Source organism: Mytilus trossulus, chromosome 11, assembly GCF_036588685.1.
Source record: "Mytilus trossulus isolate FHL-02 chromosome 11, PNRI_Mtr1.1.1.hap1, whole genome shotgun sequence".
NCBI classification, from domain to species: domain Eukaryota; kingdom Metazoa; phylum Mollusca; class Bivalvia; order Mytilida; family Mytilidae; genus Mytilus; species Mytilus trossulus.
Window position 1 is genome coordinate 61,360,562 of NC_086383.1, and position 144,179 is coordinate 61,504,740.

Consider the following 144,179-nt stretch of genomic DNA (forward strand, 5'->3'; position numbering starts at 1 on the left):
AATTTGAGATTCTTTACCCTGAGATGTTGAAAAATTCAATAAATGGACAACTAATGAAATACGAAATCTAGATTATAGCTTGATTAAATTAAAGGTATGAAAACCCCTTTACAGTTGTTTGTTATACTCTAAAGACCTCCTAAAAATTAAGAATCAATACATTCTGATTAATAGAAGCGGCAAAGTTATAATTTTGTATCAATTTTTATTGATATTTCTGCCTTTTATGCAAGAGTTATCTCCCTTTTAAATGCAAATCACCATAGACATTTTAGATGGTGATTTTTTTAGTCTTCCTCAAGTTAGATTTTATGGGACTTTTTTCTGTGTATATATTGGGTATAATGCTAAAGATTAAAACTTAAAAATCTTCTGTTGCAATTACTTTTGGGTTGGGGTAAAATTTTGGCTAGATTGACTAGATCCAATATACCAAATATGGGTATCCTATAACTCATGATAATTGAGTACTTCACATGACGTTAAAAAAAACTTCATCCTACAATCATCCAACTATTTTACAAACAAAATGTTCACAAATGCCCAAATAATAATTTTAATGTATTTGCGCGTCTTGCGTACTAAATTATAATTCTAGTACCTTTAATAACTATTTACGCCACTGGGTCGATACCATTGCTGGTGGACGTTTCGTTCCCGAGGGTATCACCAGCCCCGTATTCAACACTTCGGTGATGACATGAATATCAATAATGTGGTCATTTGATACAAATTTCTTGATTACAAAACTTTGAATTTTTCGAAAAACTAAAGATAGCCATAGTCGTATTTGGTACAACTTTTAGGAATTTTGAATCCTCCATGCTCTTCAACTTTTTACTTGTTTCTCTTAATAAATATTTTGATATGAGCGTCACTGATGAGTCTTGTGTAGATGAAACGTACGTCTGGCGTACTGAATTATAATCCTGGTACCTTTGATAACTATTTGTACTTGTACAAATAAAAATTTTCTGTTACCCCGCTGTTACCTGTTATGCGCAGCTGTTCATTTTAGCTCCTCTTTGAGATCTAAACAAAAGTTCCAAGTGCCGGGTGTAACAACTTGCAGTATACACTAACATATATTGGTGGATAATATAAAATTTACTTTTTTGTCGACTGCACTACGTCCTACAGTGACATCGGAAGTTGCGTGGCACCAAATCAACATTACAGGTAAGATTTATATTGATAACTCTATCATTTCAAAATATAAAATTGAGCCAATTCTGATGCCTCTGCTGGTGGACTATTAGTCCCCGAGGGTATCACCAGCCCAGTAGCCAGTACTTCGGTACTGGCATGAAAAGACGGATTTTTTGTGTTATTAAAATTTGCTGTTACAAAATGATAGAAATTATTATAAATTAAGGAATGTATCTCCCTCGTGCAAAGCTCTGATTTCTTTCACGGATTTGGCTATACTTTTTGGACCTTTGGGATTATAGCTCTTCATCTTTTATATAAGCTTTGGATTTCAAATATTTTGGCCACGAGCATCACTGAAGAGACATGTATTGTCGAAATGCGCATCTGGTGCAAGAAAATTAGTACCGTTAATTTTATTTAGATAAGAAAATAAACTATTGTATGGAATAATGCTAGCCATAAAAGAATATTAAACGTTTGATTTATATTTCGCGCTTCATTCTAAAACACGCACTGTCAGCAACATGAACGTCTTCGTAGCATCAAATCTTTCACGATCCTTTTCACGATCTTCAAAAATGCGGTACGTGATCTTTCACGATCCAAAAAATCGATTTTGTGTGAATAGTTCTTTATTTACCAAGTTTCAGATTATATTTATTCAAAATAACTATGAGAACCGTTTAATAAATTCAAATACAATGCCCTTCTTTTGATAAACGTAGTTTATTTAGTCGAATTTGTGAAAAAACGTGTTTGTTTACATTTTTTATGTCATTGAAATGTCGAGAAGCAATCTGTCTTTTGTCGTTTTGTAATAACTGTGTACTTTTGAAACTGGATATTCTGACATACTGATCATAATGTCGAACCATTTTGACAGACAGTTTTATTTTGTTGTAAATGTGTCTGTGTAATTAATTAAATTAAAATATTTACTGATCTTTCATATGTCTTCTCGATTAAATGTCTTTCACGATCCGTTACCAGAACTTTCACGATCGTCTCTCAATACTTGACCGCCGTTAGATATTCTTTCACGCCCATTTCTCTCGATAAACCGAATGACACCCGTGTAGATATACTGAAGAAAATGTGGTATGGGTGGATTGAGTGCAAATGAGACAACTCTCCATTTAAGTCACAATTTCTCAAAATCAGAAGACATAAACGAACAAATTGTAGCGGGAAGATAAATTTTAAAACATTAATTTGTGATCTCTTTTTAAAATTCTTCTACAGACATGCTAGCTATGTGGAATACGAATTATGGATAAATTTTCAATGTTTTTTTCATCTTTGCATATATATGTTAATAATTTGACCTTCAAAGTTATTTTCATTCGAATGTAATTCGATTGTAAATGAAGAGTCGTATACATACGAAGCATGTCTGGTGTAGTAATAAATTTACAATCTTATATATTTTATTCTGATTTTTTTTATCAAATAAATCGTTTATGGTTACCATGAATTGTTTCTACTTTCATTTTATATTTCCACAAGATAAGTACACATTAATATATTGATTAACCCGAAATATAAAGTAGAACATCAAGTTTACAAAAAAAAAATAGAAAAAAACTGCATGCCTTTAAAAAACTATCACTTCAAAATAAACGTCACTGTTGAACGTAAATATACTTACGATTTTCAACTTTTAATACATGTTCTATATAAAACGGGTTTCTTGACCAGGAATGTAGATTGTCATGTGGCTGGTTTAACCAATCTTATTTAAGTTTCGAGTTTCATTGTCAAACCAAAAATCGATATATTTTGATATATTTTATATCTATTAATAGATCATGGAATTTAAAGTAATTCATTACATGATTAACCGTTCAATTGCCATTGATCTTTGTCTTTGATTTTAATATGCAGTGAAGGTATCTATAGCTTATCCTATTCGAGCAAATGTTAGTACATGCAGGCCTTTGACAATGTTTGAGCTCGGAAATGATCTTCATACACAAACGTTATTGAATTTAGTGCTTTTTTGTGATTTTTGGGCAAATTTAGACATGCCGTGCATGCCAAAGACTGAATTGAAAATAGTTTCTTTCTGATAGTTTGCTTCGCTTTTTTAAATAAGATGTTCTGAAACGTTTCGCGTATGCACGAATCGATATTTAGCTGCTGTGATAAACCTCTCTGAGTTTCGTAATGGAGAGTACCATAATGACGAATAAATCTAGACAAATGACAGGCGTTAACCGGCTATTTTTGGCTGCTATAGGTTAAACTATTCATAAGTTATAGTTATATATATGAAGAACTCGGAGGTACGATTAATATTGGCACGCTGAAGTGTGATGGTCTATGCTGAAGTGCGATGGTCCTTTCGCTGAAATGCGATGGTCCTTTTCCTGAAGTGCGATGGTTTTGCGTGACGTTTGTTAATATATATGTACATGTATAGTAGCGTTTTCAAATACAACATTTTAAAACTACTAGTAAACGGATTCATGTGTACAAAGGAGGGAAAACAGAATGGAACGAACGATCCAAGTCCCGAACAGTTATGAGTATTTTAAAGATTGAGGTAACAAAAATATGTTAAACTAGGTCGGACAGCAAAAGAAAAGGGTGTCTATAAAAATGATCTTTGGTATGCAGACGGGCTATTCATTAAGAAACATGTATTATGTATGCAGCAAAAGTTTTCTACGAAAAATTTATCATGGCTTAATATTTATTTTGACTTCTCTTCAAGTATACAGCGTATAATTTTGTGTGGACACCTTTATGATAAAATAAAATAAATTATTAGCAATGTTTTCGTGATATGAAGTCGCGAAATTTGATATTATTCTTGAGATGAACCCGGCTTTGTAAGAAAACATGCAATCTTAGTAATTTTCTTGAGTTAAAAGTATTATTTTTTTGCAATGAGTTAGACCAAATTTAACCCGAATGGTCTAAACTTGGTGTACTTCTAATGTTCTGCTGTTTAGCGAAGAAGCAGCAAATTATCTAGCTTTTTACATAAAATGTGTCACGTCTCACTATTAATCAAGCATACATGTACCAAGTGATTTTAATTTCTTAAGAACTGTTATGATATTAGATAAATAATTGAATAAGTTTTTTGCTGAGCAATTTTATAACTATGACATGAAAAGAACATTAATTATAACAAGTTACTAGTATAGTTGATAGAATTAAATGCACCCTGCTTAATGAGTACAGTACTATAATAGATCGCCGCACTTAACCCGTTTTTTTCCAAGTTTTATCGCACTTGATCACTCGATATAAAAACATTTCTCTAATTCTATGGAAATTTATCCCTTTCCGAACCCATTGTATAAAAAAATTTAATCAACGTGTGGTTGCTGGTGATCTCAAAAGATCATTGGATGATTTTATGGGTTATGACCTTTTTAACTAACTGGTTGAATCAAAATTTGATAACAGGTGTTAATGAAATTGACAACTTCGTGCAATGTGAAAGGCACTCGAAGGGGATTTTCGGTTGACAAAAAAGAAAATGTCTTTTTAATCATTAGAGAAACAGATTCTTACATAGTTACTCGTGGATTATCGGATTTATCTCGATAGTTAAATCGATAGTTAAATCGATAGTTAAATTATAAATTTTAAAGTACTCGCCGAGGCGGCTCGGACTTTAAAATTGATAATTTAACTATCTCGATTGGATAAATCCGATAATCCACTGGTATCAATGTAAGAATCTATATGTACACGGGCGACTCGAATCCATTATACTTAATCTGAGCCATCCAGTCTATTTTCTGAATCCATAGGGTTGTGTGCTAAGCGAAAAATTGTCAAATTAAGAATTAAAGTCTTTGATTTGACCTGACCAGAAATAAAACATGATCATGCAAAATGCGAAGCTATCACGCTAACCAGTACACTGCCTTCATCAAATTGTGTTTTAACTTAATTCAGACCATCGATTCGTATTTAGCTAGTAAACACAATGTCACAGTTAGTAATACCATCGCACTTCACTGAGCGTATCCATCAATAAGTTAACGTCACAATGTTACCATCGCATTCAGTCATGCAGCTTGTTAGCCAAAGCACAAATCGGTGCGCGGTACCACGATTTCCAGAGAACTACGAGAACAACATAATATCCCGAAAACAAGATTATATATCCCGAGAACAAGATTTTTAATTGTGTTATAGGTGTTTTTATTGTGTTTTTACTACTTTTTACAATAATAAAGAATACATGTACTAATAAGAGATAATACTCGTTTTTTTCAATAAAAATGCAATTTCAGGTCAAAAAAAATCAGAGAAAACGAAAGATCAATGAAAGAACAACATCATTCAAAAGAACAAAGACCAGTTCAAAGACATAAGAACAATTTTGATTGAACTTTATTTAAATATGTATCTGTATTGTCATAAACTTTATACCATGTAATAGCTTACTGATTTTGTTTCCTTGTCTGAAAAATAACTTAATGGGAATAGAACAACCTCATTTTTCTTCTTTAAATGAAATAAATGAATGTCGCGGACTTCATAAGGTATGCCCGTGCCTTGTGCAGGGTACCTTTGTAGTTTTAACATTATCTTAAATAAAATAAATTATTTTCGCGGACTTCATAAGGTATGCCCGTGCCTTGTGCAGGGTACCTTTAAAGTTTTAAAATGTCTTACAGCTAATATCCAAAAGCATGTAGAGCAAGACTTTAGTTAGCTTCCTTGCTTTGTTTTGAAAATCTATTTTCTGAAGATTGCGTGTACTTTTATTAATTATGAACGCCATAAACCTTAATTATTGTATGCTGTTACACTTATTCAGCGTGGACAATCGCACTCAGTCAGCGTGACCATCGCCAGGTTCGGCGTACCATTCACGTGGCATGCTGTTCCGAGTCCTACATATTTATACAAAGTTGCAAGGCATTATGTCGGTTCGCACTTCATTATTCAACAAACGTATCCAAGTGGCGGATCCAGAACTTTTTATAAGGGGGGGGGGGGGGGGGGGGCACTGACTGATCATGCTAAAAGAAGGGGGCGATCAGTCCAGTCATGCTTCAGTGATTCTCTATATGATAATCAATCAAATCCCCTCGGGCCCCCTAGATCGCCTATGTATCCACTTTCCACCAGTGGTAGTCTTAATTTCCTACCCCGCTAATTATATAAAGTTGTGTTGATCGTTGTTTTCTTGCCCGTAGTTCTTTTTCTTCTCTTCTTCCAGTAAGCGGTCACCGTCAACTGTTTGACTATCCTGTCACATTTTTAGAGTGTGCTCATGAATTAAGTTGTATGATATGTTTTGAATTTAACTCAAACAAAAACAAGGTGAAATAATTTAATTTAGTTGTCACGGAGAATGCTGAAAGTGTTGCCACTGGACGTCAAACAAGTTATTATTTAATAATCAAGCAATCACATATTTACTGTAATAAGTGTAAATAATTTTAATTAACTTTCATATTGAAGGTTAGATGTTAGATTATCTTTTGGCTAAATTTTGTGGTATTTACTTTACCCATTTTCCCGCCAGTTTATGACAGTGTTTTGTCATGTGATCAAGTTGTCTTCTCTTTGTTTACAAGGCAGATGGTCTCCGCAGTACATCCTCACATGACATTAACATTATGGCAGTTGTCTCCGATGAAACCCCAATAATATATTCCCAATCACATGTTAAAAATGACTACTCGAAAGGAACAGGAGCGGTACTAAAACCTCCTGCAGGTAATTAAAGCAAAAAAAATAATTACGGTAGCGATCAGTTTATCTGGTTAAGTGTTTATGATCGTTTATGTACATTTTGTAGCAAGTGTTCACAAGTTTGTTAAGTAACATATCGCTGTGCAGTGGAGGATCCTGAAATTTTCATCAGTGGGGTCGACTGACTGCCTAAGAGGGGTCATAGTCCAGTCATGCTTTAGTGATTCTCTAAAATAAACAACCATTTTCCCATAAAAAGGGGGATGGTTAGGCACCAGGAATCTAGATCTGTTTGCCCAAATTCATGTTAATTCTAGTACTTGTTTGCCTCAGGGTCCATTTAACCTAATTTTTATTTTTTTGTATTGTTGTTTAAGGTTCATCATAACCTTTTGGCTAAAATGGCCGTATTTACACCCCAAATTTTACTCTGAGCACAGACTAATCTATACACCTGGAACAGTTTTGAGGGATGGCAGGAACTAGATATATAAATTTTAAATGCATTTTATGTTTCAGAAAATTATAAACTTTTCTAGATTTTGCTATCCATTTTTTTTCGTTCCTGCAGAAGGTGCAAAAATTAACTAAGTAGTGAAAACGATTGAGAAGCTCCCCTCATATAATCAATGTTGTGAGTACATGTAGTATTGATTTAAATGGACAATAGATGGACAATAGACACCTGTAGACAAAAGGTGATTTAACAGGTTTAAACTGTGTATCTGAGTGGACCGTATCAAATGAAACTCGGGTGTTTGTTTATTTTGCTATCTTCTGCAGACTGGAAAAAAATGCACATCAAAATGCAGGTAAGTTTTTAATTTTCTGAAACGTAGACTTCATATAACTTTTATATATCTAGTTCCTGCCATGCCTTAAAACTTTCCTGGATGTACCAGTTTGTCTGTACAAATAGTAATTTTTGAGGCGTAAACAAGGCCATATTTTCAAATTCCTTATGATGAACCTTAAATGTTTAATTGCAGAATGTTCATTATGTGAAAGTTTGTTAAAAAATCATTGTATTATACAGTATATCAGTATTGATGCAACTGTGACGAAATTGCTTCCCTTAGAAAAGTGGTAGATACTTAGTAAGCCGTAAGCAGTTGAGCTACATGTAAGGAAGTACTTCTTTAGCTCAGTTGGTAAACAAGCTGCCTTTTACAAATGTACATCATGTTGTAGAACAGAGGTCCCAGGTTTGATTCCAAGTTAAGACATGCGATTTTACTATAAGAATCATGCCCTTGGGTAACATTAGCACCCAACTAAAAAAAAACATGGTGATTAGAGAGGAATTCTAGCTACATTTGTAGCTAGGGTATGTTGTGTGAGAGTCATAATGGTATGATGCCCCTTGAGGTGGGGGAAGTGTGACAGGATTGTTTCCCTTATAAAAGGTGGTAGATACTTAGAGCCGAAAGCTATTGAGCTTAGGAAGGACTTTTTTTTTTAGCTCAGTTGGTTAATGTGTTGCCTTGTAACACAGAGGTCTCAGGTTTGAGTCCCGATGGAGACATGCTATTCTGTTGTCCTAAAATTCTGGATGCTATATATATATGATAATTTATAATTTCAGGAGAATGTTTGGGAACCAGACATTTCCTTGCCTTTATGGCCTTTCTAGGATTTGTGAATGTATACTGCTTGAGAGTAAACCTGAGTGTAGGATTGGTTGCCATGGTGAATGACACTGGTACAACGAAAAATACTAGTGATGAAGAAGCATGTGCAGGCCCTGATTCTGGACAAAATACTACGGTCAAAGTGGTTTGTATTTATAAATCAGAAGAATAGTAAACCTTTTTTGTATTAGTTCATGTAGTATAATCATGCATATGATAATAGGAGATATACAGCTATAATTAACATGTAGATGGATTCAATTGTTATGCAGATCTTTCTAATGGATACACAGAAATTTAAAATATCAATATTACATGAATTTTGATTTGATTAAAAGAAACATCATTGAACATGGTTTATACAAGAATAGTTACATTTATATGTTTCATTGGCTACCAACAATCATTATACAGCTACAATGAATGACATACTGCATATGCTATCCATGAAATTGTCAAAACAATCATGATGATGAATATAAACCACAAGGCTTGATATAATTCTTTATTGCATGGCAGTAGCAAATTTAAAATGTAATTTTAAGAAATTAAATGCTTTTCTTTTTTAATTAGTATTTAGGGCTGTTAAGGAGGCTCGCGGGTATAAAATTTTCAGAAAAAAATGAAACATTACAAATTTTATTTGTTACCATTAGTAGTTGTTACTTTATTATATTGTACAAAAATATTTCCAAAAAATCAATTTGTGTTGTCCCCAGGTGACTTTTAAAATGTAGATATCATTGAAAAAGCTCCAAATTATCTCCCATTGGTGCAAAAATTACATTTTTTGGCATGAAAATTGAAATATCTTTTTGAACTCATCAGTGACCTTTAATTTAATTGTTGTTTTCGAATAAACTGAACACACATGTAAGCTAAATAATTGTAAAATTGAAGCGATTTTTGTAATTTAGTTTCTTTTTTATTTCTATATTAGCTCTATTTCTCCTATCAGTTCAACAGAAAAAAAGGACATTAACAAAAAAGTTTGCTTCTTTTGATGGCAGATTTATGAGCGTAAATGAACGGTGACCCCATTTTTTAATTTATTTTTTCTATTACGTATAAGATAAAGTTCATTTATAAAAAAATATAGCGAAATCCTATATTAAATAAAAAAATGATTTAGACCCGCGAGCTCCCTTAAAGCACACATTAAATGCTTCAGTTCCACCTGTTCAGTTCATAAATGAGACATCAACCAAACAACAAAAACAACAAAAATTCCAAAAAAAACCCTAGAGGTCTACACAGAAACATCAACAATAGACAAGTCTCTACAAATGTTAAGCTCATTACATTTAATTTTTGTGAAATATTAGATGTTAAATAACTAGAAATGCACAGATATGGCAACTAGACAAATATGTACATTATGTATGCTTAACATATAATTAAGCTATTTAGTTATTAGTACAATGTAACTAACAAGAGGTACAATAAAAAAATACAACATAAAATTGAAATCAGTACATGTACTTTGGCAATCATACCACATCTTCTTTTCTATACTTACAAAAAGCACTTAACTCTTAAAAAGATATAAGAAGATGTGGTATGAGTGCCAATGAGACTACTCTTCATCAAGTCACAATTGTTTATTTGACACTATTAAAAAATGTCTATTAAAATATTAGTTCTATTTGTATTATAGGGAGAATTTAACTGGGACCAGAACACACAAGGGATCATACTTGGATCATTTTTCTATGGTTACATCTGTACACAGATTATAGGAGGAAAGATGGCGGAGATTATTGGTGGGAAGAGAATGTTTGGTTTTGGTGTACTATGTACTGCTGTATTGACAATGCTGACACCGCTAGCTGCCCGAGCTGGTCTCGGTTATTTTATAGCCCTTAGGATTGTTGAAGGTATCGGTGAGGTGTGTAATTCTATCCATTTGGGCTATGTGTTGAGATTTTAAAGATATTCAAATGAGGAGGGTGGGAAATCAACAGAAATACCCATTATATAACACATTAAAAAGTGTAAAACATACAAATGCACCCCTTGCTCTTCATATAGTCTTTCATTTCATATTATTCTATTTCATCTCCTGTTAGTTCCCATTTTTTGTAATTTAGTTGTGTAATTTCACATTCCACCGAAACCAAATTCAATAAAAAGAAAATTTTACCAGTATATGTACTAATTGAAATATAATTATACTTTCAGAGAAATTAATTGATATGAACATGTATGTAAATAACTTTTATATATTTTAAATTTGAACTTCATTTCTTAGTTTCAATAACAACTGCTTGCTTGTATTTGAAAATTATTAAATATAAAATAATCGCTTATTAACCCCTGCTTTCTAAAACTGACTATGTAATTATGAAGGGGGAGTCCATGGCCATACTCCTCTGTTTTTGTCCGTCATTCATTTAATCTTGAGTCACAGTAAAAAATATGTGTCAATCTAGTGAAGGGTTTAGTCACATTTTTTGGTGAAGATTGCTTCAAATGTGTTCTCAACCCTATGGTACTGACTTGATATCTAACTCTTTCAAGGCTTATCACTAACTTTTTGATATACAAAATATAGTGCATTGATCATAACATTCTAAACATTCAATTCATGAGCATTTCAAGAAGTTAATCAAATTAAATATATTCTCAGATATTCGAGTTTCAATGGGATATAATATTTGTCAAGAAAATTACGTAATTTGTGCAAGATGCTGAAGTATGATATCTGTTCTAAAATTTTATATAAATTGTTGAAGTTATCTTTAAAATTGGAGTTATCTTCCTTTGTTCATAGTTGAATCAACTACAATCAATGCATTTTATTTTTCAGGGAGTAACTTTCCCAGCTATGCATGCCATGTGGGGACAGTGGGCTCCTATATGGGAGAGGAGTAAACTTGCAGGGTTTAGTTATGCTGGAGCCCAGTTAGGTACAGTGATAGCCATGCCTATATGTGGAATTCTAGCTGACTCCGACTTCCTTGGCGGATGGCCATCAGTATTTTATGTTTTTGGTAAGTGTTGAACAGTGAAGAGTGGGAGCTTAGCAGGTGTCATACCACATGTCATTTCCTTTTGCATATATTTACAGCTGATAAATATGCATAACATTATCTAAGTTATGATTCTAATTCATCTATAAAACTAAAATTACGAGGTCCAATTTGTCAGCCGTCATCACGTAAAAACGACCAATCAAAGAATTCAACTTTATATACAACTAATACTGTGGATTCATTTATTTTCGTGGATACCAATTTTCGTGGATTGAGGAAAACTTATATGTTCTTTGATATTTAATTTCGTGGTTTTGGAGAAATCTGCATACAAGCCTATAGAGAATTTGGTATTCGTTGAACATTTAATTTCGTGGTTCGTCTTTTCCCACGAAATCCACGAAAATTGGTATCCAACGAATAATAATGAATCCACAGTATAGTACAAAGGTGTAGATTAAAAATTACACCTCTCCAGGCCCTTTTTTTTTCCGCGTAATTAATATTGCCAATAATTAAGAAGTTCTGGGTCGATTCCGATACTGATACCAATAGTATAATAATCATCTGTTACCATTACCTTATCTGTACGTTCAACATCTGATAGGGGCACCACCAAACAGTGTGTTCAGGATTAATATGCTATATACACGGGTCATAATCATTATCACAGGGTTGACACTACTAAATTGTCAAATTGTTACCTATTGTAGTATTTTAATCAGTAAGACTTTCAAAGATAACAATACGAATACCAAAAATAATGCGTATACATGTCACCGACCCACGATATCACAGGTGTGATCTAGTATTATTTAAATCTAGAAATATTAAGTCAATGGGAGATAACTCTACAATTAAAAACCAAGCATTTTTTTCTGTTTTTGCCTTTCCAAAACAATTATCTCCAAGAAAGACTTGTGATTAATCTAAATATATTTCCTGGCGGTTTTTATTGGTGGAGGAAGCCTGAGTGCCTGGAGAAAACCACCGACATTTGTAAGGAAAACTGACAATCATAGTCAATTAAGATTGGAGTCCAGTGCAACAGTGGGAACTGGGTTCTAACTCACAACCTCAGTGTTGCCCTACTAGTGACAACAGTATAAATTACTTAGATCACTCAGTCACGGAGGCCACTATATGATAAATGCAGCAGTGATGTAATTATAATATTTAAACTTGCATTTTGGAAATTTTATATTAATATAGCAGGATTTTTTTCTGAATATCCAAAAAACTAAAATAACATTTTTGTATAAATTGATCAAACTGCAATAATAAATACAATCAATAATTTCTGAATTTACAGTTACACATATATATCTGTTGAATATACAATGTATTTAACATTTGTTTATAACTTTCCAGTTTCACTAGTCCACTGCTCATTTAAAGTAGATCTGTTCACTAACAATTTGTCGTTTGAGAATCTAATGCATCCTGGGTAATATTTTCAAAAGTGTATGCCAAATCGTCCTTATTTGATAAAAATGTCATAAACAATGGAAATTTAACCAATGGCTTTATTTTCATTTTAGGGTATGAACAATGAAATAACCCATGATTCTTTAGATACTAAAACGGCCAATTGTACAATTATAGTAAATTTCACTACAGGACTCTAACTTCTGACAAATGTATCAATTGGTTTTTGGTGGTTATATAATTGGCCATTTCAGAATCTAAAGCAACATGGGTAATTTCATTGTTCGTACCCCAAAGTGAAAATAACGTTACGTCATTGGTTGAATTTCCATTGTTTATAACGTTTGAAAACCAATCAAAATGCTTTGGTGTACGCTTTTGAAAATATTACCCAGGATGCATTAGATTCTGAAACGGCCAATTCGTTGTCACATTGACAATCATATCGAATTTTCTAATTTTTTGTACTGTGGATTCATTTATTTCCGTGGATAAGGGAAAAGTTGCAATTTCTATGATATTTGATTTCCTGGTTTGCCAAAGATTTTGTTGGAGCAATGCCAATAGGAGATGTGTTCTTCGTTGAGCATTTAATTTGTTTTTTTACCTACGCCAGCTAAATCCATGAAAATTAATTTCCATTGAATAATAATCAATCCACATTAGTAATACTGTTTTCATGTTAGATTATAATTTCAGGTGTGTTAGGCTGTGTTTGGTTTGTAGCTTGGATGTTACTTGTACATGATACACCTGCCAAACATCCTAGGATATCTAAAGTAGAAAGAGATTATATAGAGAAATCTATAGGTGTTAGAGAGGTATGTATTACAGGTGTATTAGGCTGTGTATGGTTTGTAGCTTGGATGTTACTTGTACATGATACACCTGCCAAACATCCTAGGATATCTAAAGTAGAAAGAGATTATATAGAGAAATCTATAGGTGTCAGAGAGGTATGTATTACAGGTGTATTAGGCTGTGTATGGTTTGTAGCTTGGATGTTACTTGTACATGATACACCTGCAAAGCATCCTAGGATATCTAAAGTAGAGAGAGATTATATAGAGAAATCTATAGGTGTCAGAGAGGTAGGAAAATTATTAGAAAGTACTTTTCCATACCACAATGTTAGTGAATACTGAATTCTACATCAATATGAACTTCCCAACAGAGTCTCCCTTTGTCTTGTTGAAGAGAAAAAGCTGTGTATAAAACATTTCATAAATGAAAATTGTTAGGCACTCTTTTTTACTCGGCTTTTTACAAATGTTTTTATGAAAGATTTAAAAACCTGAATGTATCAAACTTATTTTATTTATGAGCAGTTGATAATCAACAATCAAAAACAAGAATTCAAAGTGAATCTCTTCAATATATCTTTCAATAAGAAAAGCTAAGAAAAGGGTACTGTAAACACACTACATTAAACATGTTCAGATGGACACCTGAAGAAAAAACCCCACTTTAAATGACAATTTATACATCAGACTGTTGAATTATGGCAAAATTTATGTCTATACAAAAGATCCTGATCTGAGCTCTCACATCTTACCAAAATCTTTCAATTTCCTGATCTGTGTTTCACATTTCGTTCTATGCTTCTAATTGTGTTCTAATTATTATTATTCATCTTGATTTATGTAACAAAATATTGACTTGCCTATTCCACAGTAAATAAAATGTTGTAAGATTTTCATGTCAGTATCTTCCATATAATTAATATTTAAAAAGCAATGATATTTGCATGATTTGGAAATCTGGGTATATTTGTTTGGTAAAAATCAACTTTTCAATATATTGCCGTGCCAATTAAAAGGGAAGCTTGATAAAAAATGACATGCAATATCTTTAAATATAATTAAAACGATAAGCATGCACCATTTTCAAAGAACATATCAAATGATTTTAGTGCATTTGAAAATAATAATTATCAATATAGGTGGTACATAACACTACAAGAGATAACTCTGTGAATATTAAATTAACACTTTAATCCCTTTCTATTGTTGAGAAATATTACGCTTCTTAATGATCAAAATAAGTGTGTTTGTTCAACTGCTATATATCCAAAGAAATGTTCCAATGAAGTGAGTGGTTCAAGTTTTTGGATTTTAAACAAATTTGATAAAGGATCATAGTAGATATCTTGGGACCACCTTAATCAGATTTTTTTTTTACAGAAAATGTCGACTCCATGGTTAGCCATTTTGACCTCTCCAGCAGTGTGGGCAACTAGTGCAGCACATTTTGCCAATAACTGGGGATTTTATACCATGTTGACCTGTCTTCCTACTTATATGAAAGATGTACTCAAGTTTGATATCAAATCTGTAAGTTCATGTATGTAGTATTATTGTAAGAAAAGTTGGGAAAATACCAAGGGATCAACCAATGACAATAAGTTGAAGAAAATATTGCAATAATGCTGCCAAAAAATAAAACAACAAACATCAAACAATAATCCTAAAAAACTACACAGAAAATTTAAGATTTTGAAAAAAATAATAATAGTAAAAACTAAGGTGCTCTGGAAGGGCAAAACTATACAGAAAATTTAAGATTTTGAAATAATTAATTATAGTAAAAACTCAGATGCTCTGCAAGGGCAATTATTTCCTCTCTCTGTTTGTGAATCCAGTTGAGTTGCTCCTGTTAAGATCCATTTATGAAATAATATCTGGTGATTATGATGAGACAATATTCAATAGAAAATTCAATGGATTAGCAGCCAAACAACACAACAAAAACACTGAAGCTATGGACTGCAATTTGCCAAATTAGATTTTAAAACTAAAGTAAAATGTTGACATAATTATTTCATAAAAATCAAAGCATTGTAGACAAGAAACTGAAGAATACAACAAAGATCTGACAAGAATCAAAATTTCTTACTTAAGAAAAACTGAAAATGTTCCTCTCTGGAAATGAATAATTGTTTGAGTACACACCTTAAGCTGTTAAAGAGCCTACTGTAGTTACCTATTCATGAACAAGTCTTATGTATATAAAAATCCATTTATAGTTATGATAGTGGTTTTCATATGTTTTCTTGTCTAATAAAATTCAATTTTTGTGGTGGTGCCTTTTAAAAAAAAAATATTTCTAAAACATATGATACCAGCCAATTTTCAATACTTTAAAATTCAGAAATATTGCATGCATTTATTGTTTCAATTTTTTAAGGATGGATTTGTATCAGCCTTGCCTTACCTTGTATGCTGGTTGTGTATGAACCTATCATGTAACTTAGCAGATTTTATCAGGGGCAGAGGATATCTGTCTACTCTTAATACAAGACGAGTTGTAAACTCATGTGGTGAGTATAAATTGTAATGGGATAGCAACCCAATAAAACTAAAGACAGAAAATTATCCAAAGTGAAACTTATATGTCTCCTGGTCTCAGAAAAGAAGGCTGTAAAAACAGGGGGTCTCATTGGGGGGTTCCTATCCCTGATCTCACTTACTGTTTTGTCAGATTCCCGTATCCCGCTTACACTATGTACATAAGCAATTCTCATTTTTTTGGTCATTTCCCGGGTCCTGCTAGACCTCATTTCCCCTTTTCATGACACAATTATTTGACCTTCACGCTTAAAAAAAATCGACAATCCCGTGTCAAGCTTAGACCCCAATGGGACCCATAAAACAGTGTTAAGAATTATAAGGTTGTCTTCTTAAGTTAGTCTGATAGGATCTAATTGTGATACATCAATGATAGTTTGTATCAAGTTGCATTGATAACAGTTTATAAAATTGAGAATGGAAATGGGGAATATATCAAAGAGACAACAACCCGACTATAGAAAAAACAACAGCAGAAGGTCTTCTTCAAAGTAACGAGAAATTCCCACACTCGGAGGCGTCCTTCAGCCTACCCCTAAACAAATATATACTAGTTCACTGATAATGAAAGCCATACTAATTTCCAAATTGAACTCAAGAAACTAAAATCAAAACAATACAAGACTAACAAAGACCAGAGGCTCTTTACTTGGGACAGGCTCAAAAATGCGACAGGGTTAAACATGTTTGTGAGATCTCAACCCTCCCCCTATACCTCTAGCCAATGTAGAAAAGTAAACCCATAACAATACATACATTTAGAATTCAATTCTTTTGACAACTACTTCCAGGTCCTTACTCTTTGTTCATGGTCTAGTGACTGAATTAATTAGAAATTTTCGACAATGTAAAACAATTCAAATGAGAAAACTAACGGCTTTATTTATGTACAAAAATGAACGAAAAACAAATATGTAACACATAAAACAAACGACAACCACTGAGTTACAGGCTCCTGACTTTGGACAGGCACATACATAAATAATGTGGTGGGGTTAAACATGTAAGTGGGATTCCCACCCTCCCCCTAACCTGGGACAGTGGTATAACAGTACAACATATGAACGAACTATAAAAATCAGTTGAAAAAGGCTTAACTCATCAGATAGACAAAAAGTACAAGTGGACGTGGCCGGGTACTTATACATCCCGACACAAAAAGAAAATGAATGGAAAAACATAAAAATTCTACAAATAAGATACAAATTCTATGTCATGTTTTATTTTCCAGGCCTCTTAGCTCCAGCTATACTAATGTCCTGTATAGGACTGGTAGGTTGTAATTATGTGGTAGTTGTTGTTATGCTGACCTTTGCTGTAGGATTGGGAGGATTCTGTATGGGAGGTTATAATGTCAACCATTTAGATCTAGCTCCTAATTTCTCAGGTAAGATCACATGCAAGAGCACATTTCCACCTCTAGTTTGAGCCTATGGTATTGATTGTGCAAAAGGACCCTTTTTTATGTAAATCCATTTTTCTTCAATATCTGACACTGACAAATGAAAACGATAATTTTTACAGAAATTCTATCTCACTAAAATGCCTCTTAAACATTATTGACTTTGAACTTTGCTTTCATGATAATGTGACCTGTGTTTTCACACGCTTTTTGACATGCTATGTCATGACATGATTTCCAATTGTCACAGGTTGGCAAGTATGCCTCTATAAATATTTTTTTCCAATTTTTGTTTTTCAGTTGCTATGCTGTAGCTTGACTATAATACTGTGCACCCTCATACTAAAAATACCTTTGCATGTATAATCACAACATCTCTTTATTTTCCAGGTACATTAATGGGCATTACCAATATGATAGCTACTATACCTGGGTTTCTTGGACCATATGTTGTAGGGGTTTTAACTAATAATCAGGTAAATAAAATCATCAGATACCAGGACTAAATTTTGTATGTACGCCAGACGCCCGTTTCCTCTACAAAAGACTCATCAGTGACGCTTGAATCCAAAAAAGTTAAAAAGGCAAAATAAAGTATGAAGTTGAAGAGCATTGAGGACCAAAATTCCTATAAGTTTTGCCAAATACAGCTAAGGTTATCTATGCCTGAGGTAGAAAAGCCTTTCATCTTTACACCTTGCCAAATGTGCAGTGCAAAAGTGTTCATGTAGCCTGTTGCACAAAAAAAAAGTTGAAGAATTTTTTCTTTTCCATTTTGTTTTGAGGTAGATATATTCAATTCAACAGTATAATCACTATACTGTAAATTCAGAAATTATTTCATGTATTTATTATTGCGATTTTGTCATTTTAGACTTAAATGGGGTATTTATTTTTTCGAGTTTGAGAAAAGTCCTGTTTAATTCATATAAAACATTTCAAAATGTGAGTTTAAATAATTGCGTTTACAACTCTGTCGCATTTTTTGCAATAATAAAAACCTGGCATAAATTTCTGAATTAACAGTAGTTTATGTAGCTTATAAACTTTAATGCTATTAGGGTTGGTATGATCCATCTTTTACAGTTCTTCTATTAAAGCTGCAAAACAAACACTTGAAAAACTTGCTTGCTACATTTGTTTGGATGTTTGTAAAAAACAACAGGTAGGTAGTCTATTTCAGTCTGTTTACTATTACCTGGAACTTGATTGGACAATAAACATTAAATTCATTTCATGTCAATTCTTATTGTCCAATCAAATTCCAGTATATAAAAACAGACAGAAACTCCGCCTACCTATTGATTGCCAACACCCAAGCAAACATAGCAAGCAAGATGATCAATGTTTTGTTTTGCATGCTTTTATAGAAGAACTGTAATTACTGACTTATTATTTTCATTCTTTAACCCTCATTCAAATCAAATTAACTTTTTTCATGAATAAATTCTTGTGAAAAAAAGACATTGCCAGTTGCCAACAACATCTGTCATCTTACAAAATACAATGAAATGGTCAACAATATTTCAATTTTGTAATGAGGGGGGATGGGACCTTTATCGGGACTTGGGGATCGGGTGTTTTTAAGCTCTGGATTTCGGGATCCAGGAATTCTTTTTTCCAATTTTGGGACCTTGGGATTTCATATTTTTAAGTCCGGGATTTCAGGATTTCGTGTTTTTAAACTCGGGATTTCGGGATCAAGACCCTTTGAATTCCTAACCCCCTTCTGTAATGATATCCAAATATGAAATTTAGGCTGTGCTGGATGAAATTTCTGTATGAGCTTCATTTGTAGCACTCAATGCCTGGAAAAAAATAAAATACCCAGTCTTAAAAAACAACACAAAACTCATATTAAGCTTTTATTATATTTCTATAAAATCAAAATTCTTCAATTTCAGGAAACACGAGGGCAGTGGCAGAAAGTATTTTATATATCAGCAGGAGTGTATGTGGCTGGTACTGTTATATTTGTATTATTTGCCAGAGGAACAGAACAGTCATGGAACAAGCCAAATGGAGACGTCTCATTCCGTAATAACAGAAACGTTTCTTACTCGGTGCTAGAGGGAGAAAATACAGTGAATGGTGCTATAGTTAAGCGATAGAATTAATTTTTTAAAACAATTTGTATAATGCTGTGTTTATAAATAGTCTACTTGCCAAAATTTAGTAATTGACCATGTAATTAGAGATCTATTTCTTAGAGTTGTTTCCCTTGTAATTGTGGAGTTGTTTCCCTTAGAAGAGACATAATTTATCATAGCTATTTTAAAACTAGAATTAAAAGCAAATTTGTCTGTGTGTTATGTATATTATCTTTACTTTTACATTACTTTCAATTACATTTTTTTTTATACACTCAAACTTTTGTTATCAATTATAGATATTTTTCAATAAAAAATGGTCAAACCCAACAAATTGAACGACCTTGACTTGCTATACAGCTCTTGTACGGTAGATGGGTCAAAACCCATGTATCTGTCTCAACAATAGCAAGCTTTGCATGGGTAATTTGTTTATAAGTAGTCTTCATTTCACATAGGGAAACAGCTTATTTCTAAAGTTTGTAATAACAGAATCAAATTAGAATTGGCAAATAGATTATTTTTAGTTGTTTAGTTAAGATTATAGATGAGATTGTAGTTTTTATTATTTATTTTCATAAACATGCTGTCTTGAAATGTGTGTTCAATTTATATACCCATACAATTGCTAAATATAGATTCTACAACTGCATCGAGTGCAGTATGATATTTATACACTTGAGACAGTTAAATTTTCAAATTTAAAATTTAACTGTGGAGAGTAAATAAATATCGTATTACACCAGATTTGGTGGTAGAATCTGTTTCTCTAATGATTTTCTAACATTATGCAGGCAAACTTATTCATTCTTTTTGAATGATCTACACAAAGATGTGCTCTTTCTATGTGACGTCATCAGGCATGGTCGCCTTTTTTCATGCCTTCACAATAGGAATTTTAGAGGAGAGCAAGGAAATTCGACGTCATAATCGGATTTTAACCAATGAAGTACTGAGATCAAACAATCCACACGTTGATTTTTTTTTTTTTTATACAATGGGTGCAGAAAAGGATAAATTGACGAAGAATTAGAGAAACATTTATAATTGTTATTACCTGGTTAATGTAGACCAACTTATTTTATTGAGTGATATGAAACTTACAAGAATAGTAAATGAAACAAATACATTTTTTTCTTGTATGATAAACTTTTATCTTCACTGTGACCAAAAATTTAGTGAAATATCATTGTAACTGCATAACTTATAAACATACGTTGTAAACAGTAATCTAGCTATTATGTTGTATAAAAGGATTTTCACAGTGAAAACCTAACTTACTGCTTAAATTAAATATGCAAATTTATGATGGTAGACTTTTTTGCTTTGTTTATTAGGGCATTCACATATTATTTTTTTAAAGCAATTGCTTTCATGCCGTCGCGTATGGCCATCTTTGTGACCCAGATCAGAGACTCCGCCCAGATCAAGCCATAGTATTTTGTTAAACAGGCTCCTGGTCTGTCATTCTTAAACACCTATGTATGTTTTCTAATGCAATACATAGCTTGAAACTTATGAAAAACGTTAGTGGATTTAAGAAGTTTCAGCATACGTTCTGGTAGATGTATTTTTGTATTTAGGGGGACAACCGTTTGACTATCAAAAAACATAGACGTCCGAGTGAAAAAAATGCATTTTTATACCTGCGATTCCGTTTTCCGTTCGTACGATGTTTCAACAAAATATGGAATCATTTCAGTTGTTGATTTAGTATTGAAAATTTGTCTGAATTATCTTTTATAATATACGGTTTTATATGTTTAATTGGTGTTTTTTTAAGAAAGAGGTCAGGTGCTTTTGTTCATTCATAAAATTGTCGTTCATTCATAAATTTATCGTAAAATCAAAATCACTAAACAGGTTATCAGGTTATACGTAGTGTTAAATGGTTACCTGTAATCTAAAAATAGACAAAGTTAACTGACCTATTTTGTTGATTTGTGTGCGCAAATAATTTGGAGGAACGAAACCCTTGTTAAAAACACATAATAATAAGTTTGTTTTCCTTTTTTGTCATAACTCCGTAAGATTTATCGATCACCTTAATAATGAAATGGACCCGTCCAAACGTGATAGATGCCAAGTCCAGATGAATTTGGAATTTTCTAGTTTCATAGATTAAAAAATGTACATTCTTTTAGGATATATTCAAAACTGGGTATGCATGACAAATGATGAAACCATTATCCTCGTCTTTCCAATGAACGAGTCTACTACGTTTGTTGACCCTCGACGGTCCACTGTGTTTGCAATTTTATTTCACGTGTTTTTCGAAATATTGAAGATCATTTTCACAATGTTTCCTGAAAATTGGATAAATATCAAAGCAACTTAGAGCTGTTTGTTCTTGTTCGTATAATGACGATTTAATGTCATGTTTGTCTGTGATGGCCCCTCTTTTTGGGATTGCACGAGAATTATAGTTATCTCGTAACGCATGAGGATGACACATATCAACTGAGCAATAATGTTTGGGACTTAGTTTTTAAGAAATGATGACAAAGTAACATTATGAAAATATTTTTAGTCAGCTGAAATATATATTTATTTTTTACATGTTTATGTCTTGTAAAATATTTTGTTTCTTTCCCGTTTTTCAACATTTGCGTCTGGAAAGTTGAAATGTTTTAACTGAAGTATTAAATTTAAATTAATTGTGAAAATTAAATCAATAAAGGAAATTATTGGCCAGTTACAAACACTACTAGGGGATAATCCATAATAATTTCTCTTGGAGTTATATGTTTCAGCACATGTATATTTGACCCCAACTTTAGCCTGGTAAACGTGTTGTCTCCTTGTGAAATATAAAACATATTAAAAATGACTTTCTGCTAAAGTCTTTAATTGATATAAAGTTAAAACCTTCTTAATTCTCACTAGACAACACTCCTGTCATGTTTAATTCTTAAATATATGTGGATGAAAAAAAGTCCCCAAAACATAAACATGGCAGCAATTGCTTTTACAGCCTTTCAGGCTTTGTCTCATTGGCACTCACACCACATCTTCCTATATCTATTTGATTATATATTAGAGATTAACAACATCTTATTCAGGTTTTTCAGTTGTGGCATTATTTTTTTTTGTGTGTGAGAATTTTGATGTTCATATCATTAAAACATTAAGAAATTGCAATAGCACCCAAAACTTGTTTTAGATGAAAAAGTAGACCTCCAGTATATTTCTTTTTGAATGAATGTTTGTTCTGCCTAAATTCTCTACATATATGTATGCATCAATACATTACATTTTTAGCTCACCTCCATAGGACCAAGTGAGTTTTTCTTATCTCTTCTCAGCCCTTGTAAACGTCGCCCCTTAACTTTTACAAAGATCTTTCCTCTGAAACTACTGGACCAAATTAAAGAAAAATTGGCCTAAATCATCCTTAGTGTATCTAGTTAAAAAAAAATGTATTTGATGACCCCCCTCCCCTTTCCCCCAATCATCCAAGATGGCTGACATGGCTAACAATAATCATCAGGTTAAGATATATCTGCCCTGAAATTTTCAGTCAGCTTTTAACAATTTATCGTAAATTTTTGTAATCTTTTGAACATGGGTTATGTTTTCATAAACATAAATTATGTTATGCATAAATTTTGAAATCATTTGATTTTAGTGCAAATTTGGCCCCAAACCAAACCTTTCCCATGGTACTTTTTATGAAAATTTGATATCAAAAGTTAAAATAGTTAACATACATTTGACAAAAGTTAATAACTACATTGAATTAGATATTGCTCATTTGTGAATCTAAATTCTAGTCTTTATTCATATTGAATTTTAACTTTTTTATTTTTACTTCACAAAATGAGGGAACATAAATCTACTTTTTAATGTTTAATCATATTGTGTTATAGTTAATTTTTAAAAATATCTTGTTAATATAATATTATATATTATACAACTTATGTACAGTTTTCAAGTGTTTTCTAAAATCAAAATTAAAGCAATGTTTGAAATTTGTAAAGGTTGTAAATTGATATAAATTAGGTCATATTTACCAGGTAAATAGGTTAAAATGTCAGAATATATTGCACTTGACCTTTTAAAACATACAAGGGACAATATCCATGCAATAAACTATATTTTGATCTGATAACAATGTTTTGGTGTACATACTGTAAAGTCAGAAATAATTGCGTGCATTTATTATTGCGATTTTGTCATTTTACACTTGAATGCAATTTTAATTTTTACGATTTTGAGAAAAGTCATGCTTAATTCAGTTAAAATATTACAAAATGTGAGTTTTAATTATTGCGTTTACAACTCAGTCGCATTATTCGCAATAATAAAAACCTCGCAATAATTTCTGAATTTACAGTACTGAAATATGCATTAGATTCCCTTATTTAAGGTGGTACCTAACACTTCAGGGATATTACTCTGTAAAATCAGCTATACGTTTTAATAACGTTGTGTTGTTAAGGGAATATTAAGCTTCTCAATGATCAAAATTAGTGTTTGTCAAACTGCTATATAACCAGTGTAATATTCCTGATAAAATGGTTGGTTCAAATTTTTTGAAATTTTTATGTTTTTGTCAAAGGGTCAAAGTAAATACTTTGTCAAAGTTGTATGAAAATTAAAGACCCAAATTAATTTGAGTGAAAGTGTTGGATACCACCTTAATGTAGTTTATGACAGTTCCTTAATGTATAGATATATACTTGTTGAAGACCTGTTGGTGACCTTCTGCTGTTGTCTGTTCTATAGTCGGGTTGTTGTCTCTTTGACAGATTCCATTCTCAATTTTATTGTTTAAGGTTGAACTTACTTTCTTTATTGTTATATATGTTTTTCAAAATATGTGCAATATATAAGATGTTAAACTACCTGTGATAATATATATTTTCGATATTAAATTACAAAATATCTGTATGTTGTTTGTTACTAGAAGATGTCAATAAAATCAGAGTATAGTTCAGAATTGGGCAAGTGTTGAAACAAAAGAGTTTTATATTTCACATGCAGTATGTCAACTGAGGATGAGCGAAAGTGTACAAGACACAGATCTATAACAATCTATGAATTTGGATATTTTCTGAAAAATTGGTGTTGCTTAAGAAAAAACAATTATTCAAACGACAAATTTAGGAAGTACAAAACACTACATTTATATGTCATGTCACAAAATTTGTAATGTTTTCAGAGGAGTATAATTAGTATAATTAATATTTGCTTCATTAGTATGGAATACAGGATTTAATCAGACTGAAAGTTCAGATTTTTTTTAGATCCGCTTTAAAATGAGTGAAACTTTCATACAAGAGATTGAGGCAACAGTAGTATTATGTATTGGAATCAAATCCTAGTTAGTGGAATCTGTATAATGTAGAAAGGCACTACGAGTATAATGTATCAAATGAGATATGAAAAGACTATAGGATGATCAGATGTTAAGTTACTATTAAGAAACCAGAAGTCGACAATAGAACTAAAATCATTATGACTATTGTATAAGTGAGTTAAACAACAAAAATAAAGATATATTACATTTTACTGGCATATGAAAAAGTCAGTTTAAAAAACAAAACTCCTCAGTTGTGGATGATTCAATGATTATTGGCTAGTATAGTTATTGAGTATAGTTATTGTAAGCAGCACATTTTGCTATATTGTGGCGGCTAGTTTTGATATGGAGCTCGAGATAGCTAGAGAGAATGGCAGACCTGCCTTTTGCAGGAAAACTGGCTATCCTTGTTCATTATTGATAACTCATCATAGATACCAGGATTGAAATTTTGTATTTACGCCGGACGGGAGATTTGTCTGTAAAAAGGTGTAAACATATCATCTTTATTTTGGCTGTTGTCATGTCAGTTGATAGGTATAAACAGTTGAAATTAAAAAAGTAAGTAAAGGTTATTTGGTCAGCTGTGGTTCAGACTTGTCGAATATTATTCAAACTTTGGTCGGGTCTGGTTCATAAGGCTTTTCTTCATCAGGAATATATTATATTAGCTGTATTTGGTAAATATTTAGGTCCTCAATGCTCTTCAACTTCGTACTTTATTTGGCCTTTTTAACTTTTATGGATTCGAGGGTCACTGATGAGTCTTTTGTATTGGTCAAGTTCAGCTCGAAAATGGGTTCATTCATATATATCAGGGTTAAGTGTGACGTCCATTGTTTTTTTACTTAGTATAACTTTTGTTAGGGGTCCGCTGACGACCACGTCCGGGTACCAGATTTTCTCGCTACATTGAAGACTCATTGGTGTCCGTGGGCTGATGTTTCTGCTCATGGTCAGATTGTTGTATGACAGATCCCCCCGTTTCCATTCTCAATTTTTATGCGGTATCCGACTTTTCGAGTCATAGTTTAGACTCCTTTCGATGGCAAATATAACATTTATTAAGAACAAATCAGTACAGTCGAGTATGGTTAAGATTGGGTCGAATGATATAGACTACAACTTAGACCAATTCAGACTGGTTGAGTTATGATAAGAGCAGTCGAGTACAGATATAGGCCATTTAAGACTAGAACTGGTTTGTACTGATCTGAATAACGTAAATAAGAGAAGGAGCACAGTTGGTTCCGATGGAAATGTCAAATATTTGTTATTTGTTAAAAAAATCAAGTCAAGATGTCTTTGTGTTTTGAATGGAGAATATTTGTGCAAAGGGTAGAAAAGTCAAATATGTTTTTATAATCAGTTGAAATTAAAAATATACTTTAAACAAATGGTATAGCATATTCAGTGTGTGGAAGAACTGTAAGGTGTACATGTTCAACTGGCAGGTGTAATCTGACCTTGACCTCATTTTCATGGTTCATTGGTCATAGTGAAGTTTTTGAGTTTTTGGTCTGTTTTTCTTATACTGTTTGCAGTAGGCCTACTATATTAGTTGTATGGAATGATTGTAAGGTGTGCATGTCTAGCTGGCAGGTGTCATTTGACCATGACCTCATTTTCATGGTTCATGGTTCAAAGTTTTTGTATTTTGGTCTTTTTTCTCCTACTACTATATGCAATAGGTCAACTTTATTTGGTGTATGGAAATATTTGGTGTATGATCTATTTGTCAGTCGCGCAGGTTTTATTTGACCTTGACCTCATTTTCACGGTTCATTGGTCAGTGTTAAGTTTTTGTGTTTTGATCTTTTTTCTTAAATTTGTTTTTCGGGGTGGCGGAGGGAATTTGAATTTGGAGGTTGGGGAGGGTTCGCTTCAAAAGGAACGCTCAAAGCTTACAGTTGAAGAGCTATACCAACAAAAAGGACCTAGCAAAAGCCAATCCATATGCAATCAACTTTTTATTTTACTATTTTACGTTCCTTTTTATTTATTTTATAAATCTAATCACTAGGTAGGAGTTTAACGTCGGTTAAGTTATAATAATGGGCCCTTGTAAGCGTTGATGTTTGTTAATATTAAACGGTTTTTTTTCTATTATTATGATGGCAGATAGTTTGAAATTTGTATTAAATTTCACTTTCCTAGAATCGAAAATATTATGTAGTCATACAAAAGATAGAATGAAAAATATTGAAAACCACACGTTTGAAAATTTCAAGAATTTGTGTATGCACCGGGATTGAATTCTTATGCATACATGCGTTTTATGTTTTTACTGTATTGTTTCTGTGCCATTGCAATGGCAAACAAATAAAATCTCGTCTCGTTCTTCATATTCTTTCACACTTATTTTCGGTCAACAGTATTTTACCAATCTTCAGATATATATAAATCGATTAAGAAAGCAGAGCAAGTTATCAATAAAAAAGACTAATTAACTCCCATGAACAACAAAAAGAACAAGACCGGATGTGTCGACAAGCTAGAAGAGGGCGAGAGATACCAGTCTCATAAGTCGATAATAAAATGACAATGCCATGGCTTAAAATTAAAAGACAGACAAATAATAGTACACATGACACAACTTAGAAAACTAAAGACTAAGCAACAAGAACCCAAGCAGAAACCGGGGGTGATATCGTGTGCTCCGGAAGGGTAAGCAGATCCAGCTCCACATGTGACAGTCGTCGTGTTGCTCATGTTTTTACAAACCCGGTAAATAGTCTAATTATGTAAGTCACATTCATGAAAGGGAAAGGGGTGGTAGTTAAGATATGAAGAACACAACCAACTCGTGATGGCGTCCGTAAAGTTTACGAAGGGATGAGTAAGAGATAAGAGTCTCTTCCTATGCATACATCATCAACAGATGTACATGTAGTGTGTAAACAGTATGTGTAAACTATACATCAAGCGGTTTTGTTTTTTTTTTTGTGTTTAGTTTTGAATGTGGTCGATGTTTTTTTTTATTTGCTATCTTTGGGGCGGTTTGTTGGTTGGTTTATTTTGGTGATGTTTTATATTCCAAGTTGATCACTTGCTAACGATTCGAGTTTAGTTGAGCATATTATTGCTTAAAGATTGAGAAAAACACTTGTCATAACACATGCATTTATTTAAAGTAGGAAAATATAACATTTATAACAAGGAATACAATATAAATCAACTTGCATTGACTAAAACACAACTGCACCATTGTATCAATTACAATATTGAAGAAGACATATATTATATTATATTCTTCTTTTTGTATGTAGTTTACGTTCTTTTCTCTTTATATAAATGCAGTATACAAATAGAACGTAGAATAAGACAAATGCAATTTGAATACAGTGTTTACATTTCATCTCTCAAGACTGCAACCTCGAACACAGGAGAAAAGACAAATGCACCTGTTCTAAAATTTCATCTTTCATTTGCATTTGAAGTCAAGTCTTTGTTCTCACTGATCATACTGTCGCTTCTAAAATGTATCTTGCTTTTTTTTCGTGTAACCTCATTTCCTCATTTTCACGCGAATTATACACATATAATCAATCAACCATATTAATTCAAATCAGTTCGTTCAAATAAGCCTGTCCATCAAACGAGTAGACATAATCATTTGAGAGACAAAAATGCCTGCACACTGCACAGATTACCTATTACCTGTACCGCTATGTGATCGCCTGTATTGTAACTCTCTTAAAGATGTAACAACTTGTAACACAATCATTTCTATCAAGTATTTGTCAAACATAAAGTCTTATTTCAAATTTAAAAATATGATTGAATAAAAATCTGGTATTGAATATAAAATACTTAACATTAATTCATTTAATAAAATATCTCTACCACCAATATAAAAGCACCTAGATACAATATGAACATCTGAAGAAATAACAATATGTAAATATATTATGATGAACAAGAAAATTTATATAAAACAAGAATGTGTCCCCAGTACACGGATGCCCCATTCCGCACTATCATTTTCTATGTTGAGTGGACCGTAAACATAGGGGGAAATTTTAATTTGGCATTAAATAAGAAAGATCATAACATAAGAAACATGTGTACTAAGCTTCAAGTTAATTGGACTTCAACCTTATCAAAAACTACCTCGACCAAAAACTTTAACATGAAGCGGAACGAACGGACGAACGGACGCACAGACCAGAAAACATAATGCCCATAAATGGGGCATACAAATACAATAGGGAGACTTTGGCGGGATACAGAATATACTAAAGCTTTAGGTATTTTTGGTGACCTTTAGAATCAAAGTTAATAAAAAAAGAGGGATATATATGATAAATGTAATGGTCCCGTTCATACGACAAAAACCTCGTTCATTCTATAAAAAATACGTCATCAATAAATGATTCCAAAATACAGTTTGGCAAGAGTTTGTAATAACACAATACAAATGATGAATATATTTCGAAATTAAAAAATGAAACAGTGAAATAGTCATGTTGATATACATTATAGGATATTTGGTGTCATTAAGTATGAACAATAACTTAACTCATTAAAAATTTAAAAGAAAAACATTTTTATATTAAAACCAATCATCAATGCATGTCTCAAAGCATGTTCTGTTGCTCGTATATAAATATTATTGAGAAGTCGAAAAATGAGACAATTTTGGCAATATGCAAATAAACGGCAGAAATTTGAATAAATCATAAAAAAATAATAATACATTTTTGTAAATGAAAACATAAAATTCGAAAATGTTTTTTAAAGAATTTTGTGTTTTGAACACCAGAAGGGAAGATATAATAACTAATAATAGTAGATAGAATTTTTAGATTCTTATGATAGTTTCGGTTTTGAGGGCTATAATTGGTATCATTATATACACGTATCGCGTTTATTTACCATTTTATGAAATTCAATAACAAAATTTAAGCTTAACATTTTCAGGTAAAAATATGAGTGAGTATTTAATTGTTTGTCTTTATAATGAATATAATGTATGGCTTTCTTTGTGGGACTTTCCATTTTTGTGTTTAATATTTTTGTGATGTTACTTTTACTCGAATGGTCCACTTGCCATACCTATTTGTATAGGACCATATAATCAACTCACAATTCCCTTAACTTGTTAACACTAGACTTAATCATGTAAAAAATAATCCTGACAATAAAAATTTTAATCTAAGCTCATCTGTAAAATGAGCACTTAGTATAAGGTAAATGATTCCCTACAGTACAAGAAGGTAATTTTTGTATCATATAACTTGATTTATTTTACTTGACTGGACCGGATTTAACTGGTTCGCTTATCATTGATGTGTCCATATATTGATAGGCGTTTGGGGATAAAATCACCAATGAAATGTGCGGACATTCGTTTGATGACTCTGATAGGTGATTTGAAATCAATGATAATTATAACGACACTAATCCTTATAATACACATCTTCAAATAGATTGTCTTCATGCAAATTAAACATGTTAAAATATAAGCTCCGCCCAATGAGTTGAAATAACATTGATAAACAACTGATGACAATCCAAATAAAGCAACATCGATGACAGAATACACAATAGAAAACAATGTTAAATGAAATTTTAAATATTACATCTGGTATGATATAAATATGAATATGTGTTGATTTGTGTATTAAACTTGTAAACAACGCAAGGACACAACGTTGTATAAAAGTATACTTGTAAAGCACTTTGGTACGAGATTAATGTAAATCATTCCGCCAGCAGAATGTATTCTCCAATCGTCTATGTAACAGATTTCTGTGGAAAAAAAACTGTGTTTTCAACCGGTCAAATGTCTATGAAACAATGCTGAAAATATAATAAAAACATATTAAAGATAGTTATACTTCAGCTGGGAGGCTTTATGTATCAACAATCTGCACGGTTATTGCGTGTTATGTCAATTTCATTTCAAATAAATCTCTTCAAAATCAATGGCACATGTAGGAATAAAACTTACGCATATTTTGTGTTCTTAGTTGAAGGCTATAATTATAGCAAAGTAAAGTGGCAGTCAAACAACGGAAATATATTGCAATGTTAAAGCCATATACCAATTTGTCTCAAATTTAAAAGTGTTATAAAAGAAGACAAAGATCAACGTCTATCTTACAAATAGACAATACACCATTCTAATACAACAACGTTTGTAACGTTCATTTTGATTGGATAACGTCATTTATTTACATGACATCAATTGACAATTGATGCTATCGGACGTACGCGCAAGCGCAGACGTCATGTGACAGATTTTAAATACATGTTTGAACGTGGTTTTCTGTCAGTTTACTAGAATGGAGATAACAATATTGTATTTTAAGCTCCGACGGCGGCATCAATTGGGGATTTGATGGTCGCAAATACTCGTTTACTGTCTCCGCTAACGCGTCGTCAGTAAACTTAATTTGCGACCATCAAATCCCCAATTGATGCCGTCGGAGCTTAAAATACAATACAGTTATCTCCTAATTGTGATGTGAGAAAAGGCAATCACTGATCAGGTATTAACTTTGAAGAAGCACATATACATGATGCAGTGTTAAAGTTTTGGGTTTGGATACCTCATCCTTTACCAAAAAGACTTCACCGAATAATAACGGAGTGTTATATGAGATTACTCACCATCCATTTCTTGTACCACATAACACGTCTTTCTCACAGAGTATCCGCAGTAGGAATTCTCCTTCGTGCTGTGGAACTTGACTGTAAGGCACAACTACATAGCTCCCCTCCTCAAGATCAAATCGAACAGTTATCTCCCTTTCATCGTTATGTGATTCGCATCTGTTTATGTATTTGTATTTCGAGAAATCTTTACACTCTGGTGTCTTGCACTTAAATTTAAAATGATAAAATAGTTTTAAAAAAAAAGAGAACATCCTACACGACTTACATCAGTTAGATGTGTAAGAAAATACCAAGAGGTATTCAACCCTATACATTGAATATGCCTCAAAAACATTAAAGCAATTTGCAGAAACTTAAGAGTGAGCTTAACACCAACAATAATTGTATAACTGTTTTCTGGTACTTCAGAATGTTAGCAGTTTCTGATGCGACAGTTGTACTTGGAATTTTTCTCAGCAAACACCGTATCTGTATCATTACATTTGTAAATATTAATTTGAGAATTGAATGCATCTTTTTGTAAATTTATTGGGATGTATATAAGGGTTGACCTAAGTACATTTGGTATTGATAGCGGAAGCATTTAATACTTATAACTACATTTTATAAATAGTATCATGAACACACGACGTTTATTAAGTTTTCCTTGTATTTACATTTTGTCCTTTGTTGTGGAAGTACGTGTCATCATGAATGTTATATTTCATTTCAAAATGAAGTTCATTTCAGAATGACACGCGATTACTGTTAACCAATTAAAATAACGTATTATGATGAGACATTGGACAACCGTGTAATGTAATTTTACTAAAATAACATAGTGGCCGGGTCACCAATTCAGCGCACAAAGGTAATAAACACAGACTTGAAAAAATCGCTTCAACTTAAAAAAAAAACCGAGATCGAGTGCGTCCACAGGGTGAAAGCCTTCTGAATTACAGATGGGTAAAACAATTAGACTTAGATGGTCTTGAAGTTTAAATTCAAGGTACTGAAATTGTGTATAATCTTAAGTAAGTGTTGTGGTATTCTTTTATTCGTCTTTATACATTATGAACCTATACTGTTTAGTCAATTGTTGGTAATATTTCTTTGGCATGGTTCGGTACGCATGCATTTCGCCAATGTATTGTGGTGTTATGGTCTTATTTTGTAGTCTTTTCTTTATTTACTGCTATTATGTGCTTTGTCTAAATGCCATTTTGTTTTTCATAGTGAATATTAAAGATAATTACACAATGTGAATTGCTGTTAAGTATCCCTATTTTGACATTATTACCAAACATTGTTGTCAATATATTAAAAAATATGCAATTGTCACACAAGTGTGATGTTAAACTATCTACAAAACCCGGTTAAATCTACCATGTTTTGAATAACGTGACTAACGAAATATGTGTACCAATTGCAATTAAGGAATGTCGCAGTTGTTTTCCATTCGTTTGATGAGCTTTTGATTTTGTCATTTGATAAGGGACTGACCGATCTGTATTTTCCTTAGAGTTCTGTTTTTTGGTAATCTATTTTCAATATCGCGAATATCATTATTACAAGTGCACTGTAATCTAAAAAACCCAACCTTATGTGATCTTTATTATTAGTACATGGTATATAATAGATGTCTTTTTGTACATAACTTGTATTTATGTTTCTTAATCAAACTGTTTGCCATGCCTTCTTTTGTTCATATTGAATGTACCTGATGAAATGTGAAACTATAAATGCTAAGGATTTATTTATAAGGTACAATATGATAACATAATTCACAGTTAGGATCATATATCAACAATATTCATAACTAATGATTTCAAACTCAAAATAGAACGAGGAATTCTATCTTTATCTATTTCTTTAGTTATCATCTATATTGTCAGGTAATGGTATTACGTATACCAAGCTAAATTGTTCTATTTTGTCACCTTATAATATGGCCACCATTAAATAATACACATGTCATTTGTGTGCACCTGTCATTAGTCAGGAATCTAATTACATTTGTGGATGTGGTTTCTCGTTTCTCTTTATATCTATATAGATTATACCGTTGGTTTTTCCGTTTGAATACTTTTACACTAGTCATTTTGGGGCCCTTTTTAGCTAGCTGTTTCTGTGGGAGCCAAGACTCCGTTTTTAGGACCGTAATTTAACCTATAATGGTTTACTTTTATAAATTATGACTCGGATGGAGAGTTGTTTCATTAACATTCTTACCACACCGTCTTATCTCTATGTTATACTTGTATTTGTCTGCAGATGAACGTCTATTGTTTCAGACAACGGTGAACCTTATTAGAATAACGATTAGTTTTGAAAGTCGAGAAAGAAATAATGTCAATACATCTTATAAGAACAGATGCATATTACTATATTTAGCTGACTAATTACTGTTAATCAATTTATTTTCGCGACTTTCGCGAGTAGAAAAAATTACGCAAATATAAATCGTCGCGAATATGTAAACATTGGATTTTTCCTTATTAAACTTCATGAAGTAAATCAGAAAATCGCGAAATTAAATATCCGCGAAGTGGTCAAGAAATGGTAAAACGCGCATTAAAGAATCCGCGTAAATAAGTTAGTTTACAGTATACAACACACTTTGACTTTATATAGTCAAAATTTAATGAAGTTTAAATTTTGTTTAATATATTTAGTATTCTATGTATCTACACGGGACAGTTATATTTTCCCCGGAAGAACAAATCTTATCAGAGACACATAAATATTACCTTGTACAGTCCAAATCCGATTGGAACGAGTTGTCCACAGGTCGATCCTCTACGGTAGTCCTGTAGGAGTGACACGAGGATGTGGCTTTTACCATGGTAGTTTTGTGGTATCATCTCATTTATCATACCAGGCTTGCTGATTGTAAAGTATACACGTGGGCATTTGGACAGGTTTGACACATCTAACTCTACAGTAGAAAGACAACAATCACTGCCTGCAGGTTTAAAAAAAATAAATCTCAAGGACATGAGAAAAGAACATATTCTAACTCGTTCACTGTGCCAGTGTGTTTAATGACCTTATATACGTCCATGCAATAATAAAGATATCGCTCACGCCTGATGAATTAGTGAGTCGGGATTTTTATTACAGATCTTTATTAATTCCATACATATTGATACAAATATTTTGATGTTTTGATGTAACATCATCAGTATATTGCTTTATGAAATGATGTTTGTTCATTTCCTTCTCTGCTTTTCTTTGGTACAAATTCTACCGGCTTACCTCAACTTTTTATTTATATCATCTCTTTAATCCTTTTACTTTTTGTACCAACATAGCTATCATGGTAATTTTTTTTTTTTTATTACCCGCCGTTAACAAGTAAGATTTATGTAGTTTTAAGTTGTACAAAGAATATATATCAACGGTTAATTATATTGCATAACATGATATTGTTTTGCCCCTTTTTCATTGTTTGTTCCATTAGCGACCATTTACAAAAAATAAAATATTACAAAAGTTCAAAGACGAGGAGAATATAATACCAAATGTCATTAAGTATGTCGTTGATTGACGATTAGGATTGAAATAGTTTCAAAAACTGTCGGAACAATTATGCTATTTCATCTAAAAACAAAAATCTGAAGACATTTGGAAGTCAACATACTATTTAGAGTAGATTCAAAACCATTTGGTTTCTCGTTTGTATTGTTTTATATTTAATTTTTCATTTCGGAGTCTTTTAAAGCTGACTATACGGTATATACTTTACTCATTGTTGAAGGCTGTATGATGAACTATCATTTTTAATTTCTGTATCTTGGTCTCTTGTAGAGAGATGTCATATTAGCATGCATACCACATCTTTTTCTCATATTATGCACAATACCGTATGCATAAAATATATTCTCTTTGGTGCAGGACTTGCTTAGAGTACCTACGTTGCTTGTTTGTCAGCCAAACTTTATTACTATTTGGGAAATTTCGTCTACGCTATGTGGGAACGTTTTACATAATAATCCGATTTTTATAATTAAACAAACGTCATTTCAAAGATATGTCAACATGCAACAATATTAGCTTGTTTCCCACCGACCACATACTACTTTGCTAAGAGAAGCTCTTTGTTTATCTAAAAGTAATGCATTTCTGCTTAAAACCACGTCTGTATAACATTCAATATAAAACCGTGACTAAATTCAGGAAATCCTTCAGAGATAACACACACAAAATGCTTTGCACTTGTCCTGGTACAAACAAATTGTTTGATAATAGCTAAAATGTAAAGAATTTAGATAACATATTGATTCAACTTACTTATCCATCTGTCACGATGTTCTACTAGAAGTTTCCAGCCCCCACGTGACCGGAAGAAGTCTGTTTTCGTTGCTAGGAAACTACTGTGAGTCAAGTGTGATAAAGACGACGAAGAGAAATTTCTTCCGATCAGCGGTGCACTTTTACGTCTATATGCATACGCAAATCCTGCCTGAAATCCTGTTATATCTGTCTCCCCATTTATACTGTCACCATCCTGTGACTTCTCGGAACATATACTTTCAATCCTAGAGAATGGATAAACTGCAGTATCATCCGAACTACCTCTGCGCCAGTACCACCTCTTCTTGTAAGCTGGACAATCGGAATATTCGTTGTTATTTTTACTACATGGTACATTTCTGCCATTTAAAAGCATGTTCATAATATTATCTGTTTGGGGACTAGATGTAAAACTGTGACGTTTTTGTGTTGTGTCATTTGGCGGATTTAGAGAATTATGTAGTCTATTTTGGGATTGACCATTCCTAACAATAAATGATGATGCTGTTGAATTGCGACTGCTTATCGGAAGTGCTCCGTCTATACTTTGACCACTAGGAGGACGTGTTGTTGAATCGCTTGAATCTGTGCGCTTGTAAATACGTTCTATTGACAACCCTTCTGAACGGAAAGGGTCTGTTCCACTAATAATAATTAATCCACCAAAATTACACCTGAAATCTTCATATTTCATCCAGTACTCGTCCTTATCTTTGCACTGGAGTGGTTTATATTTTTCCATGAACCAAAGGGATACAGACCCCCATGAGATTGGATCACTGCAAAGAAAATAGAATGTTAAATTTATCATCATTGTTAAAATAAAAAGAACATGCATGTGAGAGATTCTGATGAAACTGTTGAAATTTGTAATTGGTAATTCTTATTCCCTTATTTTCAAATATTTTTAATCACTTAGTATAATCTAAATTTATTTTTGTTCTTAGCGACATATATCTAATGCATATTTTGTGCGGGAAAAAAGCAGGATCAGTTTTGGACTCTTTAAAACGATGTTGCACACATGTTGATCCTTTGAAAAATTATAAAGTACAATGAGAGATAAAAGGCAACTTAAGTATACATTATATACAGCATAATGTTTGAGGTAACGCTGGTGTTTCAGTTAGTACACAAAAAAGAAATAAACTAATCATTAAGTAAGAAGTTAGCAATATCCTTTAACTCTACTTTCCGCTATATAGATGACGTTCTTTCACTAAACAATTCAAAAGTTAGTGACTATGTGGAACGCATCTATCCCATCGAATTGGAGATAAAGGATACTACAGATACAGTTAAGTCGGCTTCATATCTTGACTTACATCTAGAAATTGACAATGAGGGTCGGTTGAAAACAAAACTTTACGACAAAAGAGATGATTTCAGCTTTCCAATTGTGAACTTTCCATTTCTAAGTAGCAACATTCCAGCAGCACCTGCATACCGGGTATATATCTCCCAATTGATACGATATTCCCGTCCTTGCATTTCCTTTCATGATGTTCTTGATAGAGGGTTACTGCTCGCAAGGAAGCTATTAAACCAAGAGTTCCAAATGGTGAAGTTGAAATCATCCCTTCGTAAATTTTACGGACACCATCACGAGTTGGTTGACCGTTATGGAATAACCGTTTCACAAATGATATCGGATATGTTCCTTACGTCGTAACTACAATCCCCTTCCCTTTCATGAATGTCACCTACCGAATTAGACTTTTTACCGGATTTGTATTCACATAAGCAACACGACGGGTGCCACATGTGGAACACGATCTGCTTACCCTTCCGGAGCACATGAGATCACCCCTAGTTTTTGGTGGGGTTCGTGTTGTTTATTCTTTAGTTTTCTATGTTGTGTCGTGTGTACTATTGTTTTTTCTGTTTTATTTGGCGTGTTCAGTTTGTTTTAGATTTATGAGTTTGACTGTCCCTTTGGTATCTATCGTCCCTCTTTTATTAAAGATAATAAAAGAAAAAAGAAAAGTACCAGTCTTTGTCCCCCAATAAGTGCCTGACATTTAATGTCAGACATAATGACGGATGCTGAAAATTTTTAAGACTATATCAAAGTGTGTAGTGTGAACCAGATAATAAAATGAATAATAATAATACCAGTCTGAAAATTTTCCATGCCAGTTTGGTTCTGCTGTAAATTGACATTTCAATCTGACCATTTCTATCAATCGTCCATCGGTTGTAGGGAACTATATTAAAATAACCATGTTAGAATTAGTATATGATAAATATAGATCAGGCCATTGCCAAGTTTTCTTTTTGCTCGTTCACATGGCGTTCAAAATTGTAATCCCTTTTCTCTATTTTGAAAATCATTTCATTAATCTAGCATCTGCTACATATGTTTTTTCCAATCCAATAAATTTTCTTCTGAATTTGTAAGGCGAAATGATATGAAAAGCAATTAAATATGTAAATATCCTCATTAAAAATGAAAATAAATAAAAACAAAATTAAATATTATACCTTCGTTGTAGCCGTTATAATGTGTAGATATCTTGTAAGGTCTTCATTCTCTTCTTCAAAACTAGTGTTCTAGATAAAGATAATTAGAAAAGTTACCATACATTAGTCAATGGGTTTTACAACCTATTCATAAGATTTTATTTTGTTCCATTAACGTGTGCTTATCTAATCATATATGCAATATATAAAAAAGATTTGATATAACTGTAACTTAGGCATTTATCCATTAGCGATGCAATGACGTAGAGTAAAGCAATATAAATGTCACCGCATGGTCCTTTTCATAGAGCAAGATCCCTATCGTATACATAAATAAGGCCGTTAGTTTTCTCGTTTGAATTGATTTACACTGTCATTTCAGGGCCTTTTATAGCTGACTATGTGGTATGGGCTCATTGTGGACGGTCGTTCGGTGGCCTATAGTTGTTAATTTCTGTGTCATTTTTGTCTCTTGTGGTGAGTTGACTCATTGACACTCATGCCTTCTTTTTATATATCCAATATAATAAAAGTTACACCAGTTTAAACGCGAAAAAACTAAAAGCGTGATGTATAAATAAAAAAGTTCACGAAAAAACAAGTAAGATACACAACAACCAACGACAACTACTGAATTGAAAACCCCTGACTTCGGTCGTGTATAACCTGTGTTCGATTGCTCATTTCTCTTCTTACAGCTGTCAATAATTTTACATGAGAACAAAAATGAAAATCGTTATAAAAACTCATGAGATCGTCAGAAGTACAAAAAGGAAACATAAAAAAAAAACCAATCTATGAGTGCTCGCAGTTACTGAAAGCCAGTTGCAAGCCATGTATAACTAATAAACAGATCAGGCAATGTGTGGTTTGTTGTTTTTGAGTTCGTTTTTTTTTTTTAACTTTTGATCATGCTGGTTTTACCCCCGTTTCATATAAAAAAAGTCTTTTTTTTATTGCCCTCGTGGTATTTCCTCGCCTTATTAATAATGATAATTATACAGTCGTGATCGAAAATTTCATTATTCTACGTTTTTTTTTTTTTGAAGTCGTTAGTTCAATTAGCGCCTACATCAAATGTAAAAAAAACCAATATTTATAATGGGTGAATTCTAGCCGTACTTCTCTGCTTATCGCCATATATTTAAGACTTCGAGTGATCGAGGCAAAGTCAGACGGTTACAGTTTAAAATATGGCATGATGACAATTGAATATATCATACGAATGGGTGGACAAACTCCCTCAGGCAAAGTTGGCTTTAGATGAATTTGGCTATTATTTTATTTAGATATTTCTGACATATAGCTCTTCAACGAATTTAGATACTTATCCATCTTCGGATTTTAAATGTTTCCTGATGAAGGTAGATCCAGAAAAGCGCTTCGGACGCTTTTTAGCCATGGCGTTGTCAGTTTATTTTTAACTTATGCGTTGGATTGTCCATTTGGTATCTTTGGTCACTCTTTAAGAAACAACTGCTAATGTGAACGTGAACTTACAACAATCTAGATCATTTATATATTGTAGTATTTACAAGGTCTTGTGTATTGTAACAACATATGAAATTACATTCTATATATAGTATTTGCAATAATATCTCTGATCTAATCTATTATTGTTGGATTCAATTATAGAAATGGATCTTTAAGTTGGGCCATATATAAATATTATAGCACTTTATTTGTAGATAAACCTTGAATAATATTTCATGTACTAATCAGTACAATTATAAATGAATATAATTGAATCCTTCTTCATCAAAAGTCTCAAGGCCATTGTACATCCAGTACCTATTATTTGTGGACTATAACGGTTAATATTTTAACTTCATCACGGTTTGAGTAATAGATAAACAAAAACTGATTGAGTGATGAGTTGTTTTTTAAAGAACTAAAAAGTATTGGGTTTAATTTGTCTAGAAAGAAAGATCATCAATTGTAAACAAGGCAATTGTAGGTAACCGTTGTTTAAAAGTCACATTGATAGAGAGAAAACAAATCCTTGTTACAAAGTAATAGTTATCAAAGGTACCAGGATTATAATTTAGTACGCGTTTCGTCAATAAAAAGACTCATCAGTGACGCTCAGATCAAAACAGTTAAAAAGCCAAACAAATACAAAGTTGAGGAGCATTGAGGACCCAAAATTCCAAAAAATTGTACCAAATACGGCTTAGGTAATCTACTTCAGGGGCTAAGAAAATCCTTAGTTTTTCGAAAAATTAAAAGTTTTTTAAAACCAGGGGAAATACATCAACTATAAGTGGAAAACAAAAAATCAACATAAACTCTGAAGTGAAACAAAAACAAACGCCAACATTTACGTTGTATAGAAACGAACTATTTGATAACAATTGCCATATTCTTGACTTTGTTAAGGACATTTTATTAATGTGAAAATGGTGGGTTGAACCTGGTTTAATTACATGCTTGAACCTTTTATCGAGCTTTTCAAAACTTTTCTGTGCGTGTTACATTTTAGTGTTTTATCGTTGTTCTCCTGTATATTTAATGCATTTCCATCGGTTTTAGTTTGTTACCCCGATTTTGTTTTTGTCCATGGATTTATGAGTTTGAACAGCGTTATACTACTGTTGCCTTTATTCAACTTTAATTTACACCACGGATAATTATTCATCATTTCCATACTTCTTTTTGGCTTTTAATTTAGCTTTTTCTTTCATTTACCTTTCTTCAACTTACGCCTTAGCTTTTTATCAAGCATTTCCGTATATACATGTATATATCGTTACCTAACGCCTCTGTTTTTCATTTAACATTTTCATATATTTATCTTTAATTAACACCTGTGCTTTTATTTTGGATTTCAAAACAGTAACCAATTCAACACCTTTCTTGAAGCATTTTTTTATATTCTGATATATCCAAACATTCACCAATCTACATAAGAAAATGATTATTCTAAGTCGGAAATATGACAGTTGTGCATTCGCTTGATGTGTTTGAGCTTTTGATATTGCCATTTGATAAGGGACTTTCATTTTAGAATTTTCCCAGAAGGTCGGTATTTTTCATTTCTTATTTTACTTTTGACTAAGGAATGACTGTAATATTTTTTTTTCTGTTTATGCAGAAATAACATAAAATATGTGGTGCATACTGAATAACGCGCGTAGCGGGTTATTTAACATTGTGCATCACATTTTTAATGTTATTTTGAATAGACCGACTAAATATTACAGTTATTTCTTATAATTTAATCCTTAATTTCATTTTAAATTGGCGTAAATCATAAAAAAAATGTGGATGACTTCATGGTCACATGACAAAATTGTGTCTATGATATGATAAACAAAACGACGTCAGCCAATCAGAAGACGCGTTACATCCAAAATTGAATTATTTGACAATAAATAATCTTACCTCAATGGATTCCAGCGTATGGTGGAATCCAGTATGTGTGAGTCTTTTGTCGTTTCTCCAACACACGAGTAGCGATCTATTCGAATACGACTTATACATAATGTAAAATAAGTTTTCTGGCGGATTTATATCTTGTGTATAAAATTCACAGATATCTCCAGTTAGATCGGATAAGGCATTCAACATGTTACCAATTTCTATCGACTCGTATGTCTTCATAATTCTATCAAAAGAAAGAAAAATATTATTACTCTAGAATTCACAAATTACAAAATAATGCTTAAGATTTAATTTTGCTCAAAATTAATCTCACGACTACACAAAACGTGGACCAAAATATCATAAACAACCGTACTCTGTTATACTTTGAAACGAAGATCACTCCGACTTACCGCAAACCGGATTACTAACTTTATATATATAAATGAACAATAAATGTATATCTTCAGGCATAATGAGTTTGTTGACTGTTATGGAATAACCGTTTCAAAGATGATATCGGATATGTTCTTTATGTCGTAACTACAATACCCATTCTTTTTCACGAACTTTGAATACCAAATTAGATTATTTACCGAATTTGTAATAATAGAAGCAACACGACGGGTGCCATATATGGAGCAGGATCTGATTACCCTCCTGGAACACCTTGTATTACCCCCATTGATTGGTTTGGTTCGTGTTGCTTAGTCTTTAGTTATCTATGGTTTGTCTTCTATACTATTATTTGTCTGTTTGTCTTTTTATTTTTAGCCATGGCGTTGACAGTTTATTTCCAATCTATGAGTTTGACTGTCCCTCTGGTAGTTTTCGTCCCTCCATTTCAGAAATATACAATTTTCATAATTCCTTATAGAGGAGACAGATACACAATACAAACCATATAATACAAAACACTCAGAAACACGAACACTATCAAAAACTAGTGGTGATCTTATGTGCTCCGGAAGGAAAAGCAGATGATGTTCCACGTGTGGCATCAAAATAATAGAAAGTCGGTTCGAGCACAATTTTCTAGGTCGGGAGCACTGAGCATAACAGTTTTTATGACCGTGAGACAGTTTTTAGTTAAGTCTATGATGCGTTTAAGACTGCTGTTTGTCTGCAGGTTGTTTATTCGTTTCATAATCACATGGAGGTGTTTAAGCGATTTCGTTTAGTGCGTTTTTATATAATTGGTATCTTCAGCCTTTTTTTCATATTTGCATTGCAAAAGACCCCAATTTTATGAATAAGAAGACGTGGTATATCCAAGTCACAATGTATTAAATAAAGGCAACAGTAGAATACTGCTGTTCGGATGTCATAAATCGATTGAGAGAAAGAAAATCCGGGTAACAAACTAAAACTGAGGTGAACACATCAACTATTAGAGGAAAACAACGAAACACCGAAACAATGAAATGCAACAAAAAAAAAATAAAGACAATGCAACACATAAAGCAACGAACTATAAGATAATAACTCCCATTTTCCTGATTTGATACAGATCATTTTAATTAAAAAATGTTGGCTTGAACATGGTTTAGAGGCTAACCAAACCTCCAGCTTTTATGGCATTTTAAAATATAAAACTTAAATTATAACATAACATGACAGAACCACAGTACAAATAAATGCATGTACATTATGGACAGAGAAATTCACAAACAAACATCAAACGTTAAAAAGTATAGGTCAAATTACGGCCTTCACAACGAGGCCTTGGTTATATTGACTGTTATTGTAATAAAATAATCCTTTAATGGTATTAGTAAGTTTGAGCTATTTTTATATATATAAACATATTAAATCATGTCCCATGATGTCAAGGGAAATGCTACAATTCCAATTGTCTAGCCATATATATAAATAATTAATTCATTTTTGTTCTTAAATCATTATCAAAATTCTAAATATCCGTTTTTAATTATCCGTTTCATAATGACATGGAGGTGTTTAAGCGATTGCGTTTAGCGAGTTTGTATATAATTGAGTTCTTCCGCCTTATTTTCGAATCATGGGGGTAATTTTGCATTGCAAAAGACCCCAATTTTATGAATAAAAAGACGAGGTATATAATGCACCTAATAGCATTTTGTTTCCAATAAAGTCAGTTTTACGAATCACCTATCTTTCCGTATCGTCTAAATGCTTTTATCTAGTTCGGAAGTGATTTTGTTTTACCGTGTTTAAGTAAGTTCCTTCCGCTATAGGTTTTCCTTATGTTTTTAATATATGTAAATTTCTTGGAGTAACACAATTCTTTATTATTATTCCTGAGAAGTTTACTAGGATAATTTGTATAAGATTACTAAATTTGCTGGTGATTTCAAAACAACCTGTTTTGATTTTGATGATCAACGTAAACAATATTTAAACGCTTTTTAAAGGAGTTTTTGTATATTATAAACTGGACCAATTTACTCATATACGTAAGTTTTTATCAAAAGTATCTGTTTGTGATTGACTTGGCCCAGTTTATACACCGATACATTTCTTAAAAAAAACCCATTTAAATGAAAACTCACATCAGTTATTTGCATTCCTCGTAATTGTTTTCTTATTTCATTGAAAACCTAGACATTAGGCTCTCTGTTTTTTTTTCCGATCCAATATGTCGAAAGACACCCATACATGTCTTCCCTAATTCTGATACATTGTATTTCTTAAGAATTGGAGATATGGAATTCTAGTCGAAACCTCTATTTAAATCTATATATCTGTCATTTAAATGGCATTCCCCTGCGCATGAATACAGTTATCGAAAAAATACTAAAATTTGCTATCTGATGATTTTTTTTATTAATGTCGAGCTGATCTGTGTTATTATCGTCGTCATCTTCTTTATATTGATTACAAAATCTAGGCGTCCATTAAAAAAATGAAACAACGCCAACAGCCACTGCTGGAAGTCCACGCGACCAATCATATAAATGGATTCCTAATATGCAAATTTTATAAACATAAGTCAGTGCTAATTCGCCTTTTCAGAATCGGAAGGACTGTAAATAATCTCATTGCTCGTGCAACATAATGAAAATGTCGTTACGTCATTGGTTGGATTTCCATTAGTTTGTACGTTGTTAACTAATCATCACGTTTTAGTGTTAGCATTTGAAAATATTACCCAGAATGCATTAGATTCTCAAACGGCGAAATATGTCATGCCATACTATATATAGATATAAGATGATGTGGTTGAGTGCCAATGAGACAACTATGAGTTCATTTAAACATGGGTAGTCAATATGTTTGCCATTTTCTTGATACCGTGTGTTAGCGAGAAAAGGTTCTCAAATACAATACATACTCGCGATAAAATTACCATAGAGCATGGTACTTTTGTAAGGTCACCATTTTGAATGGATGAAGCCAAAATATGATTCAAACAAATGAACAGACTTATGTAAACGTACTTATGTAAAGATTTAATTTAATATTCCAGAACCACCAACACAAATGTCCATGTTGATCTCCAGTATATGTTATGAAATGCATTGTTAAATGTGACGTCAATCACGTGATCTCTTGTGTATACATTATTGAATTGTGACGTCAATCACGTGATGTCCAGTGTCTAAGTTATTTAATTATTACGTCAATCACGTGAGCAAGATTGACCTACATGTTTCATTGTGACGTCAATCAAGTGCGCCAAAGTTATGTTGAAACTAAAACAAAGCCTTCGTTCCCAAGCGAAAAAGCGAAAAAGTACAACTGAGGATTATTATTGACTTGCATTTAAGGTTTTTGGTAATAGTCGGTGCATCATTACAAATTCATTAATTTGAATAACAAGAATTGCTTTTAAATATATATATATCGATTCTATTACTGCATCGAATGTAAAACGATATAAATCTATCCACTAGAGACAGATAAAATTTTAAAATTTACAAAGCAAAGTTATTTAATATTCAACTGTCGAGAGGGGATAACAATGATCGTAGTGTTGAAATCTTTTTTCTCTGACGCTTTAAGACGATATGAAGACAAACTTTCTGTGGTCCAATGATCTGCAAAAAGATGTTTTTTTTTTTCTGCTAGGCGTCATCAAACATGGTCTCATTTTTCATTATGTCTCAATAGGATATCAGCGAAATGCGAGAAAAATGAACCCCATTATCGAATATTGACCAATGAATAACCATGATTAAACGAATCACACATTGATTTATAACTTTATCTACAGATCATTAAAAGTATGAATAAGAATTTGAGAAACACATATGAACTTTGACAATAAAGTTCATTTTGGTACTCTCAAGAACATTCGCATTAATATATATCAAAATTTCGGTGCTGCCTTTTAAGTATATTAAAACACTCTCAATTATTGGCAAACACAAGGTGAAAGTAAATGTTCATGGTACCTATAAAATATTTCGATATTTTTCGAACAAATTCTATCATTGTTTTCTTTTTTATAAAAGAATTTCAGAAGGCAAATTGTAACCAGCATAATATTTTTCCAAAATTATAAAGTTTTAGTAAATGTGTAGCATACTTTGCATATTTGCAATGATTTTTGTATTGATAACTCGAAATTGTGACGACTTAAAATTTGTTCGTTGTTAAATATTTTCTAATTGTAATTCACCCTTTTCTATCTGTGCTTTTGACATACTCAGTGTAATACAGAAAAGTAATATGCACGTCAAATGTAGCAAAATTTGATTTATAAAACAAATGTAAACTTACTTGGCATACGCTTTTTCTAAAAGTGGTCCCCAGAATTCAGGAGGACTACCATAGGCCTGACAGTATAACAGACTATTTTGTAGACAAGGTAAATTATCATCTATAATGGTGTCCAACCAATCACCAAACCGCCATATATTGAACCGAAAAGCACCTGAAAATTTATAATACGTAAATGATTATATAAAAACTTGTGGAATAATTGCCAATGAGATAACAATTACTCTCAACCTAACCCCAAAATGAAAAAGAAGTTAACTATGATATGTCATCGTACGATCTTCAACAAAAAGCAAATCCCACACTGCATATGAACATAAATAATGTGGTGAGATTACAGCTTTAAGTGAACACTCAATCCGACCATAGCCAGAAGCAGTGATATAACAATACAACATACGAACACACTGTAAAATTAGATGCAATTGGATAGCCTCAAAGAGATCATCATTCATGTTTCATTCTCCTAGGAAACAGTAATTTACAAATATATATGATCTCACAGACAATAACTTGAATAACATTTACAGAGCTCAAAATATTTGGTTAAATAAAAAAAGTTATATTCATATTTTGTATATTGAAAAATGCTAAACATCTATATAGAAATACGGAGATGTGGTATGATTGTCAAATGAAAAAAAATATCTAAAAAAATTAAATGACGACGATAGTATTTCCAATTACAAGAAAAAATATAACAGTTGCATCCAATAAAATATATTTAAGATTTTAACAGCTATAAAAAAGAAAAGAAAACGCCTTTAATGTCTGATAGGAGTTTTACATTATTTTACTCAATAAACTTTGAAATCTTTCCACTAATTAGTCTTTATGACTTGCTTGAAATAAAATTTAATTAAATATAATAAAATAGTGTAGGGTCGTGTGATTGTGATTAATGTCATTCGTGAAATCGATGATTCTTAGTAAAAATAATGTTCTTTGATAAAGTCGTGATGACAGAATCAGACAAAATGTCCGCTACTGTGTCGTAAACTAGAATAATTTTAAGTACAATAAGACTTAGATGATTAATTTACATGCATGTAAAGTAAGGATCAATTATAATCGAATTTCCACTCAGAACTTCTGCACTTTCTATTATAAAACTGTGTATTATTTGTCATATAACTGTTTTACTGAATAAACCTTAACGCTATTCCCGGCTGACCTGAGAATCGGCCCCGCATGAACTGTTGACTTCATACAACAATCATTTTTCCATTGTGATATCAGATATCTTGTATAATTACGTCAAAACTTTACGGGAACTTGTGTGATGTCCAGTAATGGGGGACAAATAGCGATAAGGTGTATTCTTCCCTTGAACTGATCCGAAAACTGTTAGAACATGTGCTAGGGCAGAACTTCAATTAAATAGAGAATACAAATGGGAAATATATCAAAGAGAAACAAATATTTTAGCGGAGAACAATCAAACGAAAAAAATAAAATTACAAAAATTTTGAAATTTAGGACCCCAAGGAAAATTCAAAACGGAAAGTTCCTAATCAAATGGCAAAAGCAAAAGCTCAAATACATCAAACGAATGGAAATCTGTCATATTCCTGACTTGGCACTGACATTTTCATATGAAGAAAATGTTGTATTGAACCTGGTTTTAAAGCTAGCTAAACCTCTCACTTGTATAACAGTCGTATCAAATTCCAAAGAGAATAGACACAACAATAATTAAATCATTATTACAAAGAGAGTATGATTGGAATCACTGACACAAAAGTACGCTTATGTGGTGCAATTTGTATAAAATTATGTAATTACCAATATAATCGTTGATAAAACTTTGATCACAATTTCTATATCCCGGCATCAATTTTTCCAGGTAACGTACGCTCAAGGATGCAACGACGATAGCAGCCTGAAACCAGTCCCTTTTCTTAAACGATTTCCATGGAAATGGAGCATCCCATGTTCCACCAACTCCGCAAAAAGTTGCATCATTTTCTAAAATCTGAAGAAAAATTATAAATTATTATTTATGCAAAAGGTCCGTTTTAAATTATTGTTCTATATTTCAATGAATCCCATTTACAATATACACAAAAACAAGAATGTGTCCAAAGTATATGAATGCCTCACTCGCATTATCTGTTTTCACCGTGAAATTAGGGTCAAAAGTTTGGCTTTAAACTTGTACTTACATCAAAAACTACCTTGACCAAAATTCTTAACCAAACACTTTAACCTGAAGCAGGACAGATGGTCGAACGGACGAACGGAATAGTGATACGTAAAGGTACATAAACATATAATTTAAGAATACAAAACAAATGGCTAAAAATTAAACAATATAACGAAGGACTCCCTATTCATCCGTTAGATAGCCTCTACATTTCATTCTAGTTCAACAAAATTTATCATTTATCATTGATGTTGTATGATCGCAAACTCGTGATGATGCGTGACGTAAGTGCGACATCGAACTTCTAACTACGGAAAAATAGGCAATTTCCTAATTGCCTATAAATTTCAACTATAAATATTTTTATCCTTTTTTCCAATAAAAACATATCTTATGCCTTTATAAGTCTGATGTGGAAATAAGCAGAAGTTAGCGTGCAACATGATTGCAGTCTCACGTATTTGCACCGAGTGAAATATTGCTATTTTCATCAATCATGCGACATCCGAATATAGGTATAACCATTTAAAGCACTTAATATAGAAAGGAGATGAAGTTTGCTTGGTTGTTTTGCAGACTATTTAAAGGATCTAGTAGGATATTTCTTTAAATAATCTTCAGTGTTTAGGCCATTTTTAAAAAAAATGTTTGTACCTATTATTTTCTGTTCATTTCTGTAAATAAGTAAAAACTATACACTATTTATCTATATCCGATAATGTTTTGCCAATTTTCCTTTATTCATTTTTTTGCTCATGTTTTAAGTATTTGCAAATTAATTTTTATTCTGAAAAGCCAGTCTGTCTAGCAGATAGATTGTAAAATCAGCTAGCATTCTACATTTGCTTGTTTCTGAATACTAAATATGCATTGCAAGTATATTATATCGTTACACTTGTATGTTATGATTTATCTAAAATATGTTTAAACTAACCCTCTATGTAGATAACAATTTTCAACATTTAGTCCTACATTTCATACGAAATAAATCGGAAACAAAACCAAACGCTTTAAGCATTTTTGAGCAGACTATATAGAGAATAATGTTCAAATTAATAAGGATGTATTGTGAATTATCAAGAACTAATATCTATTTGTCCCAGGCTTTTAGATTATTATATATTGTTTTTTTTCTTCTAAAACACAATAATCTGATAAAACAAGAGCACTTCCGGGTTCTCGTTGACATAGACATATTGCTGTTCAATATAAGTCCCACGTGTCTAGGATATGCAAAATTGTCGATGACTCAACAAATTTCAGTTGTAGGGGTATTAGATATGTTTCTCTAGTCGTTCATTAATTTGATACAAATTGAATTGCACAAAACCAATAAAGCTTTAAAAAAAAGTTAAATCACAAAAATACTGAACTTAGAGGAAAATCAATTCGGAAAGTCCATAATCACATGGCAAAATCAAATAACAAAACGCATCAAAAACGAATGGACAAGAACTTTCATATTAAGCAGTCTCATAAACTTGGCAGATAATTATTTTTGTCAAGTCAAAAATGAAGTTCTGCATGTTTTCTGGTTTTAATAATTATTCATCCATGATATCTTTACATATTTTTTCTTAAGGAACATCTTCTTATTGATTACTTCAAACTGATATATCACTGTGGTTGTTTATTTAACGCATCAATGTAAATATAGCGGAATTTGACGAGACTGTCATTAAAGTGAGAGGGATACCGCTTTAAAACCAGGTTTAATCCACCATTTTCTACATTTGAAAATGCCTGTACCAAGTCAGGAATATGACAGTTCTTGTCCATTTGTTTTTGATGCGTTTTGTTATTTGATTTTGCCATGTGATTATGGATTTTTGAATTGATTTTCCTCTAAGTTCAGTATTTTTGTGATTTTACTTTTTTCAATAAAGATAGAGTTGGGTAATATGGTAATTAAACATCGCTAAAACCATATAAGCAACATATGAGATCGTAATGGAAACTTTAGACGTATATTTTGCAAATATATAACCATCTGATTTATAAGATGACCTTAGTATGGCGTTCATTTTCACCGATTTAGTATATATTTGTTTAGGGGCCAGCTGAAGGACACCTCCGAGTGCGGAAATTTCTCACTACATTGAAGACCTGTTGGCGACTTTCTGCTGTTGTTTTCTTCTACGGTCGGGTTGTTGTCTCTTGGACACATTCCCTATTTCCATTCTCAATTTTATTAGGTGGTATTGACAGTTCTGTTACCGTTTATTTGGTTTTAAAGATAAGACACGTTGTCCCCTTTTGTAGTGGGTGCTACATATTTTAGAAAGCACACAGTTTTATTTAGTCCTTTAATGTTTGGTAAATTGTTACTTTTTGTATTTCATAATTCTTTAAAGAATGGCATCAATATCTATTCTAAAAACACAGAATTAATTCAAACACACATGAATGACCTATTACCTATCCAAAAAACGCTTATCAATTAAAAGTTGATTATACTATGTTTATATGGTATAATGCTTTCTTTGCACAAGTTTTCCTCCTATTCCCACATGAAATTTTAACTTTACTACTAGATTTATAAAAAGTGGGAATAGGAGGAATGAACCAAAAGTGCCACTAGTAGTCAACACACAACGCTCTGACATGAAATATTATTTTGTCTGAATTTTTCATAAAATCAACTGCAGAGCAATAAGTGTGAATTTATTTGAAACACTTATCGATTTTTCTTTCTTCAGGTAAAGTTGACTCTATATAAAAAAGAAGATGTGGTATGATTGCTAATGAGTCAACTCTCCACAAGTGACCAAAATAACACAGAAATTAGCAACTATAGGTCACCGTACGGCCAGTAAATGTATTTGAAGTAATGGATTTGCATTGCCTTTATACTAAATTCATCATTATGGTTTTCGATTTTTTTTCCAAAATTTAACTGAATATTCTTTGCTATTCTAGTAATAAAATGTAAGGTTTGTCTATGACCACGGTGACAAGATTATCTATAAGGATTTGAGTGGGATGAACAGAACATATAATAATGGATAAAAAGTGCAAAACAAAAGGAATGAAGATATACAGAAAAGAGAAACATCAGTCAAAACACAGAAAAGAATAGAGAAAATCTGGCTATAACTTTAACAAAATAAGGTAACGAAGGCCCTTATACGTCCGCCAGGTAGCCCCCAAATTTGATGTCTAGTTCTTCCAGTTTTATTTTTATATATCCTTGAACTAACGAATTAAACGTAGTAATGGAAATCAAGATATATATGATTGCAAACTCGCGATGATGAGTGACTTCAGAACGTCATCGAACTTCAAAATACGGGAATGAACGCAATTTTATAATTGCTAATAAACTTTAAAAATATATATTTATATCTTATTTTCCAATAATAACAAAAGTCATGTCTTCGGCAGTGCCGTTATATGTCTGATACGAAAATAAACAGAGGTGAAATTAACAGAAGTTATCGTGTAATATGCATTCTCACGTATTTGCACTGAGTGAAATATCGCTATTTTCAGGAATCACGCGACGTCAGACTATAAATATAACTCTTTAGTGCACTTAATATACAAATATGGAGATGAAGTCTGCATCTGTTATTTTTGCAGACTATGAACGAGGGTCTAATCAGGGGTCTTTTATTTCGATACTCTAATGTTTGTAAGTCCTTTTTGTCTATTATCTAAATGTTTTTCTCATTATTCTCTGTTCTTTCCTGTATTTAAGTCCCCATTAATCTCTATTCTAAATCGTTTTTGCAAATTTTGTTCATCAGTTTTTATTGTAAAATTTTCTGTAGCATTAGCATATAATTCTATAGTAATTTAATTTTGGATGTAACGCGTCTTCTGATTGGCTGACGTTGTTTTGTTCATCAGCTCAATGACATAATTTTGTCATGTGACAGTGACGTCATCGATATTTTCTCATGGCTTACTCCGGTTTAAAATGGAATTTAGAAAACACTTTAAAATAACCCGCTACGAGCGTTATTCAGTGTGCACCAGATTTTTTATGTTGTTTCTTCATAGACAGAAAAAATATTACAGTCATTCCTTAAATTATCTGTCAACCCCGGTTTGCCTCTTAAAGAGACAGATTTGTAAAAACAATTTTGCTTGTTTCAAAGTTTTAAATATGTTTTCAATATAGATAAGGAGATATGGTATGGGTGACAATGAGACAACTCTTCGTCAAAATCACAGTTTTGTAAAAGTAAACCATTAAAGGTCAATTTTAGCCTTCAACACGGAGACATGTCTCACACCAAACAGCAAGCTATAAATGGCCCCCATAAATGGCTAGTGCAAAAACATTGTATTATATCGTCACATGCATGTTATATCTGTTCTATGGTCGGGTAGCTGTCTCTTTGACACATACCCCATTGATATTCTCAATTTTATGATTTATCTAAAATATTTTTTACTAGCCCCAGTAAGATCTCTATGTATAATGTAGAGAATAATTTTCAACATTCAGTCATCAATTTCATTCAAAATAAATTGAAAACAAAACCAAACGCTTGAAGCATTTTTTTGCAGACTATTTAGAGAATAATGTTCATATTAATAAGGGTGTATTGAGCATTATCAAGAACTAATATATATTTGTCTCAGGCATTTATATATTGGTTTTTCGAAAGAACAATAACCCGATCAAACAAGAGAACTTCCGGTTCTTGTTGACATAGACACATAGTTGTTCAATATTAGTCCAACGTGTCCCTAGATATGAAAAAGTGTCGATGACTCAACAAATTTTAGTTGTAGGAATATTTATTTTTTAACATATTTTTTCTTTATTCGGTCATTAATTTGATACAAACTGAATGTACAAAATAAGCTTCAAGCATGTTTGCAAACTTGGCATAGAATTATCGTTGTCAAGTCAAAAATGACGTTCTATATGTTTTCTAGTTTTAATATTTATTCATCCAAGATATAATTATATACATGGCTATATGTTTCTTAAGAGAGCTCTTCTTACTAAGTCAGGAATATATAACATTTGATGTGTTTGTGCCGTTTAATTAGAGTCTTTCCATTTTAAATTTCCTGGGAATTTGGTATTTTTGTAATTTTTGTAAATTTACTTTTTTTATTGATTACACAGGATGAGTACTCAATAAAAATAGAATAGGTACACATGGTAATAAAACATCGCTAAAACCATAGAAGCAATATCTATGTTCGTAATGGCAAATTTAGACGTTCATTATTCAAATATTTAACCATCTAATTTACCATAAGATGATCAAACGAACAGTTTATGAAGTCCTCAGGAATACAATTTCTGTGTCTACGATAAACATTGTAACCTTCATTAAATCGTGCGAATCCAAGATATTAGAGAGTTGAAATATTTTTTTTAAACCAAGAGAGTATAAATACACGTACAACTTTAACAAGTCGTTCGAGTAATATTATAATATTGCAACTACTTCCGGTGAGACTATCGGTATATTAAAGAACTGCATGCTTCCTTTTATAATTTTAGTTGGGTGTAAAAGCGTTGAACGAAGCACATTTGCGCTTAATATTAAACGATCAACGCTTTTTCAACCTGCTAAAATTATAAAAAGAAGCATTCAATTCGTAATTATATTTTTGAAAATGCTACTACCATGCAATTAAGAGTAATATTAAGCCAATCATTGGTTTTTCTATGCATTTGCTTAGCGTTGTCATTGATAGCACGTGCAGCAATTACTGTTGTATTTCATACGGAAATAAGATTTGATATTGCATGCCTAGTGATTGTTTTTAGCCAATCAAAATCACGGATTCTAATGAAACCTACATGTACTGTAATAATGAGACAATAAAGTACACATTGTACGGTTTTTCTAAGCAATACAAAATCTCTTAGTTTAAACATACAAAACTATATCGACAAAATCTCGTGACTCAACATGAATTCATCAACTATGTAATAGAAGGAAATCAAAATGTCAAAGTAGTGAAACCAATAGATGTATACACGACATCATAGACTCGGTGACATCCTGTATGGCTGAAAAGAACAATAATGGGGAAATAGTACCTTAGTTACTTTACTTTTAATCAGGTTGACATGGATGTACCGTTTATACTTGGTGTGTTGGTAAGGTCGTGTGTACGCTTAACAATTTCGTTTTACAAGTCCGTCTTAATAAAGTATGTACTTAGATCAGGTTTAGGAATTTCTGTTTATAATTGGTGTGTTGGTAAGGTCGTGTGTACGCTTAACAATTTCGTTTTAATTTATCGTTTTAGATCTTCAATTAAGGATGTACTTAGGTCAGGTTTAGGAATTTCTGTCAGATGTTCAGACTCATTGTTTTTTTACTACGATACAGAGTAAATAATTTGCACCATAACACTCATTTTCTTTCCATATATGGTCTTATCGGGGCCTTTTATAGCTGACTATGCGGTATGGGCTTTGCTCATTGTTGAAGGCCGTACGGTGACCTATAATTGTTAATGTCTGTGTCATTTTGTCTTTGGTGAATAGTTGTCTAATTGGCAATCATACCACATCTTCTTTTTTATATTTACCAAAATTCAAAGATATTGTAGATTTCTTTTAACTCGTTTTGAGACCCGTAAAATACAAATATTTGCAACATCAATTTAAACAGAGAATACAATAATATAGCCGTCGAAACCTAATGTTTTAGACAAATACCAGACACCTACAAGACTAATGACACAACATATTCACAAGGGAGAAAATGGTTCATAGGTGTCCAATATCACTGGCTTTTGTTACATATTAAACAGTGAACACTTTAATTTGGTATCAAACCTAATGTTTGTAGACCCTGACCAGACACCTACAAGACTAATGACACAATATATTCACAGGAGAGAAAATGGTTCATAGGTGTCCAATATCACTGGCTTTAGTTACATATCAAACAGGGAATTTGGTATCAAAACCTAATGTTTGTAGACGCAGACGAGACATCTACAGGAATATTGACACAATCAGTCACAGACAAGATTAGTGTTTTATGATAAAAATAAATAAGTGTTATATTCATGCAGTTCTGTCTTATTTAAGTTCTACTCAATTTATTTAGGAATAACCATGCCAAATTGTTATTAAGCTTATGGTCCGTTATTCTCTTGTCTTTACATTAAGCATTAATCTCTAAATCCTTATTCCCTTCAATGCTTCAATTTTTTTCTATTGTTCATCTTACTTCAAATCCAATATAGGCCATATATTAGCTTTACTAAGTCTGATTGATGTACATGTTCTACTTCCTATAGCAATAGTCGCACCCAGATAGGTAGCATGTGTTTGTTATAAGCAATATATTTTTTTTGAAAACGCACTGTAAAAGTGACATGTAAGAATTTCTCTATCATCATGATTATACATTTTCTTCTCGGTTCTACGGCAATTGTTGCATCCAGATAGTAAGCATGTGTTTGTTAAGAGAATCAAGCAATAAATTTAAAAATAAAACGCACTATAAAAGTGACATGTTAGAATTTCCCTATCATCATGACTATACATTTTCATCTCGGTATAGCAATGGCCGTACCCAGATGGATAGCATAATGTTTGTTATAAGCATCAAGAAATTAATTTAAAAATAAAACGCACTGTCAAAGTGACATGTTAGAATTTCCCTATCATCATAATTATACATTTTCTCCTCGATTTAGCAATAGCCGTACCCAGATCGATAGCATATGTTTGTTATAAATATCAAGAAATAAATTATAAAAAAACGCACGGTAAATTTTAAGTGACATGTTAAAATTTCTCTATCATCATGATTATACATTTTTCCCTCGATTTAGCAATGGCCGTACCCAGATGGATAGCATATATTTGTTATAAATATCAAGAAATAAATTTAAAAAAACGCACTGTAAATTTTAAGTGACATGTAAAAAATTCCCTATCATCATGACTATACATTTTATCCTCGGTACTACAGCAATGGTTGCATTCAGATAGTTAGCATATGTTTGTTATAAGTATCAAGCAATAATTTAAAAAAAAATGTTCTATAAAAGTGACTTGTTAGAATTTCTCTATCATCATGATTATACATTTTCTCCTCGATTTAGCAATGGCCGTACCCAGATGTATAGCATATGTTTGTTATAAGTATCAAGAAATATATTTTTTTGAAAACACACTGTAAAAGTGACATGTTAAAATTTCCCAATCATCATAATTATACATTTTATCCTCGGTACTACAGCAATGGTTGCATCCAGATATTTAGCATGTGTTTGTTATAAGTATCAAACAATAAATTAAAAAAAAATGCAATGTCAAAGTGACATGTTAGAATTTCCCTATCATCATGACTATACATTTTTATCTCGTTTAATACTACAGCAATGGTTGTACCCAGATAGTTAGCATGTGTTTGTTATAAGTATCAAGCAATAAATTAAAAAAAAACTGCACTATGTTAGAATTTCTCTTTTATGTTATAGTTATTGACCAAGCAAGTCGGTATATGGGATTTAATCTGCACAGCACGAGATGACACAATAACCCGAACGACGTAGGAGTTCGGGTTATTGGGTCATCTCGTGCTGTGCAGATTAAATTCCATATACCGATTTGATTGGCCAATAACTGTTTTAACACATGACGCAATCAATTTACGTTAACGTTTTAGAAATGTTGACGTCATTCCGCAATCCACGGATCCTAGGAAAATTTCTTGTAGGGTAAAGTAAGGCGAAAATACGACTTTGGTAAGTTTAAAATTTATATTTTTTTTCATATTTAGACTCATTCTAAAATTGGGATTTAATGGTATATTTTTTTTCATCGTTTCCACAGGCGCTTGGGTATATGATAAAAAAAAATGTTTTGTTGATTAAAATATTTCCGTTAAATTTATTCCCCATTTTCATTTAGTTGGTGACGATTAAGACTTTCACAAACTGTGTACTTTCGGTGTATGAATAAAAAAAAAACATAACTGCAAGGGTTATTGAGTTTAAATCAGAACAATTGCTTTTGAATTTCTCAATGATATGCTTAGAGAGAAAAAGAAACGAGGAAGATATTATATTACCTAAATTTAAAATGTATAATAAACAGAAAATACGTTTCTCTTTCAAAACCTTTTACTCCCCGCAACCCCGTCCCCCCCCCCCCCCCCCCCCCCAATCTCTTTTTATCTTCTGTATTGCTTTTTAAGACACGTCAGTCTAAATGAAGTCTGATTGATCTCCAGCTAATCCCCCTGTTTTAAAACAAACTGAAATATGGTCCTCATTAAATTCGATCCAAAAATAGTTCCTTTATATTCGGATATTCAAAAAGTCGTTATAAATTCCATTGAGTCTGAAACTAATCTAAATCAGATTGATTTATTTATATTCGAATATTCTTAGATACAATTCTTTTTGGGCAGAAATTAACAAAAATTGTTTTATCTTTCTTTTTTACTTTAAAACACTGATATAGATTTACGTTGTACACAAAATATAATAAAATAGTTTATGTCCCAGCTTCAAGATAAAAAAAAATTGAAGGAATGAGAAACATTTCTTTTTCCTATTTTGAAACTACGATGTTTGCACGAAGTTTATCTTTGTCGTAATTTCAAGGCAGATGGCAGACTCGAGGGTGGGGGCGAACAGGTCGTTAACCCTTGGATTTGACAAAGTATCGTGTTTTAGCTTCAAAACGTCAATATTGTCTTTAGTCTCGCTACACTCGGGGATTTTTTTTTAATTTGATAGAATAACGCCCCTTTCAAAACCCAAGAACCGCCCCTAAAGGTAAAAATAGATTTGAACTGTGCAGTTATCTGAGGTAGTTAATGCACACCTTAGCTGTGTATTATCCAGATTATACCACAGTAAGAACAAAGAGATTTTACTCTTGCCATGTGTTAACATGATTATAAAACATAAAAATGTCGCAATTCTAAGAAAGAAACAATAACCCACACATCCAGGAAAATCCATATAGACAATGATAAACCTTGTGTCTTCATTTTTTATTATGTAATCTTTCTGGTAAAACACTTGTTAGTTGATTAATGGAAAACATGGACACGAAACAGTTTTAACCTTGTACATGTAATAACGATTCGGAGCAATTTGTCATGAGAATACAATAATATAGCCGTCGAAACCTAATGTTTTAGACAAATACCAGACACCTACAAGACTAATGACACAACATATTCACAAGGAAGAAAATGGTTCATAGGTGTCCAATATCACTGGCTTTTGTTACATATTAAACAGTGAACACTTTAATTTGGTATCAAAACCTAATGTTTGTAGACCCTGACCAGACACCTACAAGACTAATGACACAATATATTCACAGGGGAGAAAATGGTTCATAGGTGTCCAATATCACTGGCTTTAGTTACATATCAAACAGGGAATTTGGTATCAAAACCTAATGTTTGTAGACGCAGACGAGACATCTACAGGAATATTGACACAATCAGTCACAGACAAGATTAGTGTTTTATGATAAAAATAAATAAGTGTTATATTCATGCAGTTCTGTCTTATTTAAGTTCTACTCAATTTATTTAGGAATAACCATGCCAAATTGTTATTAAGCTTATGGTCCGTTATTCTCTTGTCTTTACATTAAGCATTAATCTCTAAATCCTTATTCCCTTCAATGCTTCAATTTTTTTCTATTGTTCATCTTACTTCAAATCCAATATAGGCCATATATTAGCTTTACTAAGTCTGATTGATGTACATGTTCTACTTCCTATAGCAATAGTCGCACCCAGATAGGTAGCATGTGTTTGTTATAAGCAATATATTTTTTTTGAAAACGCACTGTAAAAGTGACATGTAAGAATTTCTCTATCATCATGATTATACATTTTCTTCTCGGTTCTACGGCAATTGTTGCATCCAGATAGTAAGCATGTGTTTGTTAAGAGAATCAAGCAATAAATTTAAAAATAAAACGCACTATAAAAGTGACATGTTAGAATTTCCCTATCATCATGACTATACATTTTCATCTCGGTATAGCAATGGCCGTACCCAGATGGATAGCATAATGTTTGTTATAAGCATCAAGAAATTAATTTAAAAATAAAACGCACTGTCAAAGTGACATGTTAGAATTTCCCTATCATCATAATTATACATTTTCTCCTCGATTTAGCAATAGCCGTACCCAGATCGATAGCATATGTTTGTTATAAATATCAAGAAATAAATTATAAAAAAACGCACGGTAAATTTTAAGTGACATGTTAAAATTTCTCTATCATCATGATTATACATTTTTCCCTCGATTTAGCAATGGCCGTACCCAGATGGATAGCATATATTTGTTATAAATATCAAGAAATAAATTTAAAAAAACGCACTGTAAATTTTAAGTGACATGTAAAAAATTCCCTATCATCATGACTATACATTTTATCCTCGGTACTACAGCAATGGTTGCATTCAGATAGTTAGCATATGTTTGTTATAAGTATCAAGCAATAATTTAAAAAAAAATGTTCTATAAAAGTGACTTGTTAGAATTTCTCTATCATCATGATTATACATTTTCTCCTCGATTTAGCAATGGCCGTACCCAGATGATTAATGGAAAACATGGACACGAAACAGTTTTAACCTTGTACATGTAATAACGATTCGGAGCAATTTGTCATGATTGCACTTTAAAATACCTTTTTATTTAACTTTAGTTACAGAAATCTTAATGTCTAGTATATCATATCATGTTATACAAATAATAAAGCAATAAGTCGTAGTAAAATTGGAAGATACCTGAATTTACATCTCAAGAAAAACTTTACATAATGGTAGGGAAATTGTGAAGGTTATTTTAAATGCCAGGAGAAAAATAAAAAAAACCAGCATGATATACATGATATACTTGAACAACGTGCATGAGCATTTACGATTTCACCTACTGAAACAAAGTGTTTCATATAGATGCATGTTTTTTCTGTGGACTTGTAATGGAAACCGGCATCAAAAATCGTATCATTAAAAAAAGATATGAGGAGAAAAGAAAGCAAATACTTCCTTTTATTAAGAACGTTTTTTTTAGTTTTGATTTGCTTCAGGTCTGTAAGTGAATTTTATCGTATATTTTAGTAGTATCGTTGGCACAAACAGAAGTAGGATGCACACAGATAATCATTATCGCGACTATTAAGGAACGAGCATTTAACTTCATGTGTTAATATCCCTTGAAAAAACACCTAATCTGATCCCCGATTTGATGACGAAAAAAAAAATGTGTTCTAGCAAATGACATTTTTTTTTCTTATTGCAGATTTTCAATACCTTAAAGTGTTAAATTTTGAAGAACAAAAAAATTGAACGATAATGTCAAAAAAAAAGTGCGAAAAAGAAAAAAATTCTGACGCAGGAAAAAAACCCATACCCAACCCCCATTGAATTTAGATAGTTCCTTACTTATGGTGTGATGATTTAATGAAAACAAATATTATTGATATAATTGAAAAATGTTAAATAAACTGATCAACGTAAAATAAATAAGAGTGATTCTGTGCAAATGTATCCATCATCGTCTAAGGAGATCCGGTTTAATATTTGATTTGTATTAATTTGTCTGCAACCGAGAATTTAATATTTACTGGTGTAATATGACAGATTATAAATTGCCGTGCTGATTATGTTTTCCGACGTTAAATAATCGACATCAAATATAAATCAAATTTGCTGGGTCTTTGGAGAAAAAAAAACCACTTTAAAAATTAGTCAACATTAAGTTGGTAACTCTTAATCAAAACAAGACATTTTTGTAATAAATCATCGTCATGAAAAATCAACATACGTAAAATGTCGGGAACATATTTGTTCTAGCCTCACATGAAGGAAGAAAAGCTAGCTTTTTTTGTTAGGGTTCGTGTTGCTCAGTCTTTAGCTATCTATGTTGCATTTAGTCGACTATTGCTTGTTTTTTGTCCGTTTTTTTGTGTGGTTATAATTAGATAGCCAGTTGGTTTTGTTTGCCTCTATTGTTTTTCTTTCTACATTGTAAGTCGGTATACTGGTCGGCTTGGAGTCAGAATAATGAATAAAAGACATGTATTCCTGTGGACTGTTACCATTGATTCTCGTCGTGTCGGTCTAGTGTAAAGAATGGTTCATAATCATATGTAAGTATGTTCTCTTCCTGAAAGTGTATTAAACTTGCCACTGGACATAAAACAGCCATTTATCACCAAAAACTCAGAGTTTTTTAAATCCCCATTTCTAAAACGCGGTGCGCAAAGGTAACACGTCCGTTGTTTACGCTGACGATGCTGACTGGTAAAATAACACGTCAAACTTACTTAGTGCCTCTTCGACTACGTCTCGTCGAGAAAACAACTATAGCAAACAGATGAAAAAAGACTTGACTGATGAGTTCGTTATTACGCAAATGAAATAATCATTAAAGAGTCATAAGACACTAAGTCTGTATCTGATACCTAGTTCATCAAGTTTAAATTTTGATTTATAGACAAATTGTTTTCCCCAGACCAAAATATCAATCGATATCCCTCCAATAGATTTAGCTTAACAGTCTGGGAATAGTATAACCTCCACATATAGCGCACACGACCTTGCGTAATTGTATATAAGCACATTCGTTTTCCCTATAATTGTTAAGTTACTTATTATCTTGTTGTACGGTACATTTGCGTTTGATGACTTTTTAAAACTATAATGACCAACAGATTTGCATTTTAAAAAGGGATTGTAGAATCATGGCGGATAAATGTAATTCAGCAAGATGTATTTTCCATAAAAAGAAATACAATTTGCATGTTTTAGATTAAAGGGTAACAGTAGTTTTAGTTATCTTGTAAAAAGCTATTCGAACGTTTGTAAACATATAACCGTGCGTTTGAACTCAACATAATTAGATTTTGGTTTTCTGGCTAGTTCCCATCCGTTCCCATACATAAAATGATGCTGCACAACTTACAAATACCACTTAAAGCGTCAACAGTATTGTCTGAAGCTAATTTTTTTGGATGTCACAAAAAGCATCAAAAGTTAAGAAATTAAAAGAGAAAACCAAAGACGTTATATTTGCTAAAAACGTCAAACCAGAAACCAATGTCAGTTATTCTGAATTCTAGTGTTGTGACTTGAGACATGCGCATGTTAAATCTGACTTGGTTAAACATGTGATAGTGTGCAGCTCTCGTTAAACCTGGAACACTAGAGATGCAACATACCATAAGACCAAACTATACACAAACAACGTTCCGATGTAAAAGTTCTTGCAGTACTGGGAGATGATGGGAATTAGTTTAACGCTCATTCGAACTTATAAATCATGCTTGGCGTACTGGGAGATGATGGGAATTAGTTTAATGCTCATTCGAACTTATAAATCATGCTTGGCGTACTGGGAACATGTGCAGTTACAAAATGTACATTTTACTGTGCGTTTTACTGTTAGTTATTTTATTCTACATTGACTAGAGATACATGTATAGGGGAAGGGTCACGTCGGAAGGGTTGATATATCGTAAAACATGTAAAAATCCCGCCGCATTTTTTGCGCATGTCCCAAGGCAGAAACCTGTAGCATTTGTTAGTCTTTTATATTATAATATTTGGTTCATGTATATGTTTCAGAGTTTAGTGTGACGTCCATTTTCACTTACTTAGAATACATTATTGTTTAATGGGACAGCTGAAGCCCGCCTACGGGTGCGATATTTCAGTTTCTTCCTGTACTAAAGACCCCTTGATGGCCTTGGGCTGTTGTCTGCTATCGATAATCGGTTTGGCTCGTTGTCTCTTAGACAAATTCCCCGTTTTAATTTCGAAATGTTTTGAAAGTATCGACAGATGTACTCATACATATTTTGTTCTTTTTATGCATTAAAATGTTAGTAAAAAAACAATGTTCAGATATCTTACTAAAGTGTAAAGGAGTAGGTCCAGTAAGACCTCTTTTTTGGGCCAAAAATATAGCAGTTTTACAAAATTGTTAAAATGTAAACATTAATTTTAGTTATTTCTTGGACAGACGAATGCTTCTGCTACATGAATTTGGGCTGTTTTTGACAATACAATGCACATATATCGGGTACTAGCATCATTGACTCGTGCTAAATTACTGAAACCTTCACAATTCTAGCATTTTAGTTAAATCTTAGACGGTTTCCGTATAAAACGAAAGTGGCCGCATTCGTGTTTATCCTTAATAATGAAATGTGAGTTGTATTTAAGATAATACATAACATATATAAAGGTTGAGGATGAACACGGATGCGGCCACTTTCATTTTTGACAGAAACCATCTGAAAAGTGAAATTGTTTGGCATATTTGGTAGATTTTTCATATTTGAGCTTGAATCGGATCGTTTTTAATGACTAACTCAGTTAAAATCTTTCACGTGAACTAATTGAATCAGATGAAATAGACACTTAATTAAGTGTTTAAAAAGTGGTCAAAATCTTTCGTCAGATGAACCTGAAATTTGAGGCTAAAATCGGTCCTTACCGGACCTACTCCTTTAATATTCCTTCATTTAAGACTCCGTCAAAGGATCGATAAGTTCATTCAGATCGAATTGAAATTTACGGACTCTATGAAGAGCATCATCGTAATCAAAGTGCTTGTAAGCACTGAACGGTAAAGCTTGCTTCAATTTATCAGTGGGAAGTAAAATTAAATAGTGCATTGGTTGTAGTTGATTTAACAGCAATTCTAGACAAAAAAAAACCTTCAATCTTTTTATTCAGATGACTTTAACAAAGACATCCAACGTTTATAATTTTGGAGCAGATATTATATTCCTGCACCTTGCAAAATTTATTAAATTTTCTTGACAAGTGTAACATCATTTTGTGCCTTGAATATCTGAACATGTATTACATCGATAAACTTGAAATGATCATGGATCGGATGTAAAGAATGTTATGATCAATGCACTATATGTTGTGTATCAATTAAAAAGGTAGTGATAAGTCTCGGAAGATTTATATATCAAGTTAGTCCCATAAGGTTTTGATTTCATGCAATCTTTACCTAAACATTGCAGATGTGATATCCCGTTTGTAATAATATTTCAGCAACTACAGTCGGAATTCCAAACCATAATATGTTTTTACCAATGCAACAATATAGGGAAGGTTTAAAGTAATTTGTGGTAACGACATCCCCTGACTGCATAATTTACAGTTCGTTTTGTCCTGGAAAATTTCCGTAAATTCCTGTAATTACTAGAAATATTGAAGGAAAACAAGAAACTAGACATACACTATACATAGATTTTGTCTCATTAGTAGAAGTATTTATTGGTCTGTGGGATGTTGCTTTATAATGAGAGACATAGTTATGGAAGATTAATTCATGGACTAGTATTGAATACTGCCTTTGTTTGTTTTTTGTTCGTTTCGGCTATAAAACGCCGTATGATAGTACTGAGGGTTTTTGAATCACTAAATTTTTGGTTCCAATGCAATGTTTATATCATACAAAGTATATATATGTCAAAGATATTTTTGAATCAACAGTGGATGGCTCGGAAAATGATTTTAAAGTTCACTAACAATGCAACAAAATTTTGTACAAAATGAAGAGTTATCTCCCGTTTTCAATGAATTTTCAGTGCTTTCTATGTATTTTTTTCTCTTTACTTGTTCCAGTTAAGAAAAAAACAAAAAATATCTTTCAGAAAGAATAAATTTGTGATATGAAATAGATGAAAAAATTTTGAAAACAAAATATATCATGTGCCATCGACTACCTGGTTTTTCCATGGACACCCTCTTAAACTGTCTACCTTCAGTTACAAATGTATATGATAAATAGAGAAAGGCCATCCGGTGAAAATTAACACGAAGAACACTTATAGTTCCTTGACCAGAAGGATAAAACATCCAACACTTTACGTCACAGCTGGTGAATTAGATGAAGAAAACGAGGTTAATTACAAAAGATGGTAGAGCAATTATGATTACGTCATACAACATTGTACAAGTTTTAATCAATATGTAATTACAATAAAAACACATTATGATCCCTTTGTCGTCTATAACCATTTTCTAAACCAAAATGCATTTTAATTTTACGTTCAGCTTTTAAAAAAATAAGTAGGCTATTATATTCCGAAAAGTTAGATTTATTTAATAATTTGTCTTGCAGACACCATACGTTTCCAAAATATAAAATTAATGAGGACTTTCTTTTATTTTTCATCAACACAGCCGTCGTCATCATCAAAATCATGATTTCGTATAAATTTAAACCTATAAGTATTATATAGTAATTGTTACCATCGTCATAATATGTCTTTCTGTACGTTGCTATAGATGTCGGTGAGATAGAATACGGAAGACAATATTCAAGTAGTAGAACAAAATTATCTAAAGATTCTGAAAACTTAATTGATGATATTTTACGAGACAGTATAGGTACACGTTAGAATACTTATATCAATCATGAAAATATATAAATAAACTCATCATAGATACCAGGACTAAATTTTGTAAAGCCAGACGCGCTGTTCGTCTACAAAAGACTCATCAGTGACGCTCGAATCCAAAAAAGTTAAAAAGGCCAAATAAAGTACGAAGTTGAAGAGTATTGAGGACCAAAATTCCTAAAAGTTTTGCTTAAAATACAGCTGAGGTATTCTATTATTATATCATTCAACTTGCTAGTCAAATTTGAAGTATCAGTTAACTTTATATAAACCTGTTTTTTGGACACAGTACTTTAAACGGCTGTATTTGGTTGTTCCAATACGCTGTATTAACAAGAATACAAAAAAATCATTTGCAACTTAAGTTGTGTAACCAACTGAGAGAGAACACCACGTGTAGTTATTTGCTTTTCTACCTGGACAGTTCAAAGGCTGATTTAAAACTAATTCAGTACATACAAGAAACATGACATTGTGTAAGCTTTGTTAAATTATCCGGTCAACTACGATAAGAAGCTTATTTATAAGTTTATATTTTTTTCATCTGGGAATGGGGTAAGTAACATGAACAAAAACATTGATTAAATTGCTATCTTTTCGGCTGTTGGCTTCCGCCAGATTTTTGTATTATAACCGGCACACTCGTAACCCGAATAATGTCAGTCGTTATATTCCGCCGATCTCCGTCTAATCTCCGATTTCTACATTAGGCAATAGGCCGTTAGAGGGCACACAGATAATAAGATGCTTGTACACGGCATCTAGACATCCATTATATGCATCAATTGGTAATCCTCTGTAGAATCCGCGAGTCTCCTTCATGATGATCGGAATCGGCCGAGTTGAGACGAATGCTAGACACCATTGTATGCATCAATCGGCAATCTTCGGTAGAATCCGCTTCTCTCCTTCTAGATGATTGTACGGAATCGGCCGAGTTGAGACGAGTGCTAGACACCATTGTATGCATCAATCGGCAATCCTCGGTAGAATCCGCTACTCTCCTTCTAGATGATTGTACGGAATCGGCCGAGTTTAGACGAATGCTAGACACCATTGTATGCATCAATCGGCAATCCTCGGTAGAATCCGCTACTCTCCTTCTAGATGATTGTACGGAATCGGCCGAGTTTAGACGAATGCTAGACACCATTGTATGCATCAATCGGCAATCCTCGGTAGAATCCGATACTCTATTGGAGAACGGAATAGATCGATTATAGAGGAGTAAAGTATGCATCTGATTTTCAACGGTCGTGGTGATTTAAAATAAATAATTATAACATGTAGTTGCTATGTTGTTTATAGATAGACAGTTTATTCTCATAAAACCATGCAAGTATAAAGGTTACACAGAAATTGAAAAATGTAGAACAACTGTTTGTCATTTTGGTTATTTGACTTTCAACAATTAACATGTTTAATTAAAAACAAAAGATACCAAATGTGTTCAAATATATAATAATAGATTAGACCGTTGGTTTTACCGTGTTAATGATTTTACACTAGTCATTTGGACCTTTATAGCTTGTTGCTCGATGTGAGTTAAAGCTCCGTGATGAAGACCGTACTTTGACCCATAAAGGTTTACTTTTACAAACTTTGACTTGGATGGGGAGTTGTCTTATTGGCAATTATATCCCAGTTTCTTATATATATCATATATCGATTCTATCTTATTTGATAGAGTTTTACATGTCCATAAAAACACAGATTTATAATTGAATAAAACTTAGGCCGTGTTCACATTGACCTAAATTCGGTTTTGTGTTAGTGTAACTCACACGTAAACTAAACACAATTGCGTTCCCATTGATAAAACTCAATGTTTACATGTAGTTTGAATCATGTTTTACCTACACACAGTCGATAGTCAATGTAGGCCCTGTGTAGGTTAAGTGTACACACAACTAGGCATTTAGGACATTAGTTTTATCGTGCATATATTTAAGGAGGAAACTATTTTTGAGTAAAATTGATATTTTTGATAATGATTAGTTGTCTAAATTTTACAGATTTTTTTTTGTTAAAAAAAATTAACGTACTTTATTAACCCCTAATCAAGACTCAAAGCAGCATCATTGCCGAACCCATAAGGCAGCAACCAATTGATTTTCGGGGGGGGGGGGGGGGCTATTATAGTTGAGTATAAAACATAAAGGCAAGGGGTGGGGTGGTGAGCTATGGATTTTGTTTTGAAAACAAAAAATGCTTCCAGTTTTTGGCCTCCTGTTTCTCCCTCAGCTGTCACTATATATAATGCTAAAATTGATTTCGACTTGTCACCAAAAGGAGTAGGGGCTATAATGGCCTAAAATGGCCCAAGATTTACAAGATAATCAAAATTCTTACAGAGCAGATTTTTCTCCATGAATTATTAGAATATGAGTCAATGCTAGGGGGAAACAACAACGAACTCGGCAAAAAATGTGCATTTAATTATGTAATATTTAAATAGTGTACAAGTATAAAGTTCACTACATGCTAAACAAGCTTATTTTCAAATAAAGGTATATTTAAGCTGTATAATAACCATATTTGATGGGTTTAACTCCGCCATTAGATTGGTTGCTAGGCAACAGAATAAACGAGCTAGACCAAAAATTTAATTATTTTCAGAAGGTCTATGGTATAGACTTACAACATGACAAATTAAATGAAATTTGGGGGTGGGGCCAAAATTGGCCCTTATAGCCCCTAGTCCTTTTTCCTGAAAAAAATCAATAGCTCAAGCCCCCCTCCCCCTCCACAAAAAATGAAGTAAATAGTTGCTGCCTAATTCATTTGAAAAGGTCTTCCCGAATCGACTTTGCGTACACAGATATATTCGCCACTGGTCTTTACTAAAAAAACGATTCACGCATAAATGCATGACTTAAAAAAGTGTGAGGTAAATGATATGTTTGTCTAGTATCTCAGATCCGTTAAATAACACGTAAAATAAATTAAAAAAAAAACATTACCCTATTCCTTTACCAAATACTCCTTGGAGAAGAAATACCATTTGAAACGAAACAGAAAAGATAAAAATGTAGTGATCCCTAATATCTCAATCCTTTTTTTCGGCTGTAAGCACGCTGTTGCAGCTAACGTTTTCTAATGCATTATCGAGACATCTCTAGTATATTCAAACTACTGCAAATTATAAAAATGGCTTTCATAAAGTAGCAACCACTTAACTTAAAAAAAGGGGGAGGGTTATTATTTTTATCTGAGTCAGATTTGTTTTCGCGCGTACGTTTTTATTCCTTTTTTTCGATGCTGGTGATCAAATACTTTTTTTTCAATATTTAACAATATAATGTATGGGGAAACTCTTGATTCAGAATTTTTGTTTTATCATCTGTTTTTTAATCTTTTGATTGTCTAGATGGCATAGAAAGGTACATATGTAATTTCCTCATGTTGGTGTCATGAGGGTCTGGAAGGGTTTGCAGAAAATATATTAATGGACAAACAGTGCAAAATGTAGGGCTGACTATACAGAACACAGAAATATAGGCAAACACAAGTAAAGAATAGAGAATAATGGGGTGTTGAAATATGAATAATAGAGAATAATTGTGAGGGAAGGAGGGGTTCGATTTAAAAAAAAAAAAAAAAGACTGCGGAATTGAGGGACCCCAAAACAAACCCTTAAATATTGCGCTCACAATTTAATTAGGGTAGAACATTTCTTAATAATTAGTAAATTCTCCTATTATTACATTCAACAAACTGTTTAATTAAAAAAAAAGACACTAAGAAATGAAGCTCACTCCTTCCTAACAACCGTAATCTAATAACGTCGATAGTCCGACACTCAATGGTCCGACACTCAATAGTCCGACACTCATTAGTCCGACACTCAATGGTCCGACACTCAATAGTCCGACACTCATTTGTCCGACATTCGATCATTTTCCTTGTTCAATGAACCATAAAATAAGGTCAGAACCCTATAATTTTGTATACAATGCAGAAAGATCACATCGATTTTAATAAACATATGTACAGAGTTTCAAGTTGGTCTTCAATATCATTATACACTACCTTGAAAAACAAGAGTGGACACACTGAAATGTCTGGCCTGTAAAACGTTAAATTCAAATTTAAATATTCAATGTCAGGGGCGGATCCAGCCATTTGTGGTTTATTATGAAGCAGTACTCGTATCAACTTGAAACTTAGTACACATGTTCCTTTGATGAGGTTTTTATTAATTTTATGATAAATTGGGTTTTATCTCAGTCTTATTGTTCACTTAACATAGAATTGGCATAATTTTTAGAAAGTACATTTCAAGGTTAAAGTTAGTTAAGGCCGTAAGATGGCCTATAGTTGTTAATTACTGTGTTATTTGGTCTCATGTGAAGAGTTGTCTCATTGGAAATTACATCACATCTTTTTGTATTTAGTGTCTCGCTTGCGACTTCTGTAACAGAAAGAGAGACTGAGATAGTTCAGATTTTTGCAATGTTAATTTCTCTTTTATTATAAGTAATATGTTAACTATATTTGGAGTATTGAATGATTGTATATCTGGCCTTTGTCTTTCATTTATTTGTACATTAATTTTGCCGTTAGTTTTCTCGTTTGAATTTTTTTACATTTGTTATTTCGGGGCTTTTTATAACTGACTATGCTTCATGGGCTTTGCTCATTGTTGAAGGCCGTACGGTGACCTATAGTTGTTAATTTCTGTGTCATTTGCCTCTTGTTTAGAGTTGTCTCATTGGCAAGTACACCAAATCTCCTTTTTTATTTATACACGTTTGTCTGAAAGGGTTTACCTCACCTCGACCTCATGTGTGTGTGTGGGAGGGGGGCGGGCGTGGGTTGGACCCCTTTTTTGGCCGATCAATGCATTTGTATCGGGACATGTACCTTGGGTTGGGAACACAGACACCCCCTTTTTTAAATGGCTGGATCCGCCCCTGACATGGATCATTTAGATTTAACGTTATACAGGTAAGACATTTCAGTGTGTCCACACTTGTTTTTCAAGGTAGTGGAAAATGATCGAGTGTCGGACTATTGAGTGTCGGACTATCGAGTGTCGGACTAATGAGTGTCGGACCAATCAGTGTCGGACTAATGCGTGTCGGACTATCGGGACGACCCCAATAACCAATTTATTTACCATACTTTAATAAACTTATAGAAAGTATTTCTTTGTATACAATCTTAACTTTTACATTTGACTATATACGTCTATATATATATTCTTTTATAATATGTAATCTGATCCGAAATTTTGAATTTTATGTTTTTTTTAATGCCTTTTTATATTTATTTTTTTGCATATTATTTTTTAACTTCTTCGTAACCTTTGTACTTGCATGGTTCTATGAAAATAAACTATCTATCCAACCTATGAGCCTGTGCAACCTCAAACAGAAAAAAAAAATCTTTCACACTTGTTTTTATTAAAAAAAAGAGTTATTTTAGTAATTAGCAAGGCACACATGTCATAGTTCATGGATAGTTGTGAAAAACACATGCACACGCGTAATTAAACATTGATTTTAATTATTTCGGCAAGCCTCGAGTGGAGAAATATCGTAGCTCACTTGTTGCCATAATAGAATCTATATATACCATATAGTCGGCTATTTTATATTCCTTTATCAACATCTGGGATAATATCTAACAATATCACCATATGTATGTTCCTGTCAGAACCAAGAAGCTAGTCAATGACAATTTTATCACATGTTAGACAGCAGTATGCATACAAATATTGAATCTGTAAACTAAAACCTACAAATACCTAAAATAGGATAAATATAAATTGCTCATCACTAAATCGTAATGATGAACTAAGCTATTTGATATGTTTTAAGGTATTTCGTCATTTGCAACATAATGAACAAGCTCTAATTATTGATTTACCATATTTATATTTCAATTATTGCGTATCCTCTTTTTGAAAAATAATGGTTAAAATGAAGATTATACAAAGAGCATTAAATCCGTCTAATAGCAGAAACTGAACTTTTTAATAAAACATACATTGGCGGATCCAAATGGAGGGGGGAGGGGTTCCGGAACCCCCCATTTTTGGACGATCAATGCATTCGAATGAGAGCATAGAGTTGGAACCCCCCTTTACTCTGGGTTGGGAACCTCCTTTTTTTTTAAATGGCTGGATCCGCCCCTGGATATATGATTTATTGATAAATCCTTGCTTTACGCCAAGTGAATACTATTTCATATAAAAAAAATGATGTGGTAAGGTTGCCAATGAGACAACTCTCCAAAAGAAAACAACATAACACAGAAACTTACAACTATACGTCACCGTACGGCCTTCAAAAATTAGCAAAGTCCATACCGCATAGTCAGCTATAGTAGGCCCCGAAATGACAGGTAAAATAATTCAAACGAGAAAATTAACGTTCTTATTTATATAAAAATTAACAAAACATTTGGGAAGAATACAAGTAAACAATTAATACGATAAAAAGTATTCTGCCTTTCTAATTGACTTGTTGAGAAAGTCGGTTATTAACTACCACTGGTCAAATTATGAGTGTTTGTTGGGTACAGGCAGTCATTTTCCTATGACCACTTGCGGAGCCGTCATTACTTTTGATCTGGTCAGGAACCGATGTAAAGTTTGGAAGGAATATAACACAAGTAAATTGAAATAACTTTTACTGAACAAAATAACTATTAATTTACTGATATAGCACGTGGACATTCACGAGCAATGATGAAATACTTGCTACTGAACGTTAGACAATCATCTATAGTAATATCCTTATCAAAAAGGCGTATATTCAAGAATATACCAAAATACATTGTACCTATTATTGAACGTCAGACAATTTACTACCATTTTATTGATAAATCAAACATGCATTCATGAGAATACTGAAATACTTGCTCCTGAACGTAAGACAAAATACTATCAATCTACTAATAAAGCACGCATACAGTAGATACCATAATGAAATATTTGCTACTGAACGTTATGCAAATAGATATACATAATTATACTGATAAATCACACTTAATTGAACATAATGAAATACTTGCTACCGAACGTTTGGAAAATAAGTATGATACCGTCATTTATTTAATGGACAAATGTCATCAGGTCAGAAACACGAAATAGTTAGATGAGAAATACGTAATAATTAGATGAGAAATACGTTGCAATCAGGTCAGAAACACAAAATAATTAGATGAGAAATACGTAATAATTAGGTCAGAAATACGTTACAAGTAGATGAGAAATACGTAATAATTAGATGAGAAATACGTAATAATTCGATGAGAAATACGTAATAATTTATGATAATGTGGCATCATAAGTATATCTAATCATCATTGTTTATTAATAAAAACTATGATCGATAACTACTAATGAAGTCAACCCCTAATGTGAACGACAATGCTAGCTTAAATCTTATTAACAAATAATTTACAAGAACGAATTGACATAAACATGAACGTATACGCTGATCTATAGTTGTTAATTTTTGTGTCATTTTGGTCTCTTGTGGAGAGTTGTCTCATTGGCAATCATACCACATCTTCTTTTTGATGATATTATTACAAAATATATCAGTCTATGGAACGAGCCTTTCACGTGTCTTTTCAATTTATAAAATGCGAAAGGTAAAGTTCACTATATTTTATTGCAAAGTACAATTCTCAATAAAAATTTAAGACACGGATTGTTTTCATCAAGAAAAAGGTTTGAGGTTTATCTAAGTAATGGAATTTATATGAAGAAATGTTAAATGATATTATGTGCTTTTATTCCCTTATTTTATTGCTAGTTCCGTGTAATATTAAAAGCTAAATATTGAAAAATCAATGCTTTTACTTATGTAAGCCGCCTACAGATTTACGAAAACCAAGCCTTTGCATTATATTTATAACGTTTTGTTTTTGATGGAAGGTTTTTAATACTATAGAAACTATTTTTTCAAAATACATGAAATAAATAATTAAATTTCTTCCTCGCCTTACTCGTCCGTATTCAAAGTACAAATGTATTTCTACTCTAAATTTAAAAAGCTACATGTATAAACAACAAAAAACACAAGAGCTCGCAATAACTATTTCAAACGAAATGAAATGTATCTTTATAAACAAATCTTAAACTACAAAGAAACCTGTTTAAACCGAAACTCTTCGGGACTTAAGATTTTGTTCGGTTTTGGCCGATGTTCGGTTTTATCAGGTTCACAACGCGCGTAATTGGATGTGACGGTGCTTACGAACATGTTTGATGTATACAGGTTTTCGGATCATACAAGATTCGGTTTAGTCATGTTTCACCGTAGTATACATTTTTGTTTACACGTCAGCTGAAGCACGCCTCTGACGGCCGCCGCCTGGTACGGTATTTTCAATGTCGCTTAATTGAAGTCCCATTGGTGGCCTTCGGATGTTTTCTGCTTTTTGGTCGGGTTGTTGTCTCTTTGACACATTCCCCATTTTCATTCTGAGTTTTATTTGAGTTTAAATTAGTAGTTGAACTTTAATATATTTACATCGGCATTGCGATATTGGACGAGAAACGCGGGTCATCGCGACTAATTAAAAATGAGGAAAGTACAACCGTGAAAGTATTATATTTCATTTTACTTCCATGGCAGTACAACCAATCTGTCACAAATCAATCAATAAATCAAACAATTAATTACTTACATTATAATGAGGTCATATCTTACTTATTAGATTCACACTTATATACGTAATATTACAAGATTAATCAATGCCTAAATGTTCACCTGTTGTCACCTTACTATTCTAATAATGTTGTCTGATCTTACACATAACATGACACCAACAAGCAAACATACAAACAAACAAACAGCTAGGGTAAAACTAATCAGGGAACAAAGGATGAGGCGAATAATTAAACGTATCAAATGATAAAATAGCTTGTAATGCCAAATAAAAGAAAAATATGACTTTGTGTGATTTCTATTTCCCTAGCTACTTTATATTCTAATCTGAGTTTTTTTTTGGTAATTATTCAAAAAGCGCTGTTAAAGTCAGAAATTCTGTCCTATAGACCCAATGTAAAAAAAAAATGTAAAATACAAAAAAATCCCTACCTACATGTACCTACCCTACTTTTTTTTTTTTTCAAAAATGTAATAGGAAACACACATATTATTTTATTTGGCCTAATCTTCAGTATTCAGAAGCGGATTTAGTGAAGGCTCAGCCCCACTTCCCATTTTTTGGGAAACTTTGGTTGATTATATAGTGAATCACTAAAGCATGGCCGGAGCGGGCCCCCTCTCAGGCAGTCAGTTGACCCCATTTGAAAAAAAAATCGGGATCCGCTAAGTTTAACTAGTACTGGAAGTATTATATATTACGATCAGTTATTCATTTGGTTGATTGATATTTGCTATTATAAGTAATAAATGAATGAAATGAATTTTCTAAATAAACATTGACAACAACTCAACTGTCTATATTCTCAATAGACATCGATATCGTATATAGATATAGGAAGATGTGTTGTGAGTGCCATTGATACAACTCTTCATCCAAATAACAATTTATAAAAGTAAACCATTATAGGCCAAGGTACGGCCTTCAACACGGAGCCTTGGCTCACATCGAACAGCAAGCTATAACGGTCCCCAAAAACTACATGTTTGTACTAATGTAAAACCATTCAAACAGGAAAACTAACGGTCTAATATAACGAGAAACAAGAAACACGTATGAACTACATAATCAGGCGACAACTACTGTACATCAGATTCCTGACTTAGGACAGGTGCAAACATTTGCAGCGGGATTAAACGTTTTAATGGTACAAAACCTTCCCCCAATCTGAAACAATAGCCAAACATCACAACATAGAAAAACGCACTTAAGGCCGTACTTTAACCTATAATGGTTTACTTTTTAAATTGTTATTTGGATGGAGAGTTGTCTCATTGGCACTCACACCACATCTTCCTATATCTATTTAACATATCATTTGAAATGACTTAACTCAATCAACAAACACATTAACAATATTCTGTATTAAAAAATGAAATGATCCAGATTGAGAATTCAATACTATTTTAAACACTCAAAATAACTTAATGAAATTAATAAAAATGATCACAGGGAAAAACATGTTTGTCTCTCTAGGCTAGCAATATTTCATATTTCCGTTTTTAACGAAAATTGGTAAAAACTCTATGTTACTGTAGATTTCTATTTATTGCTCAAATCACATTATCATCATGAACATGTGTAATTTTAAAGTTTAAAGTTGACGTGACCCCAACTTCATGGTAACCTTCTGAACATAAAAAAACACGAACGGACGGACAAAGACATAGACACACAAAAAAGAATAATGTTATGTACCTTAAAAAGTACATGAAGGTAGGGAATAAAAAAAACCCGTATTAATGACAGATTTCACAAACAAGTACTTTTTTAAAACCATGACCTTTATTGACAAACAGTTGTGTAAAGGTCAAGAAAGTAAAGTCAACACTTTAGTGGGAATTAAAATTGTATAATATCCTGCATTTTAGAATCAACAAGTGTTAGTGTACGTGTACTGACACTTATGTCCGCCACACTTTTTCACAAAACACGTTACGATACCAATAGATCGTTTACTAACATGTAGTTATAATGAAATGTTCATGAGTTACGAGAACCGTAACTCGCAAGTTTGTTGTGATAGGAACTGCCAGTTTGTCAGAAATTCTATTGTTTTAATAATATCGATTTACAGTGAAACCAGTTTAAACCGAAACATGTATAAATCGAAAACCTGTCGAGACCAAACTTGTTCTTAAGTCCAGTCATATCAAATTTTATGTTTCGTGAACCTGATCAGCTGCTAAACTGAACAAATTAAATCTAAAGTTTCGAGGAGTTTCTGTTTTAATTAGACAGGTTAGACAGGTTTCACTGTACGTCATTTTGTTTAGTCCCTTGTTCTTGTCTACAAGAATCGTTTGCCTATATGGCATATGCATGTGCTCGCTTTTTTTTGTGGAAAATTATCCAAAATACCAATGATCCAAAGGGTGGGATTCTTATATTTCTATACATATTATTTCAAAATATAAATTGATAACTTTACACTTGACTTAAAAAATGAATTTTCCGTAAAATAAAATCCAAATTCTAAATTATGCGTTTTATTGATTTACAGAACTTATATATGAAAAAAAACTATTTATACATGAAGCCTAAATACGCACGTTTCAAATACGACAAACTGACTCTTTAATTACAGTTTAATTTAGAATGGAATTAATAATTAATTGAACTATCTATATAATATACGATGAGTTATCTAGAGCATTTAACTGTATAACAGCTAACATCTAGTTTAAACATATCTATTTATAGTGGATAGGGAAACAAGTTTTGTAATTTGTATGAATCCCTTTTCCACTTTGAGGGAGCGAATGCTGCCTTGTAGCGGCACTAGCCTGCTCTTTTTCGAAATCTACAAGTGTTCCTTTTACGTGCAAGAGATATGGCTCTCTTTTAACACTGGTCAGCCATTTATTGTCCCCTGACATTTAAGTGGGAAATGTGCATCATGTGATTTAATACAACAACAATTTAAGTGACTTACCGTGGGTCTTTTGAATACCATTTTTTCATATCTATCATCTCCCGTGTAGACATACGTAAGTGACGTCAAATCTGGCGGGAAAGATGGATCTACAAACAAATCAGCATCACTCAAACGTTTCCCCTGTCGGCATTTACTTTTTACGTTCCGTTTGATTAAAGAAAAATTCTGGTAAGGAACTTCAGAAAATTGTTTTGATGACATTCTTAACTTAAAATTTAGAATAATGATAATATCACAAATGATTTAACATCTTAATAACACTTCGTTTAAAAACAACCATCCACCTAAACATACAAGTCAATATTGTAATAATACTCGATGTTTTGTCATTAGTAAGAAGCTTGATGACTTATGACTGTTTCCTATGAAAGTAAACATTATAATGATACCGATATTATCAGACGACATTTTGTTTCTGAAGCAGGTGTTCTTCTGGAGATCGATAAGTAGATGACAATTTACAGGTAAATTCTGTAACCAATTACCGCTGATTTGCTAATATTATCGAACAAAAAAATCTAAAACATCGCTAACATACTGTGATAGAAAGAGACAGGTAAACCACGCCAATTTACATATAGTATTTATATTGTTAATTAATACTTTCATAGACATTAATATTGTATAGGTAAAATGTATATCAAACCAGGAACATATATTGACATGTAGACATACTGTTCCCAGATCAAACGTTGCGATCGTGAAATACAATTATCAATTTTGTATTTTATTTTATATAAATGTGTCCTTCATTATGAATTTTATTCGTTTATCAAATATGGTATTATAGTTGAACAGACATACTTGAGTTTTACAAGACTGAAAATGATTCTAAAAGCTAAGCTGAAATTCCACAAAAGACAACTACAAAGAAACCAAAGAGAATTAGAAATGAACTAATTAATCCATAAATAATTATATATATGAATTAATAATAAATCAATTATTTATACATTGATTCAATCATTCAATTAATAAAAAAAACCCACGAAAAACAGACACTGTGTGCGATGCAGTGACCATCACAAACATGAACAGTATGTCATGGCACAAAATCGAAAAACAAATTAAGTCTCTCTTTCTACATCAACAAAAGTATGTACACTATAGGTTTAAAACAAAATCTGTTTGTAAACCATATGTTTTTGTAGTCACATCGAGGATCCAGCTTATCTAAAAAAAAAAGGGAGGGGTGAGAATCCCCCCGAACAAAACGAAACGTTCATATAATTGAAAAATAAATCAAAACAACAAAAAGCAATTTAATTTCTTAAGACGAAAAAAGCTCGTTTACATAATAACAACCCGTACCACTGTCTCCCCTTGATCCGCCAGTGAGGCAAGCATTTTTTCTTCCGGATAAAAGTTTCCATGTTGATTACCGAAATCTTGAAACAAAATATATCATTCTGAATATCAGGATCAGGCTTTGTTATCCTATGTGCGTCGAAGTATAATTCACCGCAGCATCAGTAGATGGGAGAGCAACTTCGGTAGTGTGTGCAAATCTTTTTATGTCCCGCAGAGTTCACAATCTCAAGCTTTCGGTGGCAATCTATAACCACTAGTCCAGGCTTTTCAGTTTCGGCGATTTCGCAAGTTAGTACGAGGTTAATGACTTGTCATTATCTTTTTAGTTGCCGCGAGAATCATATCAACGGAGATTACTTGTTAACTTGAGCAAGAATAGTGACCCTTCCTGAGAACCTGAGATCTCCCTCAGTTTTTGATGGTGTTTTTGTTGTACAGTCGTTAGTTTTCTTAGTTGTTTTCTTGTACTGATATCATGTTTGTATGTTTGTTTATGTCTTTTTTTAGGCATGGCGTTGTCCGTTTACTTTGAATTTATGAGTTTGAGTGTCACTTTGGTATCTTTCGACCCTAGGTCTTTTCCTCCTTCAGGTAATCTGAGTACACGCAAGCTACCAGATTTGAAGGGCTGTTTCTTTTAACATTTGTTTGTCTTTTCACTGATTATTTTTATATGAAATGTTTCATGTATTTTCGTTTCTATTGATCGTACTATCTTTACTGCAGTAATGAGAAAATAGCAACCTCACTGAAGATGTTAGCTTGATGAACAATGATAGTTTTTGCAAACTTTTTATAAATTTGCAACATTTGCTCTAAATTCATACAAGCTTAAACTGTTCTCATATTAATCTATCAGCAATTTAGTTTTTAAACATATTTGTTTATAATGGGTTGGGAAAGAAGTTATTGCAACTTATATTAATCTCTCTCCACCTTGCTGGTGTGAGTGCTTCCTTGTATAATACAAATTTTGCTCATTGTTGACGTCATATGGAAACCTGTATGTGCTTACTTTCACGAAATTCCAACTTTGATAGAGGTTTCATTGGCAACCTGACTATATCTGCTTATTAAATAAAAAAAGTCTCGTCAAATTGAAGGAAATTTTTCATTTTCCTTATCATTAGCCTGTACTTTTCGAAACCTATAAGGGTGTCTTTCACGTGTAAGAGATATGGCTCTCTCTTAACACGGATCAGCCAAAATATATCGTCCCCTTCGACAGACTATCATCATTTCTTAAGGCCATACTCACAAATGGTGTCAAGGGAGAGCCAAAAAATTCAGATTCTCCCCGCAACCCCTGAAATTTTCTCCCTGGAACGTAGATCGAACCAGGAACATTTATGTTAGGAGTCCGAGGCGCTAACCACTACACAACGGCTCTCCTATTAGCAATTTATATTTTGATTTAGAATTAAAATGGAAAACGCAGATTGAAAATATTGATGACGTGCCATTATTCAAAGAAAAGCAAATATGCAATTATTTATTTATATATATCAACTTTATGACTTTTTAACATGACTATAGTATTGATAGTGTTTTTAATATAAAAAGCAAATAAATAGAAACTGCAATACACTAAAAAGTACATGAATTATAAATATGTGTATACAGTAAAAATCAATATATATTGTTTTTATATGCTGACAAATTAAATGTTAACGAATATTTTTACAAATAGAATACATTCCCCTAAGTATAAACCTTGACATGCTTGATGAAATAAATAAAATTCTAGGCGATATGATCAAACCGTTCTGAAATACCCGTCCTTATTTATCTTTTACAAAAGCAATTTGGTATTTTATATCAAATCAATAAGAAAAAGAAACAATATTTATGTTAATGAAATGTATATCAAAGTGAATGGATCATCTCCACGCTTCAGTGTAAGCGCCGACCTCGGTCGTACCTAAGTGAAATGCTTTCTCCTTTGGGGGTGGTTTGGCGGCCATTTCTACATAATCGTTCGTGTTATGCTGTTCTGCAGTTTGTCCCATATCATGATACGGATTATCCGTAAGACCTACAGCGATTGAAATCGTGGCGTGTTTTAGTTTGTCCTCCGATGTTTCGTTCACAACTAGTTTTCTCCGCCTTTTCCAAATGCATGCAAATATGACCAAAATAGTAAGACACAAAATAAACACGCATACCCCTATAATGATTGGTATGGCATTAGAATCGGTCGAAGGAATTGTCGGTGTTCCCTTGTTCTTCGGTTGAAACTTAATTTTGAGTTTGAATTCTGTGTTTTCTGTTCCATCTTCGCATGTAATAGTTAATATAAATTCGGAACTTGTATTACTTTGAATGCTCTCATTATTCACCAATTTCAAATAAACATCTGTAAAATAAAGCTAAAGGTGACAAGAGCACAATTATTTGTTTACATTTTACATTTTACCGGCAAGTTTTTTTACCCCAAAGATGGTACTCAAAATAGAATCCTATACGGATTCTGATTGGATGATACAGGATTGGAGTTCATTTAATCGAAAGCTTATCCTGAATTAGGTGTAACAATTGCCGAAACTCTTTTTCACATTGTACTAAGTATAGAAAATATCTTCAATTTCTACACGTTGGAACCATTAAAAATATGCCTTTTTCATTAGGCGAAAAAAATAGACGATCTTTTTCAACTGCATTGTAAGTCAATTTGAACCGCATGACCCTATACATTTTTTTGGTTGTAATGCACCACTGGTATTTTTAGTAACAGGAACCGCTACCCGTTTTTCCCTAGTTTGTGTAGTCTTCGAGAAAAAAATACGGAACACCAGTGGTACCCTTTGGAAAATGCATTACGAATAATTGCGCTCTTGTAACCTTAAGATTGTTAATGTTGAGTAGTGTCTGACAAATTACGTTTGAACATGCTTAAAGTTAGATTACTATTATAACACTATTCTTTAAAATACATTTTTTTGTAGAAACTATAGGATGTTCAAAGCGGCCGTGACACAGATGCTTTTAAAAAATCAACCTATTATGACTGGTAATATTTTTAAGCAGCAATACAGCGGCCTCTGGTGGAAAAGGTATACGTCTTCTCTATGGAACGTCGTTCAGGCCATAATTAAGTTTGTAACACACACGCTAGATGTTTGCGTTACATGGCGTTAACGTACCCTAGAGCAACACTTTGTTCACATACCCTAGAGGTACACGTTACAGTTCGTTCACTTATCCTAGAGGTACATGTACCACTTTGTTCACGTACCATAAATAGGCACACGTAACACTTTGTTCACATACCATAAATAGGTACACGTTACAGTGTTATATGTACATCCAGGTTACGCGAACAAAGTGTCATGTGTTCCTCTAGAGAACGTGAACACATGTTATATATGTACCTCATAAATAAATTATGACCCGAACGGCTCTTTATACTTCTCCTCTGGTTCATTTATCAATAGTTGGATAATAAAATATTGTTTTTTCTTGTCTTAAAAAGAATCTACCATTACACGTCTATTGTCATGTAACCTAAAATTTTGATCAAACGATACAAATTGAAATAAAACACATTTTAGATTACCTGAACAATGAACGTCATAATGCAGTTTGTATTAAATGCAATACATGTATTTTTGTACATTAAAATAATGCAAATACAAACTTTTTAAAAGATAAGTCTCACTGACAATATCTTCGTTTAATGTTTTGTTATAACTTAGGCTTTCAGTTTTCTCGCATGAATTGTTTCTTTTTTTCAGATCTGATAATACGGTACGGGTTTTGGTTATTGTTTATATCCACAGATTACCTATTTGTTCTTACATGTGCATTCACGACTTTTTAACTCTGATAGGTGTGTCATTCGTAGTCTTGCAATAACTACTAATTTAAGTAAACTGTTTTGTCATTTTGAATGAAGACGTTTAATTTTCTTACAATTATTATTCTTAGTCATACCAATATCGTCTAGCTGTAGGTAGAACAATTCTGTTGATGCAGTAGTTTCGTTGATCATACAAGAAACATTATCACCAGAAGGGTCCTTCACTTGGAACTTTGCAAGATATGGATCGCTAACAGCTGTAGCAGGATCTAGCTGTAAATTCTTTTGTAATCCGCTAATCACAGGAGGCTGTAAATACACAAGGGCGGATATCGACATTATCAGAGCGGAAGTTGAAAAAGGGGTAAATATGTAAACTGTTGCATAACTGTCAACCGTTGAAACTGTATCAGGCTAGTTAGTTCTTTTACAGGATTCTCAACCAGAGCAGAAGAAAAAGGATTGAAATGAACTTCCTTTGAAATATCTGTATTATGTATGAACTTGAAAATTTATTCGGAAGTGAGGGAAATACAACTGTAAAATTTTCAGTATTTGACTGTGAGTTAACTTTTGTATTCTTTGAAAACTAGAAATTATGTGTTTTTTTTACTTTATGCCATAACGATTTACTAACCAAACCCGACCTTCGTGTTGTTTAATCGTTCAACAAAGCCTTTTTGGCTCGATCCATTGTTAACTGTTGTTTGTCATTTTGATATTTTCATGTGTACAAAATGTACCCTTTCAACCATTTTTTTCCCTTTAATGTAAAATATAAGAGTTAGTAATACATTTGATGAGTAAATGTACTTACAACGTTATATACTATAATAGTAACATTTGAGGTGACCTCATTATAACACGAGTCTTGGGCTGTGAGAGTTATATTTAGGCTGAAAGACATCTGTCCAACTCTGTGTGGCAATTCTTTTTTCACGTAAACATTTCCTGGAATTGATAAATGATTTCACTAAGAACGTCTGGACTTAACAATGATGGTACATGTATTTACTAGGGCGTACACCTAGTTATCAGTAACTACGAGGACTCTCAGATGTGTACTTAGTTTCCTTTTGTTGTTGGGATGTACAAGTACCCGGTCAAGTCCACTTTGTTTTTTTGTCAGTTGTATTTCTATTTGTATCCATCTGATGAGCCTTTTTTAACTGATTTTCATAGTTTGTTCTCATGTTTGACTGTAACACCACTGTCCCATGTTAAGGGGAGGGGTGGCCCCATTTTGTATATGGCTATCCTAAGCCAGGAACCAGCCATTCAGTTGTTTGTTGCTGAGTAACATATTTGTTTTTTGTTTATTATTTTTACATGTATTAGGCTGTTACTATTCTTGTTTGAATTGAACATGTTGTTTTACAGTTGCAATTATAATGCCTTGTATAATAGCTGACTATGCAGTGTCAATTAATGAAGGCCGTACGACGACCTAAAGTTGTTATTTTCTGTGTCATTTGGTCTCTTGTGAAGAGTCTTCTCGTTGGCAACCGCACGACATCTTCTTTTTATTACACTAACAAGGCCTATTTTAAAGTGATGTCTTCTATTCTCTGGAATTTATCTTGGACATTAGATAGTGCGTCAGAAAAGAAATTTTAAGTTCAAATTTCCAAACAATATGCGCATGTTGTATTCTTTTTTAAGTCATTATACAGATGACAAAATCACTGGAAGTATAATAGGAGGTATACTTGAGGTATTAACATATATATAATGATCAATCATTCTACGGACGAATGCATAGTGATGACGAAATATGACACCCCAGTTTGGCCAAGGGAACCATTACGTAAAAAAATCAAACGTCAAAATGGAGAAATACCGCTAACGTTTTACTCACGCATTTTGGTATCAAAATAAAAATATTCATTGTCGTAATCAAGTTTAAAATCTTGTATATAGTCTCCATAATCCTGATCAGATATTGATATTGCCATCACTAATGCGTCCATATTTAAGTGATCTGGGATATACATGGGTTTAGATGGTATATCAAATGCAATAGGTCTGTCTGAAATATACGAAATACAAAATCAAATTAATAAATTGAATGCTGATACATTTTTAACTATAACTATTTATTTTTTGCTGATTCAATGAAAAGGTTTTGCCAAAAAACAGCAAGAATGTATTTGGCCTGTTCATTCCCTTTAAGGTGCACGTGGTATGGGAGTCTAAAATACAAATGACAGAATTTCCACATAATTTGCTAAAACGTAGTATCTATTGATATATGTTCAAAAATATAATAAAATTGATAGGTCACCGCGCATTTTCTCAAGCTAAAGGTTGTTACAAAATGACAATTTTTGTCAGAATTATACAAAAAAATATACAGGATTATACAGAAAAAACACCATTTTGTGATTAGAAACAAAACATAATGATTGAATTGTAAAATAAATTAGGAAAAGATAGCTTTCAGACAATGTTTTGAGAATATCAAAAGAAAAGATAGGGTCACCGTACGGTTTCCCGGCTAAAATACAAAATAGGAAAATTCCATGTAGATTCCTCCAAAAAAAATGCACTGTTTTAGAGTTACCTCCCCTTAAAATGCCAATTTTGAAACATGTAAAAACCACTAAAAATAATTTTCACTTGTAAAAGTATTAATATTTACGAGGTCTATTTTTATAAATTGGTTCTTTTTAATTAAAATTCACATTAAACATCTGCACTCCTGTATCAAATTTTGCTAGCTTGATCGAAAATCTGGACCTTAGGTTCTCTGTTTTTTACAATCCAAGATGGCAAAAGACACCAATACCACCTTTAGTTTGTATATCAAAATCCATTTTCGTGTATGGGTATTTCGCAGGACCATATAACTTCTCATTACAAGTCAAATCAATCGAAGCTGTTGTCTGCTTTATGGTCGGGTTGTTGTTGCTTTGACACATTCCCCATTTCCTTTCTCAATTTTATATTCCATTTGAACTGGTTAATGTTAATAAGGTATGGTGAGTGTAATATTTTGGCAACTTAATTTACAGCCGTACTTTGAACTTTGAATGGCGAATTTGAGATTATCACTTCGTAAATTTTACGGACGCCATTACAAGTTGGTTGACAGTTATGAACTATCCGTTTTACAGATCCCATCGAATAATCCTTTCGTAACCTCAATCCTGTTGCTATTACACAATTGTGACCTACTGAATTACACTATTTACCGGGATTGTAATAACATGAACAATACTACGGGTGCAACATGTGGAACAGAACCTGCTTAACCTTCCGGAGCACCTGTTATCATATCAGTTTGTGGTGGGTTTCGTGTTGCTTATAGTCTTTAGTTTTCTATGTTGTGTTTTGTGAAATATTATTCGTCTGTTTGTTTTTTTCTTTTTTTAACCATGGCGTTTTCAGTTTATTTTCGATTAATGAGTTTAACTGTCCCTCTGGTATCATTCTCCCCCTTTCTATAATGATTTGCTTATACTTATTACTTTTGGATGGAGAGCTGTGTCATTGGCACTCATGTCACATCATCTTATATCAATTTTGTTCAATGATACCGATCAACACGATTTTGATTTACAATTTTTTTTCTACCCATTTAACTTACTTTCCACTGTTGAATAATTTACGGTATAAGATCTTCCTGACGTTCCGCTTAAGCTTGTTATATCAATGACATCTCCTTTCCCGATATCATTGCTTAATCTATACGACAGTGGGCACATATCATTGTTCGATAAACAGTCGTGGAACCCAACAATGTTGCTTCCGCTATCTAACCTGCAGACAAAAAATAATGAATTAAGAAGGAGTGTTCTTTTAATATTATACAAAAGTATATTAAAGATACTAAATGAAAAATAATGAAAGCACAAAATATAATATATTTAATCGATGTCATCGTTGTTATGATTATATCATTGATATAAAATGCCAACTAAAAGGAGGTATTATTATCTTGATTTTGTGTTTCTGAAAAAAAGAGTTTTGTTAGGGTTTTAAAAAATAGGCAATTCATTTATTCATAACCAACACAAATTGGGTGATAAATCTAATTTAATGAATTTATGAAAGCGGAAAAACGAACGTATTACACAGAACGTGAACTAGTATGTCTAGTGGAGACATGCAAATTCAAGTAAGTTGCAAAATTAAGATTTTACACTTTGAAGTAATCGGGCTTATGCATAAGCTTATTTCGATTTCGTTTTTTAATATGGGAAATTGAATATAGATTCAATTACATATACATTGACATTGTGTACTCAAATTGGTAAAAGTGAGATAAAGGCATAACTTACCATCCAATTATGTCACCCTTAGTTATAGCAATGCGTTTATCTTCAGGCACATTGAACTGAGTTGATTGTCGAAGGTCTGTTGCTGTTAGAAAGTGTATGAGTGTAGTGTATAATTATAGGACAATGTCTTTCCAATTAAACTGAATATAGAGGTACTTACATTTACAAAAAACACAATTGTCAGGAATAAAACGTTGGAATATATACATCAAAACAAATAAAAATACATATGGTTCTGGATTGCTATAGGCTAACAATGTTGTGGTAAAATCAAATATAATTAAATGACACTGAAAAAAAGAGGGATGTTATGTCGTAAATGTTTGGGAGCAATACAATTACTTATACAATTACTTAAACAAGATACGTTTTTTATTCCTTGCGTATTTTAAATAATTGTTTTATAAATCTTTCTGTTCTAAATTTACCTTAAACATTGATTATTTTAAACATTTTTTACAGACACAGAATAATGTTAAATTTTAATTTTGATATACAAATGTCACCTTTGTTTTAGAAAACATCATTTACATATAACGTAGCTCGCACAATTAGAGATTTATTTTTTTTCAAATGAAAGATTTTACCAGTTCCTTCTGATTTATAGAGGATACTTCCGGTGTCAACATATTCCTGAAATATGTTATTTATGTATTTCCTTTTGAAATTTAGGAGCTATAAGATTACGTAAGGTGTTCTCTTATACCAATCATAAAACGAAACAAATATTTTCGTACTTCATCTTGTACAAACAATGTTAGAAGTTAACAAAATGTCACTTATGGTTCATATGCTATGTTATTTTGTCTATTCCTTTAAACACATGGGTCTTTTACATACATTTTTTGCTGAAATGTCTAAAATTTTGTTGGTCAGTTGTTGTTTAAACTAATACGGAAGCGCATCTTTTCTTGTGACGTACCACTAACAAAATATATAGCACAGGCCAGAAACCTAAGACGCCAAAATGAACTTTTCCTTTGATTTGACATTATTTAAAGACTAAATAAAAGCAACAATAGTATATCACTGTTTATAAGCCACAAAATAAATCTGAATTGCAAACTAAAAGTCTGGGAAACACACCAACTGTTAGAGGATAAAGCCATAGACCCTGAAACCCTCATTATATTGATATCTTACTGTTGATCTTTGACTATGAACTAAAACTTCCTTCCTTTTGCATGGAACCCTCATATCACAAGTAGAGGACAATACAAAATTAAAATATTTCATCGGAAAGATGGTAAGACGTATTTTTCTAAAAATAGTAAAATGCTGTGATTGTTTGAACTTGAGTTGGATAGTGTGGTGTCAGTTTTGATTTAATGATTTTGTGTCAGGATATCACATACATGTAACAACCTTCATACCACAATCATTTTGTTTGCAGTCATACTGCCCAGTTGCACAATAAGATTAACCAAATTTCTACAGATAATGTCAGATTATTACCTGTGATATATATTTGGTTTGACCCAACAAATTTGTATTTGTTATCAGTCGTTTTCCTCATGATAACAAATGTTAAACGGCCAGTATTTACCGGAACAAATTCCCACATTTTTATTCTACCACAGCAGTTTACAGTATATATTTCATTCACCAGTAAATAACCAGTCCCTGAAATAAAAAAAAACCTCGCATATATTTAAACATGTGGAATGGCATTGACAAGTCAGCAAAATGACTATCACGAGGCAGGATAAATCAGTCGAGCAACTGCTCAATGTTTATTTTGAATAGAGATAGATATGCAATACATTGTTATATGTTAAGCAATGAGCTTGTTTAGGCAATCATATTGGAATATTAACTGGTAGGATGACTGTAAGCGGCAATGTTTTTATATTAAATATAACATTCTAAAGGAGCCGTTTATTGATTTACTTCAATTTTATGCAAAAAGAATTACCAGCCGATGTGTCTTCTTTCAGAACCGTAGACGATTTGATTGAAGTATACCGAAAATAGTTGTCATTGCAATCTGAAATAAACATTATAATTATTATCATCAATAAATGAATATGAGGCCATCATACCACATTTTCTTTTTGATAAAACAGGCGAATGAGAATCCTGAAGACTAAAAGGTTAACTTCCTAAATTGTCAACTTTTTCAGATGCTCCAAAAAGATTTTGCTTGATTTTTTCATATTTTTTAACACACCAATATGATAATTGCAAATATTTACATGGGCAAAAACCAAAGTTGATTCAACAAGTTTGTACCTTTAATTAACAAAACTATATAAACCACAGAAAACATTAACTGAAAATTGAGATGAAGCAATATTTCAAATGAAACATTTTATAACACATGCACTTGTTAAACGTATACTCTCTGATTATTTATGCATCAATTGTACAATCAAAACACTGTATTGTTTAATGAGGAAATCATCCCATAAATGCTGAAAATTTAGTCTTTAAGTAGTTTTACCCTTTTTGTCTATATTTAGCCGTATCATCTGCGCAAAAATTAGAATTATTTAGACAAATTGCTGGCGGTCAATGAAGATGGTCCGTGTTATGACTGTTTAGTAGTTTTGATTCACCTATACGCAACAACACCATACTAAGTTGCATGTAAAACATCTGAATAATACTGCATCTACCGCAAGCGATTAAATTTACCACAGTGTATAAGTCTTAAAATCGACTGAAATAAAATACTGAACATGACTTCATAACTTTTTATGCAGACTTTTCGTGAAGGAATTGTCTTATTTACCATTCGTTATATCAAAACCTTATTAATAATAGTCAGAAATGAGCTTTTTACCGCTCCACTACAATCAACTATACTAAATGCTTTAACTGACATATTGACTACATGAGTCTAACATACCGTATAGCGGTTTGCATTTGCATGTACACGTTTAAATTGGCGGAATTTATTTTGGCAATTTTGTTCTATCCCCGAAAATAGGCGAAAGTTTTAACAATTCGCGAAAATAGCCGGTAAGACTGTACTTAATAAATCAATCATTCATAAAGGAAAGGCGAATGCAACATATATTGTTATTTTCAAACAAACTATGTTATCAATACAACAGAAGAGTATATTTTGTTTTGATTTAAGCATGTATTCAAAACAATAGAGATATCATACACTTTGATTTGTAGTTCTTCATTTAGAGAAATTTCACTTACATGGACATTCAGTATTACAAGGTCTAGAACCAGTTCCCATTCCTTCACATTCGGAAACATATCCATCCGTTGTATTCACTTGATTTAAACATTGTCTTTGTCTTGTCTGGATACCACTGCCACATGATCTTGAACATTCTGACCATGAAGACCAGTCATCCCAAGTGGCTTCTAAAATATTAATGATCATCACTATAGAACTTTAGGTTGAAATTAGTTTTAGCTATTAATTTCGTGTCGCTTGTACCAGCCGCCAAAAAAAACCTGATTAATGTACTCTTGATGTAATGCATATCAACAAACTGTGTTAACTAAAAGTATGATATAGCGACTGGTTAGTAGGTTTTGAAACATTATTTGTGTTCTTTATGTTTTCTTGATCAAGCTTATTTGTTATCTATTGACTGTATCAAACGCGAACGGAATGCATGTTAACAGCTAAAACATGTCAAATAAAACAACACAATTTAATGATAAGTCGTACAATAGCATACCAACTAGAAGCGTTTCATGCAGTAAGTGATATTCGATTACTCGAGTTGATTTGTGAGCTCAGGACTCAGAATCCGGAATGATATCCCCTTTTCAAGTATTTGTAACAACTGTTTTATGATCATGTCCAACTAAAAGAAAGCTGGTATTTCTTTTACAAGCTAGCTCAAAGAGTTTGACTAAAACAATTGTGTAAATTTCTTAATGCGGCATGGACGTGAAGATCACAAATAATCATTGCTTAGCAGTTGTAATTATGTGCTTATTATGACATTATTGTGTTGTTCTCTGTTTGTTAACTGTCATTATTGCAATTGTATATTATGTTATTTTGCTATAGCATTATGTGTGCTTCTGCAGTAACATATATTCATTTATTCATTCATTCATTCAACTGTTTTACTGGTATTTTTGTTGCACACCTTTACTCATTATGTTAACTTAAGATTTGGCCACACGCTTTTAAACAGTGTCTTTGGGCTAAGTAGTTTATATAAAATTGGAATGTTTTTATTGTTAATTAATCTAATAACAAATGTATGTTCTGCATAACTAATCTCATTAAGTTCCATGATGATCATGCTAAATACTAATATTTTTGTTGCAATAATTTCAATATACTTTAATTTAAACTATCAAAATTGAAAAAAGGTCCAGTTAACCGTTTTTCTTTCTCCCGAAAGTAAACCGTTAACAACATGAACAACACTACTTTCAATAAACGCATTTTGTTTTTCCTGGTGATGACAGTGTATTTCAATTTGGCATAAAAACTCAGATTATTATTTTATTCATATTGTATGCGTAAAATAGCATACAGGGAGATTGAATAAGCTTGTAATGATCTGTCGAGAATTGTAAGGCAAACTAGACGTTTGGTCCAGTACAAAAGGTTTTAAAGGAATACACCAGAAGAACCTTTAATATAAACAGTCCATATATCTTTTTAAGTAAAAGCCGATGAGGTTTTTCATTTTTATTAGGCAGGTATGTACTGTTTTCATAATCTATATTTTCTATTAAAGAATATATAACTATTTCAATTGTTGTATTATGTCTGTTGTATTATGTCTGTTGTATTATGTCTAATATATATTTGTTGAATTGAATGAAAATGACAATCGAGCGTTAACTATTAAACTGTACTACCTAAAATTATCAAATAGAGTAAGCTCCAAAATATCAAGATCTTCTGATTAGCAGTTCACGGGAAAGTTACGGCTTATAATAGATTGAAATTCTTGTGCTGAATAACTTATTTCATACTTACTTATACACGTGTAAACATAGTTAAAGATTGTACATCTTGAGGTTGAAGTAGAACAAGATATTCCAAAATGATGATCGTTAGCTATAAATGTACAATTTTGTCTGTTCTCACAAGTAGTTTTTATTTTGGTTATCACGTTATATGTCTTAAAACTAGAGAATCCCTCGCTGCATGCTCTACTTGTTTCCCATACTGCTTTATCTACTATGATGCTTCCGTCTGGACAGTTCCAATTGACAGTTGTTTTCCAACAGGCAGAATTTTGATCTACAAAAAAGTATAATAGCTCGAAATGTTTTGTTTGTTAAATATGCTAAAGATACCAATTAATAGAAGTGTGACATTTTAATACGTATCTTATCCTTATCTGATACGTTGACGTATCCGGTAAATAGTCTTTTTTCAGTTTATGTTTCCTCGTTTATATCTTAACACTCAATATCTAAATCATCGATTATCACTTTTCAGACATAATTTATAAAAATAATGCAGATACAGTTAACTATTGAGTGAACACCTGTGATAGACATTTCAAGAATAGAAGAAAGAGAGGGGACAAATAGGAAAAGGAAAAGGACATTTTTTGTTCCCTTTCATTTTAAATATCTGAAAAAATTTCCTTCTAATGTATTATTATTGGTATCAGTCACAAATCCGACTATGCTGATGCTCAATGATTCAGTTCCCATTTATCAGCAAAGAACGCGTATAGATATTAGGCGAGTGACATGAGAGCCAAATTTCCTTTTTGAAGGTACCTACCTAGCATACGGCTAAATTGTATATAACTGAGAAGCTAAGAATGTGTGCTTTCCACATATCCCGGTCGTCAAAATATTTTTATTCAAATTAAGGGTCAAAGGTCATGGGTGCCATTTCAATTCACGGATACTTCCAGTAGAAAAATGGAGTCAAAATAAATGCACAAACGAAACAATACAATAAGAATACTGTATTACTGTTGGGAAAATATATTTTTTTCATACTATTGACTATGTTGGTCAATTTTAACGGTAACGTTTGTAACGTAACGTTTTCTCTCGGAGTCTTTGAAAATCAACCATTTAGTCACAATAATTTATCTGTAGTAGCCCATGCATTATTTAAATCTTATAATACCCCATATCAACTGAATGCACGCATTTACAAAGATATATCTGCAAATTTGATATAAATAATCCGAAACAAAATATTTGAAGCAAAGGGAAGTTATAACTTATGATGTATTTTTAATTTCATAGAAAAGTCTCATGACGAATTCTTATGTTTTACTGTTATACCACTGTCCCAGGTTAGGGGAGAGTTGGGATCCCGCAAACATGTTTAAACCCGCCAAATTATTTATGTATGTGCCTGTCCCAAGTCAGGAGCCTGTAATTCAGTGGTTGTCGTTTGTTTATGTGTTACATATTTGTTTTTCGTTCATTTTTTTTACATAAATAAGGCCGTTAGTTTTCTCGCTTGAATTGTTTTTCATTGTCTTATCGGGGCCTTTTATAGCTGACTATGCGGTATCGGCGTTGCTCATTGTTGAAGGCCGTACTGTGACCTATAGTTTTTAATGTTTGTGTCATTTTGGTCTTTTGTGGATAGTTGACTCATTGGCAATCATACCACATCTTCTTTTTTATATACATTAAAATCGAGGAAACGTATGATCTCTTGTTAGTTTGAAAGCATTCCAACCACTACAAGATCAGACAACCATAGGGCCATTTTTTTATTATTGTAGTGCAATATATTGAGAATGGATCATAGCGTAATTTCATTTACATCACTAAATCAGATATGACAAGAGTTCTAACTAACATTACTCAAATGAGTAAAGTACTAATAGTTTATCATGTTAATATCAACAAATAGACAATTTTGATATAAATCATCACAAGAAAAATATGATTACTCATTGTACCTTAAACTGTGTTTGATTTTACTTTGGTCGGCCGCAGTGTATCTTGTGATATCTAATTAATCAAACAACACTACATATGTATGTTAGACTTGATAAAGTTATTTGCACTTTTAATTACGCTGGTGATGACCTTCGGATATTTTGGCACTCATATACTTACTTTTTTCAAAACTTGTTTCACCGCTTCAAACGATGGACAAGGTTATCCTAATATTGAATAAAATTGAGAATGGAAATGGGGAATGTGTCAAAGAGACAACAACCCGACCAAAATAAAAAAATACAACACCTTATATTTTGCTTTCTTATGTTAATGTTCCGTTATCGTATAATTAAATGATCAAAACGTCGAACCAATGGGATGTCGGACCATTTACATTTAGGTGTCGAAATATTCCTGTATCGGAATATCATAGGTTCGTTTTAACTTGTAGTCTCGTCATTCTTATCGGTCAACATATCTATACAAAGACAACTTCCTTGGCATGGGCATATATCAGTACAGCAGAGGTTTTGCTCAAAGCGGAAACAAGATCTACTACTGTAACAGATTGATTTTAAAATTCGGAATAGACACGAGGAATGTGTCAAAGAGACAACAACCCGATTAAAAAGCAGAAAACCAATGGGTCATCAATGCAGCGAGAAACTTCCAAACCCTGAGGCGTTCTTTAGGTGACCCATACACAAAACAATGAATGCTAGTTTGAAGTGATAATGGACGTCATTTTAAACTCCGAAATATACACAAGAAATTAAAATCAAAATTCATACAAGACTAACAAAGGTCAGAGGCTCCTGAATCGGGACAGGCGCACACATGCGGCGGGGTTAAACATGTTTATTGACATCCCAACCCTCCAACTATACCATGCCTATACTTTTGTGTGAACAGATCAAATCTTGTAGAAAGTCGTACCAGAAAATATAATTGGCATAGGAGCGTTGCTGCCTTTTAGCCAACCAAAGTCATACAGAGAACTTTTATTGTTTCTGTAGTGAGATCCACATTGTCCTGGATAAGGTTTGACCCCCCAGAAGAAGAAACAATACCATGTAGAATGTATGCCCCTTCTTCAATTTTCCTAATCTCATGGTGAGCCAAACATGTTAAAAATTATCAAAGGTGTGTCCATATATACGGTGCATTAGTTATGATAAACCTAAATGAAAAGGAGTTGAAAATGTCTATGTATAGATACTATACATTCTGCTAAAGTCATACATTAAAGAACTTTGTCAAAAGGTATATCGCACTTTTTTAACTGCAGCGTATGCGCCATCATCCAAAAGACTACACAGAAATGATTTTTAAGCAGGTAGCATAATTTCAATTAAATCATCCAAAGAAATGTCTTTAGATAATGGATATTCATCTAATTGGAATACAACTTTACCTTTCTGCTTCCGTAAAATACTAGCAGCTGCATAAAGTATTTGCAACCAGTTTGGCAGTCAGATATTTAAATTTTACAGACTGTATTGTATATAACAATTATTTTAAACGGTCAAATTCCAGGTATTCCGGAAACTTAAGTAATTTTACCCCACATCATAAAATTACAGGAATTCGTGACTTTAAGAAATATTAAGATAAAATCTTGATTGACAAAAATGATAACTGACGAGTATTTTGGTGTGTTCTAAAACGGATAGAGTGCAAAACATATTTAATAGAAATTAAATTGTAGATCTGAAAAGGTCAGGGTTATGAAAATTTTCGTATAAAATGCCAAAAATTTAAACGGAATGCACACGCATGCGGACTTAAAGTTGTCCATATTGTTTTTCATTATTTTAAGATTCTAATTCACTTTAATTATTTTGCCTAAAGGAAAAGAGTTGTCCCATTGGCACTTACACAACATCTTCCTATATCTATATAGACACACACGAAACACAAATGATTTTTAATGTGTGTAAACGTTATATTCTGTTGTCGTCCGTGTTTTAATAATTGTATTGTAGGTAATGGGGTTTCATTAATTTTCGATGGTACCAACTTATCGTGGATTAAGGGAAACTGACACTTTCGTGGATATCTAATTTCATGGTTTAACAAATACTGCATACTAGCCAATGGAAAAACAATTTGTTTAACATTTATATTCGTGGTTATCCTGTACCCAAGAAATGCATAAATATTGGTATTCAACGAATATTAATGAATCCACAGTACTGTAAATATGTATCGTAGAAATATTTGCACTGTTATGGCAATAAATGTATTGGAAAGTGATAAGTCAGGATTTTTACATACAAGATGCAAGTACGTTATCATATTATTATACAGTTATTAAAAAAAAACAATTATGGTTTCAAAAAGTGAAAGAGACCAACAATTATCATCGCCCTTTTCCTATACTTTCCAACTCCTTTCTCTGGTATTCCCGATTGCTACATGTATTTAAACAATAAGCAATTAATACGTTCAGAAACGTCAACGTATCAGATACAGAAACAATACGTCTTTGAATGTAACACTCATACTATTTGAAAATAAAAACGAGTAATGAATCCATAATGAACGTTAAAAAAGCGAGCCATGGGAATCGTGATGCATGACTGTTGTGAACCGTAGTTTTTGTGATGCACATGACTGTAGTCCTTACTTTTTTAGCACACAAGTTTGAAAACAAGAATATTTATATCTGTAAGGCGCTCGTTAGTTAGTAAGATACAAAAATATCTGGAACTTTCTAATTCAAAATCAAATTATTTTTTTATATTAAATAAGATAAGGAAACAACCATTTGAAATCATTAAATTATGATTTGTGTATATTTGACAAGTTGATAACGGAGTATTTTCTAACACTATGATATAGAATATTATATAACAGACACAAACATTTGAATGATCAATTTGTTTTCATCAAATAATTGTGGAAGTGAAATTGATGTTCACTGTATCATTTGTTCATTGCTCGATAAAAAAGTAAAAAAATTAAAGCAACCAATGAAGAAACAATAATTGTCCTTTAAATGAACAAATTCAAAAAGTTTAATAGTCTAGATTAAATATAAAAAAGAAGATATGGTATGATTGTCAATGAGACAACTATCCACAAAAGACAAAAATGACACAGAAATTAACAATTATAGGTCACCGTACGGCCTTCAACAATGAGCAAAGCCCATACCGCATAGTCAACTATAAAAAATCCCGATATGACAATGTAAAACAAACAATTCAAACGAGAAAACTAACGGCCTTATTTGTATTAAAAATAATGAACGAAAATCAAATATGTAAAACATAAACAAACGACAACCATTGAATTACAGGCTCCTGACTTGCAATTGGGACAGGCACATACACAAATAATGTTGCGGGATTAAACATGTAAGCGGGATCCCAAATCTCCCCTATCCTGGGACAGTGGTATAACATAAGAACGAACTATAAAAATCATTGGAAAAAGCTTAACTCATCAGATGGACAAAAATAGAAGTGGATGTAGCCGGGTACTTGTACATCCCGACAACAAAAAGACACTAGGAACAGATCTGAGAGTACTCGCAGTTATCTGAAAGCTAGTTCAAAGCCACTAACAACAAATAAAAAAAATCGTGAATCTTAGACTAAACTATCAATCCGTACACATCCAAAATCCAATGGATTTAGTGTAAAGACGTCATAAACAGTCAGAGAAAACATGACCTTGTGCAACGCCAAGTTACAGGTATGGACAGATTGTAGATCCACGAGTGAGTAAAAAACTGGTAGTGAAAGCAGATGCTCCGGAAGGGTAAGATCAATTTGATTTATTTAAAGTAAGTTCCTTGGGCTAAATTTCAGCAGTATTTTGGGAAAATTCTTGATTATTTAACCAAAAAATATCGTCAAGATAACGGTAAGTGTTGTTAAATTTATCAATTAAATGCTATTTCGACGGGTCTTTACTGAGTTTAGTTATAAACTGTGATTCGTAAAAGTTCAAAAAACAAGTGTTAGTAAAGGGGCACAATTAGTGCCCATAGGGATACCTACAACCTATCGATAAACTTTGTTGCCGAAACGTATATAAATATTATTTTAAGGAATTGTATTCTAAAGATTTCTAAAAAGTCCGGAAAAGATAACACTTTGTTTGGTTAGCTCTCAATACACCCTAACTGTCAATTGAATGTTTAGTTTCTAAAGCTTTTGATAAAAAAATTACTTACCAATACAGTTGTTCGTGTTACATGTTTGTTCATCGAAGTCGAAACCTGTACATGTATCTCCGATTGCATTTGGATAAGGATTACTGCACGTTCTTGTGACGTTCCGTAATGCACCACCACAAGATACTGGACAGGAAGCGGATGTATTCCAGTCAGACCAACCACCATTTCCTTCAAAATGATAAATGTACACTTTTGCTGAATCGGGAAGAAACAGTTAATATTTCCTCTCATACTTGTCATATTATAACTTAGAATGACCTATTGGAAACTGACTTCATTTTTCCGATTTATCTTCGCAACCCTTTTTAAAGTTTTTTCTACGTGCCTCTTATAGCTGCGAATACGGGTTGAAGATCTGGAATGAATTTAACCCAGAGGTACTGTATAACGTTTTTTTTCTATTGAAGAAGACTTATTGTTAAGATGATAACAACCAGCATTTGTTATTATTGATTTCGATTTTGATTTGTTATTGTGAGTCGATATTCAAATGATAAAAAATCCGAAAAAAACTGAATGATATTTATGGTGCATGTATATATTTTATTAGCAATATCAATGCTTTGACAAATAATTTATTTTAAAGATTTGATATATCTTCCTCCGCGTTTTGCCAAATTATTTGAGTTTCCAAAAAATGTTATCGTTAATCATATACTACATATATAGATAAAGTATAATCGAATATTGTTCGAAAATGAATACGATTGTTCAAAATATTAAAGGTTTTTATTTAAAAAAAAAAAGTTGATCCTTATTCAATGGTGAATGTGATTCTAGTCCATTTCATTTTGTTGGACCGAGTACTGTTGAAAAGATAAACACATGGTCAGTGGTGCCTAATGATGAAAGTTAGACTCAGGTAACAAATTTTACAATTACATTTTTCTTCTTAGAATTCTAGGATGGTCCAAGAACTCAATAGGATTTAGTTAAATGTCGTGTATTTGGAATGTGAAAAAATGTTTACAGCTTGAATTATTTGAAATTAAACATAAGATTATTTGTGTAAGAATAGTTTTCAACTAAATTATTTTCACTTACGTATGCAGTTATACTTGACTTCCAATGTTGCTATCCCATTTGCTCCACACGAACTCCCAATATTACTGTTACTGACGTTAAAGCTGCAATTTGTTTTGCCATTGCATAAATTTCCAATACCATAGTTTTCACTATGTGTACATGCTCCATGAATGAAATTTGTAGACATAATGTCCATGATTTCTTTGTATTCTATGGAACATGTTAAATGGGCACGTTCTCCCTCTGTGTATATTTTTACAATCGGATCTGAAATGGTGAACACAATTAACATACAAAAAACCCAACTAGAAATGATCTTTATATTGACAAATACAAAGTCTAAAACTGATAAGGTAAACACCCTCAGATGCTCTTGTTTAAAGAAAATCTGGAAGCTGCAGTCGTTAAGGTAACAATCTGATATTAATGGAGTTTTAATCAGGGTTACACCTAGTACTACATCTGAATGTTAAGTGTGTTTTGAGTGTTATGTGCATTTAATTTTGAATAGAGAAGAAAGCAGTCAGAGAACATTGCATCGCACGGACTTTATTAATCATACTTTATTTTGATCTGAGCGTCACTGATGTGTCTTATGTAGACGGAACGCATGTCATTTGATACATATTTAAACCACTGGGTCGATGCCACCACTGTTGAAAGTGTCGTTCCAGAGGATATAAGCAGCCTAGTAGTCAGTAGTAAAATGCAAAACATATGAATATTAAGAGTTTTATCTTACTCGAACAATTTAGTGTGTTGCACATTTGTTGTTCCACATTGCTTCCCGTACAGTTCTGACCATATCTGTTTGGGGCCGGATCATTGCACAACCTTGATCTTGTTTGTACACCGCCACCACATGTTAAGGAACAGGTACTATATTCACTCCATGCTGACCATATACCGTCTTCTACAATAATGATTTTCAAACCACAAAGTTGATTGCTTAATGTAAAAATTTAATAAAGCACACTGATCGTCAATTCAAGGTTAATTTTACATGAGGTGAACTCTCAAGTATCATAAATCATGAAATGTTAAGACAAAATAGATGTTCTTTTGTAGAAAGTGTGATTTTGTAACAGGAACTTATACACGGTGTTGTTTCCTTTATATCAAAATTTCATCTTTCTTAATACCTAATAATACACATAATTTTTGGATACTATTGTTTGGCTGCTTGTATTTGTCTTTTTTGGTCATGGCATTAATTATAAGTCTGATAATGAGTTTGATCGTTCTTATGTATCTTTCGTTTTTCGTCTTCACAACTGTGATATATCTTGAATTTGAAACTGTTTTACTATTGATAAATGGTCTATTGATTTCATTTAAATCATGTCGTAATTATATCATGCAAAAGAGTTTTGTGTTATGAATAACTGGTTTATAATGAACAGATAATACAATCAAAATATTTTTTAGCATTGTGACCTCATCATTAGGAGTAGAAGTAGTTTTAGAAAAGAGCAGATATTTATCACTTTTAGATAATAATGTAACTTGATTAAAATACTATACTTACGAGTACAATAATAGTATATATCAAATAAATATTCATTTGTATCATTTCTAAGACAAGTGATGTTAACATCGTTTACTGCATCAATAATAATAAATTCACAAAATGATCTTCCATTGCATAAATTTGTAAAATGCTGCATAAAACTTTCATTTGTACTGCTGCATATAGATGAGTTGTAATCAGCTGACTCAATGTGTATTTTATGCTTCTCTGTTGTACAGTTTAATATACCAGTACCGTTTTTGAACGTTGTTACTTTATAATCGCTGACTGAAATTGAAAGCAGTTGCATAGGTTTAGGGAGAAAGTTTCATTATTTAATAGATGATACGTATTATCGGAGAAGTGGTTAATCTCTCAAAAAAGATAAAATTTATATAATTTGACCATTCTATCAATAGTTTAGACAAACACATATCTGTCCATATAGAAAGGTTAGTCTTCTTCTCTCATTATAACTCTAAATTATTTGTAAATGTCACGGGTGAACTATCTTTTGAGGACCTACCTATTGATCAAGTGTCGATTCGTTAACTTTAGAGATATTTGCCAATAAAGGTTAACGCTGAAACGAAGAGGACTCATAAAAATACAAAAAAAAAAACCTAAAACATCAACGATTATAAGAAAAATCAACGATAAATAATATACTTCATGCAATGCTAAACATTCTCATGAACTTAATCAACACGATTTTGTCACTTCAGGTGCTCTTTAATGGTCAATAGAAAACTATGTGTATGCTGCGAAATACAAGAACATGTTCTTTAAAATATAACGAAGAAGCAGGACCGGGTTTTGGCTTCAGAAATTTGAGGTCTATTATGACCCAGATACGCTAGTTAAATACTTATATTTCATTTCAATTGAGAAATTTACCTCCATTCGACAAAGGTAAAAAGATGTAAAAAATCTACAGCACCAATAGTTGTCTAAATGGCAATCAAACCCATTTTTTCCTCTATATAATTAACAAGATATTAATAATGTTAAAACCACAAAATAGATATAAAGAAGAAATATTTAACAAAAACGAAAGAAAAGAAAAAGAGACGCTGCCATTCCATTTAAATGATTTCAATTAAATTCAATTTCTTTATGTTCTTGTTGAGAAAAGATGCATATTTTACAAATATTTGTAAGAAAGTTCTAAAAGCAAACCCCGAATGTTCATCTTTAAATGAGAACAGAACACTCAAACTACAATGTGTACATTCAACTGGTGTCAAACAGCAAAATATATAATTGTAAAGTTTGAAACATGTTTGTTATATATTTGATATACCCTTTTTGGCCTAAATGAAAAGGAAATGTTTCCCTTTGTACTATTCCCAACGTACTTTATTGCGTGTTAAAGAAAAATAAAAAAAAAACACGGATATTTTTGTTTTTAACGTAATTATATAAATTCTTCCTCATTCCCTAATCAAAGTGAAAATCTGCTTATTTATTACAAAACGTTTTAAAAGGTATCTTATTACATTCCTAATAGATGATTTACTTTAAAACTCCCTCATTTATAACCAAACAGAAAATCCTGTTCACATGTGGAAGCATTAAATGAATACACTATTAGTTGTTTAGCCGAATTCGTTGAATCAGGGGGATCACTTAAATTTACGTTGGATTGTCAATTTAAAAAAAGACTCTTTTGTAGTAGAGTAAAAATCATTTCTGACTAATTAAATATAATATGAATTATTTAAAATAAAAATCGATAGATATCAGAGGGACACTGTTAATATCTGACGTACTAAATCATAATCCTGTCACTTTTGATAATCAATTAATATCAGTGTTATAAATTGTGTTTAACCCTCCCATATAAATGTGTTTAAGTAAGTTAAACACAATATTTTAGTTTGCTTCTCATCTGCAAAGCATTTTTACCAGTATTTTCCCCAATTGAAATCTTAAAATTAGATTCCTGCCTTCGGTATGGGTTGAACAAAGTCATATTAATTGAAGCCGACAGATAGATATTACTAAATCTGGAAGCATCAATTGCAGCTATTGACGTCAATGATAATTTATTATAAAACATATATTTTTCTTACACATAAAAGTAAGGATATGGAAAAGTCAGAAAAAGGGAGACGGTTTTGATCCATTAAAACGTGTAATACCGCTGTAAGTGTTTGCACCTGTCCTAAGTCAGGAATCTTATGTACAATAGTTCTCGTTTGTTTGTGTAATTTATACGTGTTTCTCGTTTCTTCTTATTTTTATATAGATTAGACCGTTGGTTTTCCCGTTTGAATGGTTTTAAACTAGTTATTTTTGGGCCCTTTATAGCTTATATATAAATACTATAATAACATACTGTGATATTTGTCATTGGACGTAAGTCAAGTATTTACACATGGAAATTTGATTGCATGTTACACACTTGAGCTCCTAAATCATTGATTCAAAGCAATTTTACTATTATTTGATGTATATCAAATAACCGGAGTACTATACTTGTAAAAAAGTAAATAAGATACAATAATAATATAATCAGAGCATTGCACGTTACATGTGACTCTATATATTTTTGTTAAAATAATTGAAATATTAAAATAAAACAACGATGTATACGATTTATGTGTTCCGTATTTGCAGATTAAAACATAGAAATTATTTATAACTTTAACTTTATCTTTATTTTAATCTTTTCACTTACCTGCGACTGTATTACTCCATAAAATAAAATAAATCTTTAGAATGAAAATGAAAAGTCTTACAGTCTTCATTATGATCAATATAATTGTGAAATAGGAAGACCAAGGAACGAGGAAATATTTTTGCAAAACAATGACTAGTCACGCTCATTTGATAATCACAATGAGCATACTATATCATTTAGGTTTATTTACATTCTATTTGCATCAAGTACATAAACATACAAATATAATGAACATCAATAAACGAACTAGAAATTAAAAGCACAAAAATACTGAAATCCTAAGCAAATGGCGAACTCAATTGACTAAACGCATCAAACGAATGGATAATGAGTGTCATATTAGTCTTGGTACAGGATTGGTAAACATTTTAAAAGTGATAAAGATAAATATACTATAATTATGCACGCTTTGTCTTGTGTAACCTCAATGGTAACACAGTTTATCAGTGCATGCAGTGGACCACAGGTGTTTAAAAACATTAAAACTCGTCAACCAAGCTGCTTTAAAATATTAAGAGGTTCTAATTAGCTGTATTGTAAATACGTGTAGAGTAAAATAATAAGTTTACGGATCAAATAATCGAAATTACTGACAGAATCAGTAGGCACGTTATCACTTTTACACCTCTAACTTGACGTTTAAGGAAGCTGGCTTGTCATGTTTTAGATCTTTTGTCAGATTTTCGGAATCCTCACATTGTCTTATCGGGACCTTTTATAGCGCACTATGTTGTATGGGCTTTGCTCATTGTTGAAGGCCGTACGGTGACATATAGTTGTTTATGTCTGTTTCATTTTGATCTTTTGTGGACAGTTGTCTCATTTGCAATCATACCACATCTTCTTTTATATAAGTTAGAATAAATAAACAGTATGATGGAGGTAAATCTTCTTCATAAAGAACATACAACTGATGATACAATTTTCAATGTTCGTAAACACCAGAAAGGATAATTCTAAATAAATAGAAAAGCAATGCTAAAATGAATAACGAAAGTTAAAGCTACATGATTTCATGGCTGTGATGAATACATGAAAATTTCAGTACACCTTGACCAACACCACAGACAATGGAACATTGATGATTTGTTCTAGATTTATAAACTACCATAAATTCTAAGATATCATTGTCAGCATTTGCTTTAGGGTAAAATTGTTCATGATATTTTTTTGTGGTAGAACTGTTTATACATTTTTCTGTCTAAAACTTCTGGATTTGATTTAATCTCTGTAGAAAGTCATGTTGATATTACATTTATTACTGTTTTCAATTAAACTATTGGGTGTCTTTGCAAACTATCTTTCCAATTAGTCACAATTGTCATATAACATATAATTAAGTTAACAAATGTAACAATTCTCTCGTATTGAGACTCCGTCTTTAGTCTTTTCGTGTGTACTGTGGTGTGTGTGTATTATGTTTATATCATGAGTCAAGTCGTTTTCTGTTGATTTTTACAGTTTGCTTATATCTTGCAATGTAAAAACACTACCGTAAAATGTTAGGAGTGCACGCTCGCAAACATGTCCAACCTTTTCATATTATTTGCCACATGTGCCATTCCAGTAGCCTGTAATTAAGAGGTTTGCGCTTGTTACCGTCTATCAATTTTTTTTCTATTATACTTGTACACAAATTATTTCGTTGGTTTCCTCGCTAGAACTATTTTACGTTTAGTAATATCGAGAACTGTACAGCGTCAACGATATACGTTTTGGACATTCTTCAAAGTCTTTCAGTGAGCTAATGTTGCTAACATTAACATATTTGGTCCTTGATGCATAGTTTTGTCATTGACAACCAAGCCAAACTATTGACATATCATCTGCTTTTTTCTTTATACCTGTCTAATTTTTTCTATAATCTTGTGTATTTTATTTTAATATTATTAATCGTTTTTATCTTTTTTTTCATGTTCTTTCTGTTTTAATTCATTTTCAACCTATAATATATAAAAACAATATGTAAAATATCAACTCAATCGATTCAATTTGTAACGATTTTGTCATTATCTTCCCCGATATTGTTTTCTGAATATTTTAAGGGGAAATAAAGTATCTGGAAACGCTTACCTTTCAAAATTAATAAATGCAGTAAAATATTTACAATTACAAATATTGAAATTGAAATAAGAAAGCAATTTTAATAACTGTAATGACTGAAAAAACTCATTAAACAAGTATAAAATGCTTTATCTGCACATCGACTGTATGAACTTCTGTCACACTTTTCACTATGACATGTTCCTGCATTTTCATTTTATTGCTTGCTGTCGATAAAAGTTTCAACAGCAGTATTCGATTTTTGTTGAACTACAACTTGTTCCATTTCAATATAGGGGTTCGGTTCAGCCGTTTTATCTATTGAAGACATGTCGGTGTTAAGTCCTTTCTCCGACTTCTCTTTTGTTGTAGGTTGGCTTCGGCAATTACGAATCAAAGCAACGATGAACAGAATGACAAGGACTACACTTACAAAAGCACAAACACCAATAATAACTACATGTATATCTGTTTCCTCCGTATCGATTCTATTGTTTGATTGATCTTTTTCTGCAGAACGAATATGAACAGTCATTTTCAATAGTGTTTCGTCTGTACCGTCATTACAGAAAATGTTGAGTTTATATTCCGATAATGAATTATTCGCCAATGCTGATTGGTTGGGTAAACGTAAGTATGCATCTATATAACAAACAAATTTAATTGTCAAGAGTGTTAGTTATTACATAAATATAAATAAAAAGTAGAAGTCATAGATCAATTTACTTGCTAACGTTTCAAGAATTGTCATGATATGTAATCTGTATATAGATATTCTATTAAAATATTTAATGAACGATAAAAGCGAAAACGTGCCACATTGGACCAGATGCAAACAAAAGGTTTTCTTCTAAATTAAACGATATTTTAATTTGCAGTTTTTGAGAAAATGCAATGTATTTCTAAAATACGTTATTAAATGCTGTCTCTTTTTTTTTTTACGTGCGTAGCTGCATTACGCTGCAATGTTTTCAATCAACCCAGAAGAATAGCTGCTTTTAATAAGGATCAGTCGGCCGATTATTAAATACGATCAAAAACATTTCCTCGACTTAATGAGATAAAGTTTCTTTAGTTTGTTGTTGTTAAAATATTCATAAGATCTTTTCTTATTTCAATTATTTGTTTATAATCATTATTGTTGGTCCTCATATTATTTTTTGACGTGTCTAAATCATTTTGTAAATGTTTCTTTGTGTGTTTCTTAAATAATTCACGAAACCAATACATACCATTGTCTTCCATCTCCAAAACAAACAATTCTGTAGAATGAGGTGTATATTTTAAACCACAAAATATATCATCATCTAAGGGGTCTTCAACGGTAAATATGAGGAATCTTGAAACATTTGACAGTTTGGTTGGGTCTATTATCAGTTCGTCTGTAAATCCACATACTTCAGGAGGCTGCAACAATCAACATTATAATTTTATAATAATAGTTATCAAAGGTACCAGGCTTATATTTTGATACGCCAGACGCGCGTTTCGTTCACATACTAAGTAAGACTCATAAGTGACGCTCATATAAAAAAAAGTTGTATAGACAAACAAGTATAAAATTGAAGAGCATTGAGGACCCCACTATGAATATACTTTGGTCTACTAAAGATTAAATGCTAGAACTTGAGAACTGCAAGTATTTCAAGGCAATTGTGTGTTTAAAGATGAAATATATTGATTAAGCGCCTACTTAGGTATTAAAGGTACCAGGATAATAGTTATAAAGGAAATAAACGCGAGTTACGTCGACATAAAACTCTTCAGTGATGCTCATATCAAAATTGTCTAGACAAGAGAATTTTTAACATTACTATTGTTTCTTCCTTTTTTTTTATATTTGTGGCCATGGTATTGTCAGTGTTTGTTTTTGATGTTTTTAATTTTGACTTTTTGAATGTGCCTTGATATCTTCTATGATTTTATTTTTGGCTCTGAATTCCATACGCATTTAAGTATTTGATGTTACACGTATTTAACTCCTGAAGTTCTTAAGCACCTTAAAAAATCATACTTACTGCATTAAATGATGTTATGGTAATGTTTGCACTTGCAAAATTGAAGCATGAGTCTTCAAATGTCAAAACTATGTTGAAGGTTGCATTGCGTTGTCCTTCTATGTGTGGTAACGTTTTCTTAACATGAACGCTTCCTATGATAATAAATAAATTACTAAGTGAATATATAATATGAATAATAGTAAACATACTTCTTCTTAAAATAATAATAAAATAATAATAATAATAAAAAAATAATAATAATAATAATGCACATCTTCGAACTTTGAACTCTGATGAAGAAATGCAATTTTTTTTTTGGCAATCAGATTCATTCATTTCAATTTTGATACAGAGAGCACTACTTTAAACTTATTTTTTCAGCAAGTATAATAGTAATTCATAAAGCGTAAAGTGTTAAAGTAAAAAACACCGTAAAGGTACTTGTATCTTACAATTTGTCATTTATCAGGATATATTTGACATAAGTAAAATAAAAACCATAGATTTTAAATATTTACTCACGTAATTTGGTATCAAAATAAAAAATATCATTGTCGTAGTCTAGTTTAACATCGTGTATATAATCTCCATAGTCTGGATCATATATTGGTACTGTCATCACAATTGAGTCAATATTTAAGTGATCTGGGATGGTAATAGGCTTAGATGGTAAATAAAAAGTAATAGGTCTGTCTGAAATATGCAATGCAAATCATATTGATGGTATCAATCTTTAGAAATGAAACAAAGGTTATGCGTGACATTCCGTAAAAAGGCGAAATCTTCCTTTTATTATTTTCATTGTTTGACTGGTTTTTAGCTATTTGTTGTATCTAATCATGACTATTGCCAAAAGTTGCACATTTTTCTGTGCGTAGACCATAAACATGAAGTGGCGACTTGAATAATTTGAAAAGTCGATATCAATACTCGTTTTCTAAAATATTATGCTTAGTGAATTTATACGTCCATATTACATGTATATGTTTCTACTCGGTTGTTCGACATGTATCAATAAACGCTAAGCCTATATTGATATAACTGATATTTCAAAGACTGTAAATGTGTAACAGTACGAACGTTGCAAAACAATCTATCTTAAAAATCAGAATCCAACGATATTTAATATTCAACTGCATTTTAGTTAATGTTACAGTTTGCATTTAAAGAATATGTATGTATAATTAATATATATCGTGGTCCTCTTTACCTATAAGTTATGATAATCCATTTCTTAAGATTTATATAATAGTAAAAGCTTCAAGAGCAACCAGGGGAAGGTACAACAATATCTGCTTATATTTTCAAGTTGTCCTATAACACCACAGTTTTACGCTTGTGGACAGTTGTCTCATTGGCAATCATACCACATCTTCTTTTTTTATATTACATCTTTTTACGTGATATGTATTTAAATGAAGATACGTTAATCGGGATAAATATATACTACGTATACTAAAAAATTTACATCTACAAACTAAGTATTCACATTGGACGTGATTTGTCTTTTCATATGTTATCCCTCAACACATATTTTGAAGAGTTGTTATATTTAAGTATGTGTATCGGGGGTGGTGGTTCAGTATACCTGTTCCCATGCTAATTGTTGATTTTACGAAACTTTCATAGTCACAAAAGAAGATGACACTCCCGTATGACACTGAGAGGCCGTTAATGTACAGATCTTTCCTAGAGCCTATGCATATAATTTTATTTTGAATACGATTTAAATAGGCAATGGTGCGTGATATTTAGAAATCGTAGTGTTATTACAGTTATTAGTGGTCTCTTGCTTATATTTCTCTTACTTACAAATGTAAGTATTTATATGTTTGATTTATGGGGACAAAAATAACAAAATACACTGACATACTTTCACTTGTTGAATACTTCACGTAATACGATCTGTCTGACGTACTGCTTAACTTATCAGTATCAATAATATCTCCTTCCCCAACATTACTGTTTAGTCTATACGACAAGGGACAAGTTTGGTTGATCGGTAAACAATCGTGAAATCCAACAATATTGTTTCCACTATCAAACCTGTAGAAAAAGAAGAAATCAAGAACGATGGGATAATATTCAATTGTGTATGATAGTTTTTCAAAAGTAATTTTTGAGAACCAATTCGGAAAACATTTTATTTTTACATTGAAAAGCATACACACTAGCTATATGTGGCAGTCATAATTGTGACCGCTGCTAATACTATTTTCAGGAAGATAATACATTTCATGAATAAAAAATAGAAGATACCAAAATGATTACAAGTCATACAGCACAAATCCAAACGCTTGATAGTGTCATAGATCCATCGAAAAGAAGGAAAGTAGTCGGGTTAGGAAGATAGACTATCATTCTATTCGTTGTTGTATTTGAAATACGTCTGTTGTTTTTTTCCTGCTATATCATAGACATATATACAGTGTACAATAGTATGATACATTTAAAACTTTTGTCAGCAGAACATTTTGAGTATAGCACACCGCAGTTATATAGCCTAGTAAGTATTTTTAGAAACTTTCAATATTTAAAGATGAGGATTATCACAGTTGTTATTCATTCGGTTGATGTAGTTTGGGCTTGTGAATTTGCCATTTGTTTTGGGACTTTTCGTTTAGCTATCCTTAGAGTATTTTTGTTATATTATTTGTGTCTACATTCATAGTGAGTCATGGTTATTATTCAATTTTAGTCACAAACAATACAAAACCTACCATCCAATTATGTTTCCCTGGGTTATAACAATGCGTTTATCTTCAGACACGTTAAACTGGTTAGATTTTCGAAGGTCTTTTGCTGTAAAAAAAAATGCATTGTATAATTAAAAAAGGAACGAAAGATATCAAAGGGATAGTCAAACTAATAAATCTAACATAAACTGACAACGCCATGGCTACAAAGGAAAAAGACAAACAGACAAACAATAGAACACATGACACAATATCGAAAACTAAAGAATAAACAACACGAACCCCACCACAAACCAGGAGGTGCTCTGGAAGCAAAAGAATATTTAAAATGCATACAAAGGATTAAAAGACATGCAACACGTTTGGTAGTTTAACAGCCTACATAGAAATCTAATATGCATCTTGAAAAAAACAACCTCAGTCAATATAAGTAAGACGAAAGAAACACAAATGCTCAAATTAAACTTATATCTTATACTGTTAGGCCACATCAATTTAATTTCTTGTTCTACGGATTTTGGGAATCCAAAAATTGGGGCGAGCGAGCGATTTGAAAATTTGACTAAAAAATATTCAATTTGCATTTTTTTAGGAGAAACTTGAAAAGTAAAGGCGCGCAATTAAAATTTTGATTTGTAAACATAAAATAGAATGTTTTGACAATATTAAAACTTGATTGATCACTTCTGCTTTGACATTTGTTTAATTAATGAAGTATGTTTTCCCTGATCACCTAGAAATAATTGAATAATTAAACCTGTTCTTTGTATGTGTGACTGACAATGAGACAGTTTTCCATCCAAGTCATAATCTGGTTGGGAACAACTCCTTAATGTTATAAATATCCTTTTTATGAGAGATCAATATAAGTTATAATATATATTTTGGTAAAAAAAAACACCTTTTAGTACAAAAGGGCTCATATTTTCCGAAAGAACTATATCTTTATCTGGAATTAAATGGTCAAAACATGTCCAAGAATTGTGTAATATTCCTGGACTTTAACCATGTTAACACATTTACTTCAATAATTTAATATTATTCAAAATAAGTGGATCCCTCTTTTCGAAAAGTTGATTTTAAAAAATATGATGTATCTTTTTGAGTAAAAAATTCTATGTTTTCAGAGGTTTTGTATAGTGGCACGATACAAATCCGTGGAATTTATATTTTCCTTTCCCCTACAGTAACATTATGCCTTGTCTGAACGAGGATTGTTCCCAACCTGTTAATATCAAACACTGGTCAAAGTACGGCCTTTTACACAGCCAGGACTTTGATCCAGACCAAACAGCAAGCTATAAAGGACCCCAAAAGTGTTAGTGTACACAATTCGATCAGGAAAACCAACGATCTAATTTATATATCCAAACGAGAAAAACCACATCATGCACGTTAACAAACGATAACAGTCGAACGACAGGCCCCTGAATTAATCTGGACAGGTGCATAAACATATAGCGGCTATGGATAGTTTTGTTTTGTCAGCATACAATATAATTGCAGTTGAAGACAAATCCTTCAGAAGATCTTTGTACTTTATTCAACAACGAACATTTTTTTATATGGAATATAGGTAAGACGGAAAGAAATCAATGTTTTGTACTGTACAGGTATTTCCGCCGTTATATATTTGTTTCGGAGCACTCCCACTTAGGATACATTGGTTTCATGCTGAAACAAATATTTTCACAGATATTTACATATTGTGGTGGGGTGCTTATACAGGTTAGACTGTGATTTTAAAAACAAATGTTGATATCTTTAATATAATATTTACAAAAAAACGGTGCGGGGAATGGACCTGATTACGTTTCCGGATGCGGGGATATAAAAGAAATAAATAAATCTGTTTTGAAAAAATAGCTGCGGGTGGGTCCGTCGAACAAGGAATTAAACTGGTGTGGCCTCAGCTGTATTTGGCAAAACGTTTAGGAAATTTTGGTCCTCAATGTCTTTCAACTTCGTACTTCATTTGGCCTTTTAAACATTGTTTGATTCGACTGTCACTGGTGAGTCTTTTGTAGACGAAACGCGCGTCTGGCGTAAATATAAAATTGTAATCTTGGTATCTATCTATGATGAGTTTATCTTATGAATATAACTTTTAATTGTTTGGTGTTCCAACTACTATTTCACGGAATTCCATATAGATTATCAAAATTAATACCAATAGGAAATCCTTGAAATAACACAATTTGAGAAAAGTGCCTTCCACACTGGAACTGTTTATCAATTATTGATTTTTTTCGCATTCGGTAAAATTTGTTTATAGGGTTTATCTTGGTAAAATGAGGTTCGATAGTATTTCGTCCCCCAAGGGTATCACTAGCACATCGCTGTTGACATGAATATGAATTATATTGTCAAATTGATAATTTTACTGTTTGCAAAAGTTAAATTATAGAAATACTAAGGATTTTCTTATCCCAGGCATAGTTAACCTTAAACGTATTTGGCACAATTTTGTGGTATTTTGGGTTATCAATGCTCTTCAAATTTGTATTTGTTTGACATTTCAACTATTTTGTTCTGAGCGTCACTGGTGATTCTTATGTAAATGAAATGTGCGTCTGGTGTATTAAATCATAAGCCTGGTACCTTTAATTACTATTAAGGAAGTAGACCTAGGTTAAGGGAAATAACTCTTATAATTATAAGTTTGCGAGTGTCAACCATTTTCATAAATATATTTTAAGATGCTAGGCAATACCATTAGTAACATAGTGTGCTAATGACCTAATACGGTATATATTGGATAATTGCATACGGGGTGAGAGCGAAGTTCGAATCACCATATGGAATTTACTGACCCCATATATACCGTATTAGGTCACTAGCACACTATGTAACGAATTTATCTTACCGACTATCTTTACGTTTGAAATTTAGACTAGTGACCTATCAAAATGAGCAAGTCTTCAATACTGTAAGCATTAAGCAACTATTGATCCAACAAAAACAGATATCCACAAATACAACTTGTTCGGTTTAAATATGTTTTTTGAATTTATTTCAATCTTAATCATTAATTTCTTCGTCTGTTGAAACCTTCACGATTTTTTCTTAGTGCCATTTTGTTTTTATAAAGGGACGTCACACCACTACTTACTGTGTATGAAATAAGCCCCGCCTCCCTTCTACCTTATATGGAATATAAAGGGACGTAACACCACTATTAATCGTGTATGAAATAAGCCCCACCTCCCTACTAACCTAGTATGACATATACATGATCTCCAGTAGGGCGCTTTTAACCATTCACATTCCGAGGAATGTATATGAGGTAAGATAAAGATCATTATCAATCAGTTAAAGGTAAATGCTTAAAATACATTGACGAAATTTGTTTTTTTTTCAAACGCATTACAGATTTACAGAATTATCTCTTTGAACCAAGGTCTACCCTTTATATTAAAACATAGTTCCTTCCGAGCATCTAACTGTTACACTGTATACCTGATATATTTATTTGGTTAGATCCAACACATTTGTATCTGTTATTTGACGTCTTTCTCATGATCACAAATGTTAAGCGGCCAGTGTTTACAGGAATAAACTCCCACATTCGTATTCTACCACAGCAGGGTATTGTATAAATTCCATTCAACATCAGATAACCTGACCCTGAAATACGTTATACATCTATAATATAATGCGTTATCACAAAAACAGTATGAACTAGGCAATATAATGGTGTTATGTATTAGATATTTCCAGGAAATTAACAAATATGCAATATACCAATTACAATGTATTAGAAATGTGTTAAAGTATTCATATTTCAATATTAACCGTATGCGTGATATTAAGTTGCAACAATTTTGTAAAACAAACTATACTTGTCGTATACTACTTCACTCCAATTTAGGTTTATAAAAAAACATATTACCAGACGAGTTATCTGCTTTCAAATCTGATTGGATTGAAGTATACTGAAACGTATTATCATGACAATCTGAAAAGAAAATTCATGTTACTGAATGTTGAGAATTTATTTAAGATGTATACCAGTATAAGTGTGTTCTAAGTTACATAGTGTGCTAGTAATCTAATACGGTATAAAAGTGGTCAGTAAAGTCCATATGGCGTGAGACCGAAGCTCGAATATCCATATGGAATTTACTGACCCTACATATACCGTATTAGGTCACAAGCACACTATGTAATGCATGTATCTTACCGACTATCTTAACGTTTGACATTTAGACTAGTGACCTATCTAAAAAAGCAAGTCTTCAATAGCATTAATCAACTAGCTATTGATCCAACAAAACAGAAACCAACACATACGACTTGATCGGATTAAATGTGTTTTTTGAGTTATTTCAATCTTAATCATCAATTTCCTCGTCTGTTAAAACCTTTACGATTTTTTCTCAGTACGGTTTTGTTTTTATAAAGGAACGTAACACCACTACTTGCTGTGCCATGCCTCCCTACTACCGTATATGAAATATAAAGGGACATTACCGCCCTACTAACCTAATATCAAATATACTTGTTTTCAACGAGGGCACTTTTAACCAATCATATTTCTAGAAATGTATACGACGTAAGATAAATATGTATACGAAGCTCGCTTAAGTATGCGATACAGGAATTAAATGTTTCAGTACAGGTGTAATACAAATATTTAAAAAAGTGATAAAAAAATACATTTAAAAAAAAAAATGCTGCGTTATCAGATGGTTGTTTGTCCTATAATAAATTCGTGAGTGCGTTATAGCTCATGTCGTTTTATTCATGATAACAAAACGCAAAAGAAGATGACAAATATTCAAACACAATTATGTTCATAAATAAGAAAATAAAATGTAAGAGCTTTCACAACAAATGATCGAAAAGAATGAAACTAAAACGCAAGAAATAAGCAAAAGATTAATGTTTAGCAGTTAGACCCATGTCAAAATTTAAAGAATGGTTTTAATTGCACAGGAAGATAAACAGATCTTCAAAAACTATTTACAGCTGTTATCTAGCTTACTGAAAGTAATACTCAATTTAAATAGACATGTGATGTCGTGCAGACAACTACAGGAATGGTCTTTTTTTTTAAATTCTGAGCTGTGTAAATAATTTTCTTTTAAATCAAAATATAGTTTAATTCAAAATTCGTTACATTTGTCATAAACCGCTGTAGTATAAATGACTATAGTAAATACTTTAAAGAATACAACTTGGCACAATTTTTTTGAATTTTGAGTCCTCGCTGTCTCAAAATTTGAAATTGTTTGGCTTTAAATCTATTTTGAGCTGAGCGTCACGGATGAGTCTTATGTAGACGAAACGCGCGTGTGGCGTATTACATTAAAATCCTGGTGCCTTTGATAACTATTTATCTAACTATTCTTCATTAACTAAAATAAAATTCTGAGAATTCTAACTTACATGGACAGAGCTTAGTATTACATGATCTAGAACTAGTTCCATGTCCTTCACAGTCGGTAGTATGTCCATCCTTGGTATTCATTTGGTTTAAACATTGTCTTTTTCTAGTCTGGATTCCACTGCCACATGATTTTGTACATTCTGACCATGAGGACCAATCGTCCCAAGCCGCTTCTGTCAAATTAACAGTTAATAGTTTACAGTTTAACAGAATGAAACGTTTTGGCGCTACAATAATCAAGTCGTATTTGCTAAGCTATCAATACTGATCAGCGCACTTTTAATTCATTTCGGCATCTTATATTATGTTAAGTCATATTACACACACCGTCAACATTCAGTACAAACTGCTCAGAGTCTGAATTGACCAGTTTTTGTTCTCGACCAGTAAAATCGAAAACACATTTTACTTAAGTGTACTCGACTTAGTCTCGACTTTACTTAATTAGTCTGATTCAGTACTTGATGATCTTTGTGTAGTCTTAAAAGGTCTTGACCAAGGCTCGACCTGTCTCTACCTGTCTTAAGAAAAAGAAGATGTGGTTTGATTGCCAATGAGACAACTATCCACAAAAGACCAAAATGACACAAACATTAACAAAAATAGGTCACCGTACGGCCTTCAGCAAAGCCCATACCTCATATAGTCAGCTATAAAAGGCCCCGATAAGACAATGTAACACAATTGAAGTGAGAAAACTAACGGCCTTATTTATGTAAAAAAAATGAACGAAAAACAAATATGTAACACCTAAACAACCACTGAATTACAGGCTCTTGACTTGGGACAGGCACATACATGAATAATGTGGCGGGATTAAACATGTTAGCGGGATACCAACCCTCCCCCTAACCTGGGACAGTGGTATAACAGTACAACATAAGAACGAACTATAAAAATCAGTTGAAAAAGGCTTAACTCATCAGATATACAAAAAACAAAAGTGGACGTGGCCGGGTACTTATTCATCCCGACAAAAACAGACACAATGAAGAGATCTGAGAGTACTCGCAGTTATCTGACAGCTAGTTCAAAACTATTAACAAATAATAAAAAAATCATGTGTCTAAGACCAAGCAATCGATCCGTACACATCCAACCTACAATGGATTTAGTGAAAAGACGTCGTAAACAGCCAGAGAAAAACATGACCTTGTGTAATGCCAAGTTACAGGTATTGACAGATTGTAGATCCATGACAATGTATATGTATATAACATACTAGTAATATTTAATTACCTTTTAATATACTAATAACAAAGTCATTATTTATACCAATAAAAACAAGATTCAATGATCTTATCACAGTGTTGAATAGGTAACCTTTAAGAATAAGTTTATTTCAAGGAGCAACAAGTTTACATGGATCATTTCTAAATTTCCGCGCTTGACTAGTCTTGTCCTGTCTCGAATAGTATCGACTCAGTCTCAACCAGTCTCGACCTGTCTCCAAAAGTCTTGACCTTCAAATTGACTGGTGTAAATCAGCCCTTCTAACTAAATTAAATATTGATCTTACAAAACGCAAGCTTATAAGGTAGTTTAATAAATGGCTTTGAAATGAAAGAATTTAATTTTACAATAGGTAAAAATGAAAATTATTATATAAATTCAGATAGGCATCTTTAATTTTTTATATAATTTTTTCAAATCAACTTGGATTTTCATCAAACTATGCAGCTACATTTTGTATCTTAGATATATATCAAGCTTACATAATCCCAATTTATTTACTTTTTTTTAGTACTGCTGTATAATTAAAGAATAAGTTTTAAAAAAAAGATAAAGTGTACTATCTTTATTTTGTCCGAATTGAAAATCCTAGCTTTTTTTTACCAAGATTACTTTAATTCTTAAATTTTACAGCAATACATCAAAAAAGTAAATGAAATTGGATTCAGTAAGCTTGATATATATCTAAGATAGCTGCATAGTTTGATAAAAATCCAAGTTGATTTGAAAAAGTTAGTAAAAAAATTAAAGTGTACTATCTCTATTTCTTCCGAATTGCAAATCCTAGCTTTTTTTACCAACATTACTTTAAATTTCACAGCAAAACAACAAAAAACTAAATGAAATGGGATTCAGTAAGCTTGATATATATCTAAGATAGCTGCATAGTTGATTTGAAAAAGTAATAAAAAAAAAATTAAACATGCCTATTTGAATTTATATAATAATTTTTATTTTTACCTATTGTAAACTTAAATTTTTCAAGACAGGTCGAGACAGGTCGAGCCTTGGTCGAGACCATTTCAGACTACACAAAGATCATCAAGTACTTAATCAGACTAATTAAGTAAAGTCGAGACCTAGTTGAGTACTTTTAAGTACAGTTAAGTGCAGTCGTGACAATGTCGAGACTAGTCGAGTAAAATGTGTGCTGGTAGAGCACAAACACTGGTCAACTCAGACTCTGAGCACTTTGTGGTGATTGAGACAGTTAAGTCTTTATTTTTTGATTTTTTTTAATATCTTACTTCTGTTATCAATATCAAGTATACATGGATGTGTTTTAAGTAAACTGTATTTCTTTTAACAGATTGTATTTAAGTTTAAAAGAACTAGATAAATGTAAGGAATAATGCTTACAGCTTAACTTTTTTGTTTTTGTTATTACAAACCCGGTGATAAGAATAGAGATAACTGTATTTTATTTGAAGCTTGGCCTAAGTAAAAATTAGATTTACTGTTGTACATATCCGTTTAGCTAGCTTCGCTTCACTAGGTAAACTCAATTTGCGACAATGAGAATCTACGTTTTACTGAGGCCGAGCTTGAAATACAATTTAGTGTAACACATGTAATAGTTCAATTTATAAACAAACTATAATGAGACTAAGTGGGCACCACTTATTGCGGACCTGTTTTTGTATTCTTATGAGTTACAATTTATGACTAAAATTAGCAAAGACCTATCGAAACAACATTTGATACAAAAATTATATATTGGCTCTCAATAATGACGACTTAAGTATGTATACTAAAGAAATTTATCATGTTGAACTAACTTCAAATAAAGCTCATACTAACAATGACCACTGCCCTTTCCTCGATCTTGATATCTATATCATAAACGGGAAGCTTAATGCAAAAATTTATCATAAAAGAGATGATTTTTCATTTCCTATCGTTAATTATCCATTTTTACATGGTGATGTTCCCTTGTCACCATCTCATGGTGTTAATATATCTCAACTTTTACGATTTGCTCGTGTATGTAACAACGTATTAGATTTTAGCGAGAGAAATTTATATATATCTGAAAAATTGTTACACCAGTGCTTTCGATATTACAAACTAGTCAAAACATTTACTAAATTTCATCATCGGTATAATGAAATAATTCGAAAATATAACTCAACATGCAGACATCTTATATGTTCAGGTATTTCACATCCTATCTTTTATGGTAATATTCTTTACAAAGCACAAAAATGCCATTATTCATCTCAAAAGATTCCAAAATCTTCAAACAGACTTATAAAGAAGGGATATAGTTACGATGCTGTTGTCAAATTATTAAATATTTCATATTTTGGCTTAAATATCAATTCACTTATATGGTCTTTGCATCGTTACTAAACACATGTATTCAAAAAACAGTTGTTGGCATGACACAGGTTATGTTCTTCTCCTATATTTTATGATAGCATGATACTAAATCCCTAACAGGAGGGATTGTGCCTAATATTCATTTGATGAAGACATAATATTTCAATCAGTTTAATTGAGGTCTGGAGCTGGCATGTCAGTTAACTGCTAGTATTCTGTTGTTATTTATGAATTTTTGTCATTTTATTTATTTTCCTTTGTTACATCTTCTGACATCGGACTCGGACTTCTCTTGAGCTGAATTTTAATGTGAGTCGACTTTTCTACATTGGTTAGCTAGAGGTATAGGGGGAGGGTTGCGATCTCATAAACATTGTTTACACCGCCGCATTTTTGCGCCTGTCCAAAGTCAGAAACCTGTGGTCTTTGTTAGTCTTGTATGATTTTGAATTTTAGTTTCTTGTGTATAATTCGGAGTTGAGTATGAAGTCAATTATCACTGTACTAGGATACATTTTTTAAGGGGCCAGCCGAAAGACGCCTCTGGGTGCGGGAGTTTCTCGCTCTATTAAAGACCAATAGGTGGCCTTAAGCTGTTGTCTACTTTATGGTCGGGTTGTTGTCGCTTTGAAACATTCCCCATTTTCCTTTCACAATTTTATAATAATCAGTTAAACAATGTTAAAAAGGCTTAACTCTTCAGTTGGATACAAATATAAGAACATCTCACAAAAGCGCAGAGTATAGCATCTTACTTACTTATACAAGTGTAAACATATTCAAAAATGGTACATCTGGAGCTCAAAGTAGAACAAGATACACCAAAAGTATGATCATTGGCTGTGAACAAACACGTTGTTCTATTGTTGCATGTAGTCTGCAAACGTTTAATCACGTTGTGTGAAATGAACTTTGTGTATCCATCGTTGCACAATCTACTAGCTTCCCATACTGCTTTGTTGACCTCGATGTGTCCATTTGTGCAGTTCCAATTAATTTGTGTATCCAAACATGTAGAATCCTGATCTACAATATTGTTTTGAAAACTTTAAACACTTTTTTTTAACGATATTTGTGCATTAAGAAGAGAAAATCAAATAAGAATGATCATGATGCAAAGAACAGCAATCGTTAGGCAACTAATTTGTACTCACACGATACTTGTGTCATAGTTTGTAAAATATGCATTGCTGTAGTGACATTCGTCAGAGATGTTCATACGCTGTAGGTCAATATTAAGCCAAAAGGTATTTTCAGCGGAAAATTATCAAAAAAATAATAGCCAGCAACTTTTAAATTTGAGAAATAATCAACTTTGATTAAATCATAAACACTATTTGTGTATCATGTACATGTTTGCTAAGTCATATATGTCAAAGATCAATTACAAATTACCACGATACAATATTACGTACATGATTTCTTTTGGAATTTTTGATACAAAACGTTGATCTCACCATCTTATATGTTCGACAAAACAATTACAATTATCAAATCAATACACCAATGTTATTTTGTGTTAACTTCACAAATGTGTTTATATATTATAAAAAAGAAGAATTATATCCAATCGGTTTCTGTTTACTAAATTCATACAAATCTTCTGCTCACTAATATTTATGCATGTCGATCTAGCATTTTTGTCTAGAAGAAGAAATGCATAATTATGTAATTAGTGTATGTGGTATAAAGTTGAAGAATTGAATACACGATTTCTATTTCAAATGCATTATTTTAATTTATCATTATATATGTCGTCCAATTTAGGTACGAATTATTCGCTAGTAGACATTAATCAACCTGCAACAAGTACATGCATTAGTTGCTACAGTTAAAGCTGCTAAATCAAGATGCAACAAGTACATATCGTAGGTTTCTGCTGAAATCACGAAGTTGCTATTACATTAAAATGTTAAAATTACATTGTGAAAAAAAATGAAATAAATACAGTAACTTTAACTTTGCAATTTAGACTTCATATCACGATTGTAAATTATAGAACGGTTAATTTGAAACCATATGCACAATGCTGACTCACCAATACAGTTGTTTGTGTTACATGGTTGTTCGTCAAATGCTACACCAGTACATGCCCTTCCTCCTTCATTAGGGTACGGATTACTGCATGTTCTTGTGACGTTCCTAAGTCCACCACCACATGTTACTGGACAGGTAGCGGATGTATTCCAATCAGACCAACCACCGTTGCCTAATAAATATACTCATTCAGGAGAAAGTATCTATAAATCTTTACAATAGGTATTTACTTCTTATGTACTCATTGAAATATTCCATTCCAGTTCTTGTTTTTAAAATGAAATACACAAACCTAACTATATATTGTTTTTAAACTGTTCTATTGTGATAAGACATTTGTCTGTAGTTGTGAGATACACGTTTTTGTATTGATGGGTTGTTTATAGTATATGGCACATCGGTCATTAGTTGATTTTGATACCTGTACCTCATATATATTTTTCAATTACCTTATATCATGAGTATAATAAAGAAATAAACAATGAGCATTAAAAGCGATTGCGACTACATGAACTAGGCGCGAAAAGGATCATTCCGGCTTTCCATTTATGATATTTCAGTTTCTATGTAGCAATATTCCAGCAGAACAACATAATGAATGTAGTTTATGTATCTCGATGTGTTACGATATTCCACAGAATTTGTCTCTGATCGTGATTTCCTTAATAATAAGATTAGTTCTTACAAAAGAAAGCTCGTGTACGGACGCTATCACAATTTGGTTGATCGGTATTAAATGTCTGTTTCACAGATGGAAACGAATATGTTTTAATAGTTATAACAGCAATCCTTTTCTCTTTCCTTAAATTATGACATCATAATATGAGATCTATCATTTTATGTGGACTTATCAATAGCAAAACGACGGGTTGTTGTAAAATTTGCTTACACACTAATAGCCACTGATATCATCTCTAGTGTCAAATTAAGATTTTGTTACTCAGCCTTTATCTATTTAGTCTAGTAGGGATTTGTTTGTCATTTCTTAGTAATTTGGTTTTGTCATATAGTTTTCATTTTTTGCACACTAAATCGTTTTCAAGGACCAATTTAATATGCTTCTAATTTCAATTTCCTACCATAATCCCGTTCCCTTTCATAAATGCGACCTATCAAACATATAACCGGATCTGTACTAACATAAGCATCACGACGGATGACATATGCAGAGCAGAATTCTTTACCTTACCGTTTCACTCCAGGTTATGATTTGTTTAGTGTTTCTTAGTCTTTAGTTCTCTATGTTGTGTCGTGTATACTATTATTTGTGTGGTTTTTTTTCTTCATTTCTAGCCACATGGTTGTCAGTTCATCTTCGACTATGAGTTCAGATGTCCTTTTGACATTCCGCTTATCCTTTAGATAATGGTTAATTATTTTTCGAATGTTTCAAATTTGTACTTTTTTTAACCTTGATTTATTTTTAAAAGTATATAGTTAGACGTACGTATGCAGGTATATTCAACTACTAATGTTGCCTTCCCTTTTGCTCCACAAGAACTTCCAATATTGCTGTTACTGACATTAAAGCTACAATTTGTTTGTCCTTTGCAGATATTTCTGACACCAAATGTTTCATTATGAGTACATATTCCATTGGTATAATTAATCGATAAGATCTCCTTTTGTTCATTGAACTGTTCTGAACATGTTAGATATGCTATTTCACTCTCGGTATACGTTTTAACAATCGGTTCTGTAATTATTTAAAAAACAGATTATGTAACATTAAAAAATATTAAATATTGATAAGAAGTATCATAAGGCCTAAACAGGTGAATGTAGAGTGGGTCTCATTGGGGTCTAAGCGTGATGCGTGATTGACGATTTTTCGTAAGCGTCAAACGTGAAAATCAAATTATTGTGTCGTGAAAACGGGAAATGAGGTCTTGCGGGACCCGGGAAATGGCAAAAAATGATAATTGCTTACGTACATAGTGTAAGCGGGATACGGGAATCTGACAAAACGCTAAGCGGGATCCGGGATCGGAACCCCCCCCCCCCCCCCCCCAATGAGACCCACTGTAGAGCCATATTCCGTCATTTAAGCATCATGACAACCAAACATCACATTTTGATGACATAATATTTCAATCATTTTAATTGAAAGCTGGAGCTGGCATGTCAGTTAAATGCCATTTAGTATGGCGTTCATTATCACTGAACTAGTATACATATTTGTTTAGGGGCCAGCAGAAGAACGCCTCCGGGTGCGGGAATTTCTCGCTGCATTGAAGACCTGCTGGCGACCTTCTGCTGTTGTCTGCTTTATGGTCGGGTTGTTGTCTCTTTGACACATTCCCCATTTCCATTCTCAATTTTATTTATCATAATTTATTCGTCTATATAATAGTTTCTCTAATTCTATGGAAATTTATCCCTTTTCGAACCCATTGTATAAAAAAATTTAATCAACGAGTGGTTGCTGGTGATCTCAGAAGATCATTGGATGATTTTAAGGGTCATGACTTTTTTGGCTGACTGGATGAACCAAAATATGATAACAGGTGTTAATGAAATTGACAACTCCGTGCAATGTGAAAGGCACTCGAAGGGGATTTTCGGTAAACAAAAAAAGAAAATGTCTTTTTAATCATTAGAGAAACAGATTCTCACATAGTTACTCGTGGATTATCGGATTTATCCAATCTCGATAGTTAAATTATAAATTTTAAAGTACTCGCCGAGGCGGCTCGAACTTTAAAATTGATAATTTAACTATCTCGATTGGATAAATCCGATAATCCACTGGTATCAATGTAAGAATCTATATATATCAGTTTTTCTTTATATTAATGCAGTTACTGGGCAGGGAGAAACAGATTGATTGATTGTTGCATTTTTAATACAACATAGAAGTCGAGATAACATACGGATACTCAACTTTATAAAGTTATATATTATTAATTAGTTTTGGTGCATGGGAACTTTTTTGGTTGTTTGTTTGACAACGTATTATAAGGGCTATTGCAATATTTTGTTTAATATTCTATGTTTTAGTTATAATATCGTTAAGCCGATTTTATCATGAATAAGTTAAAAGATAAATTTGACATTTTTTGCTTACCTGAAGCGTTACGAGTGCAAAGACATAATATACATAACATGCTATCAATTACGTTTAGGCTAAGTATCATAAGTTTCTATAAATTTTAATTCAGATCTTAAGTTGGCTTCTTAACTGTTCAGGTCACGCTTTAAACAATTAAATGCGTTTAATCTGTAAAACAAATTGACATATACAATTATTTAGTATTGATACCATTAGCCTTTAAATGTAATTAACTCGAGTGATAATCAATTTATACATTTGGATTTGCTTATGTTTAAATGTTCAAATTAAGCTACTTATAAGTCAAAATGATTCATTCCCTATAGAAGGACTAAATCATATCTAAATATAGGTTCATGAATGAATTTATGCTGTTTTCTCGTTTTTTGAATTTTTGGGTTTTAATGTGTTTTTTTTAAGAATGTTTATTTTGAAGTTATACACGTTTAATTCTTTTTAGGAATCATACAATTAACACACAACTCTATTATTAATCTTTTTACGAACGTAATGATAAACCAAGGACTCACATAATTAACAAACCTAAGATAATTTGATATAGAACAGACTTTGATTAAATGACAAAGGTTACATGAATAAATTTATTGACTATAGCATAGTGTCTCTGTTCTTATTTCTGTGTAAAGGAACTTCTTTTCCGTTTTCACTAACCTGCGACTGTTGAACCATAACTCACTACAGTAATAATTAGCAGCACTGAAGCAATAACTCTTACAGCCTTCATTATAATCACTAATGTCAAACCAGGAAGAGAAGGAATAAAACAATATTTAGTAATCACAGTATGTCGTATACTGTAGAACAAAAGAAATGACAATCTCATTTAAAAGACCAAAATAAAAGAATATAAATTTAGGTGTTTGTAAATGTGGTTTACATTAAAATATTTAAATGATACTTGACAAACCTGTATGCATAACTCATTTTATATGTTCAGTGAACATTGAAATTGTGGTCTTTAATTTAATTTGACAATAAAATTAGAAAGATCATATCATAGGGAACATGTGTACTAAGTGACAACATGTTCAAGTTGATTGGACTTCAACTTCATCAAAAACTGCCAGATGAAAAATAAGTGCTAAACATATTTAATTAGCTATATAATTATTTTCTTAGGAAGATTTCATAGTGGAACCATTGACATAGACTTTTTAACTAGAAGAAAGGTCTATCGAAAAATTTTACTACCGTCACCATGTTGTATATCTCAACATGTTCGTTTCGCTTGTGTATGTAAAACCCAATTATACTTTAACGAAAGAAATCTATGTTCTACTTAAAAATCATTACACCATGTTTTTTGGCATTACAAACTAGTCAAAAACTTAATTAAATGCTTAGTATCGGTACAGTGATATCATATTTTGAATAAGAAAATGCCTGTTCCAAGTCAGGAATATGACAGTTGTTATTCATTCGTTTGATGTATTTGATTTTTTTCCGTGAAGTTCAGTACTTTTTTTTCGTAAATATTAACATGCAGACAAACATCTTTTCGTTCATGATTTTCACGTCCAATTGCATATGTTTATATTTTTTACAAAGCATAAGATGTGGTCATTCACATCAAAAGCTAACAAAACCATTGATCACCTTATCAAGAAGGGATTTGATTTTTATAGCTGACTATGCGGTATGGGCTTTCCTTATTGTTGAAAGCCGTACGGTGACGTATAGTTGTTAATTTCTGACATTTTTGCCTCTTGTGAAGAGTTGTCTCATTTGCATTCATACCACATTTTCTATTTTATATTAAAGTGACGATAATGTTGTCAGGTCATTACATATGGCATATTTTGGCACTTATATAACTTAAGGGTTATAAACACTTTTATTTTAAACCAGTTTTTGGCATGATATGCGTTATGTTCTTCCCATACATTTTATTCTGATAAGATACGTGACCCCTAACGGTAGGAATTGTGCCTGATATTCATTGAATGAACAGATAATATATCAATTAGTAAATTTAAGGTCTAGAGATGGCATGTCAGTTACTGCTAGTAGTTCTTTATTAATTTATGTGTTCATTGTCGTTTTGTTGAGTTACTTTTTAACCTATTCTGACATCTGAATATGACTTCTTTTAAACTGAGTTTTACTGTTTGTATTGCGTATGTTGATGTGTGTTTGTTTTTCTACCTTGGGTAGATGCATTGGAGAGAGTTGTGATCTCACAACTCATGTTTAAGCCTTTTCTTATTTATCCAGCTGTCCCAGTCAGGAGCCCCTGACCTTTGTTAGTCTTGTATGATTTTTAATTTTAGTTTATTAATATAATTTTGGTTTAGGGGCCAGCTGAAGCACGTCCATGTGGGAGGGATTTTCTCGCTGTGTTTAAGACTCATTAGTGGATTTCGACTCTTTTTTGCTCTTGTGATGGGTTGTTGTCTCTTCGACATATTCTTTAAGTTTATCTAATTTTGTAAAAAATCGTCGGAAAGGAAGTGGTCCTCATGAGTGAAAGAAATTTTACAAAAAAAATCCTGAAAAATGCACGGCAACATCCTATAATATATTGTCTCTGATAAGGCGATGCATTTGTTAGATAATTTGTTGTCTTCGGCAATATTTAGATCTGTTTAATTGCTTCATTGCTTAAAATTTAATACGTTAATTACAATTAGTATGTATCTCATACAAATTTTGTCAATACAAACATAAAATTATATGTTCAAGATTCATCTTTGCAGCCTTCAAATGAATGGATTGGTATTTTCGTAAATAATTGTATTTTGTGCAGACATTTTGACATTATCTGTTGGTAATTGTTGGTGTCCATTTTCTTCAAGGTCATCATATAGATGGACAGTAGAGACATGTTGTGTTGTTGATATGTAACGACTGTTTCTACTACTATTATGTGATCCATTTTCAACAATCAATGACTCTTGTCGTTTCCATAAGTAAAACACAGATATAATTATAATTACTAGCATCCCAGCAATAGAAACATACACAAGAATATTTTGCAGTTTATTACTTTGACTGGATGCTGTTATTTCTTGACAATTAATCTTTGTACAAAAAAGGACGGTTAAGTTGAGAATAGTGTCATCTGTTCCATCGTTACAATATATTTGAAGCTCATATTCAAATGTTAAGTTATTTTTGAAATGGTTGGATACGAATAAATATGCGTCTGTAAAATAAAGAAGCTATATGTAATGGAACTGAAAATTAAATTGAAACCACTAGTACTTTAAGTATAACAAATTACAAAACAGTTGCATGAATAAAAAAACTGAAACCGTTGAATAAAACTCAAATGCTTGTTCAAAAAAATTTAAGATTTTCACATATATTTGGTGGTCAATTAATTTCTGAATTGCAAAATAAATGATGTATTGATGGGTTGCAATCTCCGAACAAAGCTCGTTATTTGTGTCAATACGCTCACATGGCTTCATATTAATATATCTTGCAATGCGAAATTGATTACCTTCTAAGTGCAGTCAAATTGGCAAACAAAAAAGTTCAGGTACCAAAATTCTATCATCGTAAATCTCTGAAGATATTCGAAAAATATGTATTAAATCAATATGGACACAAAGTGATATAAGATATGTTTGAATATTCGCAATGTCGGTATTCCTTTTTTTAATTCTTCTCAAAGATGCTTTTCTAGTTTATAGTTTTTTAATGATTATAATAAATACCATTGCCAGACATCTTCAAACTTAATTCATCAGTCGGAAGAGATATTTCACTCAAATCACATGCCACATTATCAGAAGAAGGATCTTCAACATGAAAGATGTAAAAACTTGAATTGTCTTGAATCTGTTGCAGATCTATTCTCAATATATCAGGTAATTCTGTGACAACAGGTGGCTGTTGAAAAAATTATTTAACTTATTGACAAGTAAAATAACACAATCTACACTTGTAGCCGTCGTCACACAAAAATGGCAATTGAAAGCTGTTGAGCTCAAATTACATCTGTAACTAAAATACTGTTACTAGTATGTTATTCCGAAATCGTTCAATAGTTATTGCGTTTTCTCATTTAGCATACTAGGTAGACATCCATTGATCAAAGTATATACGCAAAGACCAATCGAAACAGCATCTGATACACAAGTTTCATAATACTTTTTGATATTTGAATGGTATATTGGCTCTCAATAATAACGACCTCAGTATGTATACTAAAGAAATTTATCCTGTTGAATTTCCTAAAAAAAAGCTAATACTAACAATGACCACTGCCCTTTTCTCGATCTTGATATCTATATCAATAACGGAAGGCTTAATACTAAAATCTATGATAAAAGAGACGAATTCTCATTTCCTATCGTTAATTATTCATTTTAAGATGGTGACGTTCCCTTATCACTATCTTACGGGGTTTATGTATCTCAACTTGTACGATTCGCTCGTGTATGTAACAATGTTTTAGACTTTAACTAGAGAAATGTATGTATTATTGAAAAATTATAACACCAAGGTTTTCGATATCACTAACTAGTCAAAACATTTACTAAATTGTATCATCGGTATAACATTCGTAAATATAGCTCAACATGCAGACTTCTTATACGTTCAGGTATTTCACATCGAATATTTATGGAAACATTCTTTATCAAGCAAAGACATGTCAGCATTTACCTAAGATGCTAACAAAAACTTATAGACTTATTAAGAAGGTATATATACTGACCGACTTTAGAAACGCAACACTAGATTATTTTTGTGTTATTTTTTAATGAATGTGTCCCCGTCAAAAGCGATGACTGCATGTTACAAATGCCAAAATAATTGTCAGAAAGGTCAACAAATTCTGTCGGACATGTTTTGGGTTCTGTTTTACAGCTTCTGGTTTTGCATTTGTTCAACCCATTAATTGGTTTTGGCAATTATGCGGTTGGAACTTAGTGGCTTTTACGGTTTTCCTCCAGTCAACTCTTTGGCAATTCAGTTGATTGGAAACATTTATGGCATGAATCTGTACTCAATGACACTCGGTAATTTGATTAGCAGTTGACGTTGCAGCCGTAAACATCTGTTCATTGATGGTCAGCAACACATCTTGTCTACTTGTATCGTTGTCGGAAAGACAGTAAGACGAGTTTCTGAAGGCATACAGTATGGTTGCAGCATATTTATGTTTTAACGTTTGCAGTATTCTTAATGGGTAATTCAGTTTTTTGTTTCTCAGTCTTGTCAAAATGGAGATGCAACATTTTTAAGTGAGGCAAAGGATTGAAAGAACTGTTTCACAAAGCAAAACAACTGAAACAATCTTTCATGGGTCCAAAATTTCGCTTTAAGAAATTCGTACGACTTCAAAAATTCGATATGTTCAATAACCACAGGTAAGTCAGATTTTGATTTTTTGTACGGAGAAAGAAGTATGATAAGCATGCAAAGTAGTTGTAAGAAAATCAAACAAGATTTGGTAAAAAAAAATCAACAAAATGAGTGTTGCGTTTCTACAGCCGTTCAGTATAGTTACGAGACTGTTGTCCGGTATGACAGATTGCATATTTTGGCGTTAAGATTGATTCACTTATAGGGTCTTTGCATCGGAACTAAACACATTTATTCAAAAACCAGTTGTTGACATGACACGGGTTATGTTTTTCTCATATATGTTATGATGATATAATACTATACCTCTAACGGGAAGGATTGTGCCTGATATTCATATGATTAAGACATAATCTTTAAATCAGATGAATTACAGTTTGGGGCTGACATGTCATTCAACTGCTAGCAGTCTGTTGTTATATATGTATTATTGTCATTTGTTTATTTTCTTTTGGTTACATCTTTTGACATCAGACTCGGACTTCTCTTAAACTGAGTTTTAATGTGCGTATTGCTATACGTTTACTTTTCTGCTTTGGGTAAAGGTATAGGGGGAAGGTAGAGATCTCATAAACAAGTTAAATCCAGTCGCAATTTTGCGCTTATCCCAAGTCAGGAGCCTCTGGCCTTTGTGAGTCTAGTATTATATTTAAATTTAGTTGCTTGTGTACAGTTTGGAGTTTAGTATGGCGTTCATTATCACTGAACTAGTATATTTATTTGCATATGGGCCAGCTTAAGGACGCGTTCGGTTGGGGGCATTTCTCGCTGCATTAAAGACCTTCTGCGCTATGGTCGGGATGCTGTCTTTTTGACACATTCCCCATTTCCATTCTCAATTTAAATCATATGAATTAGTGTGATTTTTCAGATAAAAACATCTTCTCGAATCAATCTTTATTACAACTTGTTTTTTTTATAAATGAATAACGGCAGTGTGCACATGTATGTAGCTTTCTTGGTGGTATTAAGCATATTTCATATTAAATGTTTAAGGTTTAAAGAAATATTAAATCAAATTGCTTCAATGTTCAACTGATTTTCTAGTGCTGCAAGTGTTTCCCTTGATTCTGAATGTTTCACTTACTTATTATGTATTAATCAGATTTGATAAATAATTCTACAAAAAAAGCTTGTGCGATATATTACGAATTTGACCAAAATATTTAGCCTAAACTAAATCAGCTTTGTCGTTTGCAGAATAATTACTCTCCATGTGGGTTTTCAAAATTTGTTTTATTACGATCTTGTTTTGATATTAATCTACTGATTTTTTTAAATTAATATATTATGTGTTCCTAATACTTACTGCATTGTATGAAATAATGGTAACAGTAGTATTAGCCAAATTAAAACAAGAGTCCTGAACCGAACACGTAAAGTTTAGAGTTGTGTTTGTCAGGCCTTTAACATGTGGAAGAGATTTCTTTACATAGACACTTCCTGAAATAAAAAGGACAAAAATAAAATATTATTTTATTTTCAATTTCGGCATGAAAAATGCCATTACCAACATATCACACACGATACATGTGGTCTGTATTTGATAACAATACTAAAAGGTTGATTAAGACAACTATCGAATTAATTGATGTGTGATAACAGAGTCTCAATAGCTGTTGTCATGTTTGTCATGCATTTAGAGATCAGATATTTTTTTTTATATAACCCCCTTTTTTTATTTGTTGCAGTCCGTTTTCTGCATGTTCCTTTCGCAGATGACTCTGATTAATACATTTTGCAATCACAATGATAAACAATCAACACACTTTATTTTAGAAAGTAAAATTAAAAAAAAGGACTAGATGATAAGGGTGGAAGGAACCGTAATTCATGCTTAAACGTTAACTTTTGCATTAACTATTTATGAATCCTTGCCAATTTTGTGGGAAGAGTAGTATAGATTCTTAATTGCATTTACATGAATACGGTGTTGAACGGCCACAATCAAACATTTTTTTACGAATTATGATATTAATGATGCTAAAAGATAGATCGGAAATTGCATCTTTTAGGAAGATTGCTCAATTTGATTACTCTTATTTCTCATGACTAATTGTTACCAATAGAAAATTTTCTCAAAATTGCCATGGCAGTGAGGTTTTTTTAAACATAGAACACAAACCAAGGATCGATCATCTTAAGGGGTAGTTTAATGTGGTTCAGTAGTTTCAGAGAAGAACATTTTTTAAGTTAGAAAAAATGATAATAAAGCTATGTAAAATTGTTATAAAGGACAATTACTCTTTAATGGATCAACTAACAATTGTGTTGTTTTACAGTTTACCTTAATCTCTAAGTATATTCAAGATAATAACCAAAAACTTAAAAATGTCAAATAAATTATGTGACAGCTGAATATTTCAGGGATGATGACACTTGACCTAATGAACATGCCTGATCTGCTCTAAATGCTTCTTCTTATGAAATATAAACCTAAAACTGCATTTCATACTTATTTACTATTTTGTTTACTATGAATGTCATGCTCTTTTGACGAAACAGAAAATAAATCACAAGCTTTATTCTAGATATCCTTAGGATCGCCAGCTAAACATTTGGTTGAAAAGTTCCAGAGGAGAACATTTAAAAAAAGTTTACACTGGAAGTACGATTACGACGACTGCCAAGTGATGGCAAGGCGATGGCAAAAGGTCACATCTCCTTTTTAAAAAAATTAATTAGAAATTGTAAACAATGAAAGTATAGCTGCTACTCAAATTACAATTTTTGTTAATATTTGTGCAGTGCATAAAGACAGCAATAGTAAAATATATTTTTAAGGAATCATCTAGATTCTTAAGGGATATACAGACTAAAAAGTACTCACATGAAATAATTCAGTACACATTTAAAATTCTATCAAACAATTTACCTCACAAAAAAGAACAGTTGCGAGACAAGTGAACGTGTGTCTGGTATTTAATATACTGCAATAAAAGAGCTATGTTGGTTTAAAGATTTTACTATAACGAACTATATGCCAAGCGATAAAGGTGTTGACGATTGTTGTAAAATATTGTGTTACAGGGAAAATAAATGATAATGACTATGGAATTGACTATTGAAAATGTATCAACTATTTGACAGTCTACTTTTTCAAAAACTATTGAATATCAACTTATTTATACTTACTAAGTTTCGTATCAAGGTAAAAATAATCATTGTTGTAATCGAGTTTAAAATCTTGTATAAAGTCGCCATAGTCTGGATCTGATATTGGCATTGTCATCACAAATGAATCCATCATTAAATGATCAGGGATCGTCACAGGTTCAGATGAAATGGAAATAGTGATTGGTCTGTCTTCAATAGAGAATATGTAACTAATACATGTAATATAAATTCTGCAAAAATTCAATACACGTAATATTTGGAAGATTGCATGTTTTTAAAGAGTACATAATAATAAAATGTTTAAATCATAACAATTTACTCGAGACGTTATCTACTTACGACATACATGAAATAGGAAGACTAACTACTAGTTATGTTCAAGAAATGTGTTTTTGAATATTTCTTATTGTCTTTTTTGTTTGTTTTTTGTAGATTTTTTAGTTTTATGTTTTCGAACGTTGTCCTAGTTCTATACATTGTAAGTTCAAAGACAAAACAGATACTAGTACTGTGTCTTAGCTTTCCTAACAAGGATTTGACAATACTTTATGTTCTGGTTCCGGTGTTTATAACATTTCCCAATGACATATCAGCCTTCAATTCGATGAAGGAAGGTGATGCTTCGCCAACTTTGACTATTCTGTATTTACCTCTTTGTCTAGATGCATTTTGTTAGTTTGCAAATCATTTAATATCAATAGTGTCTGAAAGAAAATATGTCGTCTAATACGCCTGTCGTGCTATCGTACATCAGTTTGTATGTATACATTTCTGTGAAAAAAACAAAACATCATTATATTGCTATTGTTTCTGTATTTTCCGTAGAGTGAATAACTGTGAGATGGGCTTTTAATATTATTATCTATTTTGTTTTAATTACAAATGTAGGAATAAACAAACATACTTTTACTTGTTGAATAATTTAGAGCATACATTCTGTTTGACAAGTTGCTTAAAGTATCAATATCAATAATATCTCCCTCATGGACAGAATCCTGAAGCCTTAATAACAATGGACATTCATTTTTGGTCTGAATACAATCATAATAACCAATGTTGCTTCCACTACCAAACCTGCGGACATAGAATTGATAAAATGATGTGATTTTGCAGAACCTAATCACTATTATCAAGTGAGGAAACCAACATGAAATTTCTACAAAATTTCGGGTGCTTAATGTAAAGCAGGATCTGTTTACTCTTCTGGGTCACCAAAAGTCTTGATGCCGTACGTCTAGACCAGATATTAGTATGTTGTATGTTGTATACTGCTACTTTTCATTTGGTCTTTTTTCGATGTGTTTTTAGTCATGGCGTTGTCAATTTGTTTCAATTCATGTCAATAATACATTCTGAAAGGAACAAAACAGACAACAGATTCTCCTGAAATTGGAATAAAGGTTTCATAAAATCTGTCTTTTCAATGGAACTCACTGAATAGGCCAAAAAAGAAAACCTTTTTATGGCATACGCATTTGATGATAATAAATCGACTCCGCATACATATAGACCTGATATTTGGAGTGCTCTTATATTGGTAACTATCGTTTTAAAATTATACAAATTAAGTGTTTAAGAAAAAGTTACGATCATGCCGTTTCGTTGGCCTCTTAAACTCAAAATGCAAACCCTATAATCAATTGACCAAATTACAAAGATGTTTATAATAAAATAAATGAATATCATGATTTTATACACCAAACGCGCACTGCGTCTTCATGAGACTCATCAATGACGCTCATATCTAAATAGTTATATATGTACCTTGACCAATAATGGATTACTTTTATAAATTGTTATTTGAATGGAGAGTTGTCTCATTGGCACTCAAACCACATCTTCCTATACTTATATAAAAAGTAAAAACACAAAAATACTGAAATCCGAGGAAAATTCAAAAAGGAAAATCAAAAATCAAAAGGCAAAATCAAAAGTCCAAACACATCAAACGAATGGATAACAACTGTCATATTCCTGACTTGGTACAGGCATTTTCTAAAGCCAAGCAAGAACACAGTTGCTATATATAAAAACATTAGAGCACACTTACGTTTTTTCAGTCGTACACATTAGAATAAGGGCTGCAGTTTTGTTACATGTTGTGCAAAACAGCAAAAACTGATAAAAAGCCTCATCCTAATCAAGTTTGCAGCTTTGAGCGTTTTTGGTGAAAATAAATCTAGAAAAGCGCTCCAGACGCATGAAATTCATCGCATGTTGACGTTGTTTTTATTCGTTTTAAGATCTTGGTAATAATATCTAAATATTAGCGATTGATTCACTCACAAATACTTTTTGCTACCAATGCAATTTAAAAACATGTTAAATATGGAAAAAAAATCATAAGACAAATTTAATTCGAAAACGTCATAGCCACATTACAAATGACTAATTAATATAATTTCCAGATGAAATACTTTTCCTGTTTTGTTTTCAATTCACAAATGCATGCATCGACGATTATGTAATACATGTATTTTTTTTAAATCGTTTTAGCAATTTTGTTGGTCGTGCAATGTATATCATGACTCGCCCCTATTATTTAATATTCTATGCATATTTTTTTTGTGAAACACTTACAACTAAAACACATAAAATAATCAATTATTATTAATAGTGATTGTACTTTTGTATGAATTTCGTATATTATTTCATGTAATGATGATATATTATTGTCATAAACAAACTTTTCAAACATGAGTCAGTAAAAGACTGAAAAAAAGATTACTTACCATCCAACAATGTCACCGTTAATAATTGTAATACGTTCAGCATCAGGCACATTGAGCTGTGTTGTTTTGTAGAGGTCAGACGCTATTAAAAAACAAATTAAATTAATACCTTTTCCATGAATACAACGATTTATGTTTTATAAAATGTTCGTATTTTCCTATTAATTTTAAGCACACTCATATTTCATTACATGGTCTCGTGGAAGAAATCTGACTTCTAACTTGGTAGTTATTTATTCTAGGAGTAACGGCTTAACAAAGTGTGACAAATAAAATGTACAAGATCAAAGGGCGGAGTCTGGCGACATAATCATCAGGTTTTTTTTCTTGTGATATGTGATATAGTCTTTATTTAGGTTAACAGAAGCTTCATTTCGTTATTTGTAGCAGACATCACCTACAAAATTATATAAACACCATTTGAAAGAAAATCACAAGTCATTTAACTCTAAATGAATTTGATGATCAAGAGAAAAAACTATTACTTGTCATATAATATCATGATATAAAACAAAAATTGGTGATTTGATTTATAATGAGACAAATATCGAAATGTTTGAATGAAATAGATGTGAGCACCTACATCTAAACGTACGACCCTGAACAATCCGTAAACCTAAACAGCATCGCAAACTGTAAGAAACCAGGCCTGGTAATAAAAATAAACAGCTGCGCCATGAGTGCATGATACGCCCGACGTCTTGTGTGGAAGTTTTGTGCAATAATCATAAATAGTTTCTGAGAAAGTTTTAAGCATTAACCATATATTGTTTTTGAGACACGGAGGGACATGTGAAACCCACAACCCTGTTTTTTTTTTTTACAAAAAACTAAATATCACGAAAATGAAGTTTTGAATCAAAACCAAAAAGTATACAGATCTTTAGATTAATATAACAAAGAAGTGTGTAAAGTTTTAAGCAATAATCATAAATTGTTTTTGAGATTCGGCACAACATGTAAAAAAAACCTACCCCTTTTTTACAAATACTCAATAACTCAAAAATAAAATTTTGAATCATCACCAAAAAGTATACAGATCTTAAAATTAGTATTACAAAGACATGTGTGAAGTTTTAAGTAATAATCATAAATCGTTTTTGAAATATGGTGCTACATGTAAAAAACACCTCCCCCATTTTTACAAAATACTCAATAACTCAAAAATAAAATTTTGAATCACCAAAAATCATACAGATATTGAGATTAATATAACTAAGAAGTGTTTCAAGTTTTAGGCCATAATCAAGAATCTTTTTTGAGATACAGTGAGACATGTGAAAAAAAACACCCCCCCCTGTTTTAGTTTCAAAGTGCCGTAACTCAAAAATTTTAAGCCATAATCAAGAATCTTTTTTGAGATACGGTGCGACATGTGAAAAAAAAACACACCCCTGTTTTAGTTACAAAGTGCCGTAACTCAAAAGTTTTAAGCCATAATCAAGAATCTTTTTTGAGATACGGTGCGACATGTGAAAAAAACCACACCCCTGTTTTAGTTACAAAGTGCCGTAACTCAAAAATTTTTAATCTTATTTTCACCAAAAAGTATACAGATCATTTGACCATCATAAGAAACAACTATTTTAAGTTTCATGAAATTTGGATTAGTCGTTCTCAAGTTACCGTGCGACATGTTTATGCCGGACAGACGGACGGACACCGGACATTCGTATACCATAATAAAGGCAACAGTAGTATACCGCTGTTCAAAACTCATAAATCCATGGACAAAAAACAAAATCGGGGTAACAAACCAAAACCGAGCGAAACGCATTAAATATAAGAGGAGAACAACGACACAACACCGACACGCAACACACACAGAAACAGACCAATCATCAGACAAAACACAACGAGAATAACAAATGTAACGTCCGTCCCTTCAAAATTTTGACGGGCGTATAAAAATGAGACAAAACAAACTTAAAAAAAACAATGGTCTAAATTATTATAAAATCAATAGAGAAAAAAGTGGTATTACATTGTGCAACCAGAGTATTTTGATATGTTCTATCTGTTACCTATTTATCAATTCATTTTATCGGTTGAATTAAAAAAAACTAAGGGATGTCACAAATTTATGAATGTACTAAATTGTGATACAAATGCATAGTATAGCTGCGGCTGGTACAACTTTTTTTTAATTTTCAAAAGTTTTGATTGCTATCGTTATGCACATTATAATTCCGTAGAGCATTTAAGTTACATACCTGAGATATCAATGATGTTAGATCCTACAAATTTGAATTTGTGACCATCTGTCTTTCTCAGTATAATAAATTTAAGACTACCAGTCTTTACAGGCATAAACTCCCACATTTTTATTCTACCACAACAGTTCACAGTAAATATTCTATTCAAAAGCAAAACACCGGATCCTAAAACATATTCATGAAAACCGTTCTATAGATCCAGATATAAAATTGTCCACGCTCAACTTTATCGTCAACTAAACTTTACAATGTGTGGGCTTTACCTTAGCATACGTTGCAGTAACGAAATTATCGATTTGACTATTTCTTAATTATTCAACACTGAATTACTATTTTAAAGAGCCATTTTTTTTCAATATAACATATAGTTTAGATAAGTTCAAATTTGAAAAACAGTCAGTGAAATATTATTATATCTAGATTTACGAAAATAATAATACCTTGACCGGTATCATCCTTCAGTTCCGAGCGTGATTGAGGTAATGGATACTGAAATTTGTTGTCATTACAATCTTAAAATAGAATGCAAACATTTTTAGTTTTTTTCATGGAAATTTATAGTATTGGTAATCAAATAGATGTTAATAATATTGCATAAGAATGCATGGGTTATCCATGGAATTGATGTTAACTTGATGTTGTGACATATTTCCTTAATATCTATTATAAATTCTTACTATAAAATGTAGTTTATTATAGGTTAAAGTTCTGTACAGTAGATGTTTTAGTTTGTGACTTTTTGATGCTTTTCATAAACATCATTAATGATTACGAGAATGCCACCAGTGAGGAATCTTTAATAAATTTACTTTAATTTTGAAAATTTGCTTTATTTTCATCATATTAAATTTTAATGCAATGCATATCGACATATCATACATAAACGATTTAATGCACTCACAACTTCCGTTCAAATAGTTATCAAAGGTACCAGGATTATAATTGAGTACGCCAGACGCGTGTTTTGTCTACATAAGACTCATCTGTATGTGATAAATACGGCTAAGGTAATCTAATCCTGAGATAAGAAAGTCCTTATTTTTTTAGTAAATTTATCAAAATGACTACATGCTGTAAACCAACTTATTTTCGCGGATACTTTATTTCGCGTTTTACCCTTTCTTGACCACTTCGCGGCTATTTTATTTCCCGCATTTCTGATTAACTTGATGAAGTTTAATAAGGAAAGATCTAAGCATTACATATTCGCGACGATGTATATTCGCGTTATCGCTCGCGAAAATAAGTTGGTTTACAGTAATTGATATTCATGTCAACACCGAAGTGCTGACTAATGAGATCGTAATAAGATGACAAATGGTGCGTTACCTACATAACATTGATGATGTTTATTATTTTTATTTTAAAATTTTAATATAAATAATTCAAATTATGTTCCGTTTATTTTCCCTTGGCAGTATTTTAGGAACTTTAACTTACATGGACACAGTTCACTATTACAAGATCTCGAACCAGTTCCAACTCCTAGACAATCGGAAATATATCCATCTGTGGTATTCATTTGGTTTAAACATTGCCTTTGTCTTGTCTGTATACCATTGCCACATGATTGTGTACATTTTGACCACGAAGACCAGTCGTCCCAGATTGCTTCTATAATATAAGGCGATATCAATATAGACTTCACCATGTTGAAATGTATTTACACGACAATACTCGTTCCGTGTGCCCGAATCGTTCATAATGATAAGCGCATGATCTGAGATTGTTATAGATAATGTCTAGATTGTATACATGGTGTGAGGGTTGCCTACAGAAAGACCCCTATACGATCGGTCTTGCATTGTTTCTATCATGACGCCCCTCGGTGTGTTCTACGACAAGAAAAATCTTAAATTATTCATTATCTAGATATAAATATTAGAAATCATTATCCAGACACAATAAGTATATCACTGTACCTGCAAGAAGTAACTCACAAATAAAGTGTAACCACCCGATAACGGTGTATGTACAAGGCAACAAAATGTACAAAGATCCTACTTATGTTATTGAGGGGTTACTATGTTGTTCTTTTAATATTTGTAATGACATTTGCAAAGATGAAAAGTGATAATATTTTAAACACTTTTAATCGAATCTAATTAAATATTCAGAATGTTTTTCTTTTTTAAATGTCAATACTTTTTTCAAAATGTGAGATGAAATTGATGGAATTCAATCTAATGTAAAAATATCTTATTAATTGATTCTTTGATAAGGAAAAAGGTATACATCAATGTAAAACAGTTTCACCTGACACGTAGATAGCATATATTGGGATGCATGCACTGTAAATGCCAAATGGAATATCACTACATGCAGATCGCCATCAATGATGGTGATACATGGCTGTGTGCATAATGTATATACAACTCGTCTTAACATCAACCCAACAATGTTAGATCTGTAAATTTGCTTTCGCAAATTTTTGGTTCTTCCCTCGCCGTGATTCGAACCCATGCTACTGTGATATCGTGACACCAAATCGCCTGCACTGTAGCCGTCCCGCTAGACCACACGACCACCTGGGCTCTCTAAATAAGAGCTTTCGCTGGCCATGTGTTACCTTTCCACGTCAGTTTTAATCTAGTGGCGTACTACAGTACATGATATATAAGGCATGAAGATGTTATATATATAATGATTACAAAGAAAAACATCACTAATTCATAGCCCCATTGCTTTCCATGTTAAATCCTTCAATTTCAAGCAGGCAATCTCTTTTTGTATAATGATCAAATTAAGTGACAAATGGACGGAATAAGTGGTGCTACACCATAAACTTGCAAAATATTTAGATCATTATAGGTTAAAACAACAAAACATATTGTTATCCATGATGATCGAAGGTGAAATTGACAAGAAAACGGACGTGACGTGACTAAATCTCACAAAATCTGCCGATTACAATTGTTTTCTCATCAATTTCAACTTCGATCATCAGAAATAACGATATTGGCCGTTCAGACATATGTATGGACGACCTTTTAATTGTCCTTATATGACACATCTTTAATTGCTTATTTCTAGTTTTAAGTGGGTTTGATTAAGTGTATCTTTTTTTTATTCTTTCGTACTCAGTTGACACTTTTAAAAATGTATTTATTGGAAAAATAGGTATACCCGCTCAAACATATTAAAGAATATGTAGACCTCAAATAACGTCCATCTGTTGCGGCATCTTGTTGTCAGACACATTAATTTTGACAATGCAATTTTCAGACATTTTACTGAAACATTCATTTTCGCAGTGTAGAGCAAAATGCTATTGGGTTCACAATAAAGAGACGACCGAGAATTGAATTTAAAACTGCATTATTTAGCATGCTCACTTAAAGCAAGTCTCAACATGTGAAAAAGTTTGTATTATTACATTAAGAGGAAAATCGATGAAAACTTGATTGACATAATCTGTTTTAACTGATGTTACACTTACTAATACATGTGTAAACATAGTCAAAAATGGTACACCTTGAAGACCCAGTAGCACACGATACCGAAAATGTATGGTCATTAGCAACAAATATACAATCGCTTTTGTTCTCACAAGTATATTGTATTTTTCTCATCACGCTTATTGACTTGAAACTAGTGTATCCAAATCCGCATGTTCTACTTGTTTCCCATACAGCTTTGATTACATTGATGTGTCCGTCTGGACAGTTCCAATTAGCAGTTTCCCCCGAACAGGTAAAATTTTGATCTACAAAATCGAGAAAAAATGGAAATATTTTGTTAAGTAATGATATCAATTAGTTAAGGTATATCAAGTAATCAGGTTATATAGTTAGTGAAAAAAGTACCTTGTCTTTTAAGGAAAATGTGTTTACTCTAAGTTATGTGTTGCACATTTCTTGCTTAGTCAGATTGCTCATACAATGAATCGGAATAGTTGACAAACATGGATATTCATATGTAGTATTCCAGCAGAACATAAAAGCTGAGCTAAACGATATCTGACAAAAATTGTCTTATATACATGATATATAATTATATTAAAAAAAAATTATAAGCTGCAATTAATACATTATCAAGATTTGTGTATAATTGACAAGTTTCCACAGTTGGCTGTTTTATTTGCCCTCGAATATTCCCCATCTGTCGAATAACCTAAGATTTGCAATCTCATTTGTTTGAAGAAAAAAGCGTTCTAAAACTCAAATCAACTTCTTAAGACTAATTTTTCGTTTCACTACAGACAACCATCTGAAACTTTAACATGCATGTCATTTAAATTTCATGATAAATTTAAAAAAAAAACTAGTTTTCAAAATGGACAAATCTTACAATTCGAAAAAAAGCTTTGTTGAACATGTTGAAATTATCATAAGGGAGTTAAAGTATTAAACAAGGATAACACACTTGTCTTTTTGTAGGTGTTGTTTAAGTGTCGCTTCATATTCAAACCATAAATCATCAGTTGTCTGAAATTTTGTCTAAACAATTATCACTTACAAATACATATGTTCGTGTTACATTTTTGTTGATCAGAAGCTTCACCAGTGCATTTACTTCCTTCTTCATTTGGATAAGGATTACTGCAAGTTCTTGTGATGTTCCGAAATGCACCACCACATGTCACTGGACAGGAAGCGGAAGTATTCCAATCAGACCATCCACCATTGCCTTTAAAAAGATATTTGTTTCAATCATATTAAGATTAAGTTATGAACATTGTTTGAAAAAAACAACCTATAATTGTCAACATAAGTCAAGGTCTTTACTGAAATATGTTCTCATATAGTCCGAAATAAAAACGGTCTAGTTCATTTGAATACAATTGACCGAATCTGTTTCAACATTAGTTTTCATGTTGTCAGTGCCTATTAATGATGGATATGATATATTTTACATATTGTACAACAAACTGTTAACAAAGACCTATTTTTTTAAGTAATAACCAATGACTAGTAGGCAATTAAATCAACTTTGGTTGATATTTAAAATGTATTAATGTTAGATTCGTGTAAGAATAAGTGTCAACTAGTTAGTTCTCACATACGTATGCAGTTGTATTCCACTTTAAACATGGCCGTTCCATTTGCTCCACACGAACTTCCAATGTTGCTGTTGCTGACATTAAAGATACACTCTGTTTTTCCGTTGCATAAATGTCCAATACCATATGTGTCACTATGAGTACATGTGCCATTGTTATAATTGATCAATGTGATGTCAATTATTTCGTTAAATTCAATAGAACATGTTAATTGTGCACGTTCTCCCTCTGTGTATGTTTTTATAATTGGATCTGAAATGGTGCAAATGATTGGCTTATAAATGAAAAACAAATTGAAAGAAATTTGGACATTTATAAAACCCAGACACATCGGATAGTAGAATAAAAACAGATCGACTAATTTTTTTGGTGATTTTTACGTAAACCCAATTTTTCTTTTCCTTATATGACACGGTAACCACATAGAGCAAATTAATAAAATGTTCACATTAGTATTGTGTGCAGTAGGTCACGTTTAAAAAAATGTTCGGGCTAAATTGATTATTCAATGCAATTTGCCTTTACAAATAAAATTTGATATTTAGACGGACAATAATAGTTTTCACATTTGAATAGTTTTACATGCGAAAATTTCGGGGCCTTTTATAGATGACTATGTAGGATTTGATTTTAACAATTGTTGAAGACGTTTGGTGACGAAGATTTGTGAATTGTTTGTCTTTTTGTTTCTCGTGGATACCTGTTTCATTGGTAATCATACCACATCTTCTCATCTATATCTTTATATTGTACGGGTCTTCGGACCAAATCTTACATCTTATGTTAACCGTCAAAGTGCATTAAAGGTTAACATAAGAAAATGCATTTATCCTATTAAAAGAAGTGAAATAGATGTTAATTTACTTCTTGTTTTTTGTTTTGTTTACAATACAATATGCTTTATTTAAAATCACTTTGTTTAATTCACATGTGAAACTAGAGGTTAATACATATTACAAAGTACATTCACATACAATTAAAGAAAGTACAAAGTATCAAAACAACTTATACACGGTAAACCATTTCGTAACAAGAAGAAACTTAACCATGATTCATCTGAACTTCCGCATATGGATTAATGCATGTAGTAATACGTCAAAAAATCATATTTAGTCGTTAAAAATATTGTTTCGCAATAGTTAAACTTCTTTACTAAACTAAACAATGAATCGTATTGTTCACACGTCAATAGTTTACCTAAATGAACTACTCAGAAATATTCTTTAGCTTTTTGTAACTAAATTGATTAATAAATGAATAATCTAATGTAACCGGTATTAAAGAGAAGATACTTAATAGATCTATTCATCATTGATAGATTTCATCTTTTTTGTTAATTTTTCGAACATTTGTCAATCAACCCATACAAACCATTACGTATATACTAAGTTGACTATCACATGCTTGAACTGATCTTTACAATGTACTAGAATGATGCTATAGTAGACACAATATAGACAATAAATATTAACAGTAAGGACACACTTGTGTTTTATGATATAAGCAATACTTCCTGCTACTGTAATAAATGTAAGAATCTATTGATGTATTACCCAATGTACAAGTACTCTTTGTTAAAATAAGATGAAAATTAAAAACAAAACATACTATTTCGATGGCATATTTTAATTGATATTTAGTAATTTCCGTCATAGCGACACGAATGTATTGCATGAGTAAACACTTCGAATTATCTACGTTTGAATGTATATTTTCTTGTGTACTGTTACATGGCATTGTTGAAACGCACGGTCAAAAGCCGACATAGCGTGCCTGTCAAGTATAGAGCACCGATGAATTTATACCACGTTAACATTATCATATAATAATGAGCTTGTAATATTTATTACTTTATGTTTACACAAATGTC

General features: G+C 32.1%; 3 protein-coding genes across 5 annotated transcripts; 1 reads left to right on the top strand and 2 right to left on the bottom strand.

Moving 5' to 3' along the window:
* Positions 1–6,679: 6,679 nt before the first annotated feature.
* LOC134691378 (sialin-like) lies at positions 6,680–21,052 on the top strand. Of its 3 annotated transcripts, none has more exons than XM_063551886.1 (10): positions 6,680–6,849; positions 8,411–8,601; positions 10,114–10,344; positions 11,266–11,449; positions 13,559–13,680; positions 15,043–15,192; positions 16,046–16,178; positions 17,438–17,593; positions 17,999–18,084; positions 19,513–21,052. In XM_063551886.1, exons 1-10 carry the CDS (start codon positions 6,750–6,752, stop codon positions 19,717–19,719), a joined length of 1,560 nt encoding a protein of 519 aa, XP_063407956.1. In that variant the 5' UTR covers positions 6,680–6,749; the 3' UTR covers positions 19,720–21,052. The 3 variants fall into 3 exon arrangements, with proteins under 3 accessions (XP_063407956.1, XP_063407959.1, XP_063407957.1); XM_063551889.1 differs by lacking the exon at positions 13,559–13,680 and adding an exon at positions 13,694–13,815; XM_063551887.1 differs by lacking the exon at positions 13,559–13,680 and adding an exon at positions 13,829–13,950.
* A 9,743-nt stretch (positions 21,053–30,795) lies between these two features.
* Positions 30,796–77,931, bottom strand: LOC134690220 (calpain-3-like). The gene is made up of 10 exons (XM_063550196.1): positions 77,511–77,931; positions 48,218–48,407; positions 46,433–46,586; positions 41,750–41,972; positions 38,387–38,455; positions 38,018–38,109; positions 35,900–36,681; positions 34,357–34,571; positions 31,622–31,833; positions 30,796–30,808 (listed from the first exon to the last, which is right to left on the bottom strand). Exons 1-10 carry the CDS (start codon positions 77,712–77,714, stop codon positions 30,796–30,798), a joined length of 2,154 nt encoding a protein of 717 aa, XP_063406266.1. The 5' UTR covers positions 77,715–77,931.
* Positions 77,932–80,378: 2,447 nt separating this feature from the next.
* On the bottom strand, positions 80,379–82,826 carry LOC134690526 (uncharacterized). Its single transcript, XM_063550492.1, has 2 exons — positions 82,758–82,826; positions 80,379–81,180 (listed from the first exon to the last, which is right to left on the bottom strand). The coding sequence occupies exons 1-2, from the start codon at positions 82,813–82,815 to the stop codon at positions 80,705–80,707; spliced, it is 534 nt and encodes a 177-aa protein (XP_063406562.1). The 5' UTR covers positions 82,816–82,826; the 3' UTR covers positions 80,379–80,704.
* Positions 82,827–144,179: the final 61,353 nt, after the last annotated feature.

What these genes read in the sequence shown, in the direction of transcription:
- LOC134691378 (XM_063551886.1), top strand. Translation starts at nt 6,750, where the DNA reads ATGGCAGTTGTCTCCGATGAAACCCCAATAATATATTCCCAATCACAT. An exon ending in AAAATACTACGGTCAAAGTG is followed by an intron (nt 8,602 to 10,113) that starts GTTTGTATTTAT and finishes TTTGTATTATAG; the next exon opens with GGAGAATTTAACTGGGACCA. An exon ending in TCAAGTTTGATATCAAATCT is followed by an intron (nt 15,193 to 16,045) that starts GTAAGTTCATGT and finishes CAATTTTTTAAG; the next exon opens with GATGGATTTGTATCAGCCTT.
- LOC134690220 (XM_063550196.1), bottom strand. Translation starts at nt 77,714, where the DNA reads ATGTCATCAAAACAATTTTCTGAAGTTCCTTACCAGAATTTTTCTTTA. An exon ending in CATGGAAAATTTTCAGACTG is followed by an intron (nt 36,682 to 38,017) that starts GTATTATTATTA and finishes TTTTCTTTGCAG; the next exon opens with TGATCCAATCTCATGGGGGT. An exon ending in ACATCGTGACAGATGGATAA is followed by an intron (nt 34,572 to 35,899) that starts GTAAGTTGAATC and finishes TTAAACCTGCAG; the next exon opens with GCAGTGATTGTTGTCTTTCT.
- LOC134690526 (XM_063550492.1), bottom strand. Translation starts at nt 82,815, where the DNA reads ATGATCAACGAAACTACTGCATCAACAGAATTGTTCTACCTACAGCTA. An exon ending in CCTACAGCTAGACGATATTG is followed by an intron (nt 81,181 to 82,757) that starts GTATGACTAAGA and finishes TTTATTTTACAG; the next exon opens with ATGTTTATTTGAAATTGGTG.